Source organism: Vipera ursinii (genome assembly GCF_947247035.1).
Source record: "Vipera ursinii genome assembly, chromosome: 1".
NCBI classification, from domain to species: Eukaryota; Metazoa; Chordata; class Lepidosauria; order Squamata; family Viperidae; genus Vipera; species Vipera ursinii.
In genome coordinates this window covers 36527271-36671449 of record NC_139512.1, presented here as the reverse complement: position 1 = coordinate 36671449, position 144179 = coordinate 36527271, and the positions used below count along the sequence as shown (strand labels likewise).

The following is a 144179-nucleotide window of genomic DNA, read 5'->3' as shown; positions in this document are numbered from 1 at the left end:
TTATACGCCGGAAAATACGTTAAACTGTACTTTTACTGGGAGCACTGAAATGCTCACAAATTCCAAAAGAGAACATCCAAGCAAATAAGATATGCATTCTCATGTTTTATAAAATCAAGCAGGAATGAAACCTTCAGAGCCTTAAAAACCAAATCCCCATGTTTTAAAGTGGCGAATAGGTTATTAAGAGGATATAAAAAAGTATATCCTTGGAAAAAATGACACCTGAATAATATTGTAGCTACAAGAGGTACAGTAGAGAACACAAAACCTCTTTCAACTTCTCTCCCTCACTATGTCCCATTCACTTCTTAAACTGAAGTTCAGCTTGTACAGGTCTATTCCCTTTTCTGGCACCAAATAAGAACGCTGTAACTGCAATTTTCAGAAAATTTAGTCACTGTGGCTAATTTGGTGTGCTGGTTGAGAATTCTGGCTAATGATCATGGATGCTCGCCTAGAATAAACAAATATCAGCACGCCATAGATAACCTCTGGAAGAAATTGGAACAAACCATGACCCTAGAATCACAAAAATGTGGACAACTGCCATCAAGACTATATTCCTAAGGCCAGATGGAAAAAGGGAAACAAAACAAAATCAAACTGTTCAAACTAAACCCCAGAAGCAAAGAGAAACCCAAATCTGAATGGATTGTCAACATGTCCAGCCACCCATTATCCACTGCAGAACCACAATATCCTACAAAAGACCTCAAGTATAACATAAATGATGTTAATCAGTTAGAATTGTTTGCAAACTTAGAAGCAGCACTTAAGACCACAGGACCTGCCATAGAGATCTAAGAAAACATAAGATAGATAATCATACCAGAACACTGAATCAAAAACAACTCAAAGCAGTGGACCAAGCAGCTGTCAAAAACCCAAAAAAGGACAAAGCCACCATCACCGTCCCAGCAGACAAAGGCCATACCATACTTATCAAGGACAGATCAGAATAAATTTTAAGAAGACAAAGAATTACTGAATGACAAAGAAACTTATATCGCAATAAAACATCAACCTCATACAGGTAATCCTCAATTTACAACCATTCATTTAGCGACCAAAATTACAATGGCATTGAAAAAAGCACCTCCATAATCATAATTTGGGCGCTTAGCAACAGGCATGTATTTATGATGGTTACAGTGTTTTAGGGTCATTTGATTGCTTTTCTGACTTTCCTTTGCTTCCTATAAGCCAGGTAAGTGGAGGAAGCCACACTCGCTTAACAAACATACTAACAGAATTAGTGTGATTCACTTAGCAATTGCAGTGATTCTCCTACATTTCTATGAACTTTCAAAATAATAAGCCCAATACATCTCTTAATCCAACTGTATCATTATCAGAGATCTCAATATACAACAAAGCTAAAAAACTTACAAAAAACCTTGAGTATTTCATAGAAGGGAGAGAATATTCTGTCAGCTCCCTACTACAGTGCTTCTAGAAAATAAAAAAAAAGATTTGATGGTTTTCTCAGTAACCTTATCCTAATGTAAACAAAATAAAATAAAATCAAAATTTAATGTAACAGAGACATTTCTTCTTTACATAAAAAAGCTCCAGTAACAACATTTTCCCATCCCAAATACCAACTATTCCAAAAAAACCCCCAACCAAAATAGCAATTAAGCCAAGATGTTATTGAAATACACGTTCCCTGCATCTACCACCATACTTCATGCATACTGAGGTTGGTGGTTACTGAAGTTCAGCAATATCTGGAAGGCCACAGTTATTTATATCCTTGTTTGAGAGTAGTCATTTCCAAAGTGTGCTTTTAGGCACTATGACTTTTTTGTGTACTTCTTAAAAATCAAAGCATAAAGCTAGTTCCCATAAAAAAGTTATTAAGCTAGGCCAGTGGTGGTGAACCTATGGCATGCGTGCCAGAGGCGGCACTCAGACACCTCTCTGTGGGCACACACGCCATGCCCCAGAGATGGCAACCGTCCCTCTTCAATCAGCCGTCCACTAACTCGACGAAGTCCCACATGGCCGGATGCATCCCAGCATGGCTGGTTTCGCTCCCCCCCGTCCCAACCTTCCTGGCCTTGCATGCTCTCCTTTTCCTGGGCATAACCCACTGCATCGCCTCCTCAGCTGTCGGCCGTCCGTCCAACTCAAAGGTGGCTTCTCTGAACTGCTGGTGGTGGGCTGTGGAGCCCCAGAGTGCGCTGGTCAGCAGGTTGTGGCTGCTGATGTACACTGTTGGCCTCCATGCACTCGCTGGGCTCTGTGTAGAGGGGCTGATGGTGTCTGGCAGCAACTGCCCCAGTCCCTGCCTCACCTTGTCCTGCAACAATGGCACCCCTGCCCTGCCTCATACCCTGCAGGATGAGCCTGCTGCCCACCGCCCCACCTGCCAGAGTCCCCCTGGATCTCCCCCAACACTGCCCAGACCACACAGGCGTCCCTCCTGAGCAACAGTGAGGTGACCATGCCTACCTTGGCCCCACCCACCCAGTCTGCCATGTCCACCACAGCCGCCCATCCATTGTGCTATGCCCACCTGGCACCCGGTGATAAATAAGTGGGTTTGGGGTTGCAGTTTGGTCACTCGGCCTCTAAAAGGTTCGCCATCACTGAGCTAGGCAATACATAATCATATAAAGCATCTACCATAGAAACATCATTGTTTAGAATATACCATAGATTAGCAACACAGAAACATCCTTTTGAATACAAATCTATGTTAGAAACAAATAGATGCACTTAAATAAATCTATGGAGAATCAGCAAAGCATTAATCAGCTGACTTTCTGCCATCTGTGGCTGTCCAAGTTGTGATAGATAGGAAGAACAAAGTGATATTTTTAGTCTTTCTACCCTGGCTATTTCCTTAAATAATGTGACTTAATAGAATAACAACATTATCAAAGGTTCAAGTATACATTCTCATCAGTTAAACATCAAGGTTGATCAAATGGTGTTGTAAAAACTTTTCTGCAGGGTCTAACTAGCCATATCAAAATTAGCCCTCTAATTATTATATTAAGTCCCTTTTTCCACTTTTTATACTTGTCCTTTTTGTCTTTCAATTTATCAGAGAGTACTTTATGCAGCCATGCTGGTTTCTTTTGAAAGCTGTTATTTTTCTTCTTTATTGGTATTATGCTAGACTGGCCTTTTATCATCTCACTTTTCAAAGTTTCCCAAGCTTCTTGGGTTGTTTTACCCAATCCATGGAATCCTTCCCATGCTCTAGGTTTATTGAAATTAGCTCTAAGTGTAAGACTCTAGTATGACTTTGTTCTAGGCTTGTGCTTACATAACATTGAATTCCAATACTGCATGATCACTCCCCCAAGGTTTCTGTGGCTTCAACACCTTCTATCATTTCCTCTGTTAGTGAGAATAAAGTCCAATATGGCTGATCTCCTAGTTCCCTTCTCTACTTTTTGGGAGACAAAGTTGTCTGCTAGGTTTATCAGGAACCTGTTTGATCTTCCACTTGGTGCAGAGTTTGTCTCCCAGGTGATGTCAAGGTAGTTAAAGTTCCCCGTTACTATTGTGATGTGCTTCCTGCATACTTTAGTTAACTGAATAGCAAAAAGTTTATCTATTTCCTCTGTTTAGTTGGGTGGCCTATAGTATACACCTATGGCAATGTCATTTTTTTATATTGACCCAAATGCATTCAAGATGGTTTTCATCATTGTTGTGCTTTATTTCTGTACAGTATATACCAGCAAGTATATACTATTCTCACTTTATCTTCATTAGAATTAAAAGGTATGTTAGGCTTGAAAACTGAGAGTGGCCAAGTAAATTTTGACTAGCATCTGAACCTGATATTCAAGGTCAAAAATAGAGTGTTCTAACCACTGCATCATTTTGATCAGAGGACCTATTTACCTTTTTTCAGAAAACAGCAAAATGAAATAAAACATATTAAAACAACCTATATAAATAATGGCAGTGTTGCAGTGCATAAAAAGTACAGTGCAAGTTCTAACATTGTGTGGTGTGAGAAATTTAGAAAACTAGGTTGATTTTTCCCCCACAATTACCATTTCTCATGGAAGTTCTAGTGATCTCTCATGGAACTCTAGGGTTCCATGGAACCCCAGTTGAGAAAGGCTAACCTAGATATTTCTGGCTCTAAAGAATAAGCAGTTAGGAAATATGTGCATAATATTATTGATAATAATAGCAAGAACACCACAATAACAAACAGCAACCAAGAACTGAAAGGTAGGTGCAGTTTATTCTAGTGAATGTTTAATACTCAATAATAAATTCAAAAGTATGGTAAGTTGTATCCATTTGTAGTGTACAATTTGTGCAAAATGTGGGCAAATAAATGGTGATGTGATGACTACAAACATCTTTAAACTGAGCAAGACCTATATCAGATAATACCATCACTGACAGCAAACCATTCCCTTTTGATACAAGTGGTTTCCATAGAAATATTAAGCTTCAGGGATACAAAAATGCCACAGGAATTAACTACTTTTCAGCAAGAGATGTCTATGTTTAGTGATCTGAAATCTCTGACTTTGTTTTTATCAGGATTTTCATTTCTGAACATGTGTTTATGTGTATATGTATACACACACACACACACACACACACACCTACTACTACTGATTTGTCAAGAAACATAAGGATAGTCAAGATAACCCTTCTTGCATTAAAGGCAAGAAGACATAGGAGGAAGATATTTGAAGCAGCCTCAAGGTAAATCCTCAGATACTAGTATATTCTTCCAATTAATCCAAAAATAATGCTAATTCAAAAATAAGATTATAGAAAACAGAATAGTCAAAAATTGCAAGCAAGAGTTGTTTCTCCTCATTAGTCAACACCCCAATGCAGGACCATCTGCAGTAAACAAAACAGTTTATGATTGCACTTGTATGCGGCTACTTTCTTTAGCTGATGCTTCACATTCAAAAGGACTGGTGGTCTCAGCAAATCCCCAGTCAGCTAAAATACATGGCTGAAATGGAGAGGTATGGCTTTTGATGCACAAAAACTACGTCTGGGGATTTTTATCTAATAAAAAGAAAATGAAAACACAGCCTTGGCAACACAGTGGCTAATGAACAAAAACAAAACAAAAATATGCTAAGCCAAGTAAACAGTTTGCAAGGCCACTAACTGTTGATTCAGATTTTCTAGAGGAGAACATGCAGTGAGTGGAAAAGGTTACTCTCCCTCCTAAGCAATACTGTGTTTCAAACAGTTCAGGAAATATGAACTGTTGTGCATAAACATTAAGTTTGGAATTTGTACCCCTAAGGGGAAAGAACTCTGCTGAATTTGCATAAATGGACTGAAGAACAAAGGCCTACAATTTTTTTTTGTCATGCCTTTCCCCAATCCCATTATTTCTTCACAACAAAATTAAAAACATAATAGCAAGATGCAGTTAAGGAAGGTTATCTGTAATCTCAAAACATATTGTTTTCAGGGCCATTTCAAGAATTAATGAGATAATGTAAATGAGGACAATATTATCCCCCTCACTGAAAATGAAATGAAGAGATTTATACATCAACAAAAGGGACGCGGTGGCTCAGTGGGTTAGGACGCTGAGCTTGTCAATCAGATGGTCGGCAGTTTGGCGGGTCAAATCCCGAGTGCCACATAGCAGAGTGAGCGCCTGTTACTCATCCCAGCTTCTGCCAACCTAGCAGTTTGAAAGCACGTAAAAATGCAAGTAGAAAAATAGGGACCACTACGGTGGGAAGGTAACAGCATTCCGTGTGCCTTTGGCATCTAGTCATGCTGGCCACATGACCACGGAGACGTCCTCGGACAAGCGCTGGCTCTTCGGCTTTGAAACAGAGATGAGCACCGGCCCCTAGAGTCGGAAACGACTAGCACGCATGTGCGGGGGAACCTTTATACATCAACAAGGGACTCAGTAAGTAAATTTCTGATTCATAGTCTATTTCATATGTCCAGAGCTGCATGTATTCCAAAATATTACACAAGTCAAAATACAGGATCTCATGTCTAACATACATTCCAGTCTCCAGAGAAACAAGTTTGTAGCTCTTAAGATCAGTGCTGAGTTTTTCCTGCTTTTTTTGCAGCCACATCACATTGTCTGCAACCAACTCTTCCAAGATCTTTGTCAAAAATTTCATTATTGTGCCAAGTATTCCCCATCCTATACCCGTGTTTTTGTCTTTGTTAAATTCTTTGTTAAGTATATTTTGCTAACCTATAAAGGTTTTCATTTTATTTATGTATTCCATGGCATCAGCTATTCCATCACATTTTGTATATCTATAACTCTGATAAATATTCTGTCTCTTCATCCGAGTCATTAATAATATGGAGCAGTGGGGAACCTAGGACTGAAATACTCATTACCTCATTCCACTCTGATTAGTGACCATTGATGAAAACTCTTTAAGAACTATTAATAGCTGTAAAAAGTGTAACACAAACAATTTTCATTTATACCATTTTAAAATGAAATTAAAAGATCCATTTTATTCAGTATTTTGTTTTCAAACAAGCACTAACTGGACTTCTATGACCTTGCAAAAAACTTCCCAAGTATTGCTCAAGTTTTGTCCTTCTTTTGCCCAGAATAAATATCAGAATTCACTCCACTCCAAGCAATTCTATTTACCCATAGCTGGAAACCACAGTTATCGCAGGCTGAGGTAATTAAGAAGAAGCCCAGAATTTCAGTAACAAGAGTTCAATGGAAATACTTCTGTATTAGTTAAGTTTAAAAAACAAAGCAACCCCCCTATCATTTTTGGAAGCTGTAAAGGGATACGGCGAGGGAAAGCTTCAAGATGTTGCAGATAGACAGACAGAGGACAATGGTGTTGGAGGGGACCAAGTCACAGTCTCATCGGTTGTTGCAGGAGGCCAGAAGATGACGCGTGCCGCCCTAAGAAGAGCGAGACGAGAGAAAGAGCAAGACCAGCAGAAAGTTATGGAATCTCCAAAGCGTGCTTACAGTGAAGATGTGGGAGGGGCGCGGTCTAAAGAAGTTTTGGGGGTCATGACAGACGTGCTCCAAAAGCTTTGGGGCGTCAAGATTGCTGATTAAATTTTTAAATTAGAATGTCAATGGAGTAAATTTATCATAGAGGAGAAAGAAAGTTTTTTTAATATTTAACACAATTTAAGATTGATGTTATTTGCTTGCTAGAAAAGTATATTAGGGTTATGGACTAAAAGTATGTGTTGAACTAAGAATGGGTACGCAAGCTCCTAATTAACAAGTTGTCTTAGAGACTGCCTAAACCTTTTTTTATTCTTTTTATTTGAACTCAAGGATGATTTGGAACTGCGAGACATTTGGCGTGATACATGCAAGAACTATTTTTGATCATAGTTTAGTTTGGTTGGAGATTATTAAGGTTAACAGAGATAGGCACTTTTGGCGCGTAACTGAGAATTTGTTTAGAAATTAGAGAAAGGTGGGAGAATGCAAATAGCAGGTGAAAGTTTTTTTTTCTTTTCTTTTTTTTTGAAATTAATATGAATAAGGACTGGGATTAAGAAAATCTATTCTGAGTAAAGCTCTTTTTCTGTTTTCCTCTTTTTCTTTTTTACTTTATTTGTAATATTAATATTGTTTGTATTCATTTTATATGAGCTAGAGGGAGATAGAATTAATAGTTTATTGTTGATAACATAGGGGTGCTTACGTTTGTTTTTCGATTTTATACCCTGTATTTAGCTCTGGGAAGTCGGGGGGGGAGGAGGGAATGGGGGAGAGGGATAGGGAGGGCTAGATAGGGGTGGGGGAGGGGGGATTAAAGTCAAAATGTATTGTAAAACTTTTTAAATAAAAAAAACAAAGCACATTGCCCAAATTATATAAGGTGATATAAAGAACATGAATTTTTATGTCTAAAGTCTTTTGCATTTAGAACCACCAAGTGTAGATTTTACTGCAATGCTTTTTCACTTCAAATTCATTGATATCAATGTATCTAAGAATATGCTACTGACAACATCAGCCCCAATGAAAATTGTTCAAGTAGCTCTTCAGCCTGCAAACATTTGGCAACCTAAATAAACTTATTGGACTTTGATGGTTCCCAGAAGCATTTTTCCAGCATTTATTTAAGCACTTGGCAAAGGAAAAGGGTGTTCTGTAGTTTGGAACTACATAACAACAAATTGGCAAAATAAGGCCAGCATCAGCTAACATGAAAATAAGAATTTGGCAGAATTTATCAAGAGGCACAATCCAAATTGCTATAAGATAAAAGGATGCCTAGTATCCTTCATCTTATAAATTTTCTTCCCATAGTCATAGTTCACTTTTTTCTCAGTGGGATAAATTATTTCTAGGATTCAGTTTCTTTATTCTGTTCTTAACTGTCTAGCCATTTTCTTTCAAAATGGCTGCTTTCTGAAAGAATTCCATTTTCCTTTTCCCATTCCTTCCCTCCCAACTGAGTTATTTCTTCAGTTGGGTATTGCAACTAAATATAGCCTGATTAAACCAGAAAGCAAAGTAAAAGGCATATGAGTAAATTACTACATGAGCACCACCTTAAAACACGAGTGATTGGTTCATATCTCCAACCAGATTACTATGTCTACACAATGTATTCTAAAATGCTGACTGTATTACTACTGTCAAGTACTGTATTTAGTTAACTCAACCTCAGTGCAATAATGTGGCTGGGATTGCTATATACTGCTAAACCAAATGCAGTTTGCTTGGTTTTGGAATAATTATTTGTTAAATTTATATCCTACTTTTCTTCCAGTAACTCAAGGCGGCATATACTGCACTCTCTCTGCTAATTTACCCCAATAATAGCAATATGGTATGTTCAGCTGAGAGGGAGAGAGGCCCAAAGCACCAGTGAGCTTCCCAGGCTGATCATGGGCTTGAACCTGTGATCTCTGCAATCCTAGTCCAAAACCTAAACACTATATCACACTGGTATAGCGACCCCAGCCAGAGTCATCTGAAACTCTGATTTATAGTTTATAACAATCTGTTTTGTATTTCAAGATTAAGTCTGTCTTCCGTATTAATCGAATAAGATTCTTAAGAGAAACTCTATTTAGCCCAGGGCTTGCACTACTGTAGCACTGGGTAATGCACATGCATGGCAATGTCATTTTGATTGTACTGTATACTAGGCGGCTTACTGATATATTAATTATAATGGTTTTTTAACCAATCAGGAGAATATGGAAAACATAATATATTGTTTGTTATATCCTTTTGTCTTTTGAAAAATCCATCTCAAGTGCATGCCTGAAACTTGGAATTCAACCTATACTGTCTCAAAATGTCGTCTTCTCCTTGTGGTTAACTTGCTTCAATTCATGAAACACTGGGCTGCCACAAATAGTTATGCAGAAAAGTTCTAATGCATGTGTAACAAACAGAAAAATTGTAAAGCGAGTGCTCCTAGGCACTAGAGCACTAATGTGTCCAGCAAAAGGAAGCTGACCCATTTCCAAAAATAGATATCTACAGGCAGGAAAAGTAGCATTGTCTCTAAGAATCTGTCTTCCCACTGCTTACTGAATTGTGAAGCACAGGAAAAGGTTAGGTCCCTCTTCTGCATTAACTGCAGGAACAAATTTCTCTTCATTGAAATGGAAGCACCATATCTCTAGAGAACTCATTTTGTGGCTAAAACTAAGAGAAATAGTATGTAATCTTTATCCAACGTGCAACAATATTCTCATTTATGAATGGAATGCATCAATTACATACACAATAACTGAAATCAAGTCATATTAAGGTTTGATTGGCTTAATGATAATTTATTGAATAAGCCAAAATTGTCTGGGTCCTCACAAGAGATTAAGCAAGCCCAAACTATTAAACTATTAAATGTATAATAGCATATTAAATATTATTTAATATTTAATTATTTATAGTTTGTGAAATATTATACTAACATTAATATTATAGCAATAAGATGTAATGCAAAAATCCTCAACTTTTTCAATCTGATTGGTGCATCTGGATTTCAAAAGTACATAACAGGTAGTCCTCACTTACTGACCACAATTGGGACTGGCAACTATGTTGCTAAGTGACACAGTTGTAAAGTGAAAAGTCACATGACTTTACCTGACTTATTATAGCAATTTGTCAGGTCTGGCTACAGTCATTAAGTTAATCACTGCAGGTCATGAAACACGATATTATGTGACTGTGACTTGCAACTTCCTACTAGGTCTCCATTGATTTGCTTGCTGAAAGCCAACTGTGAAGGTTACAAATTGTTATCTTGTGATCAGAGGACACTCTGATCATTGTAAGTGTCATGCCCAAATGATAATCACATGACTGTGCGGATGCTGTGATAGCCACAGCTTTAAGGAGCAATTATAAATCTCATTATTCAGTGCCGCTATAACTTCAAACAATCACAGAACAAGTAATTGCTGAGGTACTAAGTTGTAATAAGACTTCAAACATAAAGCACGTATGTATTCAATCAACATGAAGTTATTATTCAAAAACCAGCAAAGGATGTGTCTGTGAAGTCACTAAGAGACAGGTTCAGCCTTAATAACTGTACTTAAACCAGATACTTTTATCTAGAATTTTCAACAACTCCACACAGCAAAGGGCAATGGTAAGACACAACATGTGTATGTTACCGTTATGTGGCCTTACCGTATGTACCTTATCATTATGTGGGGCACCAAACTGTGGGAAGGCTGAATTAATTTTCTTTTTCTTGTATTGGAAGATAAAAGCCCTTGTGGCTTCCTCTCCTCTTTTAGCCAAGTCATGTGGCAACCCTAGCCACCACCTCTGATCTGCAGGCAAAAAAAAACCACTTAAACTTTCTCAGCTGGCATTGATACTTGGACTGAAAGTGATTAAGCGAGCCTCTCTAGAAAGTCAGCTGACACTGGCAAACCAAGATAAAACAGAATTTATCTTATCTTGAGAAATGTCAGATCCCTCATAAAATTCCCACACCAAGTAAGAGATTTACCCATCTATGATCACACCCCACAGGATAAGGAATGGACCTTCCTCTCCTGAACTTCACACATTCCCAGGGCAGAAACGCCTCTATTTGCACATCTAACATACTTCACATCAATGTCCATTACTTCACAATAAAATCCCCTTGTTATTAGAAGTACTATCACCCTCAGGTTTACTAATGTCATTGTCTGCCTTCCATTGCTATGCTCCATATTAGGCTGTCAAATAAAAACTACCTTCTTCTTCAAGCAGTCACAGAGCATGTTTATTTGTAACCTGACTTGGATTCAAACCCAGAACCTTTTTTTTCTAACCTCTGCAAGAACCATATGAACATCTATATATTAACTTGTTTTATAATAAATACAAAGTAAAATGTAACATTTACATAAAATATGAAGAAAGCACAGCTCATGTACTTTTTCCTAAGAATTATCTGTATTACATAAAAATTTTAGGATGCAAAAAAGAGATTAAATAAAGTTGTTCCAAAACTGGTGCTTACTCTCACCCTGCCATTTGGCCATGCTAATTGCAAAATATCACAGATGAGCATCAGGATTACAACTCTGCACATCCTGACTCTTGCCACACTTCAGAGGAATTCCAGGAAATAACAAGCTGCAAGCCTCACCCTCTTTTCACTCTCCTACCTAGCCATTAATAGCCTATGTAGCTCCATAATTTCAGTTATCCATCTGTATCCACCCTAAGATACACAAACAATATAACATCTGGACATTCAGGTTCCAACAAAGGCAACAAATAGACTGACCTAAATTGCAATCCACTCATGGTCAATACAGTATTGCATATGTTTTCCACAAAAATTCATCACCTCTTGCATCAAATTATGGAATCTGATCAGACTTGTATAAGAGGATTTTTACATGTCTAAAAATTGTAACGATCAACACTGACAATGCCATTTTTATTATATCATTTACCCAAATCCCCTCTTTGATAGAACTTTTAACAAGTACTAGACAACCTGTGATCCATTGGACCATTGTTTTAGAAATATTTCTTTATCTAAACAGAGAAACAAAATGACCAAGGGCAAAAAAAAACCCAGTGGTAATAGGAGCAATTTCTGACTTCCTACCACTTGGCTGTAGCTAACTGCCCTCCAGCAGTTGATGGTGGGATCAGTTTTCCCAGCCTCTGCAGGATTAGGGCAGGCCTGGTCTACCTGGCCTCCAGTGGTAATGGAGGAACCGATCTACCCAGCCTCCAATGGGCTGGGGCAGGACCAGCCTATTGAACGTCTGGGCAATAGTGTGGCAGCACTGAAGCAATCCCAAACTTGCCAAATATCAATCCAACAGAAGTCATGTGTTCCAGATTTTGGACACATTCTATAATATAACCCATTTGAGGTACCTTGTTCCAAAAATGGTTGCCCTATGACACAGGTTACAGACACAAGAGTTTTAGTAATATATAGAAGCATTTTTGCACGTAATGACTTAATTGACAAAGAAGAGGATGATGTCAAAAGCGCAAACATGCATTGATTCTTTTTCCTGCAGAGTCTGGTCCACAATTCACTTTAACTACCTTCAATTTCCCAGCACATTTAGTCACACCACACTCCCATTGTTCAATCTGCCCTTGGCACACTATATACATCAGATAAACATTTCAAGCCACAATATTTTTTGTCACTCTATTAAGAACATTCTGATATGAAGAAATGTGATTTCATTGCTGCAATTTGGCCTAGATGACTAATGCTCTAGTGGCTTCCAACTGCTCTCCAACTAGGTCACTAATCAACTTGAAGTGAATCATGCTGATCCATTACTTTTCTTTTCTTTAAAGAGAAAATATGAGACATAATCAGGACAACTGATCTTCAGCTTAATAGTCAAAAAGAGACATTAACATGTTATCTGTGTAGCTCAGTCACTTCCAGGATGAGAAAATCATTACAAACTTAATAATATTATATATGAAGAAAGATTATTATGTAATTATATAAAATAATATATTATATTACTATGTCAATATATCATATATATAAAAAGACTGAGGTGGGTTTATATTTGCATTTAATTTAGCCTAACAATTTCATCTATGGGGTAGGGGAAGCCCTGCATTGGGGGATGGGGGTGTGTGTTCAGCATCGAACTTTCAACATCTTTCTCTGATCAGGCCATTAAAAAAAGATATCCAACTACAAGACTTTGGAGCCATTGTTTTACCCTTTATTTTGAACAGAATATTCAGAAACAATCAATGTGTATTGTCAGGACAAAAAAACCCAGATCAACACATGAAGTTTAAAGCCGCACAGGAATCTTCTCAACTAGCAGTCAGCACCTGGTCATAGATAAGGATTAGATAAGGATAACAGAAAAGGGGTCTGGATTTAGTTCATTTGTAGCTTCTAATGACTCTAAACGGATCCCTCTCTTTATCCCTCCCTTGGCGTTGCCAGTCCTTCTCCTACAATATTCCTGCATCTGAGCAAATCCAAGGTCTACATTATTATATCAACTATAAGAGGGCTTTTCAACCAGTTGAAAACACAGTTAAAGTGAATCTGGTTTCCCCATTAACTTGGCTTCTGAGAAGGTTGCAAACGGGGATCACATGACCCTGAAACATTGCGACAATCATAAATATGAATCAGTTGCCAAGCATCCAAATGTAATTCACGTGTCCCTGAGGATGCTGCAACAGTCATAAGTGTGAAAAAATGGTCACAAGTCACTTCTTTCAGTGCCATTGTAACTTAGAACAGTCACTAAGCGAACAGTTGAAAGTTGAGGACTACCTGTACTTTATCACTTTTTTCCTTTTTTTTCATCAACTTTTTGACATTTTGCTAAGCGACTGATGGTACTCGAATATTGTCATATTCTAAAAGTGGTATAATCTGTGAAAAGGTTGAAAAGCACTGAACTATAACATCTCTTAGCAGACATTCAATACTCAGGTTTTAATTTTAATAGACCTCTTTCCAGGCCTCTTAAGAGACAGAATTATCTTAAGAGAGCAGTCATGCTTAAAAAAAATCACACCATTTCTTTCAAATTAAACCACTGTCAGAAGAATGAGGAAGTAAAGCAGTCAAACACACTGGATATACCGGTACTTGTCCCATAAGGGGGAAGTTATTTCCTCATATTTGGGGATTTCTTTTAAAATTTTATGAAGCTTTTAAAATGAGTGGACGTAAATGTGCAATATTGGTGCCTGGACTTTATTTGACTCCAATTGTTATCATTCCCAGGTATCATAGCCTGTATTCACCACCAAATTGGGAAAAGTTGGTTTGTACTGCTCTATGCTTCTTTCACTGCTTCACAAATCTATTATTATATTTTTAAATAAGCTTATCCCCCACCACCACCCCATTTTTGCTACAAGAAAGAGCTGATTAGTTATGTATCTAATAAAAAGTATGGATAACTGCCAAGAGTTGCTGGGTGTCAGGCACCATATGAATTTAATTTATTATAGTTCATCAATTGGGGGGGTAAGCTAGAGATTTAGGTTGATTTGGCATTTCTTTCACCTATCCAGCCCTTCCCGAGGGCCTGGGATAAGCAGATGTTATTCTTCTGATGATGCTAAAGATATTGTCACAAGATGTAAGCTGTTGCAAATAAAGCTGCCTTTGCAGTTGACTGATGGTGATTTTGCCAATGCCAGTGGTATTCAATTGGTGCTCCAGATCTTTTGAGATTGCATCCAAGATGCCTATCACCATTGCTACTATCTTTGCTTTCTTTTGCCAGTAGTCATTCTACTGTTTTGTATTTTTCTCCAGTACTTTCTCTTTTATTTTGCTCTCTCCGGGTACAGCCACATCCACTCTCCAGGCTTTTTCATCTTATTGACAATTCTCAAGTCTGGAGTGTTAGAGGTAAGCGTTTGTCTGTTTGAATTCTCAAGTCCCAGAGCACCTTCGCTTCTTCATTTTCTATTGCTTTGTCTATTTTGTGTTCCCACAAGTTTGTGCTTGCAGGCAAATGGTATTTCTTGTCGATATTCCAAGGCACCTTTGTTGCTACTTTGTCATGCCATTGTCTGTAGTCAGTCTGTGCAATCTGTTGCAGCAGGTAATTAGGTTGTTCACTGTTTCTTCAGCTTCTTTGAAGAGAAAGTATTTGCTGTCCCTTGCTGTCTTCTTAATTCTGGTTGTGTGTGCATTTATTCTTAAGATTAGTCTTGTGAAGCCAGAATTAGCTTCTCTATTTCTTTCTTCAACTTTCCTGCCCTTAACCATTGTTATCTGCTTTGCCTGGCTTTTTATGTACTGAACACAGAATACTTTGCCTTCCCAGGTCTGTTTTTCCCCCTTCATTTAGCCTTTTTTGTAGGCCAATTGGGTTTCTCTAGTACTCAGTAAGCCTTCATGGTATACTAGCTTTAGTACATCTTCTTCACTATCCTTCTTCCAATCCCCTTTTTACTCCTTCAACTGTCTGGTGTACTTGCAACATTCCCCACCCACTTATGTTCCTTGACAAGTAGTCTGTCAACATTGTCGCATGGATGAAAGGCATGATTCATTATGATTTTATGATTGTAAGGTAGCTGCATTGAATTACCTGGAGAGGCCAGTGCACATATTCCTTAGTCTGATACATGATTTGTTTGTAGTTCAGCACAATGTAGAACCCAGCCACATACTGAAACTGAGCAGTATACTGAAGAGCAGGCTTGTCCATATAGGAGTGTGATGTGACAACAATTCAACTGTGCTTGTGCAAGCCACTCTTGTGCACACAATGCTAAGTCAATGCCAGAATTCAATTTTGGGGCCTTGGGCTCTCTGTGAGCCACTGCACTCACTGCAACAACTCTACTCTGCATCTGAATCGTAACCACTTTTCCCAAAAGATCAAATATTGTGAGTCTCTATATACATTGATCAATATGGTAATGAAGTGTTCCCAAACAAGAGGATTTAAATAGATTTAAACCTGTTCTCTATTCCAGTTATGTCTCTTCTGATATATCTGCTGTATTTTTTAAAAAAAAAATTCCTCAAACTGATTAACAGTAGTTAACAGAAGCATTTTGTGCTAATTGGATATGAAAGGATTCTCACCCTTCCACAACTCCCTGTACTTCCTTAAAATATGATGTTTTGAATCCTAATCCTTTTGAAGGAGGGGGGTTGGGTTTCTAAAGCCGAGGAGAGATTATTTAAGAATAAAAAGTTGAATTCCAGCCAATATATCAAAATGTCCTCATCTTACAAACACAACTGAGACTGGAACTTCAGCTGGTAATCAATGTGATCATTAAATGAGTAGCACCTGATTTATGACCTTTTGGTGGTAGTCATTAGCTGAATCACACAATAGTTAAGCAAATCCAGTTTTCCCCATTGACTTTGCTTGTTGTAAGCTCCCTGGGAAGGTTGCAAATAATAATCATGTCACCTAGAATGCTGTAACTGTCATAAATACATGCCAATTGCCAAAGACCCAAATTTTGATCATATCACCATGGGGAAGCTGTAACGTTGTGACATGACCCTCTGTAAGTCCCTTTTTTCAGCACAGTTGTAACTCTGAATGGTCTTAAGTCAAAGACTATCTGTACCGCATATGTACCTACTCAAATTTTAATGTTCTACTTTGCTTATTTAAAGAAAAAATCATATCTTATCTGGGACATCAACTTTCTAAGATTTTATTTTAAAGGCCTACAAGTCTCTGTATATGCATGTTGAGAAATAGGGGTAGGACTTCAAAATGTATTCTTTTGTAAACTACTCTGAGACGATCTTTAAAGAACTGCTACTCACTGCTGTGCTTCTCAATGTCAATCAAAGCAATCCTGATAAGAGGAAACATTTGCATATGTATAAATGTATTTTTCCACAAAGCACTTAAGATCTTATTGAATACAGATGCTAAACTGCCACTTCAGAGCACACATACTGTATCCATAACAACTTATTTTGAAATCCTATGAAGAAAAGTCACATAGAATTTAGCAAATGTTACATGCATTTTAATGTCTAACACTTGACGCTCAGAAAGCAGAATGTCCAACACTCCTAGAGAAAAGTGGTAAAAAATATTGGCTTCCATCCAGATAATTCCTTCCCACACAAGTGGCCAAGAAATAGAAGGATCTATGCTCACACACATGAGCAAATTATAACAAAGCTTAGGGAATCTATTGTCTGATGTGCAAATTATTCTAATAGTGTGCTGTGACGGAAACAGAGAGCTGATTCACTGAATCCTTTTCAGCAATGAGAGGTAGACATATTTAAGCCATATCACTTAACACTTCACAGACTTCTTAGAGGTAGTATAAAAAGATACAATAAAAGAAATAGAAATTTTTCCCATGCAATAGGGTATGTGAAAAAGGTTTACACCTGAGTCCCAGTCCTCATACACAGAGAATATTTATTTCTGGTGAAAGATAAAATCTACCTAAGGCAAAACATACATCCATAAACATCATTCTTACATATCCTGATTAACAGAAAAGTAACCTTTGGCACATATTTACAAAAACAGAAGTTTTCTTTTTTCCTGAATGAATGGATAATACAAAATTGAAATTTAGCAAAATAACTTGTCTGAAACAGCCCTTAGGTCCATCTAGTTCAGTGTTGAAGTAATTCTCCAGAGTTCTAAATGAGGTTAAACTCGACTTCTCAATCACTGAGTTATGGCATAGAATAGAATAGAATAGAATAGAATAGAATAGAATAGAATAGAATAGAATAGAATAGAATAGAATAGAATAGAATAGAATAGAATAGAATTCTGAAGGGGACCCTGGAGGTCTTCTAGTCCAGTCCCTGCTGAAGCAGGAGAACCTATACCATCTCAGACAGGTGATTGTCTAATCTCTTCTTAAAAATGTCCAGTTATGCAGCTCCCACGATTTCTGGAGGCAAGCTGTTCCACTGGTTGATTGTACTCACTGTAAGGAAGTTTCTCCTTAATTCCAAGTTGCTTCCCTCTTTAATCAATTTCCAAACATTGTTTCTCGTCCTTCTGTCTGGTGCTCTGGTGAACAACGTGACCCCTTCTTCCTTATGGCAGCCCCTCAGATACTGGAATACTGCTATCATGTTTCCTGTATTTCTTTTTTCTTTAGATTAGCCAAACCCAAGTGTCTCAGCCATTAATACTAGTTGAAAATAGGATGGGGGGAAAGGGTGTTGTTCAAACTAGTTCTATAATGACATTTGCATCAGATTTCTAGGCAGATTCTCAACCAAACACTAATAAATCCCAAGCGTATTTAGTTTTAAGAATGTTGTTGTTAGTTGCGAGGTTGAGTCCGACCCATCATGATCCCATGGACAACGTTCCTCCAGGTTTTAGGAATAATGTTACCCAATACATTTCTTACATATTATGACTATGTTCCAACCAACCTAGCCACTGTATATTTAACGGGATTTGCACATCGATCTCATTGGCTGTGACTATTTTCTTACTATTCAGTAGCCATATCTACTAGGTGGTATGAATACATGTAGACATTGTATGCTGTGATTCCATTTATGCTACTTTTTTCAAATGTTCAAGGTAGTTCACAAAAGACAGCAATTACACATGCATTAATCCACAAACCAAGTATCAGTCCCAGGGTTTCCAACAACTGCATCAGAATGTTGTATCTAGCAGAGGGAGAACAGCAAAACTTCCTGCAGCTATTCTTCTCTGCTAAAGAGCGGGTGGGGCTAGGCTTAGTTTTATTTTATGTTTTACTTTTCTTTTACACCAGGGGTAGGCAACCTTGGCTCTTTTATGACTCGTGGACTTCAACTCCCAGAATTCCTGAGCCAGCCATGCTTGCTCAGGAATTCTGGGAGTTGAAGTCCACGAGTCATAAAAGAGCCAAGGTTGCCTACCCCTGTGCTACACCATCGAAAGACCTCTCTATTGTTCAGAAATATTTTAATACGGCTTTTAAAAGGCAAGCTGTTCAAATAAACATATTAGCAATAAAGAAATAAACAGGTTCATAGGATTATGCAATAGAGTGGATTCTGATACTCAGTAAAGTGACCCCTGTCCTACTCTGACAAAGGCTCCATGGACTAAATAATATCACATATCGTCAATGTAAGAAAAGTTGTCTGAATAGATTCAGGTTCTCCTGCATTTTTTTTCAAACACTGTATGGTGTTTTTGAAATATTCATATTCACACTATGAATCTTTACGACAGGCAGTATACAGAATTGGGAAATCCGTTTTGTTATTTTTAAAAGTTACTCTTTAGTACATTAGTAAAACCTTGAAATCCAGTTGTTCAAACCAGATCAATAGAATGGCTTAAGCAATCCAATATCCAATTAACAGCATAAAAACATGCATGAGCATAGTCAGAAGTTTGTGATCTGCAGCAGATCCAAATTCGCAAGTGCTTATCCTTCTAGAATTCTTTTTCATCAACTTAAAGGAAACATACTTTCTATCTCTTACCTCTTTTAGACAAAATCAGTTAGAAAACTTCCATGAGTGACCTTAGGAAGAAAGCTGTACGTAGTCAGCACTTGCCTTGCGAAAGGCCAGATTAGGCCTGCTTGATCAGCAAAGGAAGCAAAAGACAGTGAAGGTCAGCTAGTGTGGGAGGGGTCGTGAAGTGCAGGGGGCGAAAAGGGCATGGATATGGGGAGATAGGAGGATGGAGAGAGTGGCAGCACCCTTGCAGTCTGAAGAGTGCATGGGCTGTCAAGCACCTGAAGTTTGATCACATGACTGAGTTGGCACTCTAACAACTATAACTTTGGGGACCGGACAGAAGTCCCTTTGCAACTCACCACTGTCACTGAGCAGTTGTTGAGTTAATGGCCATAAGTCAAGGGCTATCTGTCACCCTTTCAATGATAAACTGAATATATACATATCAAATATGGCAGCCCAGTCCAAACAGTAACTGGGTTCACATATCATACTAGGTCTAAACCAAACAAAATACAGCATAGCAAGTTACATGAACCCGGATCGTGCATTCTCCTCAGTGTATTGACAATATGTAGATTAGCCTTCCATAACCTGGTATCCTCCAGAAAGCTGATAGGACAATTTTTTTCTGAATACTACCCCTCCCAGAAAACACGAAGAATAGACAACATCCTGAGGAAATTACATTGATGGTACCTTCCTTTCCTTATGCCAACATTAATTTTTGCCTTTGCATTTCAAGAAACAATACAATTGAAAAAGAGCTACAGGGCCAAGCAGTTTCTCAAGTCCAGAACCATCCAGTTTAATGTAGGGCGTGGTGGTTTGATCGCCTAGAGGGTAGCTTAGGCAAGTTGCCAGAGATGTGTTAGTAACATCGGTGTTTTCAGAGAATCTAGCAAAGAATTGCTAATATTTCCACAGAGCAGATAAGAGCAGATTTATGTACCAGATGGATTCATCACCAAGCTAGTTTTTCATTGAAAGCATACTCTGGTCACTGAGAAATTACACTACTTATATTCCACAAATATCATTGAATAAAGGAAGATCAGAAAAGAGGTTAGATATGAATGAGGTAGAAGAAATTTGCAAAAATATTTTTGGTGGCCTCCTGCAAATCAATAACATCAAGAGTCAACAATTCAGTCTTTCTGAATTAGTTCGGTAAATTCAAATAAATTTAATTTGGTAAATTTAGTCAAAGTAGTTTTCTTAGCAACAATATGGAATTGATTTATTCTACCATTTTAAAAAATATTCTTAGTCTAGCTTGTGGCCTTGAGATTCTTTATGAAATCCAGAACTAGTTTAAATCCTACTTTTTGAGATCACCCAAGGTCAGTTAGGTGTTGCCACCTGTATACGGCTGTGAGAGAATATGTAAATCTAGCCTTCAGGTACATTCAAATTGCTCCTTTATTGTTGTAAACATACGTGAGTTAATGGTAAATGTGTTATCACATGCAGGACCTGGAAGAGGAAGAACAGATGCTGGAAACCTTTACTGGCGCTAAATAACAGCATTGTTCCTTCAAGTTTAACTCTTGTTAAGGCACTTGTTTCTTTGTAATGTTACAGCTTGTCTTTCAGTAAGCCATTTTGTTTACATATTCTCATAAATGTTTGAAGGTATTGTGCAAATCTTATGTATAAAAGCTGACAGTTTCCCTCTATCTTTCCACCATATAAAGCACTTGTACTTTTTTGTCTTACCTACTGCATCTGCCTTCTCCTGTCAAAATTCTGTTGCATAAATTATTCACCTTTTCCCACTCAGAAATTAAGTCCACCCCGAAATCATATACTATTTCACCCCAAAAAAAACACCTTCTTTATCTAAGCTAAATATAGCATCACAGAATCATAGAGCTGGAAGGGACTTTGGAGGACTTGAAGTCCAACCTCCTGCCCAAGGTAAGAGTCATTATACCACCTCAACAAATTGTTGCCTATTTGGTACTTGTGTATTTGGCTTTTACTGCCTAAATGAATGGCCTTACTTTTCTCAGCACTGAACTGCATCTTGTTACATAGGCCCCAATGCTCAAGTCTTTCAAGATCCTTCTGAATCTTGGGTCTATCATCCAAAGTACTTGTTAATTCACCCCACTTGGTGTCATCCACAAATCTGATAAGCGCTTTTTCAATCCCCTCATCTAGATCATTTATGAAGAGGCTGAAGAACATGTGGCCCAAGACAGAACCTTGATGTATCCTGTTGCATGTTTCCCTCCATGTAGATGTAATTGCAGGACTACATGCTGAATGCAGTTAGTCAGCCAACTTCAAATCAATCTGGTGGTGGTATTTTCTATCCCACATTATTCTAACTTACCAAGAAGTAGGCTGTAGTCTATTTTGTCAAATGCCTTACTGAAGTCTAAGTAAATTATGTGCACAGCATTTCTTTGGTCCACTAATTAAGGCACTTTGTCACAGAAAGCAATACAGTTTGTTTAGCATGATCTGTTTTTAACAAACCTAAGCTACTTCTAGTAATCACCTTGTTCATTTCTGTGTGCTCACAAATCCACTGCCTGATTATTTTTTCCAGGTATTGATGTCAAGCTGATTGATCCGTAGTTTCTTGGATCTTGTTTTTCCCCTTTTTGAAGAATGGAACCACATTAGCTCTTTTCCAGTACTCTGAAGTTCCTCCACGCTTCAGGAGTTCTGAAAAATTTCATTTAGTGGTTCCAAGATCACATCTGCCAGCATGCCTATACATGCTTTATTATGGAATCTTTGGTATTTTCTGAACTTGGTTGTTATCTGCAGATGTTTCATTACCCAACTAGGTAATATTACCTGTGTCATTGATGTTACCTAGTTGGGCATTGAAATTCCTGCAAACAAACAAACAAGCTCAGAAAGCAGTAAGGACTCTACAGTTCAACCCTGGGTTACATATATTTCCTTCTATTGGATGCATGCTTTATCTTTGAAACTCTTCCACAATTTCTATTTTAAAAATACTGAAGCAGAGACAAATCTCTGTCATTTGACCATTTCCACTAATAACTCATAACTCTTCCAGAAATATCCAGTAATTAATTTGATCCTATCCATCCAAGTTACATCTTCTGTTTGCTTCCTTCAATCTTGTCAAGCATAATTTGTTATAATCCATCTGCTTGTATCACATGCCCAAATAATAATAATGCTTGCCCAGAGACTTATTGATTTGTTATTCTCATACTTTGCATTAATTCAAGAAAGATCTCTGGAGGAAGAAAAACTGGTTCTATACATTTTACTTTAGTCAAATATTTTCCATTAAATTCCCTCTTAATTCTGTATGAAAGTTGACATTAAGATCAACATGATTAATTCATTAATGCCCTTGTCTTGACCATTTCTTCCCATCATCTTGTGAGAAAGTATTCCATCTTTCTTATGTAAGTGCTTATTTACTTTTCATTTTGGCTACATCTTCTATCATACCTCTGAGATATATCTTAGCAATGCTGAAATGTGTTATCAGAGCTTCAGGGTATAGAATACTTTAGGGACAAACTTCATCTTCCTCCCCAGATTCACCCAATTACCAGATTAAAATCCATTGACTTTACAGTTAAAGGTATAAAATGCAAATGTATCCGATAATGATGTCTGCCAACAAAGGATAAGTAAACTGCTGGAGCAAGCAACCTTTCCTGCTGGAGAGACATAGCTGCAGACTAAACACAATTACTATTATCCTGGTATAGAACCATTAAGTTCAAGTCATTGGAGGCACTGTTAATAAACCTATTGTAAACTAGCATAGGAAAACATATGGGACTTTGTGAAGTTTTTCATTCTAAATTACCCATACAGATAGTCCTTGGTTTACAATGGTAACTGGGACTAGGATTGCCACTGCTAAGCAATGCAATCATAAAACATATCATATGACAACATTGCTTAGCAACAGCAACCCCAGCAGTCCTGGTTGCCCTTATAGCCCCAAGATATGCAGGTTATTAAAAAGGAATCCCAGTTAAGGAGCACTAGGGTGCCACAGGAGGCTAGTGTGGTGCTGCAGGGAATGGGGTAGGCTAGAAGATGCACCAGCAGCACTGGCATAGGCCAGAGATGAGTCAAGGGAGGCCCGGGGCAGGGTGAGGAGTCTTAGGACACTGTGGGCAAGGGATGCTGCAGGTGCAGTTAGGTTTACTGACATCGTACTATTGGATCAAGGGAAAAATCTACAAATATTTAACAGGAGGATGAAATAAATATCTTGGTTTGCACAAGGGAATTCCATGCTACATTTCAATATATTTAATGCTATTTTAAAAAACTGGGTTACTTATATACTTTTATACTTTTTATACTTTGTTCTTTTTCATTTTTTTATCCTTTCTTTCCCAGATCTTTATATAAAAACATATATAAGATTTACTGAGAGTCACCTCAGAACACTAAACCTGATACAGCATTGCCTAGAAATATAATTAGTGGGATTTCATTTCCAAAGAAATGGAGCAAAAGGTCAGGTTTTTTATTTACTGAATCTAATACTAAGCCACATACAATGATCAATCTTTGATGTAATCCATAAATCCATTGAAAAAAATCTAACCAAGAGCCTAAAAATCTGAATTCATTTAGTTGCCCCCAAGAAATCAATCTCTGCACACAACATCCAGAAAATAAACAAATTAAAAAATGTAGGAGATAACTATTTCTGTGGAAGCCTCACTCCATGAAAACTCAGTGGTTTGGGCATTAGGATTTACATAAAAATTTCAAAAGGCTGTGAGTGAAATTTTAAAAAATGGAATTCTGGCTGGTTGTTCAATTTGCCTAATACGAGTCACATGTCACATGCCCAGATACCTACTACTGCTTATTATTAAGTTATTAGCTCAAAGGCCTCCAGCAAGATGAGCTGAAAATACAAAGGAGTATATAAAATAAGTAGAATACTTTGGAAATCAGCTCAGTCTCTAAAAATAGAGACCCTAAAATATTTAAATGCATTCATTATTGAACAACCTAATTAGTGTCAAATCTTAAAACACAGAAGATAAATTCATATTACACAAAAATGCCAACAATTTTAAACACTCTTATTCAGAGGTACTCATCCTGCTAAATATTGAATTCCAAAGCCAATAAGTAATGTTTTTACCTACTATGACAGCTGATGGCTTTAAAACATTACCCCCAGTATTAGGACCATTCATTTTACCACCCATCACCATACCCAAAAACATAGGTAGAAAGATGAAAGAATTTTCTTTCTAGAAAGAAAAGATAACCTGTGTTTCTTTAGACCACAAATAATTATTAATCTAATAACTGAAAGGTCCAACACAAAAATGTCTTCACATAAAGATGTAGTTAAAAGCATTTGGCAGTGATGTGAATAAGCATCACTGGATGGAACAATAATGTTTTACAGCCAACCAAGGGAAAAATTACTTTTGATTAAAATCCAGAATGCCATCACCTGAGCCCCACGTCAGTTCTCACTGCTACTGTGTACTCATCTCCACCAAGTGAAGCTACATCCCATGGCATCTTCTGTCCCAAAGTTCATCTATGTAAGGTAATAAATTAAAATTGGCAAGACCCCAGGACAAGGTAGCTTGTTTTTGCAGATAATACCTTAAAAATGCAACATCAAAGTATAGTCTAAATGTCTGTGGTAAAAACAAGACCATATTACAAACAGGAAGAGGAAGAATTCCTAAATGAAAGGCCAATACTATTACATAAACATACATCCGTTGTGCTTTCAATTAAATGTGCTAGTAGAAACACGGGTGAGATTAAGTCCTGTACTAGTGTTAATTAAAGAGAACTATATATTAACATGTGGCTATGGGATAGATTTTCATATAAGCTTGCATAAAACAGGTGAAGCAAGATCCATTCTTCTACCATAAACATGCAGGTTTTTTATAGGCAACAAAGTGTGAAGAAAACTTTTACCTGGCAAGACAAGATGTACAAGCTTTGACTACAGTCAAACTTCCACCGATGGGTCCCCTCAGCAAGCTGTCTGGAAGCCAACTTACTCTTTATACAAAAACAAAATGCATGAATTAAAAACCAGGACCTACCATTGAGACCATTTGGGATGCTCCTGTGGTGAAGAGGAGCAGAAAGGTCATCCATAGATCTCCGGATGGCTCCAGCTTTGTTTTCAACAACTTTGTGATGGTGAAGGAGATGGTGGTGGTGGTGATCTGGACTTCCTGCACTGCCAGCACTAGATGTACTACTCCCATCTCCAACATCCCTAGTTCCAGAACCCCCATTGAGGTTGGTGAGACTAGCTTGGCTATCTATGGAGCTTCGGGAGCCTGCTCCATTCCTCTCTTCATCCAGCATTAGCACAATCTCCTTCAGCTCAACATTCTCTCTCAGGAGGGATTCTTGCTTAGCTTCTAATTCTTTCAGCTTCTGTTGGTACATTCCAACTTCCTTCCACATTACACCTGCAGTGTGTCTCCCAAACCTCTGCCATTCTCTGGACAGCTTTTTCCCCTTTTGCCTGTCATCATCCAAGAAACAGCAGAGCTCCCTCAGTTCCTGGTTATCATCCTGCAGCTTCTGATTAACTTCTTTCAAACCCCTGATCTCGTGCAGGTGAACTTGCAGTCTTCTGTTCACATCTTTCATCAAGTTGCTGTGCTCCACCATCAAGTTCATTTTTTCATTTTCTACTTTCTTCAACCTTTTCACCAACTCTTCCTTGTTCCATCTCAAAAGATCTTCTTCTGTCATTTTGGTCAGGTCTTCCTTTGACCCTTCCACAGAATTTTTTGCCATATTTATATTCTACTTCCCCTTTGGAAGGAGATAAGAAGACACAGACTGTTCTTTTCAAGGAATATTATTTTAAATACTCTGTAAGTTCAAACTTCACAGCAACATTGCAGAATGTAATTTTGTATTTTAAAAATCCTACAATTCTTCAGGGAGGACAAGATCACAAAAAACTGTAAATCTATTCATTTCTGTGAAATGTTTTCTCCGCCTCACAACTCCCATGCCTAAATAAAATAAAAATGAAAAAGAATGAGCACCCAAAGCTTCGTATATATTTTTAAAAGCCTTTCAAAAGTGAAGCAAGTCAACTTACCAAATGCTAACACAGCCTCAGCAATAAGAATGAATCTGTTAGCTTAAAAATCAACCTGCTTAGGTTCAGTATCCACGCCGCGTAGATTTCCAACAGATAAAAGCTATATAAGGTTGAGAAACGTCCAGGTTCTAGCTTAAATGACCAACCCTTCCGTCCGCAGCAATTAAGAGTTAGAAAGAATAAAATAAAATGCAGATTTTTGAAAACCGATCCCTTCCTCCGCTTTTTTATGCTTTTAGTTCTAAGACAGCCCTCCGGATGATGTCAGTCTCTTTGTAAACTGCATTTAAATTTTCAGAACCACCGTCGGAAAGGAACTGAGAGCTTAGAACAAGGCATCGCCTATTTCAAGCGAGAGGGAAGAAGGAGGACGGGAAAGGACATTCCAGGATGAGAATCTGCAATACACCTTGGAGAAGCAACACGAAAAATAAACGCAAGGACCAAAAATAAAAGAGAAATCCAATAAGCACAGCGGCTTATGTACGCGCACAGCTGCACTCGATCCTCCGGCACTGCTCAGTTTTATCGGAGGGAGGGAATTAGCGGGTTTGGCTCCTCCTCCCGATTCCTGATTGGCCAATCAGATGGTCCGGGCTCGGTTCTTCTCCATGCCCCAGCCTGGTGCGTTCAGGTTGCATTTCGCTTTCCGCCTTGGGTCGGGTTACGGGGAGAAGCGATAATTTCTCCCGGAACCAATGACCTGGCGGCAAGAGCGCATTTCAAAAAAGCAGGTACAAAGGGAAAGGTAGAGCGCCGTGCCTCTCTTAAAGGGGCCGCAATCTGTTTTCCACCTCTGCCTGGAGCGGCTCTCTGTAAAACCATGCCGCAGCCCTCCCTCGCCTCTCTCTGACTTTCCCTACAAGCCCTCTCTAATCTGCTTCCATTTAGGGAGATAAGTTTGGACGAGAAGATTCAGAGCTTGGGACGGAAACAGCGAGTTGCCCTGTGGAGTCAAAAGGCCGTCGGGTCTACAGCACCTCAGTTCTTACTGCGGGGTTTATGGCGCCTCCCTCGCCCCGTTCAATGGCGTTTTCTCTCGTCCCCCCTGCGCCTTTCTGCCTTGGCGAGCCGCGGGCTCCATTTTGAGGACGACGAAGGCGTGAATAGTTTGATGGCTGGCGACCCTGCAATTCACCCGGGCCTTGTTAACGAGCGGGAGAAACGTTTGGGTAGGCGGCGGGTGGTAGGCAACGGTTGGGGTTCCCCAGGAAGCCCCGCGGGGCACTCAGCTGGGCAAGAGCCGAGAAACCTTTTGCGAACTGACGGGACGCGCTTTCCAGCAGGGCTTTAAGCCGCCGGCTCTCTTCGATGGTGATAAGCGATCCGAAGTAATAATAATAATAATAATATAAAGTTGGAAGGGACCTTGGAGGTCATCTAGTCCAACCCCCTGCTCAGGCAGGAAACCCTATACCAGGGGTAGGCAACCTCGGCTCTTTTATGACTCGTGGACTTCAACTCCCAGAATTCCTGAGCCAGCATAGCTGGCTCAGGAATTCTGGGAGTTGAAGTCCACGAGTCTTAAAAGAGCCGAGGTTGCCGACCCCTGCCCTGTACCATTTCAGGCAAATGGCTGTCCAGTCTCTTCTTAAAAACCTCCAGTGTTGGAGCATTCACCACCTCTGGAGGCAGGTTGTTCCACTGGTTAATTGTTCTAACTGTCAGGAAGTTTCTCCTTAGTTCTAGGTTGCTTCTCTCCTTGACTAGTTTCCATCCCTTGCTTCTTGTCCTGCTGTCAGGTGCTTTGGAGAATAGCTTGACTCCCTCTTCTTTGTGGTAGCCCCTGAACAACTGGCAACCCCGAGAGGGCGGCAAGGAGAAACCAGGAGCCTGGCCGCTGCACGTTTAGGCGGAAGCGACTCGGAACTTGTGGGGGGATTTTGGAGCGCCTCTGGAAAATCCCGCCAGAGCTCAGGTGGTTATTTGGAGCGAACTCGTCTGGAAGGCAAGTTTGGATAGCAGGCGAGACTCAGAAATGGGTTCATTTACTGCAGGGGTCTTCAAACTTGGCCCTTTTATGACTTGTGGACTTCAACTCCTAGAATTCCTCAGCCAGCTTGTCTGGCTGAGGAATTCTGGGAGTTGAAGTCCACAAGTCATAAAAGGGCCAAGTTTGAAGACCCCTGACTGTATACCTGGTGAGGGTGGGGGAGGGGGAGAGAAAACCTAACCATTGAGGCCCCTTTATGCTGCTTATGCTGTGCAGAGTCCAGCGAGTTAGTTAACCATAGTCAAGCTCCTTGCGTCAGCAACAGCTTTGTAAAATGCTGGCAACTCCCACCACCACGTGCATCTGATTCTCAGACTGCCTGAACAAATAAATCCCTGCAGATTCTTGGTAGGGTTTTCAGAAGTGGTTTTGCCATTGCCTCCTTCCTAGGGCTGAGAGAAGGTGACTGGCCCAAGGTCACCCTGCTGGCTTTGTGCCTAAAGCATGGTCTTCAGGTTTCTAGCCTGATGCCTTGATTACTACACCAAACTGGCTGTCACTATGAATGTAATGTTCTTTAAAATAGCAGGAGGCTGGCAATGTTGCTGAACTTCTGGGGGCACTGGGGATTTGGAGAGATTGTCATAGGTACTGACACAAAGCAGATAGCCTAGTAGTGCAATTGCCTATTTCCAAAAGGGCTGTCACTGACAAAAGTTAGTCAGAAGGCAAACTGGCCTTTGTTCCCCGCCCACCCACTTATGATAGTTCTGTATTTACTACCACACTGAAATGGCCTGTTTGCAAGCATAGGGCAGCCTTCCAAACAATGCATTTCTAAGAATGCCTTTGGGGCCTATTTGGATCAGCAGTTTTGTACAATAAAGATATTGCTAGGGGTGCTGTGCTTTGGTTTGCAGCATGGCAGGTTCTTGTTCCTTTATTTTAATTAAAGGATTTGTTTAAAACATACACATTAAGATGATAGGGAAAGCCTGGCAAACATCAGAAGAAGTGTTCTCAAGTATGTTTGCTGTTGTAGGTGTCAACTTGCCAATCCTGTTCTAATCAAGCTCCTCCAACTGATGCTGTCCAAATATTGTCCAGTTTGCCTACAACCACTAAGCAACAAATTAGCAACATTTTAGCCTAGCATGTGGTCCAAGCTCAGCCCTTGTAGTTACTGGTTCAGCCTGCCACACAAATCCAGAAAAGCGCTCCATTACATGAATTGTTAACTGTTTTGGACTTCAGTTTCCATTATACAGTATATCCTTGGCTGTTCCAGTTAAGGCTGATGGGTATTGTAGTTCACAAATATTTAGGTGCCCTGAATGACTTGATCTTGTATATTTACACAACCCCAAGTTTTGTAATCACAAAATTGGTGATTTCATAACTCTGAAGCTAGTGTGTGTAATATTATTAAGATTAAGGAGTGATGCAAGAAGTTTCTTAATTCAACTTTTACCCAATGCTATTATTTAAGGGGGAAAATTAAGTTCTTTACAAGTAGTTCTCAACTTACAAATATTCACTTAGTGGACATTTAAAGTTACAATGACACTGAAAAAAATGACTTATTTTTCACACTTATGACCATTGCAGCATCCCCATGTTCATGTGATCACAATTCAGACGTTTGACAATTGGCATGTATTTATGATGGTTGCAGTGTCTTGAGGTCATGTGATCACCTTTTTCCCACCTCACAAACAATGGGGAAGCCAGATTCACTTAACAACTGGCAAGAAAGGTTGAAAAATGGGGCAAAATCCATTTAACAACTGTCTTGGAAATTTGGGGCTCAGTTGTGGCTGTTAATATAGAAGTACCTGTATAATTTATTTCTGAGTAAATATATATATAATATTACATGTAGGAAAAGGAAGAGGCAGAGCCAGGGGCGGAATCAAGAGAGGAATCAGCCTAGAGTCATTATATTCCTGCAAACAGTCTTAAGTCCAGTCCACCTTGAATGCCTTCCTATTCCTGCTTGTTTTCCTTGACTGTTAGTAGGTCAGATTCTTATAGAGAGCTTAAGTTTGCAATAAACCTTTATATTCATTTGAACTGCCTGAATCTCCTAATTTCCCCAGCGCTTGACATCAGCCGTCTTGAATTCTGCTAATACTTATCTAGCACTAAGTTAGTATATAAAAGGTGCATACGTATGAGCAATAAAATCAGCTTAACTGGAACCTAGTGTGGTTCTGATTCTTGTGCCTGATATTAAACTACAGTTAGCTTTTACAATTTGTGTAAAATATTGTATTTTATTTATTTGGAAAGTTATACAGTGCCCTTTCAAGCCAATTTTTTTAAAATTTAAACTAAGAAATAATAACGAGCTGGTATGTATGTTGTAGGTCAGACATGTCAAACACAAGGCCCGGGGGCCAGATCCAGCCCGCGAAGTGGTTTCATGTGGCCCGCAAAGCCATCCTGGAAACAGTGAGGGAACGGCCCCCACTGCCTTGGCCCTGGCCCAGAGACCCTCCTTCTGCCAGAGACCCTCAGATCTGTCCCACTCCTGCCCAGGCCCCCTTGATGCGAACAATGTAGAGTTGGCCACGCCCACCCAGTAGGCCATACGCACTCTAGCCACGCCCACCCGGTAGGCCACGCCCACCCAGGCCACACCCACCCGGCCCCCTGAGGGCAACCGCAATGCTGATGCGGCCCTCAATGAAATTGAGTTTGACACCCCTGTTGTAGGTAGTAAAGCAGCAAGAAATAATATATTAAACAATTTAAAAGTTCAGTGATGGTATTGCATATTAAATGATGGTATGATGGTATTAGCATATTAAAAGGTTTGGAAATTTTTGGGATATTAATATATTAAAAGGTTTGGAAGATTGTAATTATTACTGAGCTGTCTATGTGTGATGATAATACCTCATATCAGGCATGTCACACTTGCGACATCACGTGATGTCGCACGACATATTGTGACTTTTTCCCCATTGCTGGCAATGGGGTGGGCGCAGTTTTGACATGATGCATCTGGCCTGCGGGCCGGCAGTTTGATATGCCTGCCTTATATAGAGAGGTAGATCATGCAGGGATTTCAATCTTTAGGCTTTTTAAAATATAAAAGTGGTTATATAATATATAGGCAAACATCATCTTCCATAATATATGTACTGATTTCTGTTGTTTCACTATTTTTTTAATCGAACAAGCTTCATAGATTCTTTTTAAGTGATACAAAATTCTGCAAGTATCATGAAAAGAAACAGTGGGATAAAGTGCAAATGCTCTAAGCAATGTGCCTCAAGTATTCCATCTTTAGCTGTCTGGAAAAATCTGTTTTCTGTCTTTGAAAATACTAGTCAAAAAATTATCTGGACACATTTCTAAAGAATAGAGGACATGTATGTCATTCGAAGAGAACAGAATTCTTGTAAGTAGGATGCATGGTTATGATAAATGTGTGCATCCTGTTTCTATAGCTAGCTAACAAAGCCAATTCCTGCCCCTTCTCAAAGGAAATTGCGTTTTTCTGTGCTAATTTGTGACAGGGAAATAAGGCTGTTAATAAACAATAGATCAAGCATTCATATTTAGCCAAGGGATTTTCATCAAGCTGTGAATAAGATTTTTAATGTGCATACCACACTAAGCTTTTTATAACCACCTACTACAGCATCAATGCCTATAAAATTCACTATATATAAGAAGACATTTTTTTCCTTCTCTGCTAATGGAAAATAATTTTACTGAGTAATACTTAATATGACAAGATTTCAAGGCTGGATTTTCCCCTGTAGCTGATTCTTATTTTCAGGATTGTGAATTAAACTAGAGTTACCCTTTTTATGTATAATTTTCCACACAAAAATTAGCACAGAAAAAAAGCATTTTTCAGCACTGTATGAATGCAATTTCCCTACACAGGTTTTAAGATAATTTCTAACATTTTCCTTGCTAACCTACCATATGTATTTATAAAGTTAGTAGGCCTTAGAAAAATGCCTTTTCTGAAGTGTACTCATAGTTGATTATTATTAATTATTGTAAATAATTAAATAAAGAAAAAATTCCAGACAAACTAAAAATACAAACTAAGAAAAAAGAAAAAACCCTGTTTTTATACTTAATAGACAGTGGTTTATTAATGAATACACTATTATAATCAATACAAAATATGATTATAAAATATCATAAAATCTCACCCACAGTAAACACACACCAAGAAGAATTCAAGGGGTGTATTGAGGCTTTCTAAGCCCCTCTTTCCCAGGAAATACCCAGTCCAGTGACAAGGCAACCTTTCAGGTTCCCAGCTCAGTTCTGGAATGACTCCAGCACAAATGCACGAAGCTGGAGCAGTCCACAAGGCAAGACAAAATAGAAGCAAGGCAAGGTATCCAACACCCTGGTCCACCGTCCGGAGTCAGGAGAACAGGATTCAAGGCAAAGGCAGATCCAAGAGTCAAGGCATGAATCCAGTATCTAAAATCCACAGTCAGGGTCAGGAAGCTGAACCAATTGACTGGCAAACCCTAGGCGCCGAAATGGATGCATTGTTCATAGCCTCATTTCCCTCTTCCTGCTATGCTAAATAGCGCCTGATGCAGACCATTAAGAGAGGCAAGAGTCTTAATGGAAGTAGCTGGGCTGATCTCCATTACTTCTTAACCCTGCGTGCTCTCAGAATGGGTGGAGGAGGCAGTTTCTCCTCACTGGCTGGCTGCAGCTGCATACTGTCTTCACTCGAAGCCTCAGGGCTGTCCTGCTGCAGCTGTACCTCAACTGACCCATGCTCAGGTGGCTGCTTGTCTGATCGCTCCTGTGCAACCGCTCTGTAATGGAATTAATATGTAAACTTATCTTACATCTCTATAATTTGGGACCTCTTTAGATAAATGATCCCAAGGAGATTATTTGGGAGATATTTGAGTAAAGTGGCTGAATAAAAAAAGCAACCTTTTTTCTATAGAAGACTACCTCAGACTGTCCCACAGTCTCCTCCTTGTTATTAGATCAAAAGCTTACTTAAAATCATCAAAAGTTGCATAAAGGGAATGTTGGGTCTAGAATATTTTTTCTGACAAATGACAGATTACCACACAACAATCTAATGCTGGTTGTTTCCCTCTAAATCCAGCCTGTTCTTCAGCAATGATATTTCCATTTTGTAGCCAATACACTAATTTTAAATATAGAAATCTGGTATAAACTTTATTATGTTTAATAAACTTAGACTTATAATTTGTGGGGTCAAATGTATTTCCTTTATTTTTGTGTAACAGTACAATAGTTAATTTAATTTTAATTTTTATTAGATTTATATACCGCCCTTTCCCGAAGGACTCAGGGCGGTTTACAGGGCATTTTAAAATCACACCAATACAAAATACAAAAGTTAAAAGACAATTAAAAAGATTAAATTATCCCTGAAAATAAAACCGCAGTTAAAATTCTCAGCCTGATAGCCTGATTTCAATAAAATTGACCTGTTTTATTAATATGTGTGTAAAGTGGCCAAATCAGTTGCTCTTTGTTTTTCCTTATTATTTTGTGTATGTGGATGAAATCACCTCTAATGTTAATTGGGCTATAAGATCTTTAGCCTCAGTTATGAACACTGATGGCTAATCCGTGAGCTCATAATGAGAGGGAATCAGAGAGATTACAGCAGATTCCCTTTTAAATGTTTTATAGAAGTAATCCTCCCATTGATCTGTAGATATTTGTGTGATAGGGCTAAAATGTCTGTCTATAAGGAAGCAACTGATTAAGTGCAAGGCAGGAATATCTGCAGAATCAAGTCAAAAAGCTGAAGATGGCAGCCACAACAGTCTTGAATTTCTGCTTTTTAACGTGCAACACAGTTTTTAAAAACACAGTAACCAGGCAGAGCTTTGATCACAATGTTCATGGCCAGCATATTAAAAAAAATAATTAAATTTCCTGTGGACATCTCTGGTGAAACAAATAAACTTTTATTTCTGAATTAATATGTGTATTGACAGCAACATAATTTTGTGGTACTTTAAGGACAAATTTTATTATAAGCTTTTGTATTTCACATTAACTAAAAGCTACATCTTAACTTTGCTACTGTAAATTCTTATGAAAATATCCCCTCTACAGGACAAAATCAGAATTGCAAACTTTTTTCTCCCAGGTTGTGGCCATTCTAATAACTTTTACCTATTAAGTTTTATTCCTATGCTTGGAGTAAAACAAAAACCCAAAAGGAATGCAGCTGGAGTGGCATTAAGAATCAGATATCCTTTCCATAGACTACTAAACCCCTGGTTTCAGATCTCAAATATATACGAATGTATGCTTCCAACATAGTCAGAGCATGCTAAGCTCCAAACCTCCCTGCCTTATTTATTTATATCTTACTGATTAAACCATCATTCATTAAGTATGCTAATCTCCTGACTGCAGCTGATATAAAATTAAAGTAGGTGAAAGACCATATAAGACTTCTTATATGCTGGAGTGTACACATCCATAACACATATTTAAACATAATATATACAACATATGTATAGACCTACACCCTTACATATAAGTAACATATAAATATAATAATTAGTAAATAAAGTGGTTTGCTCATCTGGAGACAATGTATTGGGATTCTATACCGTACAAAGCATACTGTACGAAAAGAGAAGAAGGTCAAAGAATGTGAGGCAGACCCAGAAGAAAAGATTGGATAACCATTTGTCTGAAATGGTATAGGGCTTCCCACCTGAGCAGTGGGTTGGACTAGAACAGAGTTTTTCAACCAGTGGTACATTGGCACCTGGCAGGTAGTATACAGCCCTGCCCAGCCTAGGCAAGTGTAGTGGGAGAGGGAACGAGCCAAAGCGGTGCAGCGCAGGACTTGCCGTGAGAGAGTCTTCAGGAGCAGCAGGGCGGCTGGGGCGAGGCAAAGGCCCCAGGATCAACAGTTCTGGCTCACCCGGAAGAGAAAGAAGGGGGAGGGGTGGAGACAGGAGAGGCTATAAAAGGAGGCAGTTTGGGCTCGACAGAGAGAGGGGAAAAAAGATGCAGCCTTGGGAAGAGGAGTCAGCTGGAGCTACAAAGAAGGGAAAAGGAGGAGGATGGAGGAGAGAGGAGAGGAGATCAAACAGGCTGGCCGGGAGCCAATCTACAACTTCTGTGGCAGCCATCCGTGCCAGCGCGCACACAGGTGGCATCGACAAACAGGCAAGAAATGTACCTGGGGAGTGATTGCCCTCCACAAGGAATGAAGAAAGGCAGCATCAGTTGGAGGTGAGGCATGGAGGGAGGGAGGGAGGGAGGGAGGAAGGAAGTGTTGGAAGAAAAAACTTTTCAGCCGGGAGGCTATACCTTTAAGAGAAAAGAAAAAAAATGAAGTGCTGCCATTTGAAATAGACAAGAGGAAGCTAGCTGCTCGAGAGGAGATGTTTATTGGCAGAAGCAAAGTCCTGTTTCAGCAGTTCGGTTCTGGATCAGCTGAACAACAAAGCAGGAGAGTGGAAGGATTCTTATGTGATTTTGTGACTGAAGTTCTGGGATTTGTGCAATGTGGGCTTTGTGTTCTTAAGGAGTGTTTGGCAATTTCTATTGTGGCTGATGGCTGATGTCCCATGTTGGAGTTTGGGTTCTAATTCTAGTGCTCTGCTATTCTTAGCTGTAGGTTTTGCTGCAAGGGGTTTTGAAGTATTTTTGTCCTGAATGGATTTTGCCTGTAGTATTTGTTTACTTATGAATGTATTCAAATATTGCCATACCCTAAAAGTGGTATAGTTAGTAAAAATGTTGAATAGCCCTGGACTAGAAGACCTCCAAGGCCCCTTCGAACTCAGCTATTCTATTCTATTCTATTCTATTATTCTATTCTATTCTATTCTATTCTATTCTATTCTATTCTATTCTATTCTATTCTATTCTATTCTATTCTATTCTATTCTATTCTGATGGAGAGACAATATTAAAGACACACTACAACAGGGCTTTTCAACCAGTGGTACGGATACCACCAGTGGTACGTAGGCACTGGGCAGGTGGTACGCGACCATCCTAGAAAAGTGGTAGCGGGGGAGGGGAATAAGCTGAACCAGTGGCAGCACCGCACAAGCCTGAGCGAGAGATGGTTGGAGCTGCAGGGCTTTCAGGGCTCAGCGGAAGCACCAGGATCACCTCTTCTTCGGGGCTGTCAGTGCTCAGCGAAAGCACCAGGATCAGCGCCAGGCTCCAGCTGGAGCTCGGTGCTGATCCTGGCGCTTCTGCTGAGCCCAGAAGTACCACTTTTAGGATATGGCAACATCTGAGTACCACCAGTCGCCTAGCAAGGTGTCAAAAACTTGATGACCACAAAAAAAAGGAAAAAAGTGATGAAATACAGGTAGTCCTCGACTTACAACAGCTTGCTTAGTGACTGTTCAAAGTTACAATGGCACTGAAAAAAGTGCCCACCAAGCCACAGCCGAGCAAGACACCTGCCTTCCCGCCCAGTGGCGCTCTTCCTCCTGTCTGAGGTTTTCATTGTTGTGAGCATTTCTGTTGGCAGTGGGGGTGGGGTGGGGGGTGTTTGTTTTTTATTCCCCCAGTCTGATAGATGGCTGCAGCAGGTTTTGGTCACTTCACATGACCCTGGGACACTGTGACCATCATAAATATGAATCAGTTGCCAAGCATCTGAATGTAAATCACAAGACCCTGGAGATGCTGCAACATTCCAGTTGATCAGCGCTTCTTCTGGGCTTAGAAGCACCAAGATCAGAACCGAGCTCCAGCTGGAGCCTGGTGCTGATCCTGGCGCTTTCGCTGAGCACTGACAGTCCTGAAGAAGTGCTGATCCTGGCACTTCCGCTGGGCACTGACAACCCTGAAGATGCACTGATCCTGGTGCTTCCGCTGAGCCCTGACAGCCCTGCAGCTCCAGCCATCTCTCGCTCAGGCTTGTGTGGTGCTGCCACTGGTTCAGCTTATTCCCCTCCCCTGCTACCACTTTTCTAGGATGGTCGCGTACCACCTGCCAGGTGCCAATGTACCAGAGGTACCCGTACCACTGGTTGAAAAGCCCTGTTCTAAAGAGCAGTCAGGGTTGATCTCCTCTAGGACTGACTGGTTTGATCGCCTTGCAGTCCAAGGGATTCGCAAAGTTCAAAGGCCTCAATTCTTTGGCGCTCAGCCTTTCTTATGGTCCAACTTTCACAGCCATACATTACAACTGGGAAGACCATAGCCTTGACTATATGCACTTTTGTTACTGAATGCCTACATGTTGTCTAATGAAGAAACTAGTTAAACAATACAATAGGCATGCCAAAAGTCAGCAAATCAAATTAAATTCTTTTTGAAGGACAAAATACTTAAAACTATGTAAAATGATATATCACTATTAGCTGTAGTTGTACATTATTTTTTTCAGATACTGTTAAATAACATCCTGGATACTATTTCTTATAGCAAAATTGCTGAAGCTTTTTTTCATTTACACTATTGAGCCAAAAAAATTCCCAGTCACAGTTGACGCTTAACATACTTAATATACTTTTTCTTTCAACATCTGGCTGCTAATATTAGTACAACTGTAATTTTTTTCTTAGTGAGACATATATATTATTCTGCCTAGACTATTTCTGATGGATGTCTGTGTATGGTTAAAAATTTCCAGTGAGAGACTATCAGAAGGTTAGGTATATTGAGCAGGATGGTTCTCTTAATGTTAAGAAAATGTATTGTAAATTAAGGTAAAGGTAAAGGTTCCCCCGCACATGTGTGCTAGTCATTTCCGACTCTAGGGGCCGGTGCTCATCTCCGTTTCAAAGCCGAAGAGCCAGCGCTTGTCCAAGGACGTCTCCGTGGTCATGTGGCCGGCATGACTAGACGCCAAAGGCGCACGGAACGCTGTTACCTTCCCACCGTAGCGGTCCCTATTTTTCTACTTGCATTTTTACGTGCTTTCGAACTGCTAGGTTGGCAGAAGCTGGGACGAGTAACAGGCGCTCACTCTGTTACGCGGCACTCGGGATTCGACCCGCCAAACTGCCGACCTTCCGATCGACAAGCTCAGTGTCCTAACCATTGTAAATTAAGTCCCTTCTATTTAGTTCTGTATGAAAATTTTCATGTAAGACAACCAACAATATTATAGGATAATATTTGTATACAATACTCAATCACTGGGTACATTTCTAAAATGACTGCAAAAGGTTAGGAGTCCTTATGAAGTTCCCTGAAATGTGAATGTCTTTTGTAGTATTTTAACTGTCCTGCCAGAGTCTGAGGTCTAAGCGGGAAACAAAGGAAGAACAGTAGATCTCAATAATCTGCAGGAAAAATTAAGAAGGTTTTAAAAAAAGAATTCAAATATCATAGCCAAGCAACCAAACAAATTCAAAAGAGTGACTTTTGGAACACAACATTGTTGGTATTGCATAGAAACTGAAGCAGAAAAAAATGTTTCAGTATTTTGGAGATAGTCCAGGTGGAACATATAGTATCTGTGTTTTTTGAGTGATATAGTCATTCTACTAATGGAATATAATACCAATATGTATACAGGCTAGATGAATCAAAAGCTGGAGTTAAGATTGCAGGAAGAAATATCAACAACCTAAGATATGCAGATGATACCACTCTAATGGCAGAAATTGAAGAAGAACTAAAGAGCCTCTTGTTGCGGGTGAAGAAGGAGAGTGCAAAACTTGGGTTGAAACTTAACATTAACATGGCATCTGGCCCTCTCAATTCCTGGCAAATAGATGGGGAAGAAATGGAGGTAGTGACAGATTTTATTTTCCTGGGCTCCAACATCACTGCAGATGGGGACTGTAGCCAAGAAATTAAAAGACGCTTGCTCCTGGGGAGGAAAGCCATGGCAAATCTAGACAGCACACTAAAAAGCAGAGACATCACCCTGTCAACAAAAGTGCGTATAGTCAAGGCTATGGTCTTCCCAGTTGCAATGTATGGCAGTGAAAGTTGGACCATAAAAAATGCTTGAGCGCCAAAGAATTGAGGCCTTTGCACTATGGTGCTAGAGAAGACTCCTGCGAGTCCCTTGGACTGCAAGGCGATCAAACCGGTCAGTCCTAGAGGAGATCAACCCTGACTGCTCTTTGGAAGGCCAGATCCTGAAGCTAAAACTCAAATACTTTGGCCACCTGATGAGAAGGAAGGAAGGAAGAAGAGCCTAATGCTGTGAAAGATTGAGGGCAAGAGAAGAAAGGGGCGACAGAGAATGAGGTGGCTGGATGGAGTCACTGAAGCAGTAGGTGTGAACTTAAATGGTCTCCAGAAGATGGTAGAGGACAGGAAGGCCTGGAGGAATGTTGTCCATAGGGTCGCGATGGGTCGGACACGACTTCGCAGCTAACAACAACAACATGTATACAGCCTAAGCAAGGCTTGATGTTTGACTCATGAGTATATTTACTGATTTAAAGAAAGCTTATTTCTGGTTATCTGAAACATGCCATAACTAAATTTCTTTGAATGGTTTAAATCCTATTCATATCTTATACATTCATTTGCTGATACCATTTTTCCTAAACACGTCATACTGTTGCTGAGAAGGAAGCACATCCCAAGCGTTCGGTGTAACAGCAATATATGTTTGGGGATTTGTTTAGTTTTTTTCATTTTAAAGTTACTGGTTCAAATACAGGCAAACTTGGCAGTAATTGAATGCTGTTACCATTTGACAGCTGCTAATTAGCCAATATGAAATAAGTGAGTGTTTTCAGTCCACAGAGAGCAGATGTCAGCTCTAGAATAATTTCTTCTAATACCATGAGAAATTCAGTTAGCACAACAATGAAGGCACAGTCCAAACAAAGATGGAAGCTATCTCTCCTACCTGAGTCTTACTAATTTGCTAGATTTTTAAAGGAGTTGTAGTTAATGATATTGTTTACAAACTACTACTTAGTTAAAGAGATCGCCCATAAGAGAAAATACTGTATGCAGATAGAGTTGTCTTTTAATAAAAAACAGAATTGTGTCTTTTAATAAGCTTCAATCAGCCATGCATTTAGCTTCAAAACTGCTTGGCAATTTTTAATAAAGTAAATTATGAAAAGAAATTACAATTCATGATAAAGAAAAGCAATCCTTATTTCAGGAAGAAAAGTAATGCAAATTATTTTATATTACTTTATCCACCTATCTATGTTTACCTACCGTAATTTCAAATTTTCAGAGTTTGAAAAAGCTTTGATTATCATGGTAGATAATTAAATTGTGGAATGAATAAAAGAGAATATGATTTATTCTTCTGGATATTCTTTCTACATCATGGAACCTGCTACGCTTCTGGAGTATTAGTCTGGGCTGCCTCTTGGAATAATATTATATTTACTGTCCATTAGATACAACAGATCATGATTCTGAGACTTATGTTTTACTGTGTGGTCATGATTTATACAATGCAATAAAGTTTAAACTTGCAAAGTGTTTTTAATATATGCGTAACATTTGATGCATAACATCAATAACTTGTGGGACATCCCAGGACAATTTGCAAGGAGATGAGCCAAAGTCTCCCTGATATTAGCCAGAAAATTGGAAATGAAACCACAGTTAAGTGTCACTTTCAACTCCAGTTCGTTTTAATCCCAAACAACTTTGCTTGTTAAAAGCATTAAAAGCTACAGATATATTCAGAACTATCAAGAGTTTAAAATTTCCTTGTTTCTGATATGTACCATTGATGTCTAAAGATGTACTTTTATGGCAAAGCTATATCTAAATCTAGGTCAGAAAAGATCTTGAGCACTTTTTTCTTCTAATAATTCCTGTAACTGCAGCACTAGTGCTTCTCCACCAGTTTGACTGCATATGGAATGTTAGATATCAGCTAATAACTGTCCAAGATGAAACAATCTGAAGATGGATTTTTTAAGTAAGTACCTTACAACCACCCCTTCTGAGGTTGCAAGGAACTAAATGATGCAAATTAGTGTTAATATCAGAAACTACTGGCAGAAATAAATTGTTTAGAGATGATAATAAATCTAGCCTGAAAGAGAATTACAACTGAGTGGATAGAAGTATCTTATCTATATATACTGTAATGACATGCAATATTTTAGGTTAATTTGAATTATAATGCCACTTTTTATTTTATTATATACTTATTTTGCTCATTTATTCTCAGTTTATTATTAATCTGTATGATTTTTATATGGCAGACAGAGGTTCAATTAATTAAAGTTATATGATTAGCAACTTCATCCTATAGGAATTTATTTAATCCTCCTTTAAAGCTACCACTACGGTGGGAAGGTAACAGCGTTCCATGCGCCTTTTGTGTCTAGTCATGCCGGCCACATGACCACGGAGACGTCCTCGGACAAACGCTAGCTCTTCAGCTTTGAAACGGAGATGAGCACTGGCCCCTAGAGTCGGAAACGACTAGCACGCATGTGCGGGGGAACCTTTACCTTTACTTTAAAGCTACTGAAAGCTAGTAATTATGTGAAGAAAAAATAATGCTTTTCGGGCATCATCCTCAGGATTGTTGTCATGTTTAAGCATTAAAGGTGCAATTTGAATGCTGCTTCTATACTAGAGAAAGGGCTACAGAAAGGAGATTTTGATTTCTTACAATAAAAACTAGAATTTCCTACTTCATTACCTCATCAGCTGACTAAGTGCCTTCTGATGGCCCTGAAAATATCAGATACAGAGAGATCACATCTGGAGGACAACCAGGTATTACGTGAGGATATGAGTTCATTCTAGGGTACTTTCCCCTTAGATTTCTGTCTATCACAGCAAAGGTGAAGAGGTAGAATATTGTAGAGAGCAAGAAGATAGCCTTAAATCAAAGTTCAGAAACTGTTACATGAATAAAAATGACATAAATATTCCTTAAGTCCTGGAAAGGAGATAATTCAGGTAGTCCTCTCTCACTGATTGTAATTGGTATGAGCAATTGGGATGACCATACCAATTTACAATGTCAGTCCCATCTGCAATGGTTAAGCAAGTCACCATGGATCTTTAAGTATACGATCATGTGATTGTGACTTGCAACTTCCTACCAGCTTCCCTATTGACTTTGTTTGTAAGAAGTTGGATGAAGATCGCAAATTGCGATCAAGTGATCACAGAATCCTGCAATCGTCATAAATGCACACTGGTTGCCAAGCACTGGAATAGTGATCATCTGACTGCAAGGATGCTGTGACAGCCCCAACTTCAAAGCCAGTCATAAGTCTTGTTTTTCAGCACCACTGTAATTTCAAATGGTTGCTGATTGAATGGTTGATAAGCAAGAACTACCTGTATTAAGACAAGATTCAGGCTGGTTCCTCCTGACTAATTGGGATATAAGGGCAGTGATGGGATTCAGCTGGTTCACACCACTTCAGCAGAACTGGTAGCTAAATTTTTGTTGCCCAGGCCCAGAATGAACTTCTAGAAGTGGCATCCACACAGAATAGGTTGTTCATATATTTGAATCCCACCGCTGTATAAGGGGGAGAAAAAACTGAATTGCAAGACTCTGTTACAGAGCCCATCTTGATAAATTGTAGTTCTAGTCTTTCTGTGGAGTTGGTTTCCTATCTTGTCTACTGCATAGGGCTGACAAGCATATAGCAGGCTTGAAGCAAGATTCAATTCTGTATGAATGGGTCCAATCCACCTTTTTCTTCATCTCAGGCAACAACTTATCTTCAGCTAATCCTGAATCTGTGGCAATCTGAGCTTCAAGGATAGCAGTTTCTACAATTATGAATTCCTACCTATAAATAAAGATTAGATGTAACACTGGGTTAAATAAAAACCAGTAGATGGGCTCTAAGTAAATTCTCTTCTTATTTTATTTCCTACCAAGACTATTCTTCCTCTGCTAAAATGTAAGTCAGGTGAATCCTTTCCCAGAAATAGGTTTCATAGGAAATTAATTCAGAAGCTTCTTGTACAACTAATGAAAATGGATTTTTCTCTTTCTTTTTAATTACTGCTTAATTTATTAGCACAATCAACCTTTAAATCTGCTCTTTTCACAAATATGTACTAGTAATTCTGTTTCCAACCTCTTCCCTGCAATCCCCAAGTACCTCTGAATAATTGCTGAAAATTACCTCTGAGAAAATACAGAGAATATACTGTTTTATGGATACTATTTAAAACCTGATACATGAAAGCAATTGATGATAAAGTAAGTGATATCAGATATCTCCTAGCCACCCACATGTCTGTCTGTCTGTCTATCTATCTATCTATCTATCTATCTATCTATCTATCTATCTATCTATCTATCTATCTATCTATCTCTATTTATCTATCTATCTATCTATCTATCTATCTATCTATCTATCTATCTATCTATCTATCACAGAAACAGAACTGTGGAAATAGTTTCTCCTAATTGTCTCAAGATCAATGTGAAAGAACCTAAAGGCAACTCTTAAATCACTCCACATCAGAAAATAAGGGGTGACAAAAGATCAAAGAGCCATGCTAGTATAGTGGATATTTATATAGTCTCATTTTCATTTTTTTTCTGGATGACTAATTTACATCTAAGTCAAGTCAGTAAAACGAAAGTGATGCATCTGTGACAAAACATTATTCTTTCTACAAGTACACTTCAAATTGGGAAGGCTCAGCATTGAAGATAAAGATCCGTTTGAGTTCCATCAACTATTGGGAATTTCATCAATGCAGTTTTCCTGGAAATAATATGGAAGTGGTTTGCCCCTCCTTCCAAGTGCTATGTTTTTTTTCTTTCTGTACAACTTCTTAATTTTTTTTATAAACTTGGGATTTCCAACCCAAGTACTAACCAGGTCCAATCTTGCATAGCTTTTTGAGTTCAACTACCGGTAAGTTTGGCCAAATGCTATACATTAAATATTTTGATCTACTGACCACAACAATTCTATAAATTAAGTATCTTTCAGTTTTTCATGATTCAGTGTTTATCTTTACCCACAAGTAAGATCTAGAATTTCTTTTACATTTTTAAATATAATCTGTATAATGTCTAGTTGTTTGTCTTTAATTCCTTATTCACTCCTTCACTATTTATTTCAGCTTCTTGTTTATCCTAAAGGTGAATGTCATGCTGCTGATATAGTCTAGTTTAGGTGAAAATGTAAATCACAACCTGTTCTTCTGAATACAATTTAGACCTGAATACAATTTAAAATAAACCTGTTTATTTCTGAATATAGAGGTTCAGAAATAATGATAAATAAATGCACCCAGCATAGGCAATAATGGTATACAAAAACAAATATAATGCAGAAAGTTCTGAACACACAAGCAGCTTTTACATACCTTCATTTTCAAAAGAAGAAATGGCACTTATATACACCTGGGAGTAACTTCCATTAAACTCAATAGGTATGTATCTGAAAAGAGACACAGAGACATACATTGTCATTCATCATTACAACTAAGCTTACTGTGGCAACATCCTTACCATTAGTTATTTCTGCTGGACATCTTAATTCAGTAGCTTCTTGAGGGGCAAGATTCTGGAGGCATCTTGGAGGATAAAATTGTTCACGTACACATAGCATTGGATACTGGCTGAACAAGTCTACAGGAAATAACAGAGGCAATGTTCTTTAAGATTATCTGAAATAATTTGGCCCTATCTATTTTGAGGAGGTAGGCAGAGTTCTCTGTGACATCAGCAAAATTGCTGTTAAATAGGAACCTTGTCCTTAGATAATGGGCAGAAGCAACAAACATGAGAAACAGGAGGAAAAGTTGCTACCAAGACAACAGTCAGATAAAAGGGGCCTGAGTAAGCTGAAAAAACATCAGAGACAAGTACCTCCATAGTTCTTATGAAGATAATGGGAGGAAGAGGGGGAAGCACTTTCAGACTTGGAAGATTCTGTTACCATAATCTTATAATAAAAGGCCTTCATGACTGGTTTCTTAATTTGCTCTACCTTGAAGTGCTGATGAAGGCCGCTAAAGAGAATAACAGGAAGCAAGAATGATGGTTAATGCATCCTTGGGTGAGAGGAAATGCTACCAACCTTGAAGAGAAATATGTCTCATCATCAGGAACCCACAGCTTGACCAGCTGTCTTGGATAACCGTCAACCTGTCTTTAATCTCCCCTTTCTAAATACAATTGTTAAGATCAGGGCTTTTTTTCTAAAAAAAAAAAAAGGTGCCGGAACTCAGAGGTGTTTAGTCATGTAGCTAAGAATTCTGGGACCTCCAGTGCCAACATAAAGAGAAGATGCCATATGGAGAAAGCTATTATATGCATTTTATTTTATTTTTTATTTTTACTTTTCCATTTCTTTCACAAACAAGTCATCAAATATACCGCAATACATAGTTACATACGGTACATGTAAGTTTGGGTGCTGCTCGGACTTCCGGTGGCGACGCGATGCCGAAGACAGCCGTTTTCGGGCTGCCCGCTCCGCAGCTGTGTTTTTCCATCGTAAACAGCGCCGATCAGCTGTTTAGATGGATTTGAAGCCCCCTCCTCGGGAGAAGAGGAGGGGGTGAGGCCCCAGGTAGGGGTTGAGCTCTCTGGGGCCGCCTGAGCTGAGAGTTTGGGCGGCTGAAGGATTGAGCCCCCCTGAAGCCTGGGTTGCTCCGAGCTGCGCAGCGCCCCTGCTCCGGGATTTTTGGAGCAGAGCCAGGCGTTAGCAACCACCCCTGCCAAAAGGAAATACTTTTGATTATCAAGATGCAGGCAGAGCGGTACAGGAGGTCAAGGTGATGTGGACTCTACTCTCTAGCTCAATGGATTTTATAGCTTTAAAGTGAAAGTGCACAATAAGTGAAAGTGGGGGAAGATGGCGGCTAAAACTTCTAAAGCTCTTCGGAGTGCGGGGTCTTCCCTGGTGCAACAAACCTCATTGCAAGCTTTGCTTCCTCCTGCACCTCCTCCAGCATTGACGCTTAAGGATTTACAAGATGCTCTTGGAAAGCATTCACAATTGATGTCTGACATGATGGATGAAAAGTTGAAAAAGCTGGAGGAGAAAATGGAGGAGAAAATGGAGAAATTGGAGAAGAAGATGGAAGAGAAGTTTAGAGCAATGAGGGTGGACATGTTGTCTATGATTGAATCTGTAGCTGAATGTGTGCAACAGCTGGATGTAAAACTGGAGGATCTCAGTCAAAAGAACTCTATATTAGAAGCAAAGGTATTAGAAAATGAAAATATAAGGGATAAAATGGACGGAGAATTGAGCCTTGTTCAGTATCATCAAATGCAGTATGCTATTAGAATCAGGGGTTTAAAGGAGAATTGTAAAGAAGATTTAAAGCAGCTGATTTCTGAGGCTCTGGAAGGGGTATTGGGCCAGCCAGCATCTGAAATTGAGGGAAATATGGACAAAATTTTTCGTGTAAATTCATGGATTGCAAGACAGAGGAAGTTACCCAGAGATGTGGTGGTCTATTTTACAAAGAGAGTAATTAGTCATTCAAGCTGCTTATGATACTAAATTGGTAGTGGCTGAGCAAGAAGTTTTGGTTTTAAAAGAGATTCCTCCGAAGATTTTAAGGAGAAGGAAAGATTTTGCATTTCTAGTACAGGAACTTAAGAAATGTGATATTAAGTTTAGATGGGAGATTCCAGTTGGACTGGTGGTGACGCACGAAGGTAAAAGACATCGTCTGGTTACTGTGGCCCAGGCACGTGATTTTTATAGCAATGTGTTAAAAGCAACCCCCCTATCATTTTTGGAAGCTGTAAAGGGATACGGCGAGGGAAAGCTTCAAGATGTTGCAGATAGACAGACAGAGGACAATGGTGTTGGAGGGGATCAAGTTACAGTCTCATCGGTTGTTGCAGGAGGCCAGAGGATGACGCGTGCCGCCCTAAGAAGAGCGAGACGAGAGCAAGAGCAAGACCAGCAGAAAGTTATGGAATCTCCAAAGCGTACTTACAGTGAAGCTGTGGGAGGGGCGCGGTCCAAAGAAGTTATGGGGGTCATGACAGACGTGCTCCAAAAGCTTTGGAGCGTCAAGATTGGTGATTAAATTTTTAAATTAGAATGTCAATGTATTAAATTTATCATAGAGGAGAAAGAAAGTTTTTTTAATATTTAACACAATTTAAGATTGATGTTATTTGCTTGCTAGAAAAGTATATTAGGGTTATGGACTAAAAGTATGTGTTGAACTAAGAATGGGTATGCAAGCTCCTAATTAACAACAAGTTGTCTTAGAGACTGCCTAAACCTTTTTTTTACTCTTTTTATTTGAACTCAAGGATGATCTGGAACTGTGAGACATTTGGCGTGATACATGCAAGAACTATTTTTGATCATAGTTTAGTTTGGTTGGAGATTATTAAGGTTAACAGAGATAGGGGCTTTTGGCACGTAACTGAGAATTTGTTTAGAAATTAGAGAAAGGTGGGAGAATGTAAATAGTAGGTGAAAGTTTTTTTTTTTTTTTGAAATTAATATGAATAAGGACTGGGATTAAGAAAATCTATTCTGAGTAAAGCTCTTTTTCTGTTTTCCTCTTTTTCTTTTTTACTTTATTTGTAATATTAATATTGTTTGTATTCATTTTATATGAGCTAGAGGGAGATAGAATTAATAGTTTATTGTTGATAACATAGGGGTGCTTATGTTTGTTTTTCGATTTTATACCCTGTATTTAGCTCTGGGAAGTCGGGGGGGAGGAGGGAATGGGGGAGAGGGATAGGGAGGGCTAGATAGGGGTGGGGGTGGGGGGGATTAAAGTCAAAATGTATTGTAAAACTTTTTAAATAAAAAAAAAGTTTGGGTGCTGCTCATCCATTTCCCCTTTCACTGTATCCACCCTCCTTCTCTCTCTCTCCTCTTCTCTACTTTCTTTCTCCCTTTCTCCTTTCTTTCCTACTTCCCTCTTCTTCCTCTCCTTTCCTCTTTCCCTCACCACTCCCCTCCCGTTTCTCCCCACTTCTCCTCCTCTTTTCCTCTAACCTTCCTACTTCCTTCCCCCTCCTCTATTCTCTTCCCTCTCTCCTCCTTTCTTCCCTCCCATTCCTCTTCCGATACAATTCAGGGGTAATGTCCGAGCAACTCCTCTCCTTAGATTTTCAACATCTACATTAGGTATGATAACATTAATTTTCTATTACATCAATATTTCTATAAATCTGATCTTCTCAGTATATACTTCTATAAATTTTTATACTACCTCCAGTTATGCAATACTGTGTAGCCTGGGTCTCTCCTTATCTCCTCCTTTTTCTTCCATCTAAATTAGTATTAGCCATCTTTTAAGCATATTCTCTTTTTTACCCGCTCGTAAATTTTCCCCCAAATTTCATAATACTCTGACTCTGTCTTATCTTTAATTATCATTGTTAATCTATTCATCTCTGCACATTCCATTATTTTCCTGATCACCTCTTCTTCTGGAAGAGCTTTCAGTGCCTTCCAGTTTTGTGCAACCACAATCCTAGCTGCAGTGGTTATATGAATAATCAAATATGTGTTCTCTTTACTATATTTCTCTGGTAAAATACCCAACAGGAATATTTCTGGTCTTAGTTCTATACGCTGTTGTATCATCTTTTCTACCCATGATCTGATTATGTTCCAATAGGTTTTAGCTTCTGCACACGTCCACCACATATGATAGAAAGAGCCTGGTATTTGATGGCATTTCCCACATTTCATAAATGTCAAATATTTTAGCTAGTCTTTCTGGAGACATATGCCATATGTAGAAAATCTTATACATATTTTCTTTATACGCTGTCGCCATTGTTAGTTTATAGTTTCTTTCCCATAATTGCTGTCATCTATCCAGACCTTTGGAACCGCTTACCGGTTGAGCTCCGGATGGCTCCCGACCTTCGCTCCTTCCGCCGTGATCTAAAAACTTATTTATTTGAACAAGCCGGCCTGGTCTGATGGGTTTGGGGTTTTTAATATTGATTTTAATTAATTTTATTGTATCGGGCACAATATTTAATTTTTCTTAACTTTTGTATATTGTATTTTTAATATATTTATTGCCCTGTACACTGCCCTGAGTCCTTCGGGAGAAGAGTGGTATATTAATAATAATAATAATAATTATTATTATTATTATTATTATTATTATTATTATTATTATTATTATTATTCAATTGTATATCTAAAATTTCTTGACCATTTTATCATTGACTCCTTAACTTGCTCCTCCTCTAATTCCGTATATAATAAGTAGCTATACATTTTTTAATCCATTTTTCTTCAGTTCCCATATTTCATCTAACTCTGTTCTGCCCAAATTAAAACCATCTATTTTAGCATATTTTTCATATCTAGATTGTATATGTGTTCTCATGTACCAATCCATCTTTATTCCTTGTTCCTCTAATTGTTTGGTTTTCAGCTTCCCCATGTCTGTTAGTAGGTCTTTATATCTTATAATGTTTCTCATGTTAAACATACTGGGGCGTATTGACGCTTCCATAGTTGAGAACCAATCTGGAATCCTCAAATAATGCTTCCTCTTTATTTTCTCCCAAACCATCAGTAAGAATTCCTGATATGATGTCTCTGGAAATAGCTGTGTATTCTATTTTTCCGATACCATATGAACGCATGCCATCCCAACTGTAAATCATGTCCCTCTAGTGTCAACAATCTAGTATTCCTCAGTAAAATCCATTCTCTCATCCATGACATTGCTGCAGCCTGGTAATATAATTTCCAATTAGGTAAACTAAACCCACTTCTGAGTCTTGCATCCTGTAACATTTTTAAATTAATCCTTGCCTTTTTCCCCTGCCAAATATATTTCAAAATTATTTTATTTAGCCCCTCAAAATATTTCTTTTCCAATCTTATTGGTATTGTTGAAAACAAAAACAACAATCGTGGTAATATATTCATTTTGATTATTGCAATCCTACCCATTAAGCATAGTTGTACCTTTTTCCATTTATCCAAATCTACTTCAATTTGTCTTTTCAATTTATAATAGTTATCTTCTTTAATTGTTATACATCTTGCTGTCAGGTGAATCCCCAGATATTTTACCTTCTTTACAATCTGTATCTCTAACTTTCCCATCAATTCTTTTTTTTTTGTATTTTTCTATTTGTTCTAATAATATAGGTCCTGTCTCTAGTGGCTCCTCCACGATAAATACTAGATCATCTGCGAAAGCTTGTAGCTTATATTCGTCTCTCTTAACTTTCATACCTTTTATATCCTTATTCTGTCTTATAGTTATATTTAGTATCTCTAGTGTCAATACAAACAATAATGGGGATAAAGGGCATTTTTAATTGCTTTTGTTAATTCCATCCAGAACTGAGTTCCAGCACCTTTTTTGGATGGAACCTTGTAGGGTAGGCAAGGCAGGTTGTATGACATGTGTGAGTTCCGGCACCTTTTTCTTTTACAGAAAAAGCACTGATTCCATCATTGTTATTTTCTCTTGTAGTAGCTTTTTAAATTTCCCTGGTACTTTAGCTATCTGTTTTTCCCAAGAATTGTTTTATCCTATCATATGCATTTTAAAGTGCAGCTTTAATATTACCTTTTCCAAGCCCTCAATTTTCTCTTTTTTAAATCAAGCTTTTAACCTGTTTAAAATGCCTCACTGCATTTATTTCTAATGAAATGAGAAACATTTTAATACAAATAAAATTTTTGATTCAAAAAATATATATTTCAAATTAAGAAATTTATTTGATCACCTAAACCCGATAGACTCATAATAAAAACAAGAAATAATTAATCCTCAAAAGCTTTCCAGAAAAGCCATGTTTTCATCTGACTTCAGAAGTCCATAAGAGTGAGGGATACCAGTACCTACATTGCAAGGAGCAAGCTATTTCAGAGGAAGGGAGAACACTTCCTGCTGGGCCCCTCATGTCAAGTATCCTAGTATTTTATTTTATTATTTTAAACATATTATGGCCATTGTATTCCAATGGACTCTTGGTGCTGTACAAAACCAAAACCTTCATAAAAAACAGATAAACCATAAAACCATATAGCCCAGACTAAAGCAATTCAAAAAGTATCACAAATCAAACAAAATGGGAGCCCCAAAAATACAATAATACATTAACCCCAGGCCAGGTCTTAAATGTTTTCCCAAATCCAAGGAGAATAAGTGCTATTCTTATTTCTGGAGGGATGCTGTTCCAGACGGTAGGGAGCAAACAGAGAAGGCATGCTTCCTCTCGTTCACAAAATGGCATCATTTAATAGAACACCCACTCTGCTGAAACATATTTCTACTTGCATTTTTACCAACATACATAACTGGAGACAAGCAGTCTCTCAGATATCCAGGCCCTATGCCACACAGGGTTTCCTTCATAGGAACTAACTAGCCCCTCAAATTGTATTCGGAAGCTGAATGGCAACCAATGCAGTTCACGTACCAGTGGTGACACATGGGCATATATTACTATATTGTTGGGAGAAAAATGCTGACTTTAAACAAGAAATCAAAAAAATATTTGGAGTTTGATACAACAAATTATCTTTTAATAGCATGCGCAACTCAATGATCATAAGAATGCAAAGAGCACCCAACTAAGCAAGGTTATGGATTATATATTCCCAGAATTGTTACATAGAAATTATAGAAAGGAACATAAATCATGTTGTGAATTTTACAGCCAGAATCTGATACTGCTATGAGATTCCACATTCTTACAAGGGCTCCATGCCCACCGTCTTCTAATACTAGCACCTTCTAACCTAAACAATGTCATTTATTGTACTCATTTAGTGCTTCTTTTTACACCAGGGAAAGGGCAAGTTAAGATATAACTTAAGCAATTTTGCAGTACATGTTGAATTAAAAGAGCATTATTTTAAAATATGTTTTCAGGTACTGTAGATGGCCTCTTCCATATGCGCACAATTATGACAGATCGATTTTTATGGAACATATTGGAACTCATGTAAAACATTCTACAGCCCTCTAAGTGTAGAAATCCACTTAAAACTCTCCAGTTTACAGTAAAATGCTTTTGACTAAATAGATAATGTCAATCTGGAAGCATCCATCAAAGCATTTAAACTTAAATCACAATCAAAATGAAGTAATTTACAGAAAACTTCTATCTATTAACATATCTACATTCTACATCTTAATCTCTCCAAAAAAACATGCATATCATCTGTCCAATAACTGAAGTGCTCTGGGAGTATTACCAAGAGTGCTTTCAGATGATAAACGTTTCCATTAGACAAAGGCATTCTAAGTAAAATAACCGTAACACCATGTGATGGCAGCATTCTCTACAAGCACCTTGTAATATACTTCAGTATGGCTAGCTTACTTGAGGCACTTAATAGTTTTTGGAAAGTAATTATTTAAATAATATTTTAAAATTAATTTTCCCAATTCAGCATTTCTTAAACTTATATAGGAGTATTCTATAATCCCAAATATGCACACAAAGATGGACAGCATCACCACCAGACAGATTAGTAACTTGCTGACCAACTGCATTCAACATGTAGTCCTTAAAGGAACAGCCTCTACAGTATATGGAGGAAAGTATGCAGTGGGGTACCCCAAGGTTCTGTCTTAGGCCAAGTATACTTCAATGTCTTCATAAACAATTTAGATGAAGGGATAGAAGGAGAACTTATCAAATTTGCAGATGACACCAAGATGGCAGGAATAGCCAACACTCCAGAAGATAGGCTCAAGATACAGAAAGCTCTCAACAGACTTGAACACTGGGCTCTATCTATCTTCCTGGTGAGGAAATAAGGTTTTACACTTAGGCAAGAAAAACCAAATGCATAGGTATTGTTGAAAGATAAATCATGTCCAGTCCAAGCTGGGAATAAATAAAATGGAGGCTGTTTGGAAAGAAGATTCTTGTTTATCTAGTTGCCAGAAACTTCAGTGACACAGCATGTTTCTGAGGTAGCTGACAAAATGAAGCTGGGAGTGGGTGGGGGTTTTTATACCTTTTGAGGGTTTTGTGTCTGGAGTTGTTCCTGATCCTGTACTTTGACCTGAGCTTGAGTTTGCCCTTTTGGTATTCTAATGGTGGTGGGTTAATCCTATTATGTCCTAAAAGTCATGTTCTTATCATTGGAATCTTTGTTTTGCCATCCCATCCTCTCCAGCCTTCTTGTGGCTGTGGCTGAAGGCATTTTGCTTATGAATAAAGGTAAAAGTAAAGGTTCCCCCGCACATGCGTGCTAGTCGTTTCCAACTCTAGGGGCCGGTGCTCATCTCCGTTTCAAAGCCGAAGAGCCAGCGCTTGTCCGAGGATGTCTCCATGGTCATGTGGCTGGCATGACTAGACGCCAAAGGCGCACGGAACACTGTTACCTTCCCACCGTGGTGGTCCCTATTTTTCTACTTGCATTTTTACGTGCTTCTAAAAGCTGTCCTGCTTGGTTTCTGCCTGAGGAAACTTGGGTTGGTTTCTGCCTCCCCTAAGATTTTTTCCCCCTCCATTATTCCTTTGGGAAAATATTATATTCTTTTTTAATACCCCCCCAAAATATTTCCTTCTCTGGAGGGATGCTGACTTCCTATGGTATAGAATAGGCAGTATTTGGCTCAATAGTAGTAATTGTGAGAAGGATCTAAGAGTCCTTATGGATAATCACTTAAATATGAACCAGCAGTGTGCTGCAGCCACCAAAAAAAGTTAATTCAGTCCTAGGCTGCATTAACAGGGGGACAGACTCAAAATCACGTGAAGTATTAGTACCATTTTATAATGCCTTGGTAAGAACACCCTCGGAATATTACTTCCAGTTTTGGTCTCCACAAAATAAAAAAGATGTTGATACTCTAGAACAGGGATGTCAAACTTGCAACGTCACGTGACGTGTCATGACATCATGACTTTTTTTTCCATTGCCAGCAATGGGGTGGGTGCGGTTTTGCCATGATGCATCCGGCCTCTGGGCCGGCAGTTTGACACTCCTGCTCTAGAAAGAGTGCAGAAAAGAGCAAAAAAGGGATTAGAGGCTAAAACATATGATGAAAGATAGGAATTGGGTATGTGTAATCTAATGAAAAGCAGGACTGGGGTGACATGATAGCAGTGTTCCAATATTTGAGGGCTTGTCACAAGGAAGAGGGGGTCAACTACACTCCAAAGTACTTGAAGGCAAGAAGCAATGGATGGAGACTAATCAAGGAGAAAACCAACCTAGAAATAAGGAGAAATTTCCTAAAAGTTAGAACAGCTTGCCTCCAAAAGATGTGCATGCCCCTTTGCTGGATGACTTTAAGAAGAGATTGGACAGCCATTTGTCTGAAATGGTGTAGGGTCTCCTGCTTGAGCAGGGGTTGGACTAGAAGACCTCCAAGGTCCTTGCAACTCTGTTAATTCTGTTAGTTCACTTTTTAGGTACTTAGAATCACCCACGGCAGGGGTCTTCAAACTTGGCCCTTTTATGACTTGTGGACTTCAACTCCCAGAATTCCTCAGCCAGCATGCCTGGCTGAGGAATTCTGGGAGTTGAAGTCCACAAGTCATAAAAGGGCCAAGTTTGAAGACCCCTGACCCACGGGGTGGGGGAGTAGAGAAGAAGCAATTGCGTTGGCGAGGTTCCCACCTGTCAGATTTCGGAATGTTGTTTTTTTTTCCCCAGATATCTACCGATTCCATTTCTACCCTCTTTCTAACACGCGCAACGTAAGACTCGATTCACGCGTTTCTCCCGGCACTAGAGTTGCTGCTTCCGCACGTGCCTCCTTCCTTGTGCCCGGCGAGCTTGTTGGATGCTGTTCCAGCGCCTATTTACACGCCCCGCGCTGGAGGAAGGCGGCGCCTCCACTTTCCTTCCCCTCTTTTGGATCTGATGTGCTTTTGGAAAGCTGAGGGCGGGGCGGGAAAGGGGAATCTAAGCTTCGCTTGTCCACTGGGAGAAATCCACCACTTCACTTAGAAGGCCGCGAGGAGAATCGCACCCGGTGGAGAATTTGCTGGCCTCTCTCTTGACTTAAGATTGAGTGCGTCTCTCTCTCTCTCCTTTTCGCGAAGGGCCCCTCCCGCCCTTTCTGAAAAGGCGCTTCCAGCCCAGCGCCCATATAACAATCCCTAAACAGGCTGCGAGATATAAAAGGCCCGACGGGATCTGCCGAGGGGAGCGACGCGTCTTCTGAAGGCGGCGGGCCGAAGCCTAAGCTGGAGAGGATCATGCTCAGGTCGGCGCTTGGGAACTGCCGCTCTCTCGCTCTCAGCAGCTACACGGCTGGACCGAGCCTACCCTAGCCCGAGGAAGCATGGCGAGAGTCGCCGGCCGCCGTTCCTGGGCTCTGGTAGCCTTGCTGGCCCTGTTCGCGGAGCTGGCGTCGAGCCACCCACAATGCCTGGATTTCAAACCGCCTTTCAAGCCTCCTCGCGCGCTCGCTTTCTGCGTGCAGTACTCAAACTTTGGCTGCTGCGATGCCGGGCGTGATGCTGCCCTGTTGGAACGTTACTATCGCATCAGCGAGCATTTTGACCAGGCCACCTACACCAATTGCGCCAGCCACCTGCAGAACCTCCTGTGCCAGGTGAGGGGGGAAGGGGGCCGGGGCGCGGGCCAGATCTGCCCACCATACCACCACCACCACCACCACCTGCATGCATCCATCCATCTCTTTTTTTTAGCCAGTTTGGATGGTGCTGGCACTGTCCCTGCTCCACTGAAATAGCAAGATTGCCTGCGTCCATTTCGCTTGGTAGGTAGAGACCATAATTTGGTCTTATCTGCCTGCAGAAGGTCTCTTCCAAAGTTCAGTGTCGGTCATCGGTCATCGTTGAAACTTTGAGGATGACAACCCAAGTCTGCTGCCCTTGGGATTTGTTGGACTTTAACTGCCAGGTTTCTTCACTAGCAAAAAAGAGTGAGAGTTGTCCTGCACGCTATCTTGAAAGCATTTGCTTGAAATAGGAAGTGTGAAAAAGACCTTTGCTGTCAATCAGAATATAAGACTAAATAGATAAATGAGGTCACCTTATGTAAGACAGATAATGTCCTAGACCAGGGGTAGGCAACCTTGGCTCTTTTATGACTCGTGGACTTCAACTCCCAGATTTCCTGAGCCAGGTGGCTCAGAAATTCTGGGAGTTGAAGTCCACAAGGTTGCCTACCCCTGTCCTAGACTCTGCTGCTGTTAAAGGAACACCACTAGGGTGTCCTTCATTTTAATGTAGTTAAGCAGGTAGTGCAACCCCTTCTCCCTATTTAGGCAAGATATTATGCAATACCAGTTCATCACTTCACTATTTTCTGTTCTGTAGTTCCTCTTTTTTTCTGCCAGCTTCCTATTTTTTATTAAAAGAAGGCTTTAAAAAGTTAAATGGGAAGGGGATCTGTTAAGAATCAAAATGGATATCCAAGAACACCATGATACTTTTGGGCACTGTGGTAGTTACCCTGGCATAACACAGCATTCTTTCTTTCCTTTTACCTTTCAGCAATTTGGAGATTTTTGTATAGCTGCTTATGATGACTACGGTAGTAGTCACTGATAAATTCTTTGTCCAACAAAAATTGCCCTTTAGGTGGGTGAAATAAATAATTTACTACCTGATATGTGCTTGCACCACTTGATTTCCACAATACACATTGAAGACTGATATTCTGTTCATCCCAGATGCTAATACTAGTGTCTTTCATATAATATGTGTAAAAGTTGTAAGAGTTTCTGGACCAAGGGCTTGCAGATGCCTCTTATCTATGCCATAGATTAGTAAAATTATTTTATCTGTTCTTAAGACATGAGCTTTCCTCCAGCACCAGGTGTACTGGACAGGTCTGAATGAATGTGCTGTGTGCTTCCTATTTCTATAAGACTGCTACGGATATATCTGGTGGTTCACTTTGCCTCCACCTTGTGCCTTTTCACTGTTCAGCAAGATCATCTTCCAACATTGAACGAAACAAACATGATATAAATATTTATTTGCTTGAGTTTCATTGTCCTACACATTTCTGAATTTACTGAGAATTGCTTCCGTTCAAATGCTGTCAGCTTTGTCTCATATTAGCAGTATGATATGATTGGTTATGCCTTATCCCTTTTAAATGCAAGATTTAAAAGGGCCTAGAACCATATAGCGTATTTTCCTGGCTGTATCCTCAGACAACAGTCTTTCTACTCCAAGTATCTGTTTTGTATCTGTTTTTTACGTATTGCCCTGTTAACCGCCCTGAGTCTCTTGAGAGAAGGGCGGTATATAAATTAAATTAATAAATAAATAAATAAATAAATAATTCAGTATTTCTATTAATTCCAATGTTTTTTAGAGAGAAATGGTTTGACATGAATCACATAGCACATTCGTTCAGACCTGCCTGTACAGAGCAACTATCTAGCTTTGAAGAATTTTGCTCAATAATTAAATATGAACAAGTATAATATTTTTGATTCATTTATTTAACCATGTTCTCTTTAGCTTTAGAACTTGTGTGGGAAAAAGATCATGTTTAAGATCATATCTATCCAGAAAAATTGAAAATTCAAAAGGGTTCACAAATGTTCAAGCACCACTTTATAAACTAGGTCGATATCATTCCCTCTGTTTCTGTCTTCAAGTTGGGAGGGGACAAAACAGCAACAAATCAGGAAATGCTGAGCTTTAGGAAGCATTAAAATTTGAAATACTGTAGTACAAAGTCTTTAAAAGTGAAAACAACTTAAGGAGATAACCCTCCCAAATAACCTGATGAAGATCACCTAAGCTCAATTGGTCTGTACCATGGGCCACTATAGTTAAAATGTTGGTAGCAGCAATGAAAGTTATAGTTTGCTTCAAATGCATTTGTAAAGGAGAACTGAAAGCAGTAGTTTTCCACTAAGAGGAAATTATAGCAATTTTATAAGGTGTATATGAGATGTGCCAAGTATACATAATAGATAAACAAGTCACCCTTTAACAACGCAAATTCTTCTATTCCAGCTGCTTTCACTCATTTCTTAAGGGTAAGAAAAAAATGGAATATTGTACAATCATAGTTGTTTAACTTTCATCTTACTAATCAACCTAAAATTTTGTGAATAAAAAGCTTTTCCTGGTTGTTAGGCATATGGTGTTAGCCTACAATGTTGGGTTGAAAATATATTAACCATGATGTTATGTCTTTAAGATGTTAATTGGCCAATGGGTGTGTAAGTGTTCTCATGGCCATAAGAGAAAGCTAGGAACGTAGCTTCTCTCTCTCTCTGAATTCACTGCTCTCTACTATTACTGTTTTTGCTCTGCTGTTGGTTACTACTGTTGTAAACCTGAACTGTGTATTGACCTCTGGACCGGTAAGAAGACTTTGTATTTTGGATTACTTCTTGGACTGTTGCTATTGTGAATGACCTGGACTGTTTATTTTTGACTGTGCATTGTTTTTACACCACCTCAAAAGTAAACTACTTTTTGCTTTTACAACTCAGTGTACTCTTGTGTGACTCTTACTGCTCTCAGTACCCTTCCTTGTCTGTGCAATTCTTTGGTAGCACAAGGAGACCTCTGCACAACAAATTCCTTAACACTGGTCCTAGTGCCAGTGAGGTTTTGGGTCAATGAAACTCTTTACAGTTTTAAGTGAAATCAGATGTTGTGCTGGATTCTTTCTTGCATCTTGTCCTCAACTAGCCCAGCTGTATACTTACTTCATCCAATAGTATGACTAAAAAGATGACGAGAAGAAGCATTTGAATTTTAATAGTGAATGTTAAGGTTTTTTTAATTTGTAACATAAAAATACAAAAATGGCATTCAGTATTGTCTGCAAATCAAAAACCCAAATTCTCCTCTTCCATTTTTATGTCTTTCTAGTTCTTTTTTTTTGTGGGGACAAGATTTGTTATTTTCTCTTAGCAAATTAGAGCTGCCATATCTGAGCTGCAAAAATGTGAACTACCACTAGGTGGTAAGCAAAAAATTAGTTTTATGTATCATTAAGCTGCCATCTACTGGTTGTGTGGTCCTTTGCAGCCCACATATAGTAGTGTGATTTGTTACCAATGTGTAATGAAAAGATCAGTTATATTTCCAATATCAAGGGACAGAGTCCTAGGGGCTATGCAGCATTTTATTGCTTCTCAGAAATACAGGAGTAACTAAACTATAGAAAACAGACAAATAGATGCAAATTTGTACAATGCATAGAGCATTGCAGTATTTCATATTTTGTTCATGTAGGTGTCATATGAATCAGATCTCATTTGTATCACATCTCATATGTATCATATGGTAAATGCTAAGTATATTTGCAATATGGTATGATATTTTAGCATGGTGATTTCTAGCTGTTTTCCCCATATATTTATTTATTAAGAGATATTAAGTGTTTTTTATATGATTGGATACTTTTATTCAAGACACCAGGTTTTTCTCTGAACCATATTTAGCTTATACTGGCTGAATGCATAATGGGAAAATAACAGTGGTGTTTACTAGTTTTGTTTTAGAGATTCAATTTGGTGAGGTGGTTAAAGACATTGGACTACAAACTGAGAGACTGTGAATTCTAATCCTGCCTTAGACTTACACTTGGGCAGGGCCAGTCACTCTCAGCTCTAGGAAGAAAGTACAAGCAAGCTATTTCCAAAAGATGTTGCCAAGAAAACTGCAGAGACTCTGGAGTTGCCCAGAGTAAATTTGGATTTGATGAACCATAACAACTCCTATCCTTAAGATATATGCTGCAGTGTTTGAGCAAATACTCTACAGCTGTTTTGTTTTTTTAAAGCAACACTTCTTGTACGAGATCCCTATTTATTTATTCGATTTTTATCCCATCTTTATTATTATAGTACTCATTCCTCCTATTTTCCTCAAACAACTACCCTGTGAGGAGGATTGGGCCAAGAGAAAGTAAATAGCCCAAAGTCATCCAGCCAGTTTTTCATAAAGGCTGGACTGGCATTCATGGTCCCCTGGTTCCTAGGCCAGCACCTTAACCATTAACTGGATAAGAGAGATTTATTTCTTGGTATTGGAAATGGACATTGTCTTGTATTTACAGGAAAAATTTATGACAATACATTATGCAATAACCATTCCAACATTACTTGCAGAGTTGTCCACGAACAAGAGAACAACAGATGGCTAATAGACTTTCATTCTGAATATCAACATTCAAATCTAACTGTAAAAAAGTGCAGTGAAAAAACCAAGTAACTATTTTGTATTTGCAGATAGAGAGAGAAAATTTAAGATGCAGGCTATTCTGGGCATGAACTATTTTTGCAGTGACCTGGAAATAGTAGAAATCACAAAACAGTTTATGAATTCTTTTTTAGTCCTTCACACCCTTTTTCATAGGTCTTTTTGATATTTATTCTGCAACTTTCTAAACTATTATAAAATACTTATTGTCTTACAGTGCTATCATTTTATATGTTTTAATTCTCTTGCATTGTTAAATCTTCCAAGATTTAAGTAATGGTTATGCTGCCCTTTGCAGGCTCAGTTATCTACATACTGTAATATGGCAGACTTCTGATTGGCCCAGCTTATAGATAAACTAGATTTAATCTTACTAAATGGCTGTGCTAGGGGAGACTTAAATGGGCAACTACCTTTCTGAGGCTCCAAAGGAACAAATGTGGTTGATTATATTATGGGCCCACATACAATACTTACGCTTAATAGCCAGAGTCAGATCATTTTATTTCAATACTGTACTGTTGAATGAATATTTACCATTTTCCTAGTGCAGGTTCAGGTCTGTACTGAGAAGCACCTTCCATTCACCTATTTTGTCTAAAACAAGGCTGCTCTGATACTGAAGCATATGGGGGAGCCAAAACCACTGATGTGAGATCCTCTTTTATTTTTAGGAGTGTTCTCCGTATGCTGCTCATTTGTATGATGCTGAAGACCCTTCTACTCCAGAGAGAACTGTTCCTGGACTTTGCCAAGATTACTGTATACAAGTGTGGCAAGACTGTAGGTCAATGTTCCATTACTTCACTCCTGATAAAGATTTACTGGCCCTGGAAAATAACAGGGTTAAATTTTGTCGTTATTTGTCCTTAGATGACACAGACTACTGTTTTCCTCACCTCTTAACTAATCAGCGTCTTAATCAAAACCTTGGATTAGTGACTGCTGATTCAGAAGGGTGTCTGCAGTTGTGCTTAGTTGAAATTGCTAATGGGCTTAGGAATCCTGTTGCTATGGTACATGCAAACGATGGAACTCACAGATTCTTCATTGCAGAACAAATTGGTTTAGTCTGGACCTACCTTCCCGATCTGTCACGGCTTGAAAAACCATTTTTGAACATCAGCGAAGCTGTACTTACCTCACCTTGGGAAGGGGATGAGAGAGGATTCCTCGGTATTGTCTTCCATCCTAAATTCAAATTTAATGGTAAGGTGTATGTCTACTATTCAGTTGAAGTTCAGTATGAAGAGAGAATCCGAATCAGTGAGTTCAGAATTTCTCCTGGTGACATGAATTCAGTGGATCATGGTTCTGAAAGGTATGCCCCTTTACATGTCCAATGTATTTAAGACATTTAATGGCAAATAGGAACAGTACTTCTAAGGATTGGCAATAGTGCCTAAATTTAATATCTGCATGTTTTAGTTGCTTGCAGTCTAATGCATATGTATACCAAGGTGTTCTTATTATGAAGGCATTTTAAAAGAAGACATTATATGTGCTACATCTCAAGTGTAAATACTAAATACACTTCATATTATTTAAGTCCATATGTTTCTTAGATACTTTTTGAATTCATCTTACCTCTAATCTGAGTAGCATATAATAATATAGTTTATTGAAGAATAATTATTAGCTAGCTATCATCACAGTATAATCTTGGGCAATAAGATAAATATTGGAAAATGTAAAAAAATCCCTCATGAAAATTGTATTTATTTGCTTCTTACTAGAGTCACTAAAGATTCTTTCCTCACTGAATCACATTTGCTAGTAATCCAGAGGATTTCCACAAGTAACTTTATTACAATATGTAGTTTGGTTATCATGGCTTCAGAATTGGGAGCTATTTTCCTTTCCAATCTATTGACTTAAAATGGGTGCTTAAGGGAAATGAGATCCAGCTTTCTGGAAGTCACGTGCTTATGGAAAGCATACCCAGATTATTTGTGCCAGAGGCAACAAGTGTTGAATGAGCAAAATGCTCCATTTCACAAAGAAGTGAAAGACACAAAAGAATCTAGTAAATATTTCCTATGCTGATATTACAAATTGTTTGTCTGAACCATTGTGAATTCTGCTAGTCAAAATAGATAATAGTGAATTAGATAGACCAGTTATCTGACTCATTATAAAATGGCACGGGTTCAAAAAACGCTGAGATGGAACAATAAGTGAAGCACTACTCCAGATTGAATTATTATATTACCCTTTGAAGTTCCCCCCAAAGTGTTACTGTATTGACTTCCATAAATTTTCCCAGTGTTGGTGGCCACACATAAGCCAAATAAATATGTTTAACAAAATAGCCATTTCAGAAAACGTATTACACCTATTTTATTTTTGCAAGAATTTGAAAGGTGTTCTGGTTTATGTCTCTAGTAAAATAAAACAAAAGCCAATACTGGATTGGTTTACACCAAGCTCAAAGTAAGAATGTACAATATGGGTATACTTGAATTAGGTTAAATTCAGACAGGCAGTTTTGAAAACCTGGTTTTGTTGTAGTTTCACTATATTGTTTGTATAAGATTTGTGCTTTCTTCTTTTACACTCCTAGGATAATTCTGGAGATAGAAGAGCCAGCTTCCAATCACAATGGAGGAGAACTACTCTTTGGAGATGATAGTTATCTTTATATCTTCACAGGAGATGGAGGAATGGCTGGTGATCCTTTTGGGACATATGGGAATGCTCAAAACAAGTAGGATCTTAAATTCATAAACTTTGGAAAAGAGGGAACAAATAAATTGTATTGTTTCTGTTTATTGATTTGAAACGACTCAGTGATGGCATATATTTTATTGCTTTCTTAGATTGAAACTTGGTACATATTGCAATAAAATATAAGGTTATATCAAGGGGATAAGATAATTTTTATTGAATTTTTTTTAAATAAGATAATCTTTATTGTCATTTTTTACTGTGGGGACAATGGCACACATCAAAAATGAAATTTAGTTGCCCGCTGTCAAAGTGAAACACATACATGACACACACCTAAAACATACTATAAACAACATATTTATAGACCCACACCCCTAAATATACATCACAATAAAATATTAAATACAGTTGGTTATTATGTCCTATCAAGTCAGTGTTGGCTTAGTGACCTCATATGCTCCATGATGACAAGAATAGGTTGGGTGCATCTAAGTCCTATAATTTTTAATAGGAATTAACTTAAATCAAAACTAAAATTTATTGGTTAATTTAAAATAAATTATATTCAAATAATTTTGTTTTGATTAAAGCTGTGTATCTGTGTCCTTCATGTCACAATTTCTAGTATTTCATGATTCAATTTTATTTTGCAAGTATTGGCAGTGGCGTAGCATGGGGGGTGCAGGGGGGGCCGGCCGCACCGGGCACAACATCTGGGGGGGCGCTCGCACTCGCAGCTCTCTGCCCCTGCCTGGCTCACTCACTCTCTCTCACTGCAGTGCTGGCTGTGCGAATCCGAGCCGAGCCGCCGTGTCGCCGCCCACTGTGGAGGGGGGGTGCCAGGCATGCGGTGCGGAGAGAGAGCGAGGGACTATCTGGGGGAGGGACAGTGCAGCGGCCGCCCAGCGCGTGCTAAAATCGAGTGCTAAAATCCACGGGTTAGGGGGCGCAAATTACTTACCTTGCCCCGAGTGCTGACAACCCACGCAACGCCACTGAGTATTGGCAATTGCAACAACAGTTGAACTAATGATCTCACACATTCTCCCAAAAGGTCTAGTTCCAAATACCAGACATAGAAGCTAATACTTAGACTTAGATGCTAGTAACAATATTATTACTACATTTTTAATGATCTTTAAAGCTGAGATTTTCCAAGTGGCTTAGAAATTTATCAAGAAATGACTAGTGAGTTATTTCAGTGTGGAAAGATGGAAGCAGATTTATGAGCACATAAATAGATTATGCCCTGTAGGCTTCACAAAAGAAGCTCAGAACATATTGTGCCTAAGGTATGTTATATTAAAAATCCAAATATTGAATTTGCTAATACTCAGAACTGAATTTGCTTTGCTACTACTTGGATAATTCAGTTAATGACCAACAATATTTTTTAGCTCTTAGCTACCAATTCAGTCTTTCACACACCCAGTTGGATGACTTTGAGCCAGTCACTTTCTCTCAGCCCTAGGAAGGAGGCAATGGCAAACTGCTTCTGAAAACCCTTGCCAAGAAAACTGAAGGGATTAGTCCAGGCTCTCACCTGGAGTCAAAGGAACACACGTACACAAAAAATGTGCTCTTGCCTTAGTTCTGAAAAGTTTTTCTCTTCACCTTCGCTCAATATTTAATGAAGGAGATAGAATTTCAGATCTTTTATGAGGAAGAAAAATAGCAGAAAGGGCAAAATGTTTGTCACTAAGGTAGTTTTGTACTTTTTCTTTGCCCTTATCGCATGGTTGCAAGGAGGTGCTGAGAAGTAAGCGTCATTCAATTTAAACTTCCATCTCTTAGAAAATAAAGAATGGTTTTACTAATGCTAATTTCTGTTGGAAGAATGTATTCCCTGTGGCTCATTTCTGCCTCAGATGAAATACCAGACACTGTAGTTTGCAAAGCTGCTGCTTCAATAAATGTGAAGCGTGCCCCTTGCTTACTAAAAATGCCAATCCCTGATTTACCTAGAGATTGAAAATGCAACCCAAATAATGCAACTAAACTCTTAAGAACCCCTTCATCCCAAACTTTTTTTAATTGTATTTCTTCTGAAAACATTGTACAAGAATGGGAAAAGTTTTTGTCAATATGTAGTGAAGGATAGGAAGAATCTAAATGTTTTGTATAAATGAATGCAACCCTTTCTTTCTTGTAAGAGAAGTTCCATTTTAAAAAGTACTGTTACAAATTCTTTATTTGCATTCAACAGGTCAACACTGCTAGGCAAAGTACTCAGAATCAGCGTGGAAAACAATGATGTTGGACCTCTTTATCAAATCCCTCCTGACAATCCCTTTGTCAATGAATCAAAAGCCCGACCTGAAGTCTATGCTTATGGGGCAAGGAATATGTGGCGCTGTTCTTTTGATAGGGGTGATCCCATTACAAAGGAAGGGAAAGGGAGGCTTTTCTGTGGTGATGTAGGACAGAATAAATTTGAAGAAATTGACATTGTGGAGAAAGGGAGAAATTATGGCTGGAGAGCAAGAGAAGGATTCAGCTGTTATGACAAAAAACTTTGCACCAATTCCTCTTTAGGTAATTATGGGGTTTGAGTAATTGAAGTAAATAATGTATGGGGGAAACATTTTCATATTATTTTGTTCTCTTTTATAGCCTATATCTATGAAAAGTTTATACTTGATTATAAAAATGGTTAGTTTGCATGCTATATGTATAATTCTACCTTTTCCCATTCTGCAGATGATGTCCTTCCAATATATGCTTATCCCCACAAAATGGGGAAATCAGTTACAGGAGGTTATGTCTATAGAGGTTGTGAGTCTCCAAACTTGAATGGGCTCTACATATTTGGAGATTTTATGAGTGGGTAAGTGACAGTAGGCCAGTATTAGATAAATGATGAATTAGATGACATCCTGTGTTAGTTACAGTGTTTAAGGCAGCTTTACTCTTTGCTGATAACCCTCCTAACATTTAGCAATATGCCATCCATTGCTACTCTACTGCAATTGATATGTCCATCGTGTTATGTTTCTGCTATATGAATGTACATGTGTATAAACATTAAAAATTGGATGAACTATTAGTGAACCACTATTAAAAGTGTACCACTGAATACCTCATAGTAAAATGCCACTGTTCAGAAACTGGATATTCATTTTAAGAAGGATTATATGCTATTGCTGCTGTCATAAATGTTAAACATACAGCTCTCAATATTTTGATATGTTTGCAGTATTTAATAATTAAATTCCAAATCTAGTTGACCTTTATAATTTATATAGTTCAATGTCTCATATGTGGTTAACTTTAAAGAAACAATTATACCTGAACCAGGTGGTCCTCACTTACCAATTGCAATTGGGACTGGCAACTCTGTCACTAAGTGATGTGGATGTAAAGTGGAACATCTTGTAACCACACTAACTTACGATGTCATTTTCAGCTGCAGTCATGAAGCAAATCACTACAGGTCATTAAGCACAATGTCACATGGCTGCAACTTGTGACTTCTTGCCAGATTCTCCATTGGCTTAGCTTATTGGAAACAGGCTGTAAAGGTTGCAAATTTTCTGTCTCAGGTTGCAGACACACACAGACATAGTTGCTAAGGAGCTGTGCAGATAACAGTAGACAAGATAGTAAATCAAAGAATAGGATAATTAAAAGCTTTTCTCCTTGGTTTATTTCATACAAATCACAATGTTCTTTTTTCCTTTTCATCTTTCAGACGTCTCATGTCTTTGAAAGAGAATCACAAAACTGGGGAATGGCAGTACAATGAAATATGCATGGGAAAAGGCCAAACATGTATGTTTCCTGGACTTATCAATAACTATTATCAATACATCATCTCTTTTGCTGAAGATGAGGCAGGTAATAGCTTGATTCTTTAAAATGTGGCTAATATTCTCAAGCATGGGAAAAGCATAAAATTATAAAGTTCAAATGATCAACAGGAAACATGAATTTCCAACTTTTGGGCATAGGAGCATTTGAAAGTTTGAAAACATGTCACAGACAGAAAAACCCTGCTAGCAAATTACAGTAATTCCTTTGGATTTCTGTGAAAATATAGACATTTTTAATAGAAGATAGATAGATAGATAGATAGATAGATAGATAGATAGATAGATAGATAGATAGATAGATAGATAGATAGATGATAGATAGACAGACAGACAGACAGACTGTATAACCAAAATATAGTTTGATGTATATGTATACATATATACACATATATGTACTATACACACACACACACACACACACACACACACACACACACAGTGTCTGTGTGCTGTATGATGTAATTCCTTTCATATTTAAAGAGTGAATACTGTATTAGCATGCCAGCTAAATGGCTGACTTTTTGCAGGACTACTTTTGTTAGATAGTAGTTCGCCCCAGCCACTCAGCTTCTAGATGCTTTTTCATTGCCTATAATTTCCATTCAGCATGCTAAAACCTGGCTGGGCAGGATGGAGTTATCCATCCTGACCGCATAAAATTAGAGAAATTTGGTGTATAGTTTGAAGTTACCATGTTTCCCTGAAAGTAAGACCTACCTCCCGAAAATAAGCCCCAGCTTTATTTTTTGGGGTGGACCTAATATAAGCCCTACCCCAAAAATAAGCCCTAGTTTGGGGGTGAGGTGGATGTCTAAAAATTAAGCTGGAGGTGGAGCTGCCCCACGCACCCCATACCCACTTACCAGGCTCCCATGAATCGACACCTGCATCTCCTCGCTGGCCCACTTCTTCTGTGGCGTCCCCCAGCCTGCATTTCGCAATCAGAGGCCTTTCCGAAAGGCCTCTGCAGCTGAGAACCAAACTAAGGATTCAATCTGTAATTCAGTTCTCGGCTGCAGAGGCCTTTCCAGAAGGCATCTGACGGTGAAATGCAGGCCGGAGCTTCATTCTCAGCTCCAGAATGAAGCTGCTTCTTCGACCGCAGAAGAAGTGGGCTGGCTGGCTGGGGCTATTGGTGCTACCACCACGAGGTGAGTGACACCCCCCGAAAATAAGACCTGGTGCCTCATTTGGAGGCAAAAAACAATAAGACCGGGTCTTATTTTCAGGGGAACATGGGATAAGTGATATGGAATAGGCCTGTATTATTCTTGTGAGACAGATGATTGAGTGGCTGAGGAAAGTCTATTGGTATGATCATATGAAAAGCAAAAGAGATTAGTAAAGGTTCTCTTGAACTGGGACTAATTCTTGTATATAATCATGCAATTCTTTTGGTCAGCAAAAGAGAAATGATATAACATTGCCCCCTTTGAACTCTTCAGTTTAGTCCATAGCTCTGGGATTTCTTAGTGGATTCCCATCCATGAACTTCACCAGATACCTCAGTGTATTCGGAGTCCAGGCATGCATCTGCCTAATTTTAATTGTAAGTTTTGAGTAATGTGTCAGAAATTTCTATGCATTGTCTTAAAGATTAGTTTCTGACAGGTTTTTGTGATGTCAGATTACTTTCTTTGCCTGGTAGGCCCAAAAAAATACATATAAACAATTTGTTTCTTTTTTGTTGTTATTTCCTAAAGGGGAACTTTATTTCATGTCAACTAGAATACCAAGTGCCACTGCTCCGAATGGAGTCATTTACAAAATAGTTGATACATCACGGTAAGACTTGGTACATTTTTGCTCATAAACATGTAAATGCTGATGTGAAGAAAATTTTGGCCTTATTTACTGAGTTTGAGTCTTTCTCATCATAGTTAAACTGCCAACCTTTTATTGAATCTGCAACAAGTACTGCTTATCACAGTACTTCTAGCAGTGAATTTCCTCCATTGGCAGTGACTACGTGGCCATTTATGTAGGTTCTTTGATGTTCTTTATCTTTATGATACTCTGTGTGTTTTTTCCTCTTAATTTCATCAGGAGAGCATCACCTGGAAAATGCCATGTTGACCCTTTGCCAGTAAAAGTGAAAGGCAGGCTCATTAAATTTGCTCCAAAGGAAAGTGAGTAATGGAGATACATATTATTAGGGAAATTTGGGGCTAAATAATTGATTCATGCAAGGAAATGAAGCTAATATTCTGATTAATGGGAAAAAAGTGAATATTTTGCTTTCAAGAAGGTGAGCTCATTGGCTGTAAGATAGAGTGGACATGGAATACAATAACTGAAAGAGAATTTCATTAAAGCCAGCTTGGCTTATACAGCATGTTACCATGGGCAACTCCAGTTTGTGATCATGATTTTTTTTGTCTTAAAAGAGTTTACTTTTGGAAACCCCTCACACTGCATTGAAAACAGAATTGACATGGAGTTAGGGGCAGAAGGGCAATTCTGTCTTCAAGTGCCCAGTACCTCCCAAGTTTTAATAATTAAGGCAGCAGAAATAGGGACAGACTTGCTCTGTAAAGCACTCGTTTTCTCTGCCCCGGCCCATCCAGCCCTCTCAATCTCAAATACGTTACTGACCAGTTTCATTTGATTTTCATCTGGTTATGAAAGTTAGCAATCCTTAATCTGCTTCTCCTGTTGCCATCGGCAGTTCAGTTTTTGTATCAGATAATATGGTTTGAAGGACCTGTTAAAAATACTTCTCTTTGTTATTCTTTACTAGAACTGATAGTGAAAATGCCTACGCGGGATCGTAAGATAAAAGCCACAACCAGAGTCCCAGCAAGGAATAAAGTAACTACAGAGTCTTCACAAAGCACAACTCCAGACTGGATGGAGCAACTCTTGACTCTGCTTAGGAATCAGAATGGATGGCAGATGACTACTATAGCACCAACACCCAAACCTTTAAAGCCCAGGAAAGGAGGAAGGCCTGGGAGGAGACCACATCGAAGAAGGAAGAATAGGCCTACCGGTGTCTCCCGACAGCCACAGAATGGTGCAGTCCGACTCATGAATGGCAGCACAAGAGGCAGAGACCAAGGAAGGGTTGAAATTTTTATCAATGGAGAGTGGGGCACTGTATGTGATGATTTGTGGACTTCTAAAGCAGCTGCAGTAGTTTGTCGTCAGTTGGGTTATGCTTTTGTAATCCGGGCCACCAAGAAAGCAGAGTTTGGGGAGGGACATTCACTTTCAATTTTACTTGACGATGTTCAGTGCGTAGGACATGAGAAGACCCTTCTGGAATGTTCCCATTCAGACATTGGAAAGCACAATTGTTCCCACAAAGAGGATGCAGGAGTGATATGCAGTCAAGAAGAAGTTTTTGAGTAGAAATACCTACAGTATAACATGAGTTTGTGCTGTGACCTTTTTAAAAAATAAGACCACATGAATACACTGTTATAGTTATCAGATTGGCATATGGTTTTGGAAAGATACATGCCCATAGGGCAGGCCGGGATGGTAATGCTTCAGTATGCCCATGGGATTCCCCTGCTTCACAAGCTGTAGTTGTGGTTAACAAGTATGGTTCATTACACAGCCAGATGTTGAAACTGATTGGGCATTTTTATTCCCCTATCAAGTCCTTCCCAAGGGCTTGGGATAGGCAGGTGTGGGTGTTTGATGATGTTAAAGGTATTGGCACAGGATGTAAGCTATTCCGAGTAAAGCTGCCTATTGCAATTGATCAGTGGTGATTTTGTCAGTGCCAATGATATTTGGATGGTGCTCTAGTTGTTTTGGAAAATCATTATGGGATTGCATGCAAGGCATCTATTACTATCAGTACTATCTTTCACGAACGAAGGCGAATATACATGTCCCAGGATAATGTTGCAGGATCCAATATGGATCAGTCACCAGAACGAGTGGTTTTGTCTTCCTAGCTTTTGGATTCATGCTGGAGCCCCCATCCTCAGGGAGCTTCTCTCTAGCTGATAGAAGTTCCACGAAGATGGGCTCCAAGCACGAGTCTGAAAGCCTGGAAGACAAAACCTCTGGTCCTGGTGACCGACCCAGATTGGATTCTGGTACTATCTTTACTTTCTTTTGCCACAATCGTTCTATCTCCAAGATCACTGCAGATGGGGACTGTAGCCATGAAATTAAAAGACGCTTGCTCCTCGGGAGGAAAGCCATGGCAAATCTAGACAGCACACTAAAAAGCAGAGATATCACCCTGTCAACAAAAGTGCGTATAGTCAAGGCTATGGTCTTCCCAGTTGCAATGTATGGCAGTGAAAGTTGGACCATAAAAAAGGCTGAGCGCCAAAGAATTGAGGCCTTTGCACTATGGTGCTGGAGAAGAGTCCTGCGAGTCCCTTGGACTGCAAGGCGATCAAACTGGTCAGTCCTAGAGGAGATCAACCCTGACTGCTCTTTGGAAGGCCAGATCCTGAAGCTAAAACTCAAATACTTTGGCCACCTGATGAGAAGGAAGGAAGGAGAAGAGCCTAATGCTGGGAAAGATTGAGGGCAAGAGAAGAAGGGGACAACAGAGAATGAGGTGGCTGGATGGAGTCACTGAAGCAGTAGGCGTGAGCTTAAATGGATTCCAGAAGATGGTAGAGGACAGGAAGGCCTGGAGGAACGTTGTCCATAGGGTCGCGATGGGTTGGACACGACTTCGCAGCTAACAACAACAAATTTAGTCCTATGTTGAATTATATAATTATTGCAACCTCATTGATTAACTTTAATCATCATGGCTAAAGGATTTATATTCATATTCTAGTCTTAAACCAGACTAGAATATAATTTATTTAATTTTGGAATGCTCTCTTGTGTGAATTCAGGCAACTGTGGTTCACTCAGTAATGGGTTTTAAACGAGATCTTAAAATAGCGTACAAGAAGTTTTCAATTTATGATCACAATTGGGAGCAGAATTTCTGTTGCCAAGCAAGGTGGTTAAATGAGTTTATCTGATTTTACGATAGTTTCTTGCTATATTTGTTAAGGGAATCACTGTTGTTAAATGAATCTGGTTTCCCCCATTGATAGCTTTTCAGAAGCTGGCTGGGTAGGTCTCAAATCACTTGAACCTAGGACACTGCAACTGTAATGAATACATGCTGGTTGCCAGGTCCCTGGATTTTGATCACACGGAGATCCCTCAAACCGTGGGGATGTTGCAACAATGATAAGTGTAAGGGATCAGTTTTAAGCCACTTTTTTTTAGTACTGTTATAATTTAGAACAGTGACTAAATGAATGTTTGTAAGTCGACTACCTGTATAAACCTACCATTAAGAATAGCGTAAAACACATAACTGATTATACAGTTATGCAACTGAATCATATTCAAAAAAGTATTATTAGAATGTAATAAGATATCTGAACAGTCTCTAATTGGAGATAAAACCACGATACCATCAATAATGAGCTTTGCTTTCTGCATTTGCTGACTGACTTTATACTCATTTGCATACTCATTGTTTCTTAGAAACTACTAATCTTCTGTTCAGGCACTTATTTGGGAGATTTCAATAAAATGCTGGTTGCAAAATACTTCTAAAATACAAGTTTCAATGAGCTTTTATTATGTTTGTTTTTAACTCCTTAAAAATATTGATTTACCACATTAGATGAATCTTCTGAAAATGAATTAAAAACAGGAAAGCCAGTTTGGCCTAGTGGTTAAGGCTGCAGGGTAGACAGTGGGAAACCATGAGTTCAAGTTCCACTTCAGCCATGAAAGCCAGCTGAATGATTTTGGGCCAGACACTCTTTCTCTCAGCCCAGCCCACCTCACAGGGTTGTTGTTGTGGGGAAAATAGGAGGAGGAAGATGTGTTGAATATGTTCGCTGCCTTGAGTTACTTGTATAAATGATAAAGGTAAGATAAATAATATCATTCCAAAGGTTTTTCTTTTCTGAAAATATTCTATCATTGATTAACATGAAAGTAAGGGTTATCAATGAAATACCACTTTTAAATCTTCATTTTTGTGAGAACTATTGTGACCATAAAAATAGCAATTGACTTTCTCTATAAATGAATATGACTAGTGAATTATGGTTTATTTAATATGTCACATAATCAGGGTCTCGGGTTTGTTGTGAGATAAACAAGCCAGAGAGAAATCATGATTGAATTCCTGTCCATACAACACTCTAAACAAGCCACAGTTGGAGCTGGCTGTAGTTATTCATTCTTCCCCTGAGTGTGATGATCTCAAGAGAACAACTGACTACAGGGAGATTTATTTTTCAATAGTTCCTATATGCATAATTCAGAAAAAGGTTTAATATGAATGAAAAGTATCAGGAATAGAATGTGATAAAACAGAATTTAAAAATGAATTATGTACAAATGACGAACGTGATTGCTAAAATGTTGACATTTGAAACTGAGGTAATTGGTAAAATGGGCCAAGAATTTGGGTTAAATGTTCAAATAGATCAATGGGAAAGAATATGGTCAAAAGATTTGAAACTCACATTATCTTACATTGTAAAAAGAAAACTTTTTAAAAATGATGTATCATTGGTATACGACACCAGAGAAATTATCTAAGATGTGTAACGGTACTTCTAATCACTACTGTAAGTGTGAAAAACTTAAGGGCCTATTCTGTCATGCATAGTAACTTGTGAAAAAGCAAAACAAAACAAAACTTAAGTGCAATATATATGGTGATGCAGAGAATTTTTAAAATAATAGTTCAAATGAAACTGGAACTTTACAATTAGGGCTTATACACAGCCACTAAAAAAGGCTCATGGACTATTTTATATATTGTAACTGTAGTGATGTTTTTGTAAGCACAGGAAAATCAGGAAATTCAGGCAATTCAAATGAATATAAAGATTTATTGCAAATATATGCTTTCTACAAGAATCTGAGCTACTAAAGGTCAAAACAAATAGGCAGTAAATAAAAGTCAATAAAATTCAAGGTAGGCTGGATTTAGATCTCTTGTGGGCACAAAAAGACTCAAAACTGATGATGCATTTGATCCCTCCTTCAGGCTTGGCCTGGTTGTCTCCTAATTATTATATGCGCAAAGAAGATGTAATTACACTGTTAGAAAGACCTTGAGAAACAAGGCAAAGAAAAGCTACCTTCTAGGGAATGGTCAGATAAGAGAGGGCATAGTCAACATAATGAGTGGAGAAGAAAGCGGTTGAGTAGGAACCCTCCCTAGCTTTTCAGGCTGTAAAGGAGATGGTGAAAGCTTTGTACTTTCAGACTTGTAGGATCTGATAATGTAGCCTTACAGTAAAGTAGAGCTAGCTCATCTGGTCATGTTTCCTGTGTGGTGAATCTGGGAAGCCTGACATAAATTAGGTCTTATATGTCTGATATCAAGTTTTTGTTCTCCGGCAACATCACAAATAATTCGAACCTGGGCTGATTATATATTAGGCAGTTGTTTTAACTCCCTGAGCCACAGCTTCTTTCTCTATTAGCAGGAAGCAAGGGAGATATGTGTTAAGTATTTGTCAAGGCTGTTTACTGATAGAACTCAGAAAATTGTGATTTCACGTTCTGCCAGCTTTGCAGAGCATAGTAATTGGGATAGAGTACATGCCAACACAGAGGTGTTTATTCCACAACATAGTGATGGATCTCAGGAAGGAGGAGCTACAGAAGACCCATCATCAGGGAAAATGGGTAGCAGGTCAGAAGAGTACCTCCTGATAGATACAAGGCAAGTGAGGTTAAACTATGTAGTATGTGTTATGAACCTTGCAATTACAAAAAAATGATGTCCTTACTGAAAACAGAATGAGAAAAATGGAAAAAAGCCATGGACAAGGAAATGGAATCTATGGATGTGCACCTAGCGTTCCTTGCCCATGAGATTACCAGAAGGAAAAAAAGCCATGGATGTAATTGGGTATATAAAAAAGGTGTTACAAAAAATAATGAACTGCAATACAAGGCAAGACTGGTAGCACAAGGATTCACACAAAAAATAATAATTTGGGTGATATATTAATGAAGCCTTTGAATTCAGACAAGTATCAAAATTGGGTAAAGAAGTTCAGACTAAAAGCCATTCAGCTGTAAGTGGGAGGAGTGTCAAGGTAATTATGAACACTTTCCATTTTCATAGCTGATTTTTGACTTCTGATTTCTGGGAAGCCTGAAAGCAATGGATCAGCCTTGCAATTTTCAGATGTTAGCCTTCATTTAGTGACATCCGAGTGATGGTCCCCAGCCGATTCTTACCTCCTTTGAAAGTCTGGGGCCTGCGGTAATCTCATAAAGCTGGGGTTTGCTCTTGGGGACAGGATTAGGCCAAGTGAAACTAGTCCTTTGTAAGAGGGTTTCCTCAGAAAGGCAAGGCAAAGGGAGTATTCCTGCTAAGATGGGGATATTTGGCCAATCCCCCAGAGGAAGCGGGCCCTACTCTGAATCTGCTCCATAGGTTCATGAGGACATTTCCGCAAGGCTCACCTAGCCAATTTCCTTCAGTGAGGGATGGCCCAAGTGCATGCCCTTTCCTTCGCTGGTTTTTTTTCTTTTGTTCCCCATCGTTCACTCTAAGGGGAATCCTCCTAAAGCTCAGGCCAGCAGAGTAAAACCTACCCAGAAGGCCCTTGGAATCATTTTCCAGTACCACCCCCAATCATCCACCGAGGGCAGCTATGGAACATATTTGGAATGGAGAGAGCCTGGTGCCTAGACTTATCTGTTATTAAGCCAAACTCCATGTACAAACCAGTATCTGTTCCCCTTCATGACATGATTGTTTTTGTTTGGGCCACAGTCAGGGCCACTGACAGCTCACAGAATTAAAGGCCCACTTCACATGCAGCGCTAGCCAAACAAGTCTTGGTATCCTCTCCATCATTAATGTCCTTTCTTTGCAGAGAGTACATTCCGATACTGCCAGTTTCTTCAGAAGGGAAGTGTCTCCCCAACTAAAGTCAATCCAGAAGAGCCCAAAGAGCAGTGGAGATGGGCTGGAAAGGCAAGTTCTTTTTTTATTATTATATATTTTATTAGAATTTTTTTTCTTTAACATAACATAAATCATTGTAAAACAGAATGTTGTCTGGGTGACATTTATAAAACAATCTTTAACAATTAATTTCTATAGTCTATATTCCATCTGTCAATTTCATTTGATTTCCCCTATCTCAAACGAATCATTCTTTGCAAGACATTAAATTAAAACAGTTTTGTTTAACAACAGTTAAATGTAAAGTTTCAATAATCTTATAAATCGTTTTAGTTGCCTTATCATAGGTCCTGGCACTATATTTATTTCAGCTTATCTCCCCCCCAAAAAAAGAATATTTACAAATAACATTTTTTTTAACACTCAACTGTATTTTCGTTGGTGAATTTCATTTTTTCCTCCCTTCATGCAAACCCTCTCATACTTTATATTTCCCAGTCAATAAGTAAATGTAAAAAGGAGAGAAAAAAAGGCAATAAAGAACAAGAACAACTTATTTCTCCCTTAACATTCTAAATATTCTTACAGATAACAATCAATTCAACATTCAACTATATTAACATTTATGAATTTAATTCTGTTTTTCCCTATAAACCCCTCTATACTTTTATATTTCATAATAAAAATACTAAGGATAAACAGATATAAAGTTAAAGAGCGAAAGAAAGAAAAAAAAGAAAGAAAAGAATATATATATATATATATATATATATATATATATATATATATATATATATATATATATATATATATAGAGGAGGAAAAGATATATATTTCTTCCAATTCAAAATATATCCATTCCTTCAATTTCCACTCTTCTCAACCTATACTGAAAATATATTTAATCTATTTAAGCTTTAAACATTCCCTTCCATATTTCTAGTCATCTAGTCCTCTAAAGCTCATTTAAAACATATCTTTTATGTTTTATTCCTATTTAAATTATTCCAACTTAAAAGAATAAAACAAAAGAGCAAAAGAAAAAGGGAAGAAGGAAGAGATTTTTTTTTCCTCTGAGAATATATTTCAAAATTTTCCCATTGTTTAGCCAAATTCAAATAGATGGCTCTTCTTTCCCCTATTCTTCAAATTGTTTAGAAATATTAAAATATTTCCCATTTGAATTAAATCATAGTTTTTTGTTTTATATAGTTCCATCTTCCAATCTCTTTTCTCAAAGTTGCATTTAATCATCTCCGGTATCTTTTCTTGAAAGAATTCTTGAAGTGAAGTTGAGTTGAAAATAAGTTGGTTCATACTCTCAGGGTTCTTCTGTATTAACTTGTAGTTTAAAATCATTATCCTTTGGGAGTTTTGCTGCTTAATGTATAATTTCTTCTGTAAAGCAAGTATTTCAATTTTTTGTTCTATATTTTCAGAGATTTCTTGAAGTGAAATTACATTGAGAATAAGTTGATTCATCCTTTCAAAATTATTCTGCATCTCTATGTGATTTAAAATCATTGTCCTTTGAAAGTATTGTTGCTCATCACATATTTCTTTTTGTAGTATATTCATTGTTTCAGCCATGTATTGTTTACACAGGTGCAGTCCAAGAGCTTAGAAGTTCAAAAACAAAGGAAAAGAAGGAAAAGAAATCCTCATCCACCAGCAGGTGTCAGCATTTACTCATTTATCATGTCTTTGTACTTGTTTTCGGACCGTGACAAAGACGCCGCCCAAACAAAAGAGAAAGAACAAATCTTCCTCCCCCTCTCTCTTTGGAGATATTATCTTGGGGATTTCTTCTTCAGGAAAAGTAAATAAGATAGAGAAAATCAATATTCTTACCCAGATTCAAACATGCTGTTTATTATTCGCTTTTTAAAATCACTTTTGACTTCTCTTGGTATTCAGCTGTGACTGGACGCGACATTAGCCAGCCTTTTCTTCTGTTGGTTTTTTGGGAGGGTTCTCCTGGGCTATTCGGAGAGATTACCGTCTCTCCTAGGTCCCTGGAATTTCCTTCCTTCAGTCCAACCCTCCAGGGTGGAATCTGGCCCCTTAGGGTCCCCAACAAAAAGAAATTTCAGCCCGAGGATCAAATCCTCTGGCTTTCTCTTGCTGAAACCGGAATAGGAAGTCTCTGGAAAGGAAAGTTCTCTTGAGGACTTGCTGAGTGGGACAGCTCTTTTGTAGCATGTAGCCCTCTGATCCCCACGGACTGAAGCAGGCTGATGTCTGGAAGACAGAATTAGCTAAAGCTGGCCAATGGAGGCGGTGTGGAAATCCATGAATGGAAGCCGGGGCATAAGTGTGAATGAAGTGTGTCTGAGAGTGCGGATGGGCGGTGTGGAACATCCAGGAGTGGATGTAGCCCGCAGTGTGCTCGGGTGTACGGGTATGAGTTGTCGAATGTGTTTGTGGTGAAAGAGAGAAGTCTGGTGTCAGCTTAGTCTGATGCGGTGGCAGCATGGAAAGATAAGCCTTGGACCCACCTTCATCAGGTCTAGTGGTGGCATGAATGCAGCTAAGCCTCCTTATGATGTGGAGTGAAAGGAAAGTGGTGGATATTCATTGGACAAAGTCAGGGTAATTTGGCAGGGGTTGTAGAGGTACAGTTTTCCAGATGTCTTTTGGAGATGGAGATGGTGGGTAAAAGGGATTAAGCCAAACTCCATGTACAGACCAGTACCTGTTCCCCTTCATGATTGTTTTTGTAAACACCATAATGAGCCTTTCAACTGCTGTTTAAAATGCTCCATAGTACACCCTAGTTCAGATTTAAAAAATATTGTGAACATAAATGCCCAAATGACAGTATTTCCTCTTTTTAAAAATTAAATTGATGCCGTGGTTTCAGTCTGCATGTTACACCATCAAGTGGCATCAAGGTTCCTGCATCTAGAATTTTAAAGCTCTGTGGTAGAGCCAGCTCAAATTCAAACCTCTGCAGAAATTTGGCCATCAGCACTTTAACTTCAATCTTGCATGAAAACAAAACAAACAAAAGAAGAAAGGATTAATATTTTTTATAAACAACAACAACACACACACACATATTTTGACTTCATTCAGAGACTGATCATTAGCCCAGGGATGAGAGCTTCCTTTACCCCTTATTGTTGGCCATGTTGGTTGGGACTGCTAAGAGCTTAACCAACATCTGGAATGTCATAGATTTCAATGCCTGCTCTACTCTTCCAGTCTTTTATTTATCAAATAAATACTTTTTAGATTTTGAGCTCTTCCATAACTTTTCATTACATGTACATTTTAAAAAACCCTAATTCAAAAACTGAATAGATGCATATTAATATGGTCATGAGAAAAAAATAGGGTTCCAAGAGCAGCTGTAACCCAAGCTTCAATAATTAAGTCCATTCAAAACAGATTTGAGACTCACAGAAAATTGAAACAGATATTGACAATCTCTCTTAATTGTTTACAACTCTATTCATTCACATTCCCTTTGTTTCTTTAAAAGGACTACAGAACCTGGGGAATGGGGCAGAGGAAAGTACATTACAGTACCTATAGTCCTTATTTAGTGACCATAATTGGTGACTGCGCTTTCCTTTTCCCCACTCTCCTGGAAATGGTCACCTCAGTGCAGGATATCTGGCTGGCAGCTGCTGACATTTGATGACTAATAGGTTTCACACCTTCAGTTTTTCTTTGCCTCCTAAAGATTTCACTTCAGCTTCCCCAACTCCACCACTCTGTGGGACCAGCAGCTCTGTTGCTAAGCTATATGATTATTAAGAGAGACATCATGTGACGGTGATGGGCTTACAACTTAATGTCTGCTGAGGTCATTAAGCAAATCACCTGCAGTCATTAAACATCACATGATCACAACTTGTAATTTAATAACCAGCTTCTCCATTGTAGCAAGCCAACTGTGAAGCGTGCAAATGGCAATCACATGACTGGGGGATTCTGTGATGGTTATAAATGCCTACTGCTTGTGAAGCCTCTGAATCTCAATCATGTGATCACAGGACCACTGTAATTGTTGTATGTGCAAATATTAGATGTAAATTTACTTTTTCAGCACTGTCATAATGTTGAACAGTCACAAAACAGGACAGTCATTAAATAAGAACTACCTGTAACTAAGAATAATTTTATCCAATTGTTCATCCCAGCTGATGTTTTATCAATTTCACTAGTTTAAAACTACAATGACTAAGAAGTTTCCAGCACGAGGATACAATTTTAATGAAATGTTCACAGAACATAGCAGATTTTCTCATATTTAATTAAACATTGATGTGACCATCTTAAGCCAAACTCTGGGATATTCATAGCCCAAGGATAAAACAATATATACGATCAGTGACATAAAACAGTAATACAAACAAAACAAAACAAAAACAAAAACAAAACAAGCCTAGTACTAGCACCACAGCTACATTTTTTTTGATGCAACTGTGAAACCTTCTGATTTGCCCATTGCCAATTTTACCTATATAAATATGCTGAATATAAAGCAAGACCTATCTCCTTATTCATTCTTCAAAGAGATGAAAATTTAAGGAACAGGAAAAGATGAATTTAAAAATTAGATAGTGTAGCTTTTATAGCATTACTTCACCAGTTTTGCTACATAACAAGAGGCATTTTGGAGGGGGTAAGTGTAATTTAAGGCAAAATACAGTAGATATGTTAAGCCTAGGGGAGGGTGAACCCACCTATTTTAGCTATTCTATTTTGGCATTAGGATCTTGGAAGGCATTAGAGGCTGGAAGAATGGATCAAGAGCATATGCAACTTCTCCACTTCTCTTTTAAAAGAAACAAGTATTAGTACTGGAATAGGCATTCTTAATGCAAGTATCTTACTCACCTGAGCAAATAACTGTCCAATACATGAACGAGGTCCCAGCGAAAATGGGAAATAGGAAAAATAAGGTCTAGAAGAAATCACATGAAGCAGCTGAATTTGCAGTTTTAGGAAAGGAGAGATCTTTTCTCCATGCTGTAAAAAACTTTTTTTGTTAAACCTCCTTCTGATTAAATAAAGAACAGATTGGTTCAGGATTTTTCCCCTAGTCATTTAGCAATACCATTTACTGTACGTGTCAGAATGTTATCAATATTTATTTAATTAAATTTCTATACCGCCCTATTCCCGAAGGACTCAGGACGGTTTACAGGGCAGCATAAAATACAATATAAAAATAATATAGAATTAAAATACATTAAATTAATTAAGCCCAATTAAAACAACATTTAAAAAGCTAAAACCCCTTCAGTCCAGGCCTGATAGATCGAAAAACCAGGTTTTCAGGTCCCGGCGAAACGAACGCAGATCGGAGGTGGTTCTAAGTTCCACGGGTAAATCATTCCAGAGAGCAGGCGCGCCCACAGAGAACGCTCTTCCCCTAGGAATAACCCACCGGCATTCCCTAACCGGCAGTATCCTGAGAAGGCCCTCCCTGTGGGAGCGCATGGGATGAAGGGAGCTTGATGCCAGCAGCAGGTGTTCCCTCAGATAACCCGGACCCAAGCCATTAAGGGCTTTATAGGTCATCACCAGCACCTTGAATCTCACCCAAAGGGCAACCGGAAGCCAATGCAGCTCGCGGAGTAGAGGTGTTACATGGGAGTATTGGGAAGCCCCCATCACAACTCGCGCAACCGCATTCTGCACCAGTTGAAGCCTCCGAGTGGTCCTCAAGGGCAGCCCCATGTAGAGAGCGTTGCAGTAGTCTAAATGGGAGGTCACGAGCGCATGAGTGACTGTGCATAGGGCATCTCGGTCTAGATAGGGTCGCAACTGGTGCACCAGGCGAACCTGGGCAAAAGCCCCCCTGGTCACGGCTCCTATATGATCTTCTAAACTGAGCCGTGAATCCAGGAGGACGCTCAAGTTGTGAGCCCTATCAACGGGGGGGTAACACCTCACCCCCCCATAGTTAACGATGGAGAAAACTGGTTTTCCCGAGATGCCGATATGCACAGCCACTCAGTCTTGGCAGGATTGAGTCAGAGCCTGTTTCTCCCCATCCAGACCTGAACTGCCTCCAGGCAACGGGACATCACGTCGAGGTCATCACTGAGTTGGTTCGGGGTGGAAAGAAAAAGTTGGGTATCATCATTTACTTGTAATTTTAAGAGATGAACAGGCCCCTAAAATTAATTTCCATCAGTAATTCTTAAATAACTAGTAAAGCACACATCCCAAAGTTATTCACCAACATAGATGGGGAACACCTAGCGTAACAGGGACAATGATCACAAATGGTCCTACTATGTCAAAAGACTTGTACATGTCTTCATCAAGCTCCAGGAGACGGCATCAAATGATTACATTAAACAAAGGAGGACTCTTACCACTTATGCAGGAAAGGCATGTTTACTGAAGAACATTAGAGCAATCTATTTGAAAATCCCTCCTTTTGCTACAGAAGGTTTATGGTATTTTCTGCTTGACTTTGAAAATAGATTTGTATACATAAGTTTCTAATAATTTTATAACACTTCAAACATTCAGATTAAAGCATTTTAAACACAGAAATCACCTTGATATGCCTTTGCTAAATCGATCAGGATCAAAGGTCAGAGGATCCTTGAAGTATCTTTCCATGCGTCCCATGATATAGGTACTAAACTAATAAGGGAAGAGAGATCGGCAGACATAAATGTAAAGCCACCTGAAAACAACTGGGGCTGTTCATGGGCAAATTCATATTTTAATGAATGTCTAATGCTTGCCTTTGGGTTAGCCTTAAACAAATCCTTGCTGCTATTTTAATTTCAGGATTATGTGATTATCTTGTCCTTGGAAACTCTGTCTGCCTGTCTCTCTCTCTCTCTGTGTGTGTATAAATGAATTCACAAATCATAAAGGTAAAGGTTCCCCCGCACATGTGTGCTAGTCGTTTCTGACTCTAGGGGCCGGTGCTCATCTCCGTTTCAAAGCCGAAGAGCCAGCGCTTGTCCGAGGACGTCTCCGTGGTCATGTGGCCGGCATGACTAGACGCCAAAGGTGCACGGAACACTGTTACCTTCCCACCGTAGTGGTCCCTATTTTTCTACTTGCATTTTTACATGCTTTCGAACTGCTAGGTTGGAAGAAGCTGGGACGAGTAACAGGCACTCACTCTGTTATGTGGCACTCGGGATTCAATCCGCCAAACTGCCGACCTTCTGATCGACAAGCTCAGCATCCTAACCCACTGAGCCACCGCGTCCCAAATCATAGCACTATTCAAATATCTGAAAGCAATAGCAATAGCAATTAGACTTATATACCGCTTCATAGTGCCTTACAGCACTCTCTAAGTGATTTACAGAATCAGCCTATTGCCCCCAACAATCTGGGTCCTCATTTTACCAACCTCGGAAGGATGGAAAGCTGACTCAACATTGAACTGGTGAGGACTGAACTCATGGCAGTCAGCAGAATTAGCCTGCAATACTGCATTCTAACTATTGAACCACCAAGGCTCTTCAATGTGAAAGGAAGTCACACTGAAGAGGCCAAGGTTGTCCTCTACCGAATGTAGGACATAGGTTTGCGTTTATAGGAAGGGAAATTCCAGTTGAATGTTGAGAAAAAAATTCAGTAGTGAGGCAATTTAGCAGTGGAATCAATAATCCAAAGCAGTTAGTTATGGTCTCCCTTTCACTAGATGTATTCAAAGGTGACTAGACAACCACCCCTTCAGTAAGCCATGAGCTGGATTCAATGTTCTAAAATCCCCATCCAATGCTATGGATTTGAGCCTAAGTTAGATATAAGATCCATTTTGACATTAGTGGACAATTGACCAGTCATCTATCCATTCATAACATTTGCTTTATATTCTTGATCATTCAAGTGGAATGTATGACAGAAGACTCCCATGAACTCACAAATAGGGACATATTTGCTGGAATGTCAATTCCTTCAATTACATTTTTCTTCTCTGTCCAGCGCATAGTGCATGGAACTGGTGGGTATAACCGTAGGATTTCTTTGAGAACCTGTAAATAAGAGCCAGCTTTTCTTTTAATAGTTGGTATGATATTGCAGAAAGATTATATATCACTTTTCACTAAAAGTAATCTCAAGGCCGGATAAAATTCAATAAATAGACTCATGAAAAATTATAAGAAATAAAACCATCAAACTACAGAAACACATTAAATGATATATATTCAGCTCCAAACCTGGGCAAGTAGGTACAGGTAGTTCTCACTTAATGTCCACTTATTCAGTGACCATTTGAAGTTACAATGGCACAGAACAAGGGGAACTTACGACCAATCATCACAGTTTCACTGTGGTTGTCTGATTGTGATTTGGGTGCTTGGCATCCTGCTCACTATTATGTCCTGGGGTCCTGAAGTCACATACTCACCATTTGCAACCATTGCTGCCAGCTTCCAATAAGCAAAATCAATGGGGAATCCAGCAAGTGGATCGCAAATGAAACTCTTTTCTTTTCTTGAAAATGGTGTGAGTTGAAGCAAATAATCAGTTTTTTTTACATGTTGCGTCAGATGGTAGATTCTAAAGCAAATGAGCACTAAGATGGCTCAGCACATGTGCCATGGAAAATCCAAGTCACCACGTTGAGGAATTCTTCTTAACGGATCAAAAATGTCATCCCTCAACTAGCCATATAAAGAAGTTTCATTTGTGTTGTGATTGTCTATTGATGCCTTCTAAGCCTGAAAAGTGGGAGCACCATTCAGGCAGTTTTGGATCTTTGAACGTAAACAATATGTCAGGGAGCCAATTTAGTGCTGGGGTCAAGGTGCTGGGCTTGGAATGAAGTGACCGAGAACTCTAAACCTGCCTGACACATAAAGGCTGGCTGGGTGACTTTGGGCCAGTCCTTCTCTCTCACTCCAACTCATTTCACAGGCTGGTTGTTGTACGGAAATTGAAGACAGGAACATTACTTGCACTACCTTGAGCTGCACAAAATAAAGGTGGGATATATATCTTAACAATAAGAATTTTTTTTCTATTTAGGCTGTTATCACCTTCTTGTTTCCTCTCTACTTTAAGAGCTGCTGCACTGACCAACCTCCTTAGTAACAAGATGGGCATAGAAATAAAACCAGCCTTTGGAAATAAATGACTGGTGCATTTCAGTCTCTCAGTGTAGTATTAAATTAAAAAGAAATCTGCCTTCTATTTCTGGATTATCAGAGCCAAGTGAAGAAAAAAGCAGAAAATGAACGGCAAGAGTGCACATTGCCCATAGTAAATGAATATGTTAGTTACGATTATAACATCATCATAAATTACTGCATTGTAATACATTTTTGAATTCTATACATAGCAGTGGATGGACTATGAGCTGCCCACCTGGCCTATCTGAATTGGGTGTGCTCCAGGTTCCCCCTGGTAAATGTACTTATCTTATAGAACCTAAGACTACAGTGTTTCCATAAAGCCCTTAAAATGTGGTCCCAGGCCTAGGGTAAATGTGTTTAGAGGTGAGGGAGTCATCGTGCTATGCTTTAATGATTATTTTTAGTCCAGGGTGTCTTACTTCATTTAATGTTTTTAATTGTTTTAATTTATTACTATATTTGTTAAGCTGCGTAGGGTCCACTGGAGTGGGCACCTATCTTAAATTTAAATAATAATCATAAAAATAATCATAAAAATAATGTCCCAATACAAGAAGAGTCCAGTAATTAGTATACCTCACATTCTAACTAAAAATAGGGTACTTTACGTATTGTTTTAAAGATGAGCACTGGTGCTAGGATTTCACTTTGTAATGAGATGTTCATGTTTTTTTTTTTTTTTTTTTTTTTGCCGGCTCCGAAGATGGCGGACGCGCTGGGGAGAGCTCCGTAGCCCCCAACATCAAGGCGTCCCCCCAGGAGCCCCCCAGGGACGTCGATGGACCCCTGGGGTGGGGCAAGAATTTCGGGCAAATGAGCTGGGTAACTATGCCGCCCGCTGCCTCCCGAAACAACTGCAGGGGTGCCAGGACATCCCTGCCCCGCCGCCTGGGTCGCTGGCGACCGTTATAAACGGAGCCAGCACCCTCCGCCCTGCCTCTGCCGCCTGTCAACTGCCGAGCAAGGGCGGCGCCTCCGCCGATCAGCTGTGCGGCGGAGGCCCCGGCGGAAAGGATGGCAGCGGCTGCGGCGGCAATTTTCAAGCCCCCAGGCTGGTCGCTGATCCAGGGAGCCTGGCAACGGCGATGGCGGTGGCGGCGGGGCGTCTCCAGGCCCCCCCCTGGCCATCCAGGAGGGGCCGGAGGCTCTGCTCTGCCCCGGCCCCCCCACCGGCTCCCGGGTGACGGCGGCGTCTCCAGGTTATCAGCGGAGACGCCGCGGACCAGCTGGACCAGCTGGGTGACGGAGGCGGAGGCATCGGCGGCGCCGGAGGTGAGAGACCCGCCCCTGGACCTGGACCATGACAGCCGTCGCAGCCATCCAGGAGGGGCCGGAGGCTCTGCTCTGCCCCGGCCCCCTGACCGGCTCCCGGGTGACGGCGGCGTCTCCAGGTTATCAGCGGAGACGCCGCGGACCAGCTGGACCAGCTGGGTGACGGAGGCGGAGGCATCGGCGGCGCCGGAGGTGAGAGACCCGCCCCTGGACCACGACAGCCGTCGCAACCATCCAGGAGGGGCCGGAGGCTCTGCTCTGCCCCGGCCCCCTGACCGGCTCCCGGGGACGGCGCCGTCTCCGGACTATCGACGGAGACGCTGCGGACCAACTGGACCAGCTGGGTGGCGGAGGCGGCGGCATCGGCGTCGAGAGGCCCGCCCCTGGACCACGACAGCCCTGGACCACGGCAGCCCTCGCAGCCATACAGGAGGGGCCGAAGGCTCTGCTCTGCCCCTGGCCGGCTCCCGGGTGGCAGCGGCATCTTCGGCGGTGAGAGCCCAGCGAGCCCTGGTCTGCGGTCTCCTCCGATGCCGATCACCGGGCAAGGGCGGCGTCTCCGCAGATCAGCTGTGCGGCGGAGGCGCCGGCAACGAAACCAACAGCAGCAGCAACGGGCAGCGGCGGCGTCTCCGAGGATCAGAGGAGGCGCCACGGATCAGCTGGGCGGTGGAAGAGGCGGCAGCGAGGACGACCGCGGCCGGGACTGCTTCTCCAGGCCTAGTCGTTCGCCACCCATGGGCCTTGACAGCGGCGGTAGCACTGACGGCGCGGCATCTTCGACCCGCCCCCTGTACCGCTACGGCCGTTGCAACAATCCTCAAGGAGACGCCGCAGACCAGCTTTACAACGGTAGCGGCAGCAACGAAGACATGGGCGGTGAGGCAGCTACTCTGGGCCCTGGTCGACCGTCCTCCGAGGGGCCTTGACAGAGGCCCTGACAGAGACGCTAGTAACAGCGGTGCGGCATCTCGACCACCGTGGGCTGCCCCTGGACGGCGGTGCCTCCGAAAGATTCACACCAAAGGAGACGCTGGACAATGGAGGCGACGGCCCAAGCCACCTCCTCGAGACACCTTGATCGGAGACGGCAACACCAGGGGCATGACACCAGGGACTCCCGTACCTCTGGGAGACCACGCTCTGGACGGTCCTCAATCAATAGGCCGGGAACAACGCCCAGAGGATCAGGGAGAGAACTGTTTGGGGCGGCTGAACCACCGGAGCTGACGCCAATTAATGGATCCCTCCATCCTGCCTTCTGCCCACTCTCACCCATCTTTGCCCATTCTCTCCCCACAGGACATAACGGGCCTGGGTGCTAGCCACAGTGGCAGAGTGGCTGGGCCTTACACCTGCTACCCCATAGAGGTGAGAGCTCTATGGGGTATGCCTCACCCAGAGTACGTTCTGGACCACCTCCGGAAGCAGAGACACAACCCATCGTGAGAGGATGAGGAGTGGCCTGCTTCTGGGGGTTCGCCCGGCCAAGTGGCAGTGGCAGGGCGACGATCCAGATACGCACCTACCCGACTCGACCCTCCTGCAAATTCACCATCCGGGGGACAGCCTTCCCGGAACCACCTGTGACTATGCTCGTTCAATACTCTAGCATAGCACTGCACGCCCTCAGGGGTTCCCCACTCTCCTGGGTGCGACCCGCCTGCATCACATCCAATCTTGATGACGGACCCAACCACTGGGCCTCTGAGAGATGGCCAGGCAGGGTCAGGGGCCTCCAGCATAAGCCCAACAAGAGGCCCCTGATTAAGTTCTTAGTTAAGTTTTTTGTGGGGTTAGGGAGGGGGGAGGGAGGAGACTATGGTTGTGCGGGAAAGGCACGCCTTCCAGCCACCATAACGCATGCCAGGCCCACGGCCGTTCGCGACGGCGTACAACGAGGACCAGTCGCCGATAACACCCAGTGGCGTACTGACAAACGTCCCATCCCTAGGATGGTGGGGAATGGCAGAAGGTGCACAGACAGAGGGCCGTATCGTCACCGGGAGTGTCATCTCCGCTCTGTACAGGCGGTGAGACGCTCCGACCCTCTGTTCTCCCCCGGAGGACCCGGGAGCAAAGGTGCGCACCCTCCCATGCTAAGGCTGGTCTACCTGAATGCAAGGTCCGCAGCTAACAAAGCTCACCTCATTCGTGACCTAGTGGAGAGTGAGCATGCGGACCTGGCCTGCATCACGGAAACCTGGCTGGGCCCAGAGGGGGGTGTTCCTCTGGTAGACCTCTGCCCGCCAGGTTTCCAGGTACTGCACCAGCCCCGGGCTCATGGGAGGGGCGGGGGAGTGGCAGTTATCATCAGGGAATCCCTTAGCCCGCGAGAGACCACCGTCCCTCAGATGGTCGGGTGTGAGTCTCTCCTACTGAGATTCGGCCCAGGGGCGCAGTTGGGTCTGCTGCTGGCGTACCTACCACCTAATCGTGCAGCGGCGGCCCTACCCGAGCTACTCGATGTCCTCTCAGGGTTGGTGGTTGAATTCCCAAGACTCATGGTCTTGGGCGACTTTAATCTACCGTCCCTGGGAGGATCGTCCGAACTGGCTCGGGAGTTCATGGCTTCCATGACGGCCATGGACCTGCTGCAAATAATTTCTGGGCCGACTCATGAGAGAGGCCACAACCCAGACTTGGTGTTCTTGTCTGGACGGTGGCGTGATGATGTCGGTGGGGGTGCCACAACTATTACGCCCCTGTCATGGACCGATCACCACCTCCTGCGGCTAGACTTCCCCCTTGCCACCCCCCACCGTGGGTGCACGGTGCCAGTCAGATGGTACCGCCCTAGGCGCCTAATGGACCCTGATAAGTTCCAGGCAGCGCTTAGGGACTCGCATGCACCCCCTGCTCACAGCTCGGCAGAAGCCTTAGTGGAAGCCTGGGAAAAGGCAGCCACGGAGGCTCTGGACCGAGTTGTACCCTTGCGGCCTCTGACCCGGCGCAGATCCCAGCGAGCCCCATGGTTCACCGAGGAGCTCCGGGAGATGAAGCGTCGGAGACGGGGCCTAGAGAGCCGTTGGAGGTCCAGTCGATCCGAATCCGACCGATTGCGACTAAGAATCCTCACCAGGTCTTATCTCGCTGCGATAAGGGTGGCAAAATCCAACTACTTTTCCACCCTCATCGCGTCCGCAGATAATCGCCCGGCTGCCTTGTTCAGGGTGACTCGCTCCCTATTAAACCAGGAGGTGAGGGAGGAACCCTTGCAGGGTCGAGCCAAGGAATTTGGTCAATATCTGCTGGATAAAATCGCTCGGATTCGAACTGGTCTGGACTCCAACTGGGCTGAGATGGAAGAACAAGACATGGACAGTCTTGTCGACGTCATCTGGGAAGAATTTGATCCTGTAACTCCTAAGGAAGTGGACAGGATTATGAGAAGGTTGAGCTCCTCCACATGCTTACTGGACCCGTGCCCTTCCTGGCTGGCCTATACAGCTCGAGAGGCGACACGAGGCTGGTTCCTAGCGGTCATCTCTGCTTCTCTGAGTGAGGGTCACTTCCCCACCGCCTTGAAGGAGGCGGTGGTGAGACCTCTCCTCAAGAAGCCCACCTTGGACCCATCCTCTTTGAATAACTTTCGTCCAGTCTCCAATCTTCGCTTCCTTGCGAAGGTTGTTGAGAGCGTGGTGGCGCACCAACTTCCTCAGATCCTGGATGAAGCGGTTTATCTAGACCCGTACCAATCGGGTTTCAGGCCGGGCTACAGCACGGAGACGGCATTGGTCGCTCTGATGAATGATCTCTGGAGAGCCCGGGACAGGGGCCATTCCTCTGTCCTAGTCTTATTAGACCTCTCGGCGGCTTTCGATACCATCGACCATGGTATCTTGCTGCGACGCCTCAGGGGACTGGGAGTGGGAGGCACGGTTCTACGTTGGTTCTCCTCCTTTCTCCAGGGTCGCTCGCAGTCGGTGCTGACAGGGGGACAGAGGTCGACCCCGAGGCCTCTCGCTTGCGGAGTCCCTCAGGGGTCGGTCCTCTCGCCTCTCCTGTTCAACATCTACATGAAACCGCTGGGTGAGATCATTCGCAGTTTTGGAGTAGGGTACCATCAGTATGCTGATGACACCCAGCTTTTTATCTCAACTCCTAACAATATCAGTGATGCCCTAGACGTGATGTCCCGCTGCCTGAAAGCGGTCCGGGAATGGATGGGGAGAAACAGGCTTCAACTGAACCCGGACAAGACTGAATGGCTGTACGTACCGGCAAGCCAGGAGAGTCAGAACGTCCCACTGCTTAACATTGGGGACAAGTTACTTCCCCCGGCTGATAGGGCCCGCAACCTGGGTGTCCTCCTAGACTCGCAGCTCTCCCTGGAAGACCACATTGGAGCTGTGACCAAGGGGGCCTTCTCCCGGGTTCGACTAGTTCGCCAACTACGGCCTTATCTAGACCTGGATTCCTTACGTACAGTCACCCATGCCCTTGTGACATCTCGCCTAGACTATTGTAACGCTCTCTACATGGGGCTGCCCTTGAGATCCACTCGGAAGCTTCAACTGGTGCAAAGTGCGGCGGCACGGACACTCTTGGGAGCCTCCCGATACTCCCATATCACACCTCTCCTCCGTGCGCTGCACTGGCTTCCGGTTGCCTTCCGTGTGAAGTTCAAGGTGCTAACAATGACATTCAAAGCCCTACATGGCATGGGTCCGGACTACCTACGGGAGCACCTTCTGCCGATGTCAGCACCCCACCGTCCTGTGCGCTCCCACAGAGAGGGCCTCCTCAGGGTGCCACCGCTCAAGGAATGTCGGCTGGTGGCCCCCAGGGGGAGGGCATTCTCAGTGGGTGCGCCAGCCCTCTGGAACACCTTACCTACCGAAATCCGGATGGCCCCTGACCTCCGTACCTTCCGTCGCGACTTAAAAATTTTTTGTTCCAGCAGGCTGGCCTGGCATGATAGCGTTAATTGGGGTCCCAGTTTGTGTGCATTAGTGTTTCTTATTATTTTATTGTTCGGTCTGTATACCTTCCCTTCCTCTGTACACCGCCCCGAGTCCCTCGGGAGAAGGGCGGTTTATAAAAACTAATAAATAAATAAATACAGAAATTTCACAGCATCAAAATCCCAGAATGCTTTTGTCATGGCATTTAATGATGCCAAGAGCCATTTTTCCAAAAAGATTTTCAGAAACTTATCACTCTAACTATCAGGACAGAAGCACAGGAAGGCGGGGTCAAAAACTTGGATTATCTGTAGGTTTATTATTCAAGTGTACCTGTGATAAATATTCCAGTTTCCTGAGATCTTCATAGACAATGTCCCTCTTCACACCAATGACTTCATCGACTTCTGCCTGAAGTCTAAAATGCAATGGCAGAAGAAAACTTGGGTTAGCCAAAACTCATTGACTAACTGCGAATGTAGATAATGCTTTATTTAATGAGACTACCAGTTATTTATAATTAAACTATTTGTTTTCATTGTTGTATATAGCCTGGAGTCTCATGATTGGGGTGGACTGCATATACAGTAAATAGGTAAGTGAATAAATAAATGCCTGTTTATGTACCACTTTCAAGATTCAAAACAGTTAATTACCTTCATAGTTCTGTGCCACCATGCAGATTGTCAGAGGGTAGGAATGCATAAGAACAAAGCCAAAATTTCCCATGGGGCTACTTATGACCCAGATTCCAAATTCTGATGGTCAGGGCCCTCTAATGGTCACATGGCTAAGCTTTACAGCCGTTTGCAACCTCCCATGGTCATGTGACTGCAATTTATGATGGATTTGCTTCTGGGTTTTGGCAAAAGTGTACCCATATCAAACCACTACTTGGCTTAACAACTGAGGTGTTCACTAAATGACTATGGCAGTCACTTTGTAACTGCAGGGTTCAATTAATATCCATTATAAAAAGGTTGCAAAATTGGGTTGGTCATGAGAATGACCTGCTTTATGTCAACGACTATATGTACATGCACTAACAAAAAAGTACACAAACCACATTTACATATTTTTTTAATCCCATTTATATCCCGCCCTTCTCCAAAGACTCAGGGTGGCTTACAATCTAAAGCACAAATCAATGTGCTTAGCAATAGCCTTCATTCTATGTATATGCCTGCTTATTAGGGCTTTCGCCCCCCCCCCAAGCGGCATTATTACAAAGTCAGCTTATTGCCCCCAACAATCTGGGTCCTCATTTTACCTACCTCGGAAGGATGGAAGGCTGAGTCAACCTTGAGCCTGGTGGGACTCGAACCTGCACTAATTGCAGGCAGCTGGTGTTACTTAAGGAGGTATTAGCCCACTGCTCCACCAAAAAGATATTTACATATCTTTTCCTTTATTTTATAAGGGACCACTTTATAGTCTGCTGGGATTGGGATTCCCAACTACAGCATAGGACCAGGAATGCTAACCTCTTTTCTTAACACACACTTATCCAGATGCCTAGCACCTGAACTATTCTGTCTTTTCTCTGCCACCATTTATAGTCCAAACTACATTTTCTTTTCTGCTGGCTGTTTTTAAGGCTCCTTCTTTGACTTCAGCTGCCTTAGGCTTCTTCTTGGTTTCTTTTTCCTGTTCATGGATTGTCTGCTTGCCAGCTCTTTCAGCCACTGCTTCCATATTTCATATTCTCCTCCCAATGCTTTTCACTCCAGTAGCATCACCTTCAAACACAAATAATTCCCCTTTTTTCCTGTCTATCTTCTTTGGCTTCTTATACTTTCACCTCACCGTTTTGTTCTATCACTGAAAATGTGGTAGGCCAGATAGTCAATTTTACATGCCTACCTGACATCAGACCTTTACAGAAGAAAAAAACCAGTCAGTTTTTATGTTCTAGGGCACTTCATCCTTCCACGGATATGTACACAATAGTTCTATTGCTGATGAAGATGATGTCTTTCCAAATATAATCAATTTCCAACAAATCACAACAATCAGAAAGCAAAGCATGTATACTATGAAGGGAGTATGGGACTCTAAATGAGCCAAAGGACAGTCTGAATTAGCCCCAAATATTTTTAAAAAACCTTCAGCCTGGGAAGAAATATTTGTTGTTAGCTGCGAAGTCGTGTCCGACCCATCGCGACCCTATGGACAACGTTCCTCCAGGCCTTACTGTCCTCTACCATCTTCTGGAGTCCATTTAAGCTCACGCCTACTGCTTCAGTGACTCCATCCAGCCACCTCATTCTCTGTCGTCCCCTTCTTCTCTTGCCCTCAATCTTTCCCAGCATTAGGCTCTTCTCCAGTGAGTCCTTCCTTCTCATCAGGTGGCCAAAGTCTTTGAGTTTCAACTTCAGGATCTGGCCTTCTAAAGAGCAGTCAGGGTTGATCTCCTCTAGGAATTGGAATTTGGAATTGGAAATTGCTCATTAACTGTATCTAACCTATTAAAGCCTTTTTGAAGGAAAAGTTTAAAAATGTCAGATGTGTCTTCATTTAATATTGAATGAAAGAAAAATAATAATTATATGCTTAAGAATCTAAAGAAACTGAAATAAACAACAAAAAGCTAAATAAGGTTTTGATCTTAGAAATACACTGAGGCCAGGTAAAATTGGAATATTGGGACTTTTACAATAAAATTTTGGAATTAATTATAAATTACAAACAGCTTCTCCTGGGAAATAGTTTCTGTTTTGGATTTGATAAGATATAACATAGAGAAGCAATTTCAAGATTTCAAAAACTGGACACTAGAGGGAACTATAGATTTTAGAGGAAACATATGCAGGCCTAAAAGATGATTAATACAGTAAAAATACTGAAGGAGACTTGAGCAATGGAATCAGAAAATAATAACCTCAATATCAACAATGTCAGGTGTGATGCTTTTTTCTATGGATAGACTGTGTCCATATGTCATTGAAGAAATGTGAAATGTAAAACAAATTTTAACTGACAATATAGAGATGCTATTGAAAGTGGATTTACAATTCTCTGGCCAAGAGAATAATTTAGAAAAGCATGTTTTTCTGTATATACAAATACTAGGGGTCTGTGGTTTTAAAATTTAAAAAGGAAATACAAATGACAGACCAAGAGAGTGACCTAGATATTTTTTTCTTCTTACAGATTATACAGGATTGCATTTATGCTGTTTTCAAGAGGATTCTTAGCACAATTACAAGTAACAATCTGAAATCCTCATCAGCTTTGGAATTTGGAAGCATAGAAAGGATTTCAGAGCCACAATTGTCCTATTTGTATTATACTGCATTTAAACATTTTCTAGCTCATAAGCAATTACTAAACTATTGCTTCCATTCTGTTATTAGTTTTATGAGAATTAGTGTAACGCTGAATTTTTACATTCTTGCAATCCATTTATAGAGATTTTTATTTTCTGTAGTTATCTTTTCCTCTAAGAATTCCTACTTATAGACTCACTTTTATAGCCTCCCTTTCTTCTTACCTCCTACAATTCTACCCAAACTTTAGAGAGTTATTATGATTTCAATGGAAGGTAAAATTTCAATTATGCTTTCCATTTTCTGCTATTCCAACTACTATTCTGTTCCCTAAAGAAACAAAATACTCATTTTGGAAGGAGTTGAGTAGTAGGTGTTAAGAAATTATTTGCAAATTTTTATTAAAGTTGCACAAAGCAATGACCTGTTCATTTTGCTGTTGCAAGAGTTGACAAGCATTATATTGACCATTATATCCCCAACAGCTGCCACTAGAGACAGAGAGAAAAAGAGAGATCTTAATCTTTTGTGAATATGCTATAGTACTGCGATAACAAATTCTACCAGTTAAGTACTCTGCAAAATAAGTATTATTAGTCCTGATTCTCTTGCTATTCAGTTTCACTGGATAATCCTAAATTCTAGTATTGTGAGGAAGCTGGGAAAAGATATCTACTTTTTCTATAACATTCACCTTTATTGAAGAAAACCTCCCAAATTCATTAAGTGTAGGCAATTCAACTATGGTATTATGAGAATTGTTCTAGTGTTAAATTTTAAAAAATGACTTACCCTACTTGATTTAGTCTCATCAGTAGGAATGAGATTTGTTCCAGAAAGCCTTTTCCATTCTCAGATATCTGCTTTCTGAACCCTGAATATTTTCTGTAAGATGCCCTCCCTAACCTCTTTCCAGCCGAGATAATTAGGACCACACCATTCCATTTAGAAGTTTAAGAATTGATTGATTGATTGATTGTTTTAGGCAAGCACCAGCCTATTTATTCAGTAGCCACTACTGGATGCTTGCTTATATTTTATTAAGTACAACTTATTTTATCTTACCCAGACTGCATTGAAATTTGCGTTAAATAGTTAGTCTAAGCAATTTTGAGCATCTTAAGATGTTATAACAGAAGGTACAATCTGAAAGAGATGGAGAGGAATGCAGTACTCACTTCCACTCACATTTCTTTCAACTCAACCACTGTTAGGGTTTCCTTGCAAAACATAGTGTGTTTGGATTTTCTACAAAATTTGGTTGGTCTACAAACTATAAATTTTCCTCTGGTTGGAAAAAAGGAAAATAATTATTATCCTCTCAACCTTTGAACTACATTATCATTACTGCTGTTTCTTCCAACAAACAAGCTTTTGACCTAGTTAACTTATTCAACATTAGGCTTTTTTTGCTCTGCTGCTGATGTGGAATCTAAGATGAGATACAAGATAGTGTGGTAGTCCAAGACTTGGCTTTGATTAACTATATGAAAATTTGTTTTAGTTATCTTGAATCATGAAAGTTACTAAGGAAAATCTTTCTGTAAAATATTCCTGATCACCCCACTAAGAATTTAATCTGTTAAAACTACAGATTATCTTTCCACCCGCTTTTCCACTTTTTACCTAATGGCTTGGCCAGTCAGCAGAACCATGATCGCTGATACAAACAGCAGAGAATTCTCAATCTGTGTTTTAACCATACCTAAGGCCAAACCAGATAATTTCAATATGGTATATATTTTTGAAGATATTTTTATTAATAAATATAAAAATATTCTAAACATGTTAACTTAAAAATCAGTCCTATACTGTTTAGTTTGCTTTCCAGTACCAGATAATCATTTGCTAAGTTTAACTAGTCTTGGGAGTTAATGGCAGGTGGTTGTAGCAGACTCAATGGTTAAATGATTGTGGCAGGCCTGGTTACCTGGACAACAGTAGGTTCAACACAAAAGGAGAAGTAGTTGTCTCACTAGGAAAACACAAGGATGCAACTCTCAGCAGGAACTAGAAAACAAAGAGAATGTAGAAGCCAGCTGGCAGCCATTTGACCTCAGGCAGGGTTGAATGAGAGAGGTTTTTTTCCCCATAGAACTTGATGACAGTCCAGAAGCAAAAGCATCTGCATGGTGCAGTTTAACTCCTTTTCATTTACATCTTAGGTCTAGTAGACATCCCTACAGCATCATCTGGAACACCCCCATGTCTTGTCCTATTCAGATCTAGTCCATATATGCAGTTCCTCCTCTGTTCAATGCAGTTCCATAAAAACTTTCTTGTGAAAAATCATTATATATGTGGAAGCAGGATGGCTTATTGAAGTCAAAAGGCTGTTCAAGAAAATTAAGAAGTACCGGTATGTAGGGCAATTCAGAGTTATCATTATTTAAAAATCTCTTCCATTATAATACAGTAAACTGGCCTCAAGTAATTTCATTCAATGATGCACTGAAGAGCTGCTGAGTTCAGTTTATAGCACAAAATATGTATGTATCCTGTTTGGAGTTCCCCACCCACTTTCTTCACAGCATCCACTAGTAGGAATGGAAGCATTCACAAAGTGATGATTCCATTTATGTACCAAATGTCCATGCTATGGTCAAAGGACGCCCATGGGCAAGGCAAGTGCCATAGATAACACAACTTGTACAAAGGTCTCATCTGAATCCAACCAAATGTTGTCAAGATTTAAATGGGTGTCCCAATAGAGAGGATATTTTATGGCTCTTTTCCTTTAAAAATAAATCTTCTGGTTTACTTTCTATCTTCATCTTATTTCTGAATTAAGTTAATCTCTGACAAACCTGGAAAGATTATCAAGGAAGACATGGATCTCTACTAAGAGTACCTACCCATGAAAAAAAACCCTTTACTTGTGGTTGGGAAAGAAGAGTTAAATCTAATCCATGCAAAAGATACCTAGAGTTCTGTTGCCAAACGTGGGAGTTTGGACTGGGCTTTCCATATTCATATCTTTAAAATATAAAAAATATATCTGATAAACAGTAGATTTTTAAATACCAGTATTTACAAATAAAAACATTTTAAGATTCCACAGCAGCACCAGAATTTAAAATCAGTTTGGAATGAAAAGGGGTCTTTTAAGACCTGTTACAGGCAGTGGAAGAATGGATCGTAGAATATAATTCCAGAGAAATATGGTCAATGCTGAAAAGATTTATTTCTTGTTGCCAATCTAATGCCAGATTGTCACAGTCCATTTAAGGCCCAGGTACACAGATGTAGACACTCATTATAATAGTTCCCTAATAATATTTTCCAATATTTATGAATAGTGTTTAAATCCATATGCTTGAATAGTGTAATAACTGTAATTATAGGAACTGATCTTAGTTACATGTTCAGAGAAAATTCCTAATTGTAAGAGCAGATTGCATTCATACACATAAAGTGTCTTGTCTAGGAAGGGTACAAGAAAAGATTGAACAAAAATATGGCAGGAACGCTATATACATCTTAAAATACCAGCAAATCATACTGATAGATCTCGGTGCCTTTAAATTTATATGCTAATTCTTATATTATATTTCTTCCACTTATCTATCTTTACACTTCATATATTCAGAAAAAGCAAGGAATAGCATCTTGAGAATCTCAATTCTTTTTTCACATAAAAAGAAAAGCCTTTCCTAGTTGGAAAAGCTTAAAATTCATTGTAAGAAAAAGTAACAGCTTGACAGAAGTAATTTTCATTAGAATTGTTACTGTAATCCTTCACAAAATGTTATAAGAATGCATCCCATTTTTTAAAGCATTTTGAGCTGTGCAATTGGAAATTAATCAGGTATTTATAAGTATATAGGAAAAATAGGCATAACATTAATAAAACTAAAGGATGTTCATACAAATTAGACTTTAGAATACTCCCCCCAAATACTGTAACAATACAATGGCTGAATATTTTGGAAAATCGATATGGCAGTAAAACAAATTCTAAAATGCTTTAACTAACACATAAGAGCGCATTTAAAACACAGCCCCAAAATTATTCTTAATCCTCTATTGTCTTAAAAACATGAGTGCAATAACATCCATTGATGCTATAAAAACACCGTAAAATGTTTTGTTTAAATAATTCCAAAGTCCTAGCATTAAGAAATGGCAATGGAATGGACAAGATTTCTCCCCCCCCCTTACTTTTTAAAGTGATGAAACCTGAAGGATTCCAAAGTGCCAGAACAATGGGGTACAAGTCTCCAACAAACAAAAATTGTGGGGTCTCAGAATGCCTGAGAGCCTTCTCCCCAGGTGTGGGATGGGACAGCTTGTGAGTTTCTTCATATTCCATACTTGCACTCTATTAGTTGTTTTATTTGCATGCTGTCCTTCCGCCAAAGAAACTAGAGCCGCCAAAGAAACTAGAGCCGTGGCTTGTTCTCTTAGGGCTTTTGAGCTTTTGAACTGTAATTTGCTGGAGGTTGGGTTTATACACATTCCCTTCAATTCCCTCCCTACCTTTAATAACAGCAGGAGCTCTAATAACCTTGAAATGTTTGTGGCAAACGTTTCAAAGTAAGTAGCATGTTCTTTTCTGCATCACTTTGAAGTTCTCCCCCCTGGATGAAGGTTTTCCTATATTCTTATCCCTCCAGCAACAACTGTAAAAGAAATTTTCCACTCCCAAAATGCCCATTTTCCACTCCCAAATGCCCATTTTCCACTCCCAAATGCCCTTGTTTAACATTGATAACCCAAGCTTTTCGAAACCAGCGTATGTGAACTGCTCGATCAAAAAGCATCGCTCTCTAGAGCTGGAAAAGAATTTGGAGGGTTTATTCCGGCGGTTGACAAAATCGGCGGTGAAGTTCATCACGGGGATGTCGGGGGGGGGGGTCATCTTCAAGTGATATCTGCATTTAATCAGTTCGACTGAAGCTCGTAGCCGAGCCAAATCCTCTCTTGAACAGTCGTCGCCTCGTTACTCCTTGCCACTGGAGAAAAGAAAAAGTTGGTTTGGGTTCTTCCCCAGCCCCGCCCCGAGAGAGTCCTCCAAAACACGAATGTGCATAATTTGGGGGGGGGGGGCGGCGGGTAGCTCTTACTTCTGCGATCTTGCTTCCGACCTACCCGATCGTTTGCAAAGCCAGTCTGCGAGGTGGGCAGTTCCTTGCTGGGAACCCGCCTCCTTGTCTGAAGCCTCACCTTTCTCGTTTCCCCAAACGCAGCCTGATAACTCAGGCCAGCTGCTCGCCACTGCGCTCCCTCCTTCCTTCCTTCCTTCCTTCCTTCCTTCTTCGCCATGCCGGGTCCTGAGGCGCTACTTGCGCTGTTGACCTTGCCCGTTCTCCTTGCTTTGGCCCTCGTCCTCTCGGGCCCCTGGAGGCTCTTAGATTCTCCGCCGCCTCTGGGTCTGATGAGGGAACTGGAGCAGCGGCAACAAGACCTGAGCCGCCTGGTAGCCTCTGTCCAAGCGCGCGCTTCGCGATCCACCGCGAGGCGCGCAGAGGTCGCGGAGCCTTTGGGTTGCGCGCAACTGGACGGCCTGAGCGACGTGGGCGTGGTAGGGGCTGGCATTACGAAGCTGGTGCTGAGAGCGGTTTTGTCGCCCGGTGGCGAGGCAATCGCCCTGAAATCCGTGCACTGGACAGGCAGCGACGTGAGTCGCTGTGTGCAACGCTACGGCCACGCGGAAGGTTGTTTCCAGCTCGCCGCTTACAAGCTGTTGAAGGAGACGATTCTGCTGCGGACTCTGGATCACGAAGGGATCGTCAAGGCACGTAGTACCGCCATCGCGCCGGGGAAGGAGGGCAGGAGACCCAGCCTAGGAGCCTAACTGGATGTTTTGGGTAGTTGTAAATGCTGTACCTTTCTTAAGATATTTCAACTAATTACGTTTCTCCCCGCTTTCAACCCCGTGATGGTTGAGCGTGCTTAATCCAAGATTATTGATCTTTTAATGTGAGGCAATAGCCCAATCCTACTTTCATATCCTCGATTACTAGTTTCAAAGATGTAGCTCATGCCAGTTTACTGGGAATGGATATCAATATCTATAAGCTGACTACTCATTGCAGAGAGCAACATATAATTTTTTAAAGATAATGAGTCCACTGGTTTTGTCACATGACCAGATTTTAAGCTTTCACTACTCATTGTTTTGAGTCCAACCTCTCAGATTAGTAGGCCGATCCATAGCTTTTGGAAGGAAATCTTACAGATATATTTTATTTTGTAAATTACTTTGTGTGCACTGCAACAAGCATGCATATTCTTCTGAAATTCCTTTGATTAGTTTAAAGGGGACCTATTCTAGGTTTACATACAACACATAAAATCAGTCATGTAATGACTGATCAATTGAAAAAACTTCATGGTCCTAGCTGGATTTGGTGGAGGGAACAATGCATATTTGGAGTAAAATGTAGGGCTGTGCTATATTACTTAATACTTCAACATGCAGTTTGTAAACTCCAGAAATTTGCTACTACAAAATATGAAGACAGCTTAGTTTAATGGTTTTTAAGAGGATTAATCAAATTAATGGTGAGTTAAGCTTTCAGTGGCCATGTTTCATAAATATCTGCCTAACCTCTGCGTATCACAGTGGTGATGAATCTGTGAATCTTTAGATGTTGATAATCTACAAGTGTGCTGCATCCTTTCCACTGAACATGCTGGTTGTTGCTGCTGGCAGTGTTAGTCTTGTGACACCTGGACATGCCCAGCAGATGAAAGTGCTGTGTTAACTCTTGACAGGTCTTAGAAACTGAGCATGGTTGGCCTTATTCACTTCTTGGATTGGTGACCATGTGGGAATTTTAAGACTGTTAGGTAGGCTGAGAAGTAGAGAAGAATATGTCAGAGAAAGGTAGAGACAAACCATTGCCATACCGTTGCCAAGAAAATGCACAATAGTTAAAAATATTATGTTTAAACACCTGAAGGGCCACAGAGTTCCATTCTGGAATACTATATGTTGGGGAACAATAATGGGAGATGTTTCATGCTTATATGCCTTGTAAGCTTTCTTTGGGCAGTCCAATATGAGTCCTGGGGCTCTGATGCACAGTGCTTTTTTTGTAAAAGAAAAAGGTGCCGGAACTCCGTTCTGGGCGTTCTATGACAAAAAAAGCCCTGCTGATGCATATACCCCTCAAGATGTTTTTTTCTCCCATGGCTTCCTCTCACTTTCTGCAAGAAAGCCATAATATTTATTTAGCGGGATAAAGGGTAAAGGTGGGGAGTATCATTCAAAATATGCCAATTGAGTTTGCAGCGTTGAATAAAATAGAAAGTATTTGATCCCAAACATAAAGTGCAGTGGGTAACATCTAATCAGAATTCTCTTTCTTGGTTTGATTACTGTTTATTACCCTACAGTGCTTGCAACCCGAGGAAACCCCAAAGAAGCAATTTTCTAAACCTCTTTGAAAGAAAATTACTCTTGGCTGATTTAGTGGTAAATAAACATAAGTAAGAATAAAGAGTTATCTGGAAGGTATAAACCCTCAACTTCAAGATGCAGACGAATTAACTTCATGAATTATAACTTCTACCAACATGCTTAGGATCAACTATGTAAGGCAAACTTTTACTGTAGCAAGAGCAGTTGAATTTTTAAATCTTCATTTGACCTTTCTCACCATTAGCAAAATATATTTTTCCCCAAAGAATAATTTCTATATTTTGCATCTGTATTAATACTTCATTCTGTTTTCTCCTGACAGCTGCATGGTCAATGCTATAATAATAGCCTATATCCTGAAATGAAAGTGGTTTCCATGCTGGAGCTTGGAACCCCTTTGGAGATGATTCAGCTTCTGCAGATTCCCTGGGAAGAGAGATTTAAAGTAAGGAAACAAAAGCAAAGAGGATTTTATCAATAGCAATAGGCCCAATCCTGAATCATGATAGAAGGAAGGTCTGGGGAAGATCTTTGCTCTTGAAAACATGGTATTAAACTTCTGTGTAAATCCTGTGGACATGCCATTCCTGGAGATATTCTAGCTATTATAAATCTTTGGGCCTGGAAGCTATTAGAAGTATTGTAACACATCAGTGTCAGTATATCTGTAAACAGATATAGGCAGGAGCAAATTCTCTGCACTGACATCTCTGGACTGTTTCAAAGGCAACTTATCTACAGTAAACTACTAGTAGTCTGTTTAACTTTAGAATGCATATTAAGGTGCAATTAAACAATATGGAAAAATTAGCTGTGATCCCATTACATTGTTACATTAGATCAACATATACATTAAGGTCTTACATTTTTGCCAAAGCAGATATACTGTAATTCCAATGAATTGTGCATTGAGCTGCAAAATAATAGGAAGAAAGGTAGACTGCTGGTGTTATAATGTAAGAAAATCTCTTATTTGTTTATCATATCTCTTTCAGATTTGTCTGGAACTGGTAGAACTGCTCTATTACTTGGCAAATTCTCCTCTGGGTTCCATTGCTCTTCTAGATTTCCAACCAAGGCAATTTGTTATGGTGAATGGGCTCCTGAAAGTTACAGACCTGGATGATGTGAGCACTGAGGAGCTGTCTTGCAAAAGGGATCAAGATTGCATTCTCAAATTCCCCACAAAAACCTTCTTTCTGAAATGTGCCAGCCATAGGAACTGTAAAGGAATAAATGAGAAACGGAATCTTTTCAATGCATATCGGTAAGTTGGATAAAGAAAAGCCGGTAAGTTTAAAAGAAAAAGAACTGGAGTAGAACATCATCACATATGCCATGTATTTTTAGCATTTACTTTCATGTAGTATTTTTTTTGTCAGACTTCTCCAACTACTGTATTCTGCCGTATTAGATTGCAATCCTCAAAATTCTCTCTATGAAGACCAATGTGTCTGGAATTCTGGGTCTTTTACTCAATACATCTGGAAAGTGCTAATTTACAGGAAGTTGTTCTACATTACTATAATTCTTTAAACATTGGTGCATGTTGCATAGTAGTTTGACTAAAGTTATCATTCATAAATGCTTTTCCCTGGAAACCACATATTAAGTTACTTTTTGTTTGCTTTCAAAAATTCCTCAGGCTTGGGGAATAACGTACTGGACAGTGTGTACGGTACTATATGTCTGAAGTTGGTTAGACAAATGGCTAAAAGTAGATGGAAGGAATGCTGACCCCATCAGTGCTGATATGTTATACTAAGAATTAAATGATTGCTTCTGCTAGTTAAATGGATCTCACTTAGAAAGGAAGATGGAAGCAGAAAAATCTTACATTTTTCAAGATTTATTTGATGAGAATAAGGTTTAGATCCAGGCAAACTTAGAGTACTGCTTAGATTCAGGCAAACTTAGGCAGCATTAACAAGTGTCTACTAGCTTACTAGGAAGCAACAAAAAAAGTAAGTTGTAACAGACAGTAGATCTGAAAAAGTATTCTTTGTATTAATTTGTATGAATATAACATTGTTCAAAATTTTGCTGAGATAGAAATAGTAGTGCTTAATGTAAGCCTTCTTCCTGCATGACTGACTTTATTAGAAAATGAAAGGTAGCACTACTCATTCTCAGAGCAACTAATATATGGGAGGGCACCAGGTTGGAGCAAGTTGAGTATCAGTTTCTCTTTTAACCCCAGAGTGACAATTAATGATTTGGGTGGCCATATAAATTGGATAAAAAAGTCAAGATATATTATGGCTTAACATGATATGTAAATCCTGTAGGTGACTTTGCCACAATTAGCTCATGAGAGTGGGACCAAAGAGTCAGGCAGTTCTTTAAAATTAATGTATTGCTGAGTATGCACACTTTAAACAAGAAATGGTGAGTTTCTTTGAATTAGTTAATGAATTTTCTCTTGCCAAGTCACATGCACTGAGGCCTCTCTTATCTCATTATATCCTCTTCTCAGGCACAAAAACTAGGTAAATGGTGTTTACAAATGGGATATTTCAAATATGTTCCAATTCACTTCTGGGAGGCTCATGGACAAAACTTGAAGCATCATTTCATTGATAAAGATATTTAAGAAAATGTTAATTTGTTTCATTATGGGGTGGACCAAACATATCAATAAAAATAAAAAGCCGTTGTTGGTGTAAACAGATTTTTCCGTTCTGAATTTAGCTCTAGCCAAGAAGCTTCAATTTCATTTTGTTAGAAATTATAAGATTTAAGTTTTTTGTTATCAATCTTTACTAAATCTTTACTAAAATTTGGCAGATTTCTGTTTAAATATGTAAGGCTTCATATATGTTTTTTAGGTATTTCTTCACTTATCTCTTACCACATACTGCACCCATTGCTTTGCAACCAATTTTGAAGGACATCTTGAATGCCACAGGTACGCGCTAGTTCAAAATGTTAAATATATGTTTAAAATGTTTATATAAACAAGAACTGCTTTACAGTATTTTTCGCCTTACAACATTCTTTTCCCCTCTGCATGTAGGTGATTTACGATATGGAACAAATGAAACTCTACGAGCTTTCAAAAAAGTTTTGCATTTGTACAAGTCAGGACTTTATCTGCTGAAAAAGCCTTCTCACTTAAAAGGTATGGATATCATAACTAGTGAGGAAGATCAGACTAAATGCATAAGGACCTGACCCAGTTAAAATGTGCTTAATTAAAGCCCATTGTAATCAATGCTAGCTTGGTCAACATAAATCACTTTGGGATTTGAGTCATTGAGATTTTGGTAAAATTAGCTTTCCCTAAAAAGGGACCTCTGACTGCATTGAGTAGGATTTACTTCATATTGGGGGCTTTTCTTTTGAACAACTCTCATGCATTAGTAAATCTATGATGGGAAATGAGGACATACCATACCTTCTAGCATTGAAGTGTCAGCCACATTCCTCTGCTATTATTTATACAACATAATCTGAAAAGTCAATCAGCTTCAGAACAGCCAAGTGTACATGCTTGATTCCCTTTTAAGATAATATTGTGCATATAGCTATGGCAGTTGGGATTGGCAATCTGGTCTAAATGAACACCCTCGGTTCCTTTCTTAATGCCCACTTAATGCTCATTTGACATTTTAAAAATATTGTTTTAATAAAACCAACGTATAAGGAAATGACATTTTATAAAACAAAACTTTGACTATTTTGTAAGCTTCAACTCTTCAAATGTATCTTAGGCTCCAAAATGGTTGTCTACAACATTAGAGGATGTTGCTTGTGGTCATAGCCTTATTTCTATTTCATATATCCATAGATTGTGTAATGGCTTATCTTCTGAACATTCTAGTTTTAGGTGGTATGCTTAGGTCAGTTTCATTATGAATAAGTTTATTGATTTCTTTTGAAATGCTTTTAAAATGTGGAAGAAGTTGCCAGAGCTTGAAAATTCTTGCAGGATTGTTTGGAGAATGGAACGCCTAATAAATTCTTCACCCTTCTAAATGCAAAAATAGAGTCACTGATGGCATGAAGGATGTCCAACGAGACAAGAGTTAAAGTTATGGCTTTCCACCCTGTTAATAAAGAGTAGCTTTGGTATGTGTGAGAGAGACAAGATTTACAACTGTTTTGCTAGATATGCCTGGGAAGATAAGTTCTGGTTGGGATGCAAAATCTTAAAACATCCTTTCCATTTTTCTCATTTCTGAAATACTTCTGAGTTTCCAACAGGTATGTAATAGTAATCCTTTATCTTTTCTCCCTATCCTCAGAATATTTTGTTGTAAAGGGATTGCACAGTACGGATACAGAGGACTATAAGTGTTGGCCTTCGTATAGCCCTTTGAGATGCATGTTGTCTGTTCATAATGTAGAAGAAGCTGCCTCCATTTGCAGTTACCATCCACAGTGCCAATATTTTATCATCACTCCACAGAGAACATGGACAGGTGAGAATAGATGGCATTATGAACATCACATAGGCATTTTCCTCAAAAACCCATAAAAGATTCACAGAAGATCTATGCATGCTTTTACTTGGATTTGAATAAGTGTAAACTGCAGGAAAGATATATTCATGTAGTATAACACTACCAGCTGCTTGCAAGATCTTCCATATTTTATGCAATTTTTGAAAGGGCATTCGTCTGTATATGCATACAGCTCTGTCCATAATCAGGTATCCTGGGAAGGCAGAATTTCTGATTCAGAATAGGTTAAGAGCATATTTAGATAAAAGCACTCATAAAAATCTTTGCAGAACCATGAACAGCTTTAGAAATACCCAAAATAAAAAGATGTAGGGGATATCTCCACATCCTGTTATTTTAGTTCTACTCTGGAGAAAGTGATCATTCAAAACATTCAAGGTAAGTAGTTTTTTTTATGTGTTGGCTTCATCTGTTTTATCAGCTTCACAGATTTTTCTCCTGCTTAAATTGAATTTTGTTTGTCTTTAAAGAATACATTTTAAATCTATCCTCAGGCACAGATTTGAGATATGGTATACTGAGATGCATATTTTCAGCCATGAAGCTACATCAAATTCCCTTCCTTCCTTCCTTCCTTCCTTGCTTGCCAATTGAAACTGATTTACTCTAATTAAATAACTTTTGTAACTACCAAAGACAGGATAAGTAATGCGTGTTGTATACAAATTTTTGTATAAAATACAAAAGGTTCCAAAAATGAGAACTGCTCTTATAATATTTGTGATAATTCTTTTTATCTATATTCCCAAAGCAACATGCTTCATGAATGTCCTTTAATTTACATCAATTACAATCTTCCAATGAAGATTGTGTCCAATTTTATCTGACATTTCTATAGACATCTGAGCGTTAATGCACACCATAGAGGCAGATTGAGCAGTCAAGAATTTGCACTTTTCTCTACAGTATTTGAACAATATATTAATTGTATTATCAATATGGTTAATATATGCCAATTATCTCAACAAATTATCTTAGTTATATTAATTTTGGAATGGAATGGAAAGGAAATACTCTTAGAACTTTTTCTTGAGCTGATTGTTCTATGAGAAAGAAAAAAATGTTAGGACTCCTAACTTAACTTTGCTTATGCTTGTTGGTAACTGATAGTGTCTTTGCTTATAGCATCAGTCTGCATCCCTATCTAAGAGAATATCCATTGCAGAAAGATAAAAGGCAGGAAGACACCCTTTCTTCCATTTTTATAATCACTTCTCCCTTGTTATTCCTAATAAAACCCTCCTCACAAAAGCTTGGCAGAATATAAAAACAGGGTTGACTATTAAAGGACTAACCCAAATGCCAGCAGGTCAGTTCTTGAGTGGTGGTTGACTGACTTACTACTACTACCACTTCTTGTTTTCGATACTAACATTAAAAAATCATTCTACTGCCAGACTCCTACCCAGCGGTGGGATTCAGCCGGTTCGCACCACTTCGGCAGAACCGGTAGCTAATTTTTTGTTGCCCAGGCCCAGAATGGACCTCCAGAAGCGGCATCCACACAAATAACTGGTTGGTCACATATTTGAATACCACCACTGCTCCTATCTATGTGCCTAGTGTTAATTGGGACTGGCCTTGTTTAATTTTCAAGTCCAGACAATCAGGTGATACCCCCAGATTATTTTTGTTTAATAATAATAAACCTCTGTAGACAAATTAGCAGGGAAAGGGAAAGGAGTAATATACCTAAAGCAGTGCCATATTCATTACATTCGAGTCTGAAGATTTTCCCAACTTGGAGACTGCCAGATATGTTGGATTCCATATCCCATCATTTACATATAGTACACCGTAGTTAAGGATAAAAGGATTTTTAGATCACCTTGAAGGCATTAAGCTAGGCAAGGTTGTTTTAAAGTATAAGGCAGCTTTTTCTAATACTTCCAGATGTCTTGGATGACAACACCAACAACCAGCAAAGCTCGAATATGTGTTAAATATCCCCTGAAGATGTTGATTGATTCTGCTCCAGTTTGTGACATATTTTATACAATCTAACTGCTCTCTTGAGAATCATAACACTATGTTGTTGAATTACTGTATCAGTTTCTCCCCATCCTTCCTCTTTCCACCTTTATGGCCAGAAGGGGAATTTGCATTGAGTGTGGTGTGGAACATCCATTGGCCCTCTTTGTGGGGGGTACTCTATAGAAATACAGGAATCCTGTGGTGACCAGGATCTAAAGCATTTCTGGAGTACAATAACATTTCCATTGTACCATTAAGTCTTAACCTGTGCACAATTATCTTATTTACTGTTGTCAATATTCTTTTTCACAGCATTTCAATCCTTCTTTTCCCCTTCAGGGCGTCCTCTTGCTATTTTTCAAAGCAATTTGACATACTTAATTCCAGGTAGCACCATGAAGGTTTATGTTAAACGATCTGCATCTTCAAGAGGAAGCCTTTGATTGAGATGCTAGAGAAAACTTGGCATTGTTACTGGGACTAATGCTTTCAACACCAATGGATTACATTATTTCTGCTGTGAAGTAATTATCAACACTAGTTGTATGTGAACAAATGTTTCAATAATCAAAGCTCTTTATACAAGAACTTATCCAACACAGGGGCATTTTGTAAACTGTTTCATACTTAACAACTTTGCAAATCTCAAATTCAGCCACCAAAACACATAAATGCATTTATTTTTTTATGGAATTGTTCTTCAGGGACACATTAATATAGGCTTTCTTTAATATATGCTTTTTACATACACAATTTCCCTATAAAAAGGTTTCTCACTGCCTCCTTCCTAGGGCTGAGAGAATGACTGACCCAGGGTAATCCAGCTGGTTGTGTGCCTTAGGCAGGAATAGAAGTTAAGTCTCCTAGTTCCTAGCCTGATCTTAACCATTATATCAAGCTGGCTGTTTTTTGTAATATTTAAGTTTATGTAAATATGGTTGAGCAAGTGCAAATGCACACAGTCCTCAGAAGGATTTACCAGTAGATCTTTGAATGAGTGGCAGCTGACTTGCAAAAAATTCTAACCATTTATCATTTCAGCAACATTATTCTGATACTCAGAACAGGTCCATGTTTTGCTGTGTCATTCTAATTGCATCCATTACCTCGTGTATAAGGAACCTCACTTGACAACTCTCAGGACAGATTTTTAACATATCTGTAAACCAGAAATCTTTACATTTTAACAACACTCAGCAGCAAATTCCTTTGCCCTCCCCCCCACCCCCATCCTTACATCCTGCCAGAAGCCAAATTAAAGTTTGAATTTTGCTCAGCCTCTTTTATTTCCTTTCTGACTCACAGGCATGTTTATCTAATTTAAACTGCCCTTGAGGAGAGAAAGTTAAACCTTTCATTAAAACTGCTGATGACACCTTTGAAGGATAAATATTTCCAAATCACTGTTTTCATTTACCCCTTTTCCCTAACAAAAGATATTTTAAGGGACTTTGCATTTGATTATTTAAATTTCCAGCATTTCTTCTGGCTAAATTTATTTTTCCCCAGTTTCAAACCTTAAAATAATACCGTAGCTTGAACCTGTTGTCATTGAATAATGCAGTCCGCAAAAACAAAAAGGTGAAACACAGATATTTACTTCGATTATTTTAATTCAGTGTGATTACTTGATTACTTGTGGATATGTTTAAAGTTTTGTACCAATCTTGGAGGTTGTTCAGTATTACTTTCAGTGAAAGAAATCCTGCTGAGCAAAATGTTCAATTACTTGTATGTATATCTATGAGTTTTTAAAAAAGAAATATATTTTTTTCATTCTGATAATGGATTGTTGTCCCTTTAAAAAAAGGTTCATATTTTCCAGTTTAGTAACCAAAAAAAAATTAAGATGCCACTGAACACTATTTTCAATTGTTAACATGAAAGTTCTATCTTTAGGGTAAAACTAGTTACTTCTTTTATCATCCTTTCAGTTCATGGTTTCAAATAATCGTTAAACTTGTAGGCCACCTGATTTTTCAATTATACTAGGCAGCTCATAACAACCAAGGAAGTTAGAATAAAACATAAAAAATAAAGATACGAAGCACTATAAAATGAGGGGTCTCATGCTCTTTTACCAAAGGCTTTTGTAAAGAATCAGATTTTCACAGCTCTTCTAACAACACCAGAGTGGGAGCCATCCAGATCTTGGTGAGAAACCTCATTTCAGAGGACAGGAACTGTTACAGAGAAGGTGTGCTTCTAGAGTCCTAACATAAAAATGTTTAATCAAAGGAAAGTAGAGCACACCAACTATAAATCATGATTCTTGGAAAAAACTGCTACTGAACTTAAAACTATTAATCATTCAGGAAATAACAGATGAACAGGTGTGTTGTGCAATTAGCTCACATGGTGTAACAAGATGGTGGATTTGTTGTCACTGAGTTGAGGCATGAAGAGAGGCTCAGCCAATCTCAATGTATACATGGTTGTACTCTGACAATAAAGGTTCATTCATACAAGAATATACTTCGTAACTAAGGTGACAGGTTTAGATGTGATTGACAGGAGAATCTATGGGAATGCAGATGTATAGAGCAGTCAAGGAAGATCCCATGCTAAACTACAAGCCCAGTTAGTAAACCATCATGACAAGCTGCAGATAACACGTATGGTTTATGCATGAATGGGTTCAAGTGTAGCTTACTGCTGAGACTATCTGGGCATCATGGAAGAAAGCTTAGCCTCATACCAACATTTCCTAAATCATAAAAGTATGATGAGTTTAAGAGGTAGGCATTTTTAAAAGTTTTCATTTAACTGTAGCATGGGAGCACGTATGTGTATACAGACACATTGAATACAAGAAACCTCTATAGCACAACTGGATCCAAATCATATCCATTCTAGAAAAATGTTTTAAGAAGATCAAAATTCTTAGGTGGTCAACATATTTTCCAGAAATTCTCATATCCTAACTATGATATGAAAAATACTGTATGTTCTTATAGTTGATGATTAAGGGTGATACGGAGATGCTGATTGATTTTAAGGGGCAAATTATTACATGGCAGGAATTCTAAATCTCTGCTCCTGCTGCTTTTTCATGGATATGGGATAAACAAAAATCCCTCTTCCAGGCATGGGGAAAGTATCCTGAAGAAGACATACTGAAGGAGAAAAAAGATTCAGAAGTGAAAGAACAAGTCTCCACAGTTCCTATAATAATGCTGCTTGCTCTTACATAAACTGGTAAAATTTAAATAACTGCAGCATCCTTCAGCTGCATTTTACTGGGTGTGCTGTTACACACACTTGCTATTGCGTTATAATTTGGCTCACAGGTAATTTAATAATACGATGTTCCCACTGTACTTTAAGCTTGCCTATACCATCCATGTTGACGACTTATGATTCTAGAATACATATATTGATCCTTTGGGGGCAAACGTTGACATTCTGTGGCAGCTCTCTGTAGGTAACCAGAGGTTTGCACCAATGCAGTGTAGGTAACCAGAGGTTTGCACCAATGGATACTGTTGATGTGTGTTGCGAAGGCCTCTGTTAATTACAATTGCACACCCCTTCTTTGCCATTATAATGCACCTCTGCTCTGTAAAAGTGTGGAGAAAGCAACTCTTTTTAGAAAGGAAGCCATGAGCGCTAATACTATTTAGCAGGAGAATAAAGCTACTGACAAAGATCTGGTTATAATGGTGACCTCACTAAAGTGGGGTTTGCAATAGAAACAAAAACAGAAAAACAAAAGATTGCTTTGGATGAGTAAGAGATAATGGCTTATCTTTCCTATCTTTGGACCTTGGAAGATAAAATCAGCAATATACTCAATATGGGAAGTCAGCCAAATGCTATAATCTATTATCTTGAATACGTGGTAATGCTTTCAGCAACTTAGTTCCCATGGAAATTAGCTGCAGTTAAAAAAAACAACCCAGCCATTCTCTAATCCTTTCAGATTGCAAACCTTTCATATTTCTTCTAAAGTTCTTTTTGTCATGTCCTAATGTTTTAAAATAAAATGATACAAGTGGTCCTCGACTTACGACCACAATTGAGCCCAACATTTCTGTTGCTAAGTGAAAGTTGTTAAGTGAATTTTGCCCTATTTTATGAGTTTTCTTGCCACAGTTGTTAAGTGAATCACTGCTGTTAAGTCAATAACATAGTTGTTAAGTGAATCTGGCTTCCCCATTGACTTTGCTTGTCAGAAGGTCTCAAAAGATGATTACAAGACTCTGGGACACTGCAACCTTCATAAATATGACTCAGTTACCAGTTGATCACATGACCAAGGGGATGCTGCAATGGTGCGTGTGTGTGTGTGTGTATTCTTTGTCTTGATATTTGGTGTGAATTAATGATCTATGATGAATTTGTACATTCTCTTCAAATATCTGCTCAGTCATGAACTCTTTAAGGATTCAAACTCTTCAAGCAGCCAAAGAAATTCCCTCTGTGGTGTCTGATTCCATTTCTAGGTGTAAGAAGATTTAATTACTGAATTTGGAGCAGCTATAAAATTTATGCTAACTGAGCCATTGTCTCCAGGCAGCTCATTTGATTATTTATGTCATTGACTAGACATATCTGATGGGTTTGCAAAAAAACTTCATGATCGCCAGATTGCAAAAAGAGACCCACCCAGTATCACATATATGGGTGGAGGGCTGTACAAATTGAATAAATACTGTACATAAACAAAATCTTTTTATAGACTATAGAATCACAGTACTTTCCCAAGTGGATTCTCTCATTTAAAGAAGGAAAGAAAATGCTTCATGTTAAAGGCAGGTGCTTGTTTGAACCGTGTTGCCTTCAGAGATATTGTACAGAGATATTTTCCTACCTATCCACTGTTATTAGGCTGCTATGTTATCTCTGAGGAAACTCGGAGCATCATTTTTATTTTTCAAGTATTGATGCCCATAAACTGAGCATGAAAATAATAGCTATATCTAGTAATTAATATTCAGAATAAAATGCCTTTGCTCCTGAAAACAGTACAGACCAGACTGTGAGTAGAATCATTCATGGATTTGAATTTGTCATAAGAAATTGTTTGTTCCTCTTTTAAAGATGTCAGGATAGATGGCCTTTACCCATCTGGCATATTTGGCTTCAGAAAATGCCCTACTGGTAGGAAAGAGAAAACCTTTCCTCAACTACTCTTTCCCTACCATACAGTACATAATCTGCACATTCAAGTCCTCTGCTCTCAAGTTGTCTTTTTTTCCCTACGCTAAACAAGTCTCAGTTATAACTTTCTCTTATAGTAGAATTGCCCCAATCTTTTTATAATTGTAGTCATGTTGAGGTGTCATTATATTAGAAATAGTCCAGATAAAGACGTCATCTGTTTCTATAAAGACATTACATTCTGAGATGAGAAGTAGCATATCAATAAAATGAATGATAAAAATGACACGTGGTAATTTTATTTAAATTTTCTTGTCTATCCCCAGGATGGAATTTGCTTTTAACAAAGGGCCCCCATACTGAGTTATTATTTACATTCAACTATCCATCACAGCCTTTAAATTGTCTTTTCTTTTCAGTTCCCAGGGGCTCAGATCTCATCAACATATATATGAAGACGTTTTTGTCTCCATGTGCATTACTTTAGTTTTCTTCTATTCCTTATACTGAAAGGTATTTGATATTTTAATGCCCATTCCCCTACTTTTAAGAATTCCTTTCAGAGTTATCTGGCTTTCCCATTTCATTTTAACCATTCAAATAGTGTCAACAACCATCTCACTACGTATCCCAGATACACAGAAATCTCACTTTATTCCTGGAGTTATATGTTGCTTAAAGTCATACTATCTAGGGTGTCTGAGGAACCATCTCACCTTCCTCCATTTGTTCCAGCAAAAAAGAGCCCACTTCAGATCCTGTCAGCCAAAGAATTTCGGCTGATGGGTCCAAGAGAAGAGCCTTTTCATCTCTTTCCATCGGAGGTGAGGACTATCCCTACGATCCTGATCTTCAAGAACAGCCTAAAAATGTGGCTCTGCTGTTTATTCTGGGGCTCTGACAGGCCTGTTACTTGGAGGATGGCTGACAGGGTAGAGAAGATTCTCATCCATAGCCCATCCCTCATCTTGGTTCTTAACTTTCAGCTTTTCTATTCATTTTTAAAAAATTTTTAATTGTTTTTAGCACTTTTCAAACTTTTTATTATACTGTGAGCTGCTCACAGACACTGTATTAGTAAGATGGTTGGCATAAAAATTATTTATGTATGTATTATATGTATGTATACACACACACACACACACACACACACACACACACATTTAACAGCAATTTTGTTACATCCTAGGAAAAATGAGTAGAAAAAACATGGACAGAAGATTTAGATAAAAATTGAAATATGTTTTAAAAGAATATCTTTTCTATTATTAATTACGGGAACAGAGATAAAGTAACACCAAACAACATGCTTTAAAATTATTTTTAAGAAATAGAAGTGAAATGATCATAGCCCTAAGAAAGGGATAAAGTCAAGATGTTTAGGGAGTGAGTACTTTTAGAGAGGTAGCTCAGTTGCAGCCTTGTTCAGGAATTAATTTTACTAGAGGAGCTGGGTGATCAAGTTCCTTTGGTAATATACCGAAACATGGTAGCTTTCTCCAGCTCATACACTCATGGCAGGATCAGATGCATGAAAGGCCACAGATAATTATTTAGTTGTCACAAACAAATAGGCAAGCACCAGAGCTTCTATCTTAACTGACCATCTTAACATAAGGTCCAACCAGGTACAACTGGAATTTGAAATGCAATGTATTTGGAAGATATTGGACTGAAGAAGGCTGCATTTATAAACTCAGGTTTTCAAGGTTAACTCCTTGGGGTGAAATAAAAAGCTAAAATTATAGTGACTACATATATTAAACAAATAGCATGTCTTACGTAATACTCCTTGCTCTTTAAATGAATGCCAAGCCTGTTTACCTTTGATGTTGCTGTTGGCTTGCATCCATCTATGCAAAGTGTTTTAACCGCATTCTTAAAACATGTTGCACAGGACTGCAGCCAAGGTTTTTTAAAAAATCTATCCACCCAACCAAGCAATGTAGATTTCTTAACTACAATACCAAGCCAATTTCTTATGATTTTTGCCCTTTGATTCCAATGATAATTCTCATCAGGAGAACATTTCAACTTGTCTATCTCAAAAAAGTGCTTAGAAGGTTGATTACACCTTAGTGAATTCTAGATCCTCACCAAGACATTAGATAGTTAATGGAAAAAACTTCAGGAAAGAAAGAAAGAAAGAAAGAAAGAAAGAAAGAAAGAAAGAAAGAAAGAAAGAAAGAAAGAAAGAAAGAAAGAAAGAAAGAAAGAACCATAATACTAAACTACTCAGTTTTGCCAAGGTTAAATTGAAGCCTGTTGCCCCCCATTCAAAACCCTGTGGCATCCCACAACCACTTACTTAAAGAAGAATTAACCACTGTTAAAATACACTCACATGACACACACACACAGGCCACACACACACACAGGCCACTTTCACAGGCCACGAGAGGCAAGAGTATAAAGTGCAGTCCAAAAGATCATGTCCACTTCCTTGGGTCCAGCAGGTTAAAACCTTCTCAGATAACCAGGCAGGACTCCATCCCAGGAATCTCCTCTGCACCTGCAACAAGACGGCAATCCAACTGCAAGCAAATCCTAATGATTTTGTCTGAAAGATGCTGACAGATTCTTCCACACATTCCTGCAAGATTCCTCAGGCCCTCTACCTAAGAGGGCTCAAGTTACTGAAACAGGGCTGCAGGATGGCAATATGTGAACACAATAAGGATACAGATGCTTCATTGCCCTTACTGCCACAAGGTTGGCTTTAATAGCAACTGTAATCCTTGTTGGTCAAGTTTATCCTTGGGATCCAATCTTCAATTTTTTACACGTTATTTTCCTCAATACACTCTCATATCTTATACAGGTAGTCCTCAACTTACAACTACAACTGAGCCCAAATTTTCTGTTGCTAAGTGAGACATTTAAGTGAGTTTTGCCCCATTTTACGCCCTTGCTACAGTTGTTAAGTGAATCACTGCAGTGGTTAATAACATGGTTGTTAAGTGAATCTGGCTTCCCCATTGACTTGCTTGTCAGAAGGTTGCAAAAAGGGGATCGCATGACCCTGGGACACTGCAACCATCATAAATATGAACCAGTTGCAAGTATCTGAATTTGATCTCATGGCCATGGGGATGCTGCAATGGTCATAAGTGTGAAAAAAGTCATAAATCACTTTTTACAGTGCTGTTGTAACATTGAATGGTCACTAAACAAACTGTTGTAAGTCAAAGACTATTTGTACAAAGAAAATGATGATGGTATCTATGTATTATTCTGTAAGAAAGAAAGTATTCTGCATCATAATTATCGAGCAGCTAATGTTCCACCATAAGCCAATTTCTACTTTGTGGGAGACAACTAGTTATTTTTCATGTCTAGATTATCTACTTTTCTCTTGAATACTTTTTTTAAATGTTTTGCATTATTATGACATCTGAGAGAGAAAGAGAGGGAGGGAGGGAGAGAGAGATCGTTTCAGGAAAGAGGAAAATCCCTCTTCTTAAGGTACCATAACAGTGATGGATATTAAAAACGCTCACCTTTGCATTCTTTCTTGTGGCAAACACTAACCTTGGATGGATGGATATTAGAAATTCAGAGGGGCCTTCCCTGTCTCCTCCCCAGAGTATTGCTGAAGCAATTAGCTAAAAAATGGAAACAAAAGAAGATCAGAGGAAAAGTTTAGAAGCAGCCTAGCAAATTGTGGAGTAAAAAGTACATAATTATAAAAAATGTAACTAATGTTTTGTTTCTTTAAATACATAAATATGCAGATGAAAGGAGGCACATGGTTTGCCAGATGTCCATTCTTGCTATTAGCCTGTACCCTAATTATATGTTGCCTGATCTGCTGCTTTTATACTGGTGACAATGATTTAGGATGTAGGGCTAGCAGAAAAAACACAGTAAGGTCACCTTCTTGGGTTTTCTGACTGCCTGTGACTTCACCAGGCCCAGCAATAAAAATGCTCAAGCAAACTAGTGGAAGAACATCTTTGGCACAGAAAGTTGTCCCCCCCCCCCCGAACACACACATGTGATGAGTAAGATTTCTTTTTCCTTGCGAGAGACTCAAAGAATCAAAATTATGGCCAAGTGAATGTTGTTATTCACATTAGATTAATGTTGGAAAGTACAAATACATACAAATTACAGCATTGGAAAGAGTTTTCTTAGATCATCCAATCAAATCCTATGTTGAAAGAGGGAAAGTACTCCAACTGGTGATGGATAACATTATACATGAAAAGAAGCAAAGAGCAAGATATTTTTCCCTCCCTTAAAATATTAGGAACCAAACATAGGAATGGTGGCTATTCTAATACCAATCCCATTGAATCACACATTTACAACATGAGTATTAATATACCCATTCGGAGCTTCCACTCATTCTGTTCAACCCAATCCAGACAAATTTCTGTCCTATGTATGGTTTATTTAGAGGTGATTAGACAGTCCTTAAATTCCACCTCTGCTGATCAGTTGTTTATTTTACTTACTTTGTACAGCATGCATATACAACACTGGTTTCTCTAGGCTCAGAAGAGAAGACAATCTTTTAGAGATAGAAAGGCACTTTTATAACATGCCATTTCTAGTCCCCCATCCCTTAAGAGAAATCTGGAGCTGATCTGTGATCATTTCTACTGCTGCTGGCCTCCAAATGTTTTGTGTTCCTTCCAGCAAAGAAAGTAATACAGTCAATAGTACGGCTCTCATTTATAGGTCACATGATATGTACTCATCTAGTGATTAGTACACATAAAGAAACAACAAAACTGAGTATATCAAACTAAAATTCAGCTTGAAATATAAGATTGTGCCCCTGATGTACAGAAGCTGATCAAATCAGCACTTAAAGTGTATGTCTATATCAGCAATGCATCAGACTTGTGAGGTAGGCCAGTCAGGGTGTATGTCTAGATGAACTATTTCTACTTTATTGTAAGATTACATTAACAGAATTTTGCAAGTATAAAAGTACATTTTTCCTGCCCCACTTCCCTGCCCGTCATCTTTCAGTCCAAGAAACTAGGGAGTGTCATTACTCCTTTAATCATTAATGGATTAATCCATTAATCAGTGGAACAACTTGCTTCCAGAATTTGTGAATGCTCCAACACTGGAAGTTTTTAAGAAGAGATTGGACAACCATTTGTCTGAAATGGTATTATAGGTTTTCCTACCTGAGCAGGGGGTTGGACTAGATCAGGGGTAGGCAACCTTGGCTCTTTTATGACTCGTGGACTTCAACTCCCAGAATTCCTGAGCCAGCATGGCTCAGCTTGGAAACCTCTCCCTTTCTCCTCAGCGTGGCTGGCTCAGGAATTCTGGGAGTTGAAGTCCACGAGTCATAAAAGAGCCAAGGATGCCTACCCCTGGACTAAATGAAGGTACCTTCCAGCACTGTTATCCTGTTATTCTGTCTCTTCTAAAACATTTGCCATTTCCACATTCCTTCTGCAGGCTAAGCTACTTCTTATCCCGATCCACCCCCATCCGTTCTTCTGGGAATGGCTTTTCCCCATTTCCCAAGGTCATTTCTATGGCATTATAGGGACAAAGACCTCCATTTTATCTGAGATTAAGAAATCTGTTTGAGAGGTACTTAACTGGTTGCATGAGTCATACTAGCTCTGTCCTCCAACATGTCATGATGCTCACCCCACTCACACCTCCCAACACCTGCCATTTATTTAGTGGTAGGTCTTTCCAAATAAACTGGCATTTATAGAAGCTTTTTTCCCTTTTTTTCCTCAGCCTATGACCACAATTTTTTGTGACAAAGAAAAGCAGTTGTTAACCATGTCTTGCCAATTTGATGATCTTTTTGCCATGGTTGTTAAGTGAATCACAGCACTTCTTAAGTGAATCATAGTCATTAAATGAATTCAGCTTCCTCCATTGATTTTGCTTGTGAAGCCAGCTGTCATAAATACTTGCCAGTTGCCAAGTGCCTGAATTTTGGTCATGTGAACATGAGAATGTGGCAACGGTTGTAAGTGTAAGGACCACCTGCAAGTCACTTTTCCCAGTGCTGTTGCAACTTCAAATGGTTGCTAAACGAAGAGTTGTAAGTTGAGGATTACTTACACTGACTTCCTACCAAGTCACTTAATAATACTTCCAAAGTAACCTAGGATTCTCAGGATACTGTTTGGACTAAATGGGCTGGCAAGTGTTTGAATTAGAAACTACATCAGAAATCCTCTCTGTAATGGTGTTACTTTAATCATTCAATTAGCGGCAAATTTGCCTGTTCTTTATTTAGTTTTTATGGGGAAAAACACTAGAAATGAGAACAATCTTCAATGTATGATTTGATTTGATGATTTATATGCACATTACCTTTGCTTCTTATATTTTTGCAGGCAGTTTTATCTGTTTTCAAATTGTCATCTGTTCCCTGTTTTGTAAAAGTGTATTATTTTTACTTCTTAGAGGCAATGTCAAGTATATTAAGATTTATATCTCCATTATTAATTGTAATTATTTTATAGATTTAGAAGGGTATTGCAGGGTAAATAGTGAAGGCTTATCAATCTCAGAAAAATGAATTAATCATGAAAACTAGACAGTTTCCTCTGAATGAGAATTGTAAATTGGGCATTTGCTGAGGTAACATCAAGTTAGATGGATGGCCTTTCTCTTCAGTGTCACTCTTGACAGTTACTTTGTAAGCTGTTGTCAAATACTGATATTAATTTTACACAACTGATTATTTTTAGGCCATTTTACATTACCAGGCAGTAGCCAATCAATGCCATGTTCAATTAATATAAACTAACAGTGAATTGTGTTTTGTTATCTAAAGCCAAAAAAATGCTGGTAGTGCTCTCTCCATTACCTTAAAACTGCTGAGGGAAAAGCAATAGAGACATTTGAGTGTTCTGCAAGAGATAAAACAGTGCATTTTAAAAGGGGCAATGAACTCTGTGGAGGCATGGCAGCCGTGCAGGCTTAGATTAATGTTATTTTTTTTTACTCTAACAATATGTAATAGGCTACTATCACTTGCATCAGGCACCCATCGCCTCCAGCAGGAAAGAACAGGAAAAGGCAAATGCTTTAGAAACATAACACAGCATACAAAATTCTGATTGGAGGCAGAGAAAATGAAAGGGTAATTTCAATAGATTTATTCAGGAGGATAAATTCTTCAGCCAGTTTTTGCAAATGTCAGCAGCAAAAATTCTGCTAGCAGCCTAACTGCCATGTGATGTCCTTTGTATCAGTGTTTTTCAACCTTGGCAATGTTAAGATAGATGGACTTCAACTCCCAGAATTTGCTAGCCAGCATGCTGCACTGCCATATTGTCTCAAAAAGGACACACTGCTGACCACTGCAGGGATGAACATAATAGCCTCTCACAAATAAAATTAACATTATTCTAAGCCTGCATGATGTTTTTTTTTAAAAAAAGATTTGCATATCAACCTGATTCCTGTCTCCTTAAATGCACAATTTCGCAGAGGAATCCAAGGAAGGTACCAATGGATATGGAGTGAGGGAGAACATGTAAAGTAATAAATGGATTTTATTTTCTTGTGCTTATCCAACAGTATTTATTAACAAGATGTAATTTATTAGATATTATGGAATGACTTGAATGAAAATAGAGCATAGCTGCTTCTTTTCCCTCCTTGCAAATAGTACAGATTAATTCTGTCTGATCCTGGCCTTCCTCCAAATTTCTTATCTAAGAATAGTCTTCATGACTTATGTACGTTACTGGACAAATCAAACTCCATCATCTGGGCTCAGTCTATGTGAAAATCGAGCGCACTCTTCATTACTCTAAACAATTTGGGAGTGATCAGCTTATTAGTGCCTTATCTAAGGAGACTTCATTTTTAAAAATGATTAATAAAAAAACCCAATAAAAATAGCTTTGGCAGGGAAATTAATGGCTACAGGTAGTCTTTGACCTACAACAGTTTGTTTAATGACCGTTTGAAGTTATAATGGCCCTGAAAAAGTGACTTTTGACTTTTTTACACTGATGACCATTGCAGTATTCCCCATGGCCACATGATCAAAATTCATGACCCCTTTCATGAAATTCATGAACCATCATAAATATGAATCAATTGCCAAGCATCTAGATTTTTATCACAGTGATATCAGAAGTCTGTTGTCACATGATGTCTTAAAAATTACATTGCTTAATGACACAGTTGCTGGTCACACTTGTAGTCACTAAGTGAGAATTTGCCTATACTCTTTTAAAATCTTTTTCACAAATACTATTACCAAGCTAAGTAGCCTGTATTTTATTTCCATCTTTGACTTTAATTCCTTGTTGCATAAATTTACATTTGTCTCTTTTAAAATTTCATTCTGTTATTTGCAGTGTCCCCTGTTACTGGGCAGTTCACCAGCATTTTTCAATTATAACCCATACATTCAGGTAGATGATTATCTTAGGATGAACTTTGTTTTTTAATGTTTATTGCCCTGTACACCGCCTTGAGTCCTTCGGGAGAAAGGCGGTATAAAAATTTAATAAATATAAATAATAAATATAAATATAAACTTGCTTGTATTGGTTATTTACGTTTATTCATAACAAGGTAATTTCTATAGTCTCAAAATTAAATCCTACCATTTAAAACTGTTCCTTGGGGGAAAAAACATGCAAAATCTGAGTTGCACAAATCCAGGTGAACACTAGGCGGCAACAAAGAGAAAAAGTAAAATGTCATCCAGCTATTTGTAGCCACTTTGGTCTAATGGTTAAGGCACCAGACTAGAAGCCAGGAGACTGTGAGTTCTAATCTGTTTTAGGCATGAAAACTAGCTAGGTGATTTTGGGTTAGTCACTCTTTCTCTCAGCCCAATTCACCCCACAGGTGGTTGTTGTGGGGCAAATAGGAGAAAGAAGGAGCATTATACATGTTTGCCGCCATGAGTTATTTATAAAAATAATAAAAATAGCATATAAATAGATACTGCAGCGCTATTGCCTTTCTTCAGTTTCTTCCTTCACTCAGCAGCTCATTCACTTATTCCTTTTTCTTTCCTTTTTCTATTAAGCAAGTCTTTTTGTTTTTATTTGTTTTTCGCCAACATCAATATTAGCTCACAATGAACTTCAGCTTTCTTTATACTGTATACTTCTTTATAATATGTAGTTTTCCTGGATGACCTGTCCATTTTTCATGCCCTATATATGTCATTTCTTTTCAGATCTGAACTACATTCTTCTTCTCCTTCTCCTTCTCCTCCTCCTTCTTGAATTGTTTGTAACTGATTTAATTAAGTTCTTTAGGAATTCTTACCTATCTTAAAGCATCTTTTCCCACTAACTACTGCTGCCACAGAATCTTACCATTGTTTTGAGTTTATTAAACTCTGCTTTTTTGAAGTAAAAAATGCAAGTCTAAATGAGTTCAGCCTAACTTTACCTTAAAATCAAGAACTCTAGTATTACATCATAATTTCCCATTATTGTTTCTGCTGCTTCCAGTTTCTTGAATTTGTCTTCATTATTGGTTAATATCAATTAACCAATAACAGTTAATTGTTATCTTCCACCCTCTGCAAAAACAATGTCAATGAGACAAGTCATAAAGTTTTCAACAAGACCACTCTGGCAGAGATTGTTTTTCCAGAGATCATAAGGTAATTAAAGTCCTCAATGAGCTGATAAGTTTCTGGTCCACTAGTTTTTATTTTCCCTTTAAAAAAACCCCCCTTCCCCCTCCCTCCTCCCCTCCCTACCTCCCCCCTATCTCCCCCCCTCCCCCTCCTCCCTCCCCTACCTCCCCCCCTCCACTTCCCCACCTCCCCCCTCCCCCCCCCCGACTTCCCAGAGCAAAATACAAGGTATATATCTAAAAGGCAATCATAAACAATCATATACTAACAATTATAAACTCTAAAATCCATCACTCTCTAGCTTGTATATAGTAAACCAATCCTTAATAATACTAAATATATATAAAAAACTAAAATAAAAGAAAACTAGCATCATTCCCATCTATGTTCTTCCACAATTCACTATTACCTTAACATATTCTCATTTGCACATTAATAAATAGTTCTTACACAAATTAACCCACATTAACCCACAAAACTTTCTTCCTCTTCCTCTGTAGTAAGTTGTCCATTAATTCCAAATTAAAAAAAAAAATCTATTACCATACATAGCATCCCAAAACTTTTTTTTTTTTAAAAAACACAACTACCACTTAACTGTAAATATTTTGTGGAAGTTCCATAGATTTCTACTGGTCTTATTTTTTTTTCTTTTTTGAGCGTTTTAAGGCAGCACGCGTCACCCTCTGTTCTCTAAGATCATCCAAAAGAGTTGCAGCTTGAACTCCTCCTGTACCCTTCTCGTCTATCTGTGCATCTTCATCCTCTTGATGTTCTCCTTCTCCAGATCCCTCTGCAGCTTCCAGAAGTGTTGATGGGGTTACTTCCAAGACATTATTATAAAAATCATGCGCTTGCTTCACATTACTCAAACAGTATCTTTTGCCATCATACATGAAGCTCAACCCAACTGGGATCTCCCATCTGAACCTTATATCTCTTTGCTTGAGCTCTTGCACAAGAAATATAAAATCCTTCCTTCTCTTTAAAATCTTTGGAGGAATTTCTTTTAAAACCAAAACTTGTTGACCAGCAATCACAACTTTGGTATCGTAGGCAGCTTGTATAACTTCATCTCTAATTTCCCTTTTTACAAAATAAACCACCACATCTCTAGGCAACTTTCTCTGTTTAGCAATCCACGAATTCACACGGAACACTTTGTCCATACCTTGTTTTAATTCAGATGCTGGATGGTTCAATACTCCCTCAAAAGCCTCAGAAACCAGCTGCTTTAAATCTTCCTTAATATCCTCTTTTAGGCCTCTAATTCTCACAGCAAACTGCATCTGGTAAAATTGGGCCAAGCTCTGTTCACTGTCAATTTTGTCTTTTAAATCTTCAATTTCCAATACTTTTGCTTCTAATAAAGCATTCTTTTGAATCAAGTCTTGCACTTGATCATCCAGCACCTCCACACATTTAGCAACTTTTTGCACTGAGGACAAAATGTCTACCTTCATTTCTCTAAGTTTCTGTTCCATCCTTTCTTCCATTCTCTGCTCCAATTTCTCCAATTTCTCCTCCATCTGTAGAAATTTAACACCCATTGACTCCAAAATTAACTGGGTATGTTTTTCAAGATCCTTCGATGTCAATACATCAGGAGAATGCAACGCCTGCAGCAATGATTGTTGTTGCACCGGAGAATTTCCAGCACTCCGAAAAGTTCTAGGGGGAGGTTTAGCCGCCATCTTTTACTTACAATTGTGACGCACTTTCACTTTAAGTTTTAAACAAAGTCCATCAAGCTTGAGAGTAAAATAAAATCTTCTTCATCTCTTCATCTTTCCCTCTTGTACTGCTCTGCCTGCTCTTTCCCTTTCATAGTCTCTCCTTCAAGCAGGGATGGTCGCAGACGCCTGGCTCTGCTCCATAAAGTCCGGAGCAGAGACGCTGGTCAGCTGGGAGCAGCCCAGGCTATGGGGGAGTTCAATCCTTCGGCCGCCCAAGCTCCAAGCTCAGGCGGCCCCGGAGAACTCAACCCCCACCTGGGGGCTCACCCCCTCCTCTTCTCCCGAGGAGGGGGCTTCAGATTCGCCCGAACAGCTGATCGGCGCTGTTTCGGGCGAAAAAGCACCAGCTGAGCCGCGGGCAGCCCGGGAAGGCTCCCTCCGTCGCCGCGGAGCCACCGGAAGTCCCCGAGCTGATAAGTTTCAAATATGGCAGCTGTCATTGCAGTATTTTTTCCCCACTTTTACACATTTGTAGATATGAAAAGCGGAAGGAACTTCTTAAATTGCAAAATGGTGAACATTTGTTAAAGCTGTAAAGAGTGTGTTTAAATGGCAGGGCTAGGAGTGGGGAATGGCTCCGCCCTTCGGTCACTGAAGTTCAGTTCGGACCGTCACACCTTTTCTAAGCACTTACTTCACAGGATTATGGATACATGGAGTAATACAAAGGAAGAGTGTGATGTATACTATCTTGAGCTCCTGTACATAATGTGGAATATAAATCTAATAAATACATGTATTAACATGCATAGGCAGGTCTCCCATGATATTTTCCTTGTGCTGAGAAAAGATCAAACCTTTTCATATTTGTTGACTACTTTTTATTTATGCTTTGTTTGACATATTGATAATCTTAGTTGTCAGCTCTTTGCAGAGTAAATATTTCTGCTGATGTTGCAGGTGGCTTGGCCTCTTCCCAAAGAGAAATGTAGTTGTGCTGTGCCAGCTATATGGGGGGAAAATGCTAGCAGCAGGAAAAAAAAAACAGTCCAGTCCTAAGGCATTCTTTGAATCCCACTTTCACTGTGTTTGAAAAAGAATCCCTATGATCTGCTCAGAGTTTTGAAGCAAACTGCTACTTCTGTATATAACTGATCTTTCAAGGAGGGAAAGGTGTTATCCAGAACTGTACTTACCATACCTATTTATTTATAGGTATGCTGCAACTCATACAAGGACTCTAGATTCACAATAATCCATTAAAAACATAGTTAAAAACAAAAGCACCTTTCCCCCAGGTGACAGACCAATCATCCAATTTTGGGGAAGAGGCAGATCTTCACAGTCCTCTGGAAGACTAAAAGGGGTAGGGATCTCTTTGCTCTCAGGTGGGAGGCTGTTCCAAAGAGCTCCTTGCTAATGTTTGTGTTTCTTTTATCTTTTCCCTACATTTTGTTATTATGCATATTGTCATTAGTAGTCTTACTATATTAATAGTCATGAAAATGTAATTATTTAAGTACTAGCAAATTAGTGCATCCCAAGGCCTAAAAGGAGAAGCTGCCTTCTGCTGGAGAAGATGGCTTTTCACAGATTCCCCAAGAGGAATCTCTCCAGTTCTTTTGCAATTCCCTTCATGCAAAGCCTGGTACCTATTGCCCAAATGTTGTGAGGGGTGAGGATGCACTTATTCCTCTTCTCTCTTCCTTGGGAGTCCAATAAACAAGAAATCAAAACTCTAGTGGTGATCAAGCAAGAACCGTTTTCCTACATGGTTTAAAGAAAGAGTGACAATATGTAGACCATAATGTAGAAGCAGAGGAAACACTCTTAACAAGGGTTAAGGGTTGTGAAAGGGGAGCATTCCCTTTTGGGGGGCTGTGTGTACTAGTAGCTCATCAACTCAGGATTTCATTTTCTCTCATCTGTGCACTCCTTGGCATCTTAAAGGCACAATGTATATTTAAACAAGTCAGACATTACTCCCATCTTTCAAAGTTTCCAGCAATATTCTCACTCTGCTCTGCCTGATCCTCACTTGAGTCCCTTCTGTCCACCTGTCCTTGTTTGTCTTTTATTTCTCTCTTGCCCTTTGAGGGCTCCTGCAACTCTTGATCCTTCCCCAATTGCTATACTAGGCACTTTCCTCCTGGAAAAATCCCTGCTGACCTGTGTCTTTCTTCCTTTTCTCTATCTCTCTTTCTGCTGGGTGTTGCCAACAGAGTCTTTTTATTCCTCTGTAACCCCAAACTGCCCTCTTTCCAGTTCATGGAAAACTGGCTCTGCAAAGCACTGCTGAAAAATCTCTTGTGCTTTCTCTCTTTCCTTTTCATGGGTGGTCTTTCTTTCTCTCTTGTTTTAGACAGAAAAAAGGTTTCCCAGTTTTGTTTGTTCTTCCTTTATCTCTGTAGGCTATCTGTCTTAGGCTACTTTTCCTCTTGTCTTCTTTTTCCCCAGGCCAAATTTCTATTCCATTCCTTCCTGTCCCCAGTATATGTGTTTTGTAGTTGCTTTTATATACTGCATCTGTACTTCCACTTATCTCCTTTTCTGAGTTTTTATTCCTTCCTTCCTATATGTACGGTATATATATGCTCATGCAGCTCAAACCATGTGACTTTGGGAGGGGTATAAAAATAAAATACACATATAAATAATTCTCACAGGATAACAGCACATTAAAGCATACTAAGCAATGGCGATCAGGACTGAAAAAAGGTCTACATTTCACCCATTGACCCCAAAGCCCAGCTGAGTATCTATTTACCTTAGTATCTCTAGGGATCCTGTTTCCCCTGACTTTTTAAACTGCAGTTAGCTACTAATAACATTTGCAACAAGGGTTTAACTTCTTGGTTTCTGCTGGCAAACTGATGTGTCTTCATCAAACTAATTCCTTTAATTATTTCTCAGCCCCAACAGAACCTTCTGTGACATACCTCAATAAAATGAAAGGAATTGTGTATCTTATGGGGGGCCTTGAGGGAACAGCATATCCCTATTAATGTTTAATAAAAAGTAATCTACCTTACTTTTCTCTTAAATCACTTCTCCCCCCAGCCCCCCAGTCAGACTCAATTTGTTCCACATACTTTCATAAAATTCTAGATCTCTATTCCTATATTTGGGGAGGAGACTCCTGTAACCTGAAGCATGATTTTCAATTATTCATCACATTATGCCATCCTTCATTGACAGAAATGTTATACACCAGGGAAAAGAAGCCAAGGCGCCACTCTAGGAATATTCATTCCATTGTAAGACTAGGGTAATTATTCTTTCCATCAAAGAAGAGAAAGGCTAATAAAGAGCTTGAGGGTATCTCATCTATCTTCCATTCTGTGGCTTCAAAGCCAGTTTAAAATGCATAATTAAGAAGTTTGAGTTCTAAAATAGCCTTTACATTTGGTGGAGAGAATTTTTCTGGTATTTTTTTCCCAGTAGGAAGACATAAAAGGAACAATAATCTCTCAGTAGCTATACATATTCTTTTATAATGAACAAATACAGCGTAAGTTCTATTTCCTTTTAAAACACTGTCATGGTTAGTATTTTCCTTTTAGCAAAGCACTGATAAATTACTTTGTGGTTAACAATGTTCTATCTTTAATTGCAGTAATACGTTAGGCTATTGCCTTATATTGGTCAGGTAGATTATGACCAATAGAAAGGTTCAAGATCAGTTTTTTATTTTAGAGGAACAGTCATAAACTGGACATAGAACATAATATGAAACAGTTGCTTTTATAAAGGTATATTGTTGGGCTTATGTAATTTAATCTATTTTAATTTATACTATTTTTATATTATATTTTATTCTGCCCTGTAAACCGCCCTGAGTCCTTCGGGAATAGGGCGGTATAAAAATTTAATTAATTAAATAAATAAATAAATATCATTGTATTTAGATGAAAGTCAGAAGATTTGCCATTTTAATCTATAATTCAAATAAAACAATGCTAGAACCTTGTAACTTTATAAAAGAAAACCTTCTCATTGGAAATAATGAAATAACTAAATTTAATACCATATTTTTATGGGGAAGAAAGAACTTGCTTTGTTTTGCTTAATTCTTGAAAGTTGGGCTTTAGATCTGAAACATCCATCCTCATTTCTTGTTCTGCATTTATTTGGATCAATATTTGCTCTTTATGGCAGCAGATGTGGAAAATCCTGATTTGATTGCCAGGTTGTTCAGGCAGAATAGAAGTAAGTTCTGATAGTGATTCAGCTTTGTTTGTGTAAGCCCTCAGGCTTATGTACACAAACCTAGAGTCCCATCAGGCAACACTCTGAGTTTTTCTCTCCATTTTGGTAGGGCAAGTTAACAAATGGTTTGTCCAGGCACAGCATGGATGAGGTTTCATGGCAATCTTGCTTTACAGGTGAACCCTTGCCTCACCTCCTCAAATGTGCTTGTGCCTCCCAAGGTCACAAGTCAGTTTGAGAATTCTTGTCTTAACCAGTAAACTACAATAGCTTTCTTCTGGTCAGTTTCCAACCATTGTTTCTTCTGCTTTTAATGCACACTACATTTCATTCTTGATACTTTGCATTCTCTTTTTAAAAGTGCTGTTTGTAATCAATTGCTTTTTATTTATGTGAGAAATGGTCATACTTGTGTTTTTATTAACAAGATTTGTTTTTAGCAGTGTACCATACACAAGGCAGGTATCTTTAGTGGAAATTATTATTAAACTTTTATGGATTAAAATGAGATGGGTGGCAAATAAATTTCATAATAAATAAATAAAATAAAAATAAGGTACTATTCAAATCTACCTTATAGCCCTTTCTAATGATGGTTTAATTTTCTTGCTATTAAAAGAAAATTAAAAGAATTTTCTCCCAATTTTCAACGCAGCTTATATGTATAGTTACAAAGCAAAACAATAATTATTAGAGATATTGAATCAACAGCATTATCATAAACACTAATTAAACACTAATTAAAATAGATAAAATGTATACTGTAATGCCATAAAAATCATCATAATCAGTATGAGGCAAGCATTATGTTCTGTTTAATGGTAGGACTGACTAAGCTATTAGGCAATTGCCTGGGGGACATTTTTTACTCTGTCCCTTAGCCATTCACCTCACCTGGAGTAGGCTTGTGTATGACCCAGAGCCTAACCTACCTGTATTAAATCAGGAATGACCAAGGTAGGACCTGTGGACATCAAGTTGGTTATAACATCTTGATATATGTACCTAACTCTCAAATATGTTATGTATCTAGGTGAAGAGAACACATACACACTTACATAGCAGTCACCACTAGGGGGCGTTGAACTGTAACCATTTCGGCAGGAAACAGAGGTTCAAACTCATTTGGCTGGCTGCTCACTTGGCCAGGTATAAAAGGAGGGCAGGTAACCCCTATTCCCCAGCACAGTCACTTCCACAAATAAAGATCTGCATGCTGTACTCATTGTCTCAGCGTCCTCCCTGTGCTACAGAACCCACTACACAATAGTGGCGACGAAGGTGGGATCCTGCTTCACCTTAAATGCTGAAAGTCACTAGGGGATGGCATCGCTTGCTGGAGGAAAGAGGCATTTCCCCCCCCTCGACGACCGGCTAGTCACCACACTAGCAGCCACATCGGTGGAGCAGGATTCTGGGAAGCAGGATGCAGAAGATGACACAGATTGGCCAGTCCCGTGAATTCGACATCTGTCACCCCGAACGGTGGGACTCTCACCTGGGACAGGTCAAAAATTTCCTCCGGGCAAACCAGATCACCGAAGATGGCCTGAAAGCAGCGACCCTGCTTTGCATAAGTGGGCCCGCCATTTACAATTTGGCCATAAGCCTGTGCTCGCCGACGGCGATTGAGACCGTCTCATTTAAAGATCTCACCGAGAAGCTGAGTGGGCATTTCAAGCCACGAATGTCTGAGCTGGCCTGGCGGTTCCAGTTCGTCCAGAGGGTCCAACGGCCGGGCGAATAGGTGTCGGAGTTCATTGCGGCCTTGCGGCAGGCCGCCCACCTCTGCAAGTTCTCCAATTTGGACGAGAGGCTGCGCGACTGGCTCGTGTTCGGCCTACGCAACAAACGCCTGCAACAGAGGCTGTTCGCAAGGCCCAACCTAACCCTCCAAGATGCTCAGGATGAGATCTTGGCCAATGAGGTGGCTGGCGGCATGGGGCAAGCGGTCCAGACCCCTCAACCCAGCAGCCCAGGGAGATCCATCCACCTTGAAGATGCTGCATACGGCGGGAGCGGAGAAGCAGAGGAGACCGGCATTGACCAGGTCCAGTGGAGGCCGGAACAATGGGAGCGACATCGAGGAAGCCGGGAGAACCAGCGGAAGGAAATTCCATTCCCGAAATGTGCAGGCTGCGGCGGAGACCACACATGGACAAACTGCAAGTTCCGGTTGGCCACGTGTTGGGCCTGCAGAAAACCAGGCCACATCGCAGCGGTCTGCCGTAGCTGTTTCCGAGAGGGCCTCCATGAGCTACAGCCGGAGTATGCGTTGCAGAAAGGTACCGGGGCCTAGAAACCGACCAGCATAGGGTTTTTCGAAAGCTGGAGGGCCGTCTGCCAAACCGGGGCCCAACGGCCACTCAAACCCAAAATTAAATTGGACGTCCATTTACAGGGCATTCCATGTAAAATGGAGCTTGACTCCGGCTCTGCGGTCTCAGTCATCTCGGATGAGACCTTCAAACTCATTTGCGGCCGGAGCAAGCAGTGGGTCAAATTGAGGCCCTCAAACATTAATTTAATTTAATTTAATTTATTAATATTTCTATACTGCCCTTCTCTCGAAGGACTCAGGGCGGTGTACAGGGCAAGAATAAAACACAGAATAAAAATTATCCTCACCGATTTCCAAAACACCCCAGTAAAAATCAAGGGGGAGGCCACCCTTTCAGTGTGGTTTAAGAAGTTCCAAGGGCACTTGGATATTATCGTAGTTGAGGGCTGGAGAACTAGTCTAGTCGGGCTAGACTGGTTTGAGGCACTAGGCATAGGGGTCTCAGGCATTTATCGGACCCAGGGAAGCAGCATCGAATCCGTCTGCAAAGAATTTGCAGACATATTTGATAACAAGCTAGGCAGATACACCGGGCCCCCCATCTCCTTTAAACTAAGCCCCAGTGCCCTTCCCATTAGGATTAAACCCCAGAGAGTCCTCTTCGTGCTTAAACACAAGATAGAAGGGGAGTTAGACAAATTAGTCGAACACGGAGTCCTACAGCCAGTAGAAGGGGGAGAGTGGGAGACCCCCATAGTCACCCCTCTCAAAGCTAACGGGGAGGTCAGGATCTGCACCAACTATAAATGTACATTAAATTGGGCCCTTAACCAGCACGCTTACCCGGTCCCAATGGTCAGCCACGTTCTCGCTTCCCTCCAAGGCGGCACCATCTTTGCTAAGCTAGATCTCGCGCAGGCGTACCAGCAGCTGCCGGTCACCAGGGAGATGGCAGAAGCACAAACAATCGTAACACACAAGGGAGACTTCAAGGTTAACCGCCTGCAATTTGGTGTCAGTGTAGCCCCAGGCATCTTCCAGGAGGTAATGGAGTGGACTCCTAAGGGCATTCAAGGGGTATGCCCTTATTTTGATGATGTCCTCATTGCAGGGGACATAGAAGCAATAGCTGAGCCCTTGCACAGGCTCCTAGATAAGAAAGCTGCATGGAGCTGGACCAACATCCACGAAAAAAGCTTTCAATCATTAAAGGTACTACTTTCAAGCAGGTCTACAGTCACCCACTTCATAGAAACAAAGCCCATCTGCATTGCTTGTGATGCTTCACCCTATGGAGTGGGCTCAGTACTGAGCCACCTAGAGGAAAACGGGGAACAGGTGCCCATTGCATACTACTCCAGAACCTTGTCAGGGGCAGAGAGGAACTACACCCAGATAGACAAGGAGGCCCTGGCAATAGTGGCTGGGGTCAAAAAATTCCACGACTACCTCTATGGTAGGGAATTCACTATATTCACAGATCATAAGCCTCTATTAGGGTTATTCACCACGGACAAGCAAACCCCCCAAATTCTCTCCCCAAGGATGCTCTTATCAGCGTACAACTTTAAGCTGGTTCACAAACCAGGGAAAGAAATGGGCCATGCGGATGGGTTAAGTAGGCTACCCCTGACTAACACAGAACCTGATCCAGCACCTGCTGCACAGATACTGGCAATCCAAGAGCTACCGGAATGCCCTCTCCATGCAAGGGACATAGCAACTGAGAGTGCATCAGATAAAATCCTGAGCAGGGTCCAGTCATGGGTATTCACAGGGTGGCAAGATAAGAGTCCAGGCCCAGAATTCCAGGCTTACTTCATAAGAAGACATGAATTGTCTGCCCATAAGGAATGCCTGTTGTGGGGTAGTAGGGTCATCATACCAGACACACTGAGGGATAGGGTCTTGAAATTCTTACATGAGGGGCACCCCGGTATAGTGCGAATGAAGGCATTAGCTAGGAGTTACCTATGGTGGCCAGGGCTAGATAAGGCAATAGAAGAGCAGGTACACGGGTGTTACAATTGCCAAAGGTTCAGACCTGAGATGCCCCATGCACCTGTCCACAAATGGGAGGCCACACACACACCCTGGTCCAGGGTCCACATAGACTACGCTGGGCCATTCCAGGGACAGCTCTTCCTATTAGCAGTAGATAGCCACTAAAATGGTTGGAGGTAGTGCCAGTCTCCAACATGACCACGGCCAGAACAATCCAAGTGCTCAGGGGACTTTTTGCCACACATGGTCTGCCTGATGTTTTGGTATTGAATAATGGGGCTCAATTTACCTCTGCTGAATTTCAGACGTTCATGACAGCGAATTTGATTAGACACATCACATCCACGCCCTTCCACCCATTGACTAACGGACAAGCTGAACGCATGGTGAAAACGACCAAGGACACACTCAGGCACATCATCGTCGGTGACTGGCATCACAGGTTGGTGGACTTCCTACTATCCCAACACACCACACCATGCACAGCAATGAGGAAGAGCCCGGTGGAACTCCGGTGGGGCAGATGCCTCATCACCAAATTGGACAGACTTCATCCTGACAGAGTGGCTTTGGAGACTGAGCAACCCCAAACCCCTAGGGAGTTACACCCTGGTGACTTGGTTTGGGCCAGGAACTATGGGTTGGGACACTTGTGGATTCCGGGGGTGGTTGTTGACAAAACAGGGCCCTTATCCTACGTAGTAGGGGTGGAGGGGGGTCGTCAGGTCAGATGGCACATAGACCAGGTCAGGAAACGGGTTCCTGAACAGTCACAGAGCGACCACCCGGAAGACTACCCATCATCAAACTCAAATCATCACTACCAACCCCACCGACAAACAATTGAACCTGAGCCCGAGGAGGACCTCACTGACCCAGTACTGTTGCCAGTAAGCCCTGTTCGACTGGGACAACAACATGACCAGGACTGCAGCGACAATCCTGCCCACGAGGTCAGACTCTGGGGTGGGTCAACAGGAAACGGTCAACCAGGACTCAAACACTGACTCTGCCGTCCAAGACATGGGGAATGTCCCCTAAGACGTTCACCCCGGGTTCATCGACCACCTGCGTACCTATCGGACTATGTGTGTTAATAGGGACTGTTGTGTGAGGGGATTGTTTTGTCTTTTAAGGGGGAAGGGGTGTTATGTATCCAGGTGAAGAGAACACATACACACTTACACAGCAGTCACCACCAGGGGGCATTGAACTGTAACCATTTCGGTGGGAAACAGAGGTTCAAACCCATTTGGCTGGCTGCTCACCTGGCCAGGTATAAAAGGAAGGCAGGTAATCCCTATTCCCCAGCACAGTCACTTCCACTCATCGTCTCAGCGTCCTCCCTGTGCTACAGAACCCACTACACAATATATGTTATGTTTGCCTGTGTGTGTTTCCCAAGACCAGTGGCGTAGCGTGGGTTGTCAGCACCCGGGGCAAGGCAAGTAATTTGCGCCCCCTAACCCGTGGATTTTAGCACTCGAGTCTCTTCCACTAGCTCAGGAATTCTGGGAGTTGAAGTCCATGAGTCATAAAAGAGCCAAGTTTGCCTACCCCTGAGTTAGGTTCAAGGCAAAAAAGGGTCTCTGGAGAAGAGGGAAAATGCTAGTTTAAAACTGAAACAAGGCAACTTTAAGGTGCCTCAGCTGTGATTTAGGATGAGACAAAGAGAGGACATGGCGTTGAAAATGGTTAATGGGGCATGTTTGTTCCGCTCTTAGTGGACGTCAGGATAAACCCCACGAGAGAATGACCTTACAACAGATGTGAATAGGCTTGGACTACGTTTGTAGATTGAGTGCATACATCACATGGAGCGATGATGGGCTTCATCAAGATTTATGATCCCACAATTGGCTAGTTTTCTCCATCTTGTCCTAAACCCTGGATACCAACCACGGTTTATGGCTTAGCATGTGGTGTGGGGTGACCCAACATGTTAGGCAACAAACAATGACTTCCAACTTACAATGCCTCAGCTTCCCAAGGTTATTCCAAAGCCGGAAAAGCCAACCAACCCACCCTGCAGCTTTGCCTGCTTAGGCTGAACCCCAGGAGTTCATACTTGCTGTGGCGCCTGACCTATTTTCTGCCGTTGCTTTCTATGCTCCGCCCACTCGCTCGCTCCTCCGACCCTCGGTGAAGCAGAATCGTCCCCCTCCAGCGAGCTTAATGGGATTTGTTTCCTGAGCCCTGGCATCTGGGTTACTTAATAAATCAGGATTCACTTAACCACGTCTGAACGTGTTACGGGGATGTTTACAAACCCACCCACCCCATTTTTTCCAACTGGAATATAAATTCCCCGGGTGGTGAAGTGCGCGTGGGGTCTCTGCAGGAATAATAATAATAATAATAATTAAACAAAAATTCACCCCTTCCCTTAACAAAGGTTTATTCTCGAACGACTAATTCCTGTTTCACTTTTCGACGCTGCTATCCTACGCCTCTTCTTATGAGAAAGAAGCTCCGATTGAACTCCGTGGGGGTCCTCTTCGGGAGACCGAGCACAGCACGTTTTCGCCGCGCCATCTCGAGGCGCGCTCTTCGCTCCTCTTTGACCTAAAAGCCACTATTATCTCTGCTTTCTGTGGCTGCCTGGCTGTTTTCAAAGCCGAAGAGCCCGCCAGCCAAAATTAGAGACTCTCCGAGAGGGAAGAATTCACTGCTGCAAAATATGAAAGGACCTGCGCCCGCCCTTCCTCCCCACCCCTTCCTCCTCCTCCTCCTCCTCCATAATGGAAACCCTTTGCTGAGGGGGGGGTGAGAGAGAGAGTGGGTTTGTTGGTTTGGTTGTCGTCCGTCTTTAATTAGATAATCAAAAGACAAAAGGGGCTTCCGGACGGGGCGAGCCAGGGCGGGGGGGGGGAAGAAGAGAAAGCGCTCTTCTGCTCTGCAAGCGTGGCGGTCAGAGTTTACGGCAGCCCCCACGCCCCCCCCCACTCCTTCCCCCCCCCAGCCGAAGCTTGCTCGCTGTCTGAGTTGCAGAAAACTCCGGCATTGGGCGCCCCCCCAGATGTTGCGCCCGGTGCGGCCGGCCCCCCCTGCACCCCCCACGCTATGCCACTGCCCAAGACTCATGACCACATACAGTAAGTTCTCTTGAAATATTTGAAAGATTTTGATGTTCCCTTGCAAAATGGTCTCATGAGATGTGTTTTCAGATTACCTTTATTTTTAAAACAATAGTTCCCATGCCATTAAAGTTATGTAATAACATTTAATGTCTGGAAAGGTTGCATATTCTTCCTCTTAATTAGTGGTGCAGTGAAAGATGCTATCGTCTCTTCACTATTGAAATACAGTTGAACTTATTTCTCCCTGTGGAGTTGAGAAACAGGTATCATCTTGTCTTTCCCCTTAGGTAGCAATCTGATAAAACCAGTTTAAAAGTTTAAAACAATAAATACATTAAAATTAACAAGAAATAACTAAGATAGTGGGGGTGTACAAGAGAGCGGAGGTGAGATTAATTCATTAACACCTTGAGGGTGACACACCATTATGGACTAATGTCTACTACATAACTGCATATAGTACTTACAAATCTGGCTAACATTTATCTGTCATGTTGGCTATGAGCTATGTATATCCATATCAAATGCCTTTTCATTTTGGTCTCATTCTGGCTTCACCCATGTTATGAGGTTGGATTGTAAATGCTACAGAAAAGCATTACAAGAAGCAAAATATATGTATATATTTATACATTTAAGCATTTATACATTCCATCATTTCTCAAAGTTATTGAGCCTGGTATGTGTGGGATTTTCAATCAAAACTTAGTTTCAGAGATGGAACACCTCCAAAGGCTTCTGAACAGCTGCATACTAATTCTGCATATTTCCCATCCTGTGCTGCTTCTTGTCAACAAGTATTATTAGCACCACTATTGTAATAAAAGACTTTCTAATCTTTATTTACTTTCTACAGTTTTGTCTACACAAAGATAAAAAGGTAAAGGTAAAGGTTCCCCCGCACATGCGTGCTAGTCGTTTCCAACTCTAGGGGCTGGTGCTCATCTCCGTTTCAAAGCCGAAGAACCAGCGCTTGTCCGAGGACATCTCCGTGGTCATGTGGCCGGCATGACTAGATGCCAAAGGTGCACGGAACGCTGTTACCTTCCCACCGGAGTGGTCCCTATTTTTCTACTTGCCTTTTTACGTGCTTTCGAACTGCTAGGTTGGCAGAAGCTGGGACGAGTAACAGGCGCTTACTCTGTTATGCGGCACTCGGGATTCGACCCGCCAAACTGCCAACCATCTGATCGACAAGCTCAGCGTCCTAACCCACTGAGCCACCACGTCCCTTCCTACACAAAGATAGGAATTGTCAAAGGAATAGCACAGGGAGTAAGAAGTAGTAAGCAAAAGAAACAAGACAGACATTTAAATAAATTTCATTTATTCCACAAAACAATTTACTATATGACACTCAGAGTCACTTGCTTATGAGAGGGTGGCTTTAGTTATTAGATAAATAACTAAATAGCAATTAGCACACTATTATTATTTTATTGGTTCCCATTATTGCTGTTTTATGGTGTTTTTATACCACTTGGAGTTGCTTGTGGTTAGGCAGCCTTATAAATAAAAAATAAATAAACTTCTTCATTTTTTCCTATGCTTACAAACCATCTTCGTTTTCCCCAAATCCATCTAAGAATTCATTTTGTTCTTTAAATATCTCACTTCTCCCTTTTAAGGACTGAATCAATTCCATAAAATCACAACTTTCCCATTCTTCTTTTTCCTACAAACCCATTGTAATCAGGACTTCCTGTGGGTTCTCGGGATTTGATAAATGACACAATACGACAGCAACACCTTTTGACTTTCTTTATTCCAAATATAGTTCTGGTGCCCTGATATAATCTTTTAATATAAAACAGACTGGAATAACACTATACAACATTGCTAAGTACTTGCTTTAACTCAATAAACAATGTGAGCATGTCTATTAGATTTAGTAGATGGTTCAGTAAATATATAAGCCTATGTCCCAAGAATAGATGCAGTGGTAGAAGGAATAAATACAATATGGATGGAAAAGACCATATGTGTCAAATATATGGGTTAAACTTAAAAAATATATCTATTCACAACTTAGTTCTGTAAATAGAATGAATATTGAGGGATAGGCAACTGAGTTCATATTTTAGTACATGTTTTTATCTGCAAACACAAATGAGTCATTGTCCTGGTTAGACATTTTCACACTATAATAAGAACTAGGCCAGCTATTTTTGACACATGGTTATAGCCTGTCTTTGAACATCGCAAGTTACTCTAGAGACTTTTTGTTATTGCGCTGAAGAAATAGAAGATACATTGAGCATATAAAAGATAGACCTACACAAGTGAAATAACCTGAAAAGCAGAGAGTCTTCACAGCTGTGGGCTGCTTTGCAAATGTCACTGAAATACAGGTAGTCCTCATTTAAGGACTGCCTCATTTAGCAACTGCTCATAGTTAAACAGTGATGTTAACATAACTTTATGAGCAATCCTTGCATTTGGGACCTTTGCAAGGAAAGCTGAAGTAAGATCATAAGCATAGTTGCGGTTTCACTTCATGATCACTTTGCTTAATAACCAAATTGTGAGTTCCAATTGTGATCTATAAATAAGCACTACCTGTATTATGTCTGGGTGTACTGCTGGACTTAAATAAAGGCCTAAGGAAAATTAAAAAAAACTAGGAAAGAAAATAATAATAATAATAAATAACATTAAACATTTTTGCCAGGTTAAATCAGCAAATGGAGACCGCTTTAGAAAGAAGGTTGAAGTTTGTTGAAAAGCAGAGCCAGACAGAAAGGGGGCTCTGGGAAAGTTGACCACATGTTGCTGGGAGTGGTGGGTTTTTATATCTTCTTGGGCTTTTGATGTTGTTTCCTGTTCTTGTTTGAGGCTTTGTATTTCCTGTGTCACATACTTTGACCTAAGTCTGAGTGTGCCCTTTTTGGTATTGGTGGGTTAATCCTACTATGGCCCCAAAGGTCATGTCTTTTAGAGTTTGGGTGGGGTATGTAGATTTTAGAGGTCTTTGTCTTTCTAATCTCATAGCTACTATCTTCCTGGCCCCAACCTTCCTGAATGGATTATTGAATTTGCATTTCTAAAAGCTGGCCTCTGCCTAGTTTCTGCTTGGGGCTATTAAGAAAACCAGGCTTGCTTTTCTGCCTTTAAGATCTTCTCCATTATTCCTTTGGATAAATATATTCTGCCTTTTTAATATTTCTCAAAATATTTCTTTCTCTGGATTGTTCCCACATAGCTTTAAGCATGAAGGAGATTATGTAAGCATTGGTTCAATTGAAGAGGTGTTCCTTCCTCTATAAAGCAGTCAATGAATTGCTGGGGTTAGCCTAGAACACACTGAAGTATGCTATCTGAAATATAAAGTAGACTTGAAATGACATGATCTGGAAACAAGTACTTCAGGAGTTGAGCAGCAAAATAAAGCCTGAGGCTATTTTGACAGTTAATGGGGAATTAATAGGGGGCAGCGACATCCATTTCTTCCTCTCCAGAAACTGTTGCTGATCAGCTCTAGCACTGGGGCAATAAGGCACTGCTGATAAGCTCCTAGACTAGTGTGATGTATAAATCCATATATTCTATTCCTAAAGGCTAAAAAAATACTATTTCACATGTCTTATAGTAAAAATCAAGTAGCAGATGATCCTCAAAGAGACATTCCACAAAGGTATTTTGTAGCTTCATGTATCCAGGAAAAATGTTTTTATAAGTTATTTTACTGCTTTGGAAAAAAAGGGGGTATATTGGATTGAAAAGGCAAGCAGAAGGAGGAAAAAAGTGAAGGAGAGAAAATACCACTGTTGTGAGGTTGAGTTTTGGCAAGGAGAAAACAAAATCATGCATAATTAAACATAGTATCTTCCTGTTGGTTTCTCTGAATATTTTTAGATGAGAAACTAAGCTGATACCATAGGTTTGAATTGTGGAATGGAAAGCACTCAAAATAAATTTTGCAAGTTTCTGCCTTTGGTGTTTCACCATGTTTGCTGTGAACAGGGAGAAAAGAGGAATATTTATTGATCAATTGTTTAAAAAAATTGCCCTCAACCTGGCCACTTGATGTCAGTCCCACCATCTTTTTAATGGTCCTTTCCCTCCATTGTATCTGACAAAAATTTCTTCCCCAAACCCATCTATGAAAAAAAATTCCTTGCTCATAGCGCCACTCGCAGTATATATTTGTCTACTAAAAACACAACAGAAGTCTTTTTAAACCTAGGCAGCTGCTTCAGCAAACAGTAACTAGATGGCATCCTGTACATTAGGTAAAAATTCAGAATGAATAAACCTGAATGGAACGATTAATGTGGAAATATACCTCTTTGGAGAACATCATAAGAGAAGTGAGGGGGTCAAGCTATTCTCCAAAGCAGAGGTCCCCAACCTTTGGGGCACCAGGGACTTATTACGTGGAAAGATGTTTTTCCACAGACCAAAGGGGGCATGCTTTTGTATGCTGCCTCACCCCACAGATGGGGCTTTGCTTGTTTGTGTGGCCCAGTTGCTGGCATGCTGCAGCCCGGTTCCGGTCCACGGAGCAGGGGTTGGGGATCCCTGCTCCAAAGCACCTGAAGCCAGGACAAGAAGCAATGGATGGAAACTAATCAAGGAGACAGCCAACGTAGAACTAAGGAGAAATTTCCTGTCAGAACAATTAATCAGTGGAACAGCCTGCCTGCATAAGGTGTGAATGCTCCAACACCGGAGGTTTTTAAGAAGAGACTGGACAACAATTTGTCTGAAATGGTATAGAGTTTCCTGCCTGAGCAGGGGATTGGACTAGAAGACCTCCAAGGTCCCTTCCAATTCTGTTATTCTGATATGTCCTCAGCTTGTAATGATTCTATTAAGGGAGTTTTGAGAGTGAAGAGACAGATTTTCTGAAGTTGAGGAGAAAATGTACCTTGACATAAAAGTATTGGAATAATTGTCCTCTGAGACAACAGCAAGAAGTTAATAGATACACACATCATGGTAGTTCTGAGACAGAAAAAAAACATTTGAAAAATTCTTCGATTCCTGATTTTTCTTTCCAAAGTTAATACAAATAGAGCCAAAGATGATGATGGCAACAAAAACCATTTCACAGAACTTGTTGAATTACAGCTAGTGTCAGGAAAATATCACCCTTTTGTGATATGGTTGGTCATATGTATTTGACCTTTCTGAGAGAGGCAGACAGACAGACAAATGCACTCAATTTTATTGGAAGCTCATTGTACTAGGAATCAGTTTTATTCAGGATAAGGCTATGAATAGTCCTAATATTTATGTCATTTGTAATTTTCTTATTTACTTTTGATTTGTATGTTTCTGGTTGTATATATGTGTATATATACACATGCATAATCTTTCGCAACTGATTGATGGTGACTTTGTGTTCAAATGTACTCCAATTGTTTTGGAATTGCACCCAAGGTGCTTCCTACTATTGGTATTACCTTTGCTTTGTTTTGCCACAGTCATTCTACTTCTATTTGCAGGTCTTTGTATTTTGTTACTTTCTCCAGTTCTTTCTCTTCTCTTCTGCTGTCTCCAGGTACTGCCACATCCACTATCCAGACTTTTTTGTTTTTCTTATTAACAGTTTTTAAGTTTGTGTGTTATATAGCAGGTGTTATGTGGCAGGTGCTTGTCTGTTTGAATTCTAAAGTCTCAGAGCAAGTTAGCTTCTTATTTTCTATTACTTTGTCTATTTTATATTATTATTATTATTTAGCAGAGTCTTAAAACAATAATTGGTTAGCTTGCTGAATGCATTGCTTAATGTGCAATCTTCCTGCTAACTAGGACTTGCCCTAATGTGACCCTATATCCAGTTACTCAGATCAGCAGGTTTCTCTGCCAGGGATTCTGTTTGGTGTTACTCTGTAACTGAGGTGTGCTGTTTCAATATTAGTTCCAATTTCTTCAATGTGGTTCTATATTTCAAGGCCGTTGCACCTTTCTTTATATTACAGGGGAGAAATCCTTCTATAGTCACACGTAATTACCTCTGAAGCAGTTACACCCTATAAACCAATACTGCAGTCTACAATGCTGAGAACACAGTGTTGCTGTTCTTCAATTCCTCCAGGGATTCTTTTGCTTTGGAGCCTCATCAGTTAATCTGGGCCATCTGGATATTATTCTTTTCTACCTTTGTGCCCTCTTTAACTGATTTATCGAAATTTTGGCAAAGATTAGTCAAAAGGTTGGCAAATCATTCTGTTCCAAATTTGCCAAGTTGCGCTAAGCAACTGCCAATTGCACAGGGTTTGCTAGTATTAGGCAGAAAGTATTGGGATTGGTCTCTTTAGAATGTCCATCTAAAGCCTGAAAATAATTTTGACCCTATGTACAATATGTGCAAAACCTACAAATTCATGAATGGAATTGTTCCATTCCTCTCCCAGACCACGAGGAGAGCGACTAGACGTTAATTTAAGCAGCTCAAGGGGTTCAGATAACAGAACAACAAAGTTGGAAGGGACCTTGGACGTCTTCTAGTCCAACCCCCTGCTCAGGCAAGAGGATCTCTATCATTTCAGACAAATGGCTGTCCAGTCTCTTCTTAAAAATCTCCAGTGATGGAGCATCCACAACTTCTGGAGGCAAGCTCTTCTACTGGTTAATTGTTCTCACTGTCAGGAAATTTCTCCATAGTTCTTAATTGCTTTTCTCCTTGACTAGTTTCCATCCATTGCTTTTTGTCCTGCCTTCAGGTGCTGTGGAGAATAAGTTGACCCCCTCTTTGGCCATTCCCTCAAATACTGGAACACTGCAATCATGTCACCCCTAATCCTTCTTTTCACTAGACAAGACATACCTAATTCCTGCAAACCTTCTTCATATGCGTTAGCCTCCAGCCTCCTAATCATCTTTGTTGGTCTTCTCTGCACTTTCTAGGCTTTAACATCTTTTTTTATATCACGCTGACAGAAATTGGATGCAATATTCCAAGTATGGTCTTACCAAGGCATTATAAAGTGGTATTAACACTTCATGTGATCTTGATTCTATCCCTCTGTTAATGGAACCTAGAACTTTGTTGGCTTTTTTGGCAGCTGCAGCACACTGCTGGCTCATATTTAAGTGATTGTCCACTAGGATTCCAAGATCCCTCTCACAGTTACTACCATTGAACCAGGTGCCACCTATTCTATACCTGTGCATGGTTTTTCTTGCCTACGTGTAAAACCCTACTTTTCTCACTGCTGAATTCCATTTTGTTAGATAGGGGCCAGTGTTCTAGTCTGTCGAGATCCTTCTTGGATCTTGAGCCTATCTTCTGGAGTGTTGGCTATTCCCACCAGCTTGACATTATCTGCAAATTTGATGACTCTCCCTTCTATCCCCTTAACTAAATCATTTATGAAGATGTTGAAGAGTACTGGCCTAAAGCAGAATCTTATCCAGTATGTATCCCACTGCATACCTCCCTCCATGTAGATGTGTTTCATTGAGGACATATTACAGATCATAGATTTCCAGATAGAACAGACCTAGTTGGAGACAGTTCACATCTAGAAGAGTACACTTTCCATTAGATCTGATTTTGGCTTGATCTCCACCCAAATAGCATTGGAAAAAAAACACCTAGATAAAAATAATTATTGTACTCTGCTGGCCTGTCCCTTGCCTTCAGCAGTCTCTAGACTGCTGATCTCTACACTGTTGACTGGGCTGCCAATAGCTACTGTTGTGTCCTCTCTGTCACTGGACAATCCTCTGGTTCTCCCATCTTTTAATTTTTACATAATTTTTATCCAGTCTGTATTTTTATATGTAACTCAAGGTGGCAAACATATCTAATACTCTTTCCTCCTCCTATTTTTCCCTACAACAGGAATTAGAACTTACAGTCTCCTGATGTTTAGCCTGATGTTTTGTCATCTACATTTGTTAAGCAGTCTCTCCACCTCACCATCCAAACATAGACATCTACTGGAGGTGTACAATGCATTATCAATGCAATCCTTACATAGCAACATTGCAAGGTAAGGATGAAAAGTCAGAGTTTGCATCATCTTATCAAGAAACCCCCAAGTCCTTTTTTTCATCGTTGGTATTAGAAAAAGATGCCCATGTCTCCAAAAAATTAATGAAAATATTGAAGAATCAAGGATTCCTGACTGATTTATGCAACCCCTCACTAGATACAGCTTTCCAATTTTATCAGTGTGTAAGGCCACCTAAATGTGTAGTGACTTTGAATACTGTACAAAATTAAAAAATAAATTTACAACAATAGTGGTGAAGAATCAT

General features: G+C 39.8%; 4 protein-coding genes across 4 annotated transcripts in view; 2 read left to right on the top strand and 2 right to left on the bottom strand.

The window, feature by feature from the left end:
* The window catches only part of CCDC85C (coiled-coil domain containing 85C), a 186047-nt gene extending 159116 nt beyond the window's left edge, over positions 1-26931 (bottom strand). Inside the window, exons 1-2 of the mRNA XM_083349080.1 lie at positions 26428-26931; positions 25403-26338 (exon numbers count right to left, since the gene is read on the bottom strand). Coding sequence (XP_083205206.1) covers positions 25403-26114 — 712 coding nt within the window. The 5' untranslated portion in view covers positions 26115-26338; positions 26428-26931. The remainder of the gene's footprint in view (positions 1-25402; positions 26339-26427) is intronic.
* Positions 26932-55480: 28549 nt separating this feature from the next.
* On the top strand, positions 55481-70853 carry HHIPL1 (HHIP like 1; the record flags this gene model as incomplete). Its single annotated transcript, XM_083353804.1, has 9 exons — positions 55481-55753; positions 61025-61671; positions 62914-63057; positions 65227-65555; positions 65721-65847; positions 66712-66857; positions 68536-68617; positions 68879-68961; positions 69573-70853. The coding sequence occupies 9 exons, from the start codon at positions 55481-55483 to the stop codon at positions 70184-70186; spliced, it is 2445 nt and encodes an 814-aa protein (XP_083209930.1). The 3' UTR covers positions 70187-70853.
* Positions 70854-78546: 7693 nt separating this feature from the next.
* Positions 78547-98553, bottom strand: CYP46A1 (cytochrome P450 family 46 subfamily A member 1; the record flags this gene model as incomplete). Its single annotated transcript, XM_083349664.1, has 7 exons — positions 78547-78699; positions 80565-80631; positions 82243-82331; positions 83579-83689; positions 91306-91390; positions 95868-95946; positions 98403-98553. 7 exons carry the CDS (start codon positions 98551-98553, stop codon positions 78547-78549), a joined length of 735 nt encoding a protein of 244 aa, XP_083205790.1.
* An 860-nt stretch (positions 98554-99413) lies between these two features.
* LOC310632213 (extracellular tyrosine-protein kinase PKDCC-like) lies at positions 99414-108705 on the top strand. Its single transcript, XM_083349268.1, has 7 exons — positions 99414-99978; positions 101933-102055; positions 102606-102877; positions 104439-104518; positions 104627-104731; positions 105858-106034; positions 108390-108705. The coding sequence occupies exons 1-7, from the start codon at positions 99505-99507 to the stop codon at positions 108491-108493; spliced, it is 1335 nt and encodes a 444-aa protein (XP_083205394.1). The 5' UTR covers positions 99414-99504; the 3' UTR covers positions 108494-108705.
* Positions 108706-144179: the final 35474 nt, after the last annotated feature.

Coding starts and splice junctions, on each gene's coding strand:
- LOC310632213 (XM_083349268.1), top strand. CDS start 99,505: ATGCCGGGTCCTGAGGCGCTACTTGCGCTGTTGACCTTGCCCGTTCTC. Junction 104,732..105,857: donor AAAGCCTTCTCACTTAAAAG/GTATGGATATCA, acceptor CCCTATCCTCAG/AATATTTTGTTGTAAAGGGA. Junction 106,035..108,389: donor TCCACAGAGAACATGGACAG/GTGAGAATAGAT, acceptor TTTCCCCTTCAG/GGCGTCCTCTTGCTATTTTT.